The sequence below is a fragment of the Oncorhynchus keta genome, chromosome 7, assembly GCF_023373465.1.
Source record: "Oncorhynchus keta strain PuntledgeMale-10-30-2019 chromosome 7, Oket_V2, whole genome shotgun sequence".
NCBI lineage: Eukaryota > Metazoa > Chordata > Actinopteri > Salmoniformes > Salmonidae > Oncorhynchus > Oncorhynchus keta.
The window spans coordinates 20851554-20993747 of record NC_068427.1 but is presented as its reverse complement, the minus strand read 5'-3'; the positions used below and the strand labels follow the sequence as shown (position 1 = coordinate 20993747).

The 142194-nt window shown below is 43.0% G+C and overlaps 8 protein-coding genes and 2 long non-coding RNA genes across 20 annotated transcripts in view; 9 read left to right on the top strand and 1 right to left on the bottom strand.

The window, feature by feature from the left end:
• aff3 (AF4/FMR2 family, member 3) overlaps window positions 1-4771 on the top strand; it is a 36757-nt gene extending 31986 nt beyond the window's left edge. For all 6 annotated transcript variants that reach the window (XM_052522210.1, XM_052522206.1, XM_052522205.1 and 3 more), the window contains 4 exons: window positions 2720-2813; window positions 2928-2977; window positions 3120-3325; window positions 3497-4771. In XM_052522210.1, the coding sequence (XP_052378170.1) occupies window positions 2720-2813; window positions 2928-2977; window positions 3120-3325; window positions 3497-3618 (472 nt within the window). In that variant the 3' untranslated portion in view covers window positions 3619-4771. The remainder of the gene's footprint in view (window positions 1-2719; window positions 2814-2927; window positions 2978-3119; window positions 3326-3496) is intronic.
• A 2255-nt stretch (window positions 4772-7026) lies between these two features.
• Window positions 7027-29420, top strand: rev1 (REV1 DNA directed polymerase). The gene is made up of 21 exons (XM_052523314.1): window positions 7027-7306; window positions 10415-10483; window positions 11008-11140; window positions 14668-14836; window positions 14909-15487; window positions 15643-16442; window positions 16751-16849; window positions 21086-21332; window positions 23189-23317; window positions 23472-23626; window positions 23969-24088; window positions 24192-24412; window positions 24641-24813; window positions 24919-25148; window positions 25237-25451; window positions 25591-25854; window positions 25933-26035; window positions 26200-26399; window positions 26497-26647; window positions 27329-27431; window positions 27566-29420. The coding sequence occupies exons 2-21, from the start codon at window positions 10427-10429 to the stop codon at window positions 27675-27677; spliced, it is 4260 nt and encodes a 1419-aa protein (XP_052379274.1). The 5' UTR covers window positions 7027-7306; window positions 10415-10426; the 3' UTR covers window positions 27678-29420.
• LOC127931080 (uncharacterized) lies at window positions 26655-27294 on the top strand. The gene is made up of 3 exons (XR_008139733.1): window positions 26655-26989; window positions 27028-27065; window positions 27142-27294. It is a non-coding gene; the product is annotated as an uncharacterized LOC127931080 (long non-coding RNA).
• Window positions 29421-45102: 15682 nt separating the features above from the next.
• On the top strand, window positions 45103-48437 carry LOC118386158 (thioredoxin domain-containing protein 9). 2 transcript variants are annotated; one of them, XM_035773631.2, is made up of 5 exons: window positions 45103-45367; window positions 46616-46843; window positions 46977-47095; window positions 47308-47562; window positions 47787-48437. In XM_035773631.2, the coding sequence occupies exons 2-5, from the start codon at window positions 46658-46660 to the stop codon at window positions 47899-47901; spliced, it is 675 nt and encodes a 224-aa protein (XP_035629524.1). In that variant the 5' UTR covers window positions 45103-45367; window positions 46616-46657; the 3' UTR covers window positions 47902-48437. The 2 variants fall into 2 exon arrangements, with proteins under 2 accessions (XP_035629524.1, XP_035629525.1); XM_035773632.2 differs by lacking the exon at window positions 45103-45367 and adding an exon at window positions 45626-45730.
• A 65-nt stretch (window positions 48438-48502) lies between these two features.
• mrpl30 (mitochondrial ribosomal protein L30) lies at window positions 48503-53673 on the bottom strand. Of its 2 annotated transcripts, none has more exons than XM_035773633.1 (6): window positions 53617-53673; window positions 53350-53416; window positions 53052-53129; window positions 49501-49647; window positions 49143-49216; window positions 48503-48943 (listed from the first exon to the last, which is right to left on the bottom strand). In XM_035773633.1, exons 2-6 carry the CDS (start codon window positions 53392-53394, stop codon window positions 48811-48813), a joined length of 477 nt encoding a protein of 158 aa, XP_035629526.1. In that variant the 5' UTR covers window positions 53395-53416; window positions 53617-53673; the 3' UTR covers window positions 48503-48810. The 2 variants fall into 2 exon arrangements, with proteins under 2 accessions (XP_035629526.1, XP_035629527.1); XM_035773634.1 differs by having other exon boundaries at window positions 53608-53661.
• A 201-nt stretch (window positions 53674-53874) lies between these two features.
• Window positions 53875-63367, top strand: mitd1 (MIT, microtubule interacting and transport, domain containing 1). Its single transcript, XM_035773630.2, has 7 exons — window positions 53875-54389; window positions 54465-54566; window positions 56503-56639; window positions 56829-56915; window positions 62143-62255; window positions 62438-62498; window positions 62626-63367. The coding sequence occupies exons 1-7, from the start codon at window positions 54251-54253 to the stop codon at window positions 62719-62721; spliced, it is 735 nt and encodes a 244-aa protein (XP_035629523.1). The 5' UTR covers window positions 53875-54250; the 3' UTR covers window positions 62722-63367.
• Window positions 63368-72425: 9058 nt separating this feature from the next.
• On the top strand, window positions 72426-80181 carry cracdla (cracd like a). Of its 3 annotated transcripts, none has more exons than XM_035773624.2 (11): window positions 72426-72694; window positions 74252-74322; window positions 74659-74785; window positions 74915-75047; window positions 75235-75399; window positions 75607-75675; window positions 75776-76012; window positions 76223-77510; window positions 77828-78939; window positions 79027-79147; window positions 79301-80181. In XM_035773624.2, exons 2-11 carry the CDS (start codon window positions 74271-74273, stop codon window positions 79504-79506), a joined length of 3510 nt encoding a protein of 1169 aa, XP_035629517.1. In that variant the 5' UTR covers window positions 72426-72694; window positions 74252-74270; the 3' UTR covers window positions 79507-80181. The 3 variants fall into 3 exon arrangements, with proteins under 3 accessions (XP_035629517.1, XP_035629516.1, XP_035629518.1); XM_035773623.2 differs by lacking the exon at window positions 72426-72694 and adding an exon at window positions 73730-74110; XM_035773625.1 differs by lacking the exons at window positions 72426-72694; window positions 74252-74322; window positions 74659-74785 and having other exon boundaries at window positions 75168-75399.
• Window positions 80182-80513: 332 nt separating this feature from the next.
• creg2 (cellular repressor of E1A-stimulated genes 2) lies at window positions 80514-82674 on the top strand. The gene is made up of 4 exons (XM_035773621.2): window positions 80514-81065; window positions 81239-81408; window positions 81513-81626; window positions 81777-82674. The coding sequence occupies exons 1-4, from the start codon at window positions 80631-80633 to the stop codon at window positions 81916-81918; spliced, it is 861 nt and encodes a 286-aa protein (XP_035629514.1). The 5' UTR covers window positions 80514-80630; the 3' UTR covers window positions 81919-82674.
• Window positions 82675-83098: 424 nt separating this feature from the next.
• On the top strand, window positions 83099-130613 carry mgat4a (alpha-1,3-mannosyl-glycoprotein 4-beta-N-acetylglucosaminyltransferase A). Of its 2 annotated transcripts, XM_035773619.2 has the most exons (17): window positions 83099-83261; window positions 83736-84282; window positions 112819-112986; window positions 113552-113692; window positions 117477-117610; window positions 120343-120389; window positions 120513-120626; window positions 121415-121490; window positions 122715-122829; window positions 123186-123316; window positions 123408-123515; window positions 123752-123826; window positions 124041-124159; window positions 125535-125613; window positions 125891-125951; window positions 126100-126212; window positions 126323-130613. In XM_035773619.2, exons 2-17 carry the CDS (start codon window positions 84189-84191, stop codon window positions 126347-126349), a joined length of 1602 nt encoding a protein of 533 aa, XP_035629512.1. In that variant the 5' UTR covers window positions 83099-83261; window positions 83736-84188; the 3' UTR covers window positions 126350-130613. The 2 variants fall into 2 exon arrangements, with proteins under 2 accessions (XP_035629512.1, XP_035629513.1); XM_035773620.2 differs by lacking the exon at window positions 83736-84282 and having other exon boundaries at window positions 83110-83261.
• A 7405-nt stretch (window positions 130614-138018) lies between these two features.
• On the top strand, window positions 138019-139750 carry LOC118386151 (uncharacterized). Its single transcript, XR_004826160.2, has 3 exons — window positions 138019-138508; window positions 138629-138838; window positions 139136-139750. It is a non-coding gene; the product is annotated as an uncharacterized LOC118386151 (long non-coding RNA).
• Window positions 139751-142194: the final 2444 nt, after the last annotated feature.

Here is a 142194-nt window from a genome sequence, read left to right as displayed (position 1 = left end):
CTGTTTGAGAAAAGGATAGTCACCTAACCTAAATGCCCTCTGCTCTAGAATTTTCAAGCACAGAAATAGTTGATGTTGGTTGTTCATTTTTGGGAGCGGCTTCCTTTGTGGCTGAGTTAGGCTACTTTGTAAACATTAAAATCTCAACTTTTTCAAACTCTACAAAAATTAACACCAACATGTGCAACAATCCCTTTCTTGTCTTTCTTGTGATGTAAATATTGTTTGTGCTTTTAATCCCTGTCAAATCAAATCAAATATTATTTGTCACATACTTCTTAAACAACAGGTGTACACTAACAGAGAAACGCTTACGTACCTTCCCAACAATGTAGAGAGAAAGAAAATAGAGAAATAATAAAGAAGTTAAGCACAATAATAAAATGTATAATAAATACATCATGAGTAACGGTAACTTGGCAATATACAGGGGGTACCAATACTGAGTTGATGTGCATGTGTACGAGGTAAATAAGGAACATATGTACATATAACTAGGAATAAAGTGACAAATAATAAACAGTAGAAGCAGCGTATGTGATGTGTCCCAAAAGTTATTGCAAAAAGGGACAATGCAGATAGTCCGGGTAGTTATTTGGTTAACTATTTAACTAACTATTTAGCAGTTTTATGGCTTGGATTTAGATGCTGTTCAGGGTCCTGTTGGTTCCAGACTTGGTGCATCGGTACTGCTTGCCGTGTGGTAGCAGAGCGAACAGTCTATGGCTGTAGTCTTTTAGGGCCTTCCTCTGACCCCACCTGATATAGTTGTCCTGGATGACAGGGAACTCGGCCCCAGTGATGCCAAGCAGTTGCCATACCAGGCGGTGATGCAGCCAGTCAAGATGCTCTCAACGGCGCAGCTGTAAAAAAATTTGAGGATCTAAGGACCCATGCCAAATCTTTTCAGCCTCCTGAGGGGGAAGAGGCGTTGTCATGCCCTCTTCATGACTGTGTTGGTGTGTTTGGACCATTATCGATCCTTAGTGATGTGGACACCGAGGAATTTGAAGCTCTCTACCTGCTCCACTACAGCTCCGTCGATGTGAATGGGGGCTTACTTGGCCCTGCATTTCCTATAGTCCACAATCAGCTATTTTGTCTTGCTGACGGTGAGGGAGAGGATGTTGTCATGGCATCACACTGCCATGTCTCGAACCTGCTCCCTGTAGGTTGTCTCATCGTTGTCTGTGATCAGGCCTACCACCGTTGTGTTGTCTGAAAACTTAATGTCGGTTTTGGGTCGTGCGAGTCCACGCAGTCATGGGTGAACAGGGAGTATAGGAGGGGACTAAGTATGCACTCCTGAGGGGCCCCGTGTTGAGGGTCAGTGTGATGAATGTGTTGTTGCCTACCCTCACCACCTGGGGAGGCCCGTCAGGAGAGGGAGGTGTTCAGTCCCTGGAACCTTAGCTTAGTGATGAGCTTTGAGGGCACTATGGTGTTGAATGCTGAGCTGTAGTCAATTAACAGCATTCTCACATAAGTGTTCCTTTTGTCCAAGTGGGAAAGGGTGATGTGGAGAGCAATAAGGGTTGCGTCATCTGTGGATCTGTTGGGGCGGTATGGAAATTGGAGTGGGTCCAGGGTGTTTGGGATGATGGTGTTGATGTGAGCCATGACCAGCCTTTCAAAGAATTTCATGGCTACAGATGTGAGTGCTACGGGGAGATAGTAATTTAGACAGGTTACCTAGGTGTTCTTGGGAACAGGGACTGTGGTGGTCTGCTTGAACATGTAGGTATTACAGACGGGGTCAGGGAGAGGTTAAAAATATCAGTGAAGACACTTTCCAGCAGGTCAGCGCATGTTCTGAGTATGCGTCCTTTTAATCTGTCTGGCCCTGCGGCCTTGTGAATGTTAACCTGTTTAAACATCTTACTCACATCGGCTACGGAGAGCGTGATAACACAGTTGTCCTGAACAGCTGGTGCTCTCACACATGGTTCAGTGTTGCTTGCCTCAAAGTGAGCCTACAAGGCATTTAGCTCGTCTGGTGGGCTCGTGTCACTGGGCAGCTCGTGGCTGAGTTTCCCTTTGTGATAGTTTGCAAGCCTTCCCACATACGACAACCATCAGAGACGGTGTAGGAGGATTCGATAATAGTCCTGTATTGATGTTTGCCTGTTTGATGGTTCGTCAGAGGGCGTCCAAGCGTCAGTGTTGAATAGATTCAGACAAAAAAACGACTATGTGCCATTGTTGACATTTTGAAGGGGTCTTGCTGGTTTGAGCCAGCATAATGCACGTTTGCACAATCATAACATCAACAGGGAAATGCTTTTTGTACAAAAGGGAAATGCTTTTTGTTTTTTTCTATTGTGCTATTGACTGTACGTTTGTTTATTCCATATGTAACTCTGTGTTGTTTGTGTTGCACTGCTTTGATTTATCTTGGCCAGGTCGCAGTTGTCAAATGAGAACTTGTTCTCAACTGCCTACCTGGTTAAATAAAGGTGAAAAAAAAAAAAAAAAAACCAAGCAAGAGTTAGAATGTGCTTTGCTTTTCTTTTTAAATAAATCGGTCCAGCAACCAATCGGTCCAGAAAAGAATCACCTATAGGATGTGGATTATGTATTTATTTACTGGGCATTTCTCTCTCTCTCTCTCTCTCTGTGTGTGTGTGTGTGTGTGTGTGTGTGTGTGTGTGTGTGTGTGTGTGTGTGTGTGTGTGTGTGTGTGTGTGTGTGTGTGTGTGTGTGTGTGTGTGTTCCCTAGTTTCCGGTGCCTTGCTCTCCTATACTGGCAGATGTTTCGTCTAAAGAAGGATCACGCCCTGAAGTATTCCAAGGCTCTATTGGACTACTTTAAGGTACAGACCTCACCAGCAGCTATTTTAACTGCTGGATTTAGTGTGATGCAATTAAAAGCAGACATGTTAGATTAGATTGGTTAGATTGTAAATGTGTTTTATCTGTCATCCCAGAGTTCTCCAAAAGTGCCTACTACTCCCCCAATCTGGAGCGACTCGGGAAAGTAAGAAAGACTCCCTCTCTGTCTCTCTTATCCCCTCTCCCCCTCGCTCTCTTTCTCCATCACTCCAATATATTTGTGAATGTAGTACTATGTTGATTTGACTCTCCTTAGCGAAGTATCATTGTGCTTTTCTCATTGACAGGGGCACAGGGGGACCTCCCTCGTCCCTCTCCCCCAGCCCCTCAGCCCTCACCCTGGGCTCTTACACTAGCAGCTCCCCCTCCTCCCTCATCAGCATACCCCAACGTATCCACCAGATGGCAGCAAACCACCTCAACATCACCAACAGTGTCCTCTACAGCTATGAGTACTGGGAGGTAGCAGATAGCCTTGTCAGAGACAACAAGGGTAAGAGAGGCTACCTCTTTATTAGCAAATGAATAATTGGACTGAAATTACCTCTTTGTTTTTTTTAGAGAGAGAGTGAGATAGATCAGTTTGTTGAGACTAGGTTTCAGTGTTTTATTAGATGTGATCTAACCCCCCACTTTCTCTCTCTCTCTCTCTCTCTCTTTCCAGAGTTTTTTAACTACCTGAACACCCTGTCGGGGCCGTTGACTCTCCACAGTAGTATTGCTCATGCAGTCCAGTACACCAGACAGGCTCTACAGTGGATACGCATCAGTGCCAATGTGGGTTAGTGGAGGGAGGGGCGAGACCATAGAGAATGATAGAGAAAGTATCCCTATATAGTTCCCATTATGGTGTCTGTGAGCGCACCGGCAGCGCCATCTCCATTTTTAAGTAGTCAATTTTATTCTTCACAATTGGCTGATCCCTCCTGATAAGCTGGTTGGACATGACTCCAACAGGAAGTTGACTGTCACCCAGTTGACCGCATTAAAATGGAGGAAGTCCTCAATGCTGCTCCCATGCTAACATGGCCTTTTGGCCACTGGAGGCCTCTATCATTCTTTATGGGTGAGAACCAACAACGTGGCTTTTAAGAGAAGGAGGGAAAGAGGGACACAAGTGATTAGAAATTGACGATTCCCCCTGTATTCTACATTTTAAGGATTAGTACTTCAATTAATACTTCAATTCTCAGCATGTATCATAAATTATGGATTGGATGTATACACAGTAGCGCCTTTCCTGGTGCTCAAAGAGCTTCACTTTGTATGGGGGGAAGGTGTTGTTAATCCTACAAACAGGCAAAGGAACTGTTTAGTATATCTTTTACTCTTCCTCTTGGGATTCTCTGTGCAGATCTTTAAAGTTCCACGTGGATTCAATGCCTTCAAACTCGCTGCTTTACCAAACGTGCCACATATGTAATCACAAAACACACACAGAAACTGTCTTAAAAAGGAAACGGAAGAGAAACATCATACAGTGCACCTGTGAGGACTTTGATTTCTCTACCGTACAAAAGGACAACAGACATATGACCTGGACTACATCTCCCATGGGCCTTACCAGGACTAATGGTTTCATTAGGGGAAAGGTGAAGTTGGGATTTGGAGTTTTATTTTGGGCTGTCAGACCCCTCATCCTAAAATGTAGACCAAGTTACTGCTAGCTTTTCTGTATGACTACACTGTGAGATGGCACTTTTAAGAACATTTAGAGATGCCTTTCACTTTTTGATGTCTTTTTATGTGCAATAGGTGTGTCAGATTATTTGTTTTTAACAAAAATACCAAAACAATGGGATTTGGTTTTGTTGCCAAGTGGATGGGCCAGCATTCATGTTCCTGTCTATGCAAAATTATTATTTATAATATGGTGTAATGTAATTATCAAAAGTTGCATACCGAATTGTATTTCATAAATGTCTTTTTGATATTGCAATTTGTATGCATCTCCATGTTTGTTGAAGCAAAGTTGGTATATGACCTCCTAAAGTCTAACAACAAGGATTTATCCCCAAATAGAACATGTTTAATGACACCTTGTAATCGCTCAGATATTTCCTAAATTCTATTAGTGTCCCCACTCAACTTTAAATATTTAGATGAAGGTGTGTGTGTGTGTGTGTGTGTGTGTGTGTGTGTGTGTGTGTGTGTGTGTGTGTGTGTGTGTATTCCAGTTAAATGTATTTGTGATCAGACTGTGCTTCTCTCCTTCATCTCTCCATCTGACTGACTCCCTACCCACTGGGCACACACTGGTTGAATCAACATTGTTTCCATGTCATTTCTACGAAATGACTTTGAACCAACATGGAATAGATGTTGAATTGACGTTTGTGCCCAGTGGGTAGCCTCTCTTTCTTTCTGCTCCCTCACTCTCCCCCATCTTTCTGTCTTTCTTTCTCTGAGTAGGTTGTCTGATAGAGCTAGTTCTTTTTTCGACATCACTTATTACCCTGATGCCCTTTGCACCAATAGGAAGACTGTTATGGCAAGCCTCAGCATCCGCTGTCTGGAACCATAGCAACAACTCGGAATAGCCAATGAGACTGGGGAGGATGTAGCCTAGCCTACATCTGTCCGCGTGACAGGTGCAACGCAATGAGACCCTGAGAGGGATTTTTTTAAAGCATCATACAGTCTATATTTAGATTTGGCTACTGTAGATGAAACATGACAGTGGAACAAACCTGAAATATCACATGTGCTTTGACTTCATGCATCGGATTTCCCGGACTGCGCTTCTGTGGGGTTAACGGGTTTATACATTAAATAACGAATGGGCATTGCACCCGATCACGTGCGTGGAATCAAATTGCCATCCATTCAGTGAGATCACTGGAGCAGAGATTGTAATTGAACTTATTTTGAGATGTTTAGATGTTGCTGTTCACGTCTGCATAATATTGGATATACTAAAATATTACGGCCAATCATCATAGGCCCACTAATGTTCAGCGGCTGATAACATATATTGCTACACGGTTACAACATAGACTTTCGGGATAACGGTTTACCCGGTATCAGTAGGCCTACACTGGACTGAACTGAAGTATCATAGCTCCACCACGTTTCGGTATTCTCCGCATGTATGTCGCCCGTGCGTCATTTTGTGAAGTCTGTGCGCGTGCTGGAATAATAGCGCCATCTGCTGTCCGGTTAGGCTAGGGTTTCTGAGGACACTGGCTGGTGGCCAGTCTGCATCAAAGCACGAGACAAAAGATTTAAAAGTATTCTTTCTCTGTCGCACTATCTGTAACACACTCGGCCTAGTCTACACGCAGCCCTATATTTGGACTCTATGACTCTAGTCCTCTTCTTGGCTGCCTGCATGGATTTTTTTTGCCCGAGGGCCATGGTTACCATATAATATATGCAGATTGTGTATTGCGTTTTTCAGTTTTCAAATCAAATTGTATTTGTCACATGAGCCGAATACAACAGGTGTAGGTAGACCTTACCGTGAAATGCTTACTTACAAGCCCTTAACCATTGTCCACTGTCATAACCAACAACGCAGTTCAGTAAATATAATTAATACAATAACTAAATAAATTAAAGTTAAAAAATACAATAAAAAGTAACACAATAAAATAACAAAAACGAGGCTATATACAGGGGGTACCGAGTCAATGTGCGGGGGGTACAGGTAAGTCGAGGTAATTTGTGTTTGTTTAGGGGGCCAGTATGCTGGATGCAGTAACAGTCAAAAAACCAGTCAGAGATCTGTATATAATGACGAGTGCTCGTGTCTCCGCCTTAACAATGGGAGTCGTTGTCCCAACCGCGGGAAAGCAGGCCAAAATAAACCCATACAAACGCATTAGGCTTATTTCTGACATGTTTGACACTTCCTCTCTGGCCAAGTCAATGAGGACGTGCCATAGACATTCAAACCAGGGACGTGCTTGCGTGAGATAGTAGCCCACGACATTACCGTCGTCCCTAATCTATTTGACCCAATTCCATTTCAATTTTCAGACCCTTCTCCAGTTTAAGTGGCGCAATAACTACTTCTTTATGCGGCGGAGGCCGATGAGGTTTTAAAAGCTAGGGAAAATTGGCAATGAAATGGAACGTGGCCTTTCACAGCGCTGCGTCAAGTGTAGTGTTGTTGACTCGCCACCGGGTGGCACGATAACCACAGTCAGCGGCAATAGGAGCTGTCACTGACCCGACAGGGAGGACGGTTTAAGGCGCAAAACAGTGAGGGGAGGAGCCAGGGAGTTGAGAGAGGGAGAGAAGGGAGGCAGAGAGAAAAAGCAGACGGGCTGCTGAAAATGGAGAGCACACGGAGAAAGGTGATCGGAGATTATTCAAGAGCATGTCAAAATAGGAAGACCACAACAGTTACACTAAACTCAAAATAGGGAATAACTCCACCGCATAGACCCATTTAGAAGAAGGATCCAGCCTGCGAGAGCAACATTTGGCTGTTTGATTTCAGCACAAGATCAAGTCAGTAGAAGAGAAGGTGAGTAGCAAAGCGACTTCCGCTTTTACAATGGGATCAGTACAGTGTGGACACTTTAGCACACACTCGTGCACCTACTGTGTATTCATTGTTGGACAATTATGTAACATAATTTCGACATAAGCAACGTGTCCTCCCTCACTGCACACAGAATATGTGCACAGTCTGAAATTATACTCTTTATCGCTGCGACACGATTCATTCGGTTACATTTGTTATTTACCAGCTAACTCTGCAGCTGGCTTGATTTGCATAATATCTGTCTTTCAGCTTGCCTTTTTTTGACAGTCTTCATTCGAGAGTAACGTGGCTAGTTGAGCTTTTTTAGGTCTGTGGTAGTCAAAATCACATGGGACCACACTAGCTGACAGACATGACGAAGCAAGCAATACATTTCCCACACAGAATCAGGCGTGGATCTAGCTAACAAGCTTAGCTACACACATAGTGGACGTGATTGGGGTAAGCTGTCTTTTTCATTTAGGAAATCGTCAACGCTAGTCCGTATGCATAGCTATATCTAGCTTAAAGTAAAAAATAAATCTTAAAGTAAAATCATGCCCATTCGTGTGTCCAGGCAGTGCTCGCCATGCAGGTCGACCACAAATCTTTGTTTGTGTTCTGCTCAAGGAAGGAGGGAGCAGGGAGGGGGGCTAGCTAGACCTGTAGCCAACTCCAGCAAGTATGACTCCTGCAACCTGCTTACTTTAGAATGTTCAGTCCAGTAAGTAGTCAGCGAGGAGATCAGTGGTGGCACTGTACGAAGCATGCTCCATAACAGCCCTCCTACAAAAAGAGGCTGCAGTTAGACTGGTGTCTGCTGCTCTGCTCTTTGTACTCATTTTAATTGTCTTTGTAATGGAAATCAGTAATAATTGCTTTAGTAAGTACATTATCTGTCCCCCCTCACCCCCAGCATCTCTCTCATATCGAACTGTCTATGCCTCTGATGAATTCTTGGTACCAGCCCTTGAAGTTGACTTAAGATGGACTCCTTGGTGGCAGGAACCAATTTGGCCTTTTTCTACCACAATACTTTGGAGCCAGGTTACACTGTGACACCTGCAGTCCACCAGCTGTGGGCCATTTGTGTTTCTGTGGGGACTCATTTGAGCGTGGCACAGCAGGACAGACGGTCTGGCAGGTGTCCAGCCCATAGAGAATGATAGAGCCCTCTAGTGGTCAAAAGGTTGTATTAACATGGGCAGCACCATTGAGGGCTTCCACTAATTGTAGTCAACTGGGTGGGACTTACAACTTTATTAGCTGATCCCTCCTGGTGACCCTGTTGGAGTCATGTCATTAGGCACGATCAGACAATCTTGAAGAAGAAAATGTACTACTTCAAAATGGAACTTCAATGGCACAGTCCAAGCCATCACAAACACTATAATAGCACAGATACAGAGATGAGTCCTCTATCTATGTCTATGGTCCAGCCATCCCCGCTGTTTATATGCTGCTGCAGAGTTAATACAGCGGGAGGCCTTTTAGAACTGTTCTGGAGACAGGTGTATTTTTAGCTCATAATGTTAAAGGTCATAACAGCGCCAGATAAAGCTGATCTTAACCCAGCAAATATTGTAGGGCTGGAATAAAAAGACAGACAGGCGTAGGATAGTCAATCTTTCTCAGATGCTTTGTTTGATTGATTACCTGTCCATGGATGGGATGTAGGCTTAGATTTAACCCCATATCTTCACCTCTTCCTTACTGCTTTCTTCTCTGTATAGGTTATCTGCCGATGTCATTTTCTGTCCCCCCCCTGTCATCCTTTTTTGTGTCTTTGTCCATAACATTTCTACCCAAGGCTACATCCATCCTTTTTTCCCCATTCGGCTTCCTTCATTTTCTCTTTCTTGGGAGAATTTCAATTGCATACTCCTTGCGTCCTCTCACCTCCTTCTCAAAAAACCCATTGGAGGTGAAGGGCAAAGGGTTGGGACCTCTGGGTTTTCTCATCCAGTGGCTTTTGAGAAGGTGAGGATGCGAGGAGTATGCAATTGAGATTCTCCCAATGTTTGATGTCACCTCCCTTTGAACTGACCTGAGTGTGTTCTTCCTGCTCATGCTCATTTGCATGATTGGAGCACCTGGCCCCGGCAGGATATAAGTCACAGGCTGCAATCATGGCAGCCAGCTACAGGTGATGAGCAGATTGGGAACACAGACAATCAGTGTCAAACCTGACTGTGTCTGCCTATTCATTCAACAGATGTGCCTTTCTCTGCTTTGGTTCTTAATGGCGGGCATCCAGGCTCCCTTTTTCAGGGCCTATATTAGGACTAATAGGCTTACTGGGCCACTCCCTCCGGTTGAGACATGGATCACAGACTGAGGCTAGGGTCCGTGCTAAAGGGAGAGTACACTCCAAAACCAGAAGTTGTTGATCTCTCCTTGAGCTAGGAAACATCCTCCTCATGTCAAGTTGGACAACAGTCTGATGGATTGAGCTCAGAAAGCCAGATGAGCACTACAATGCTCAAGGCCAGAATTGAAAGGTCCAGACGGATAATTAAAATAATGTAATAAAAAAGAGAGGATGAGTATGGTTTCATCATAATCACACCATCTGAGATGGAGGCACCCACAGGATATAGGGTGGGAGAACATCAAGTGTGAGAAAAATAAAATGTTCTAGAGAGTGTGTTTTGAGGGACAAAATGACAGACCAAGGAAGGTCAAATTTATATGGTAAGTAACCATTGGTCAATCTAGAAGAAAAAGAAACACACCTATTTAGGCGAGGTGCTGGCCAGCGGAGTAGAATACGTGAAAATAAAGGAGAGCCGCACACTCTAGGAACTCAGATGCAAAAATGTCATATCCAACGTTTCAATCAAAGTAAGCATTGGTCACCACACTTTCCCACACACACTGCTGTACTGTTCTTCTAGGGTGGGGGGGGGCCTGATGTCAATCTCCCTGTATCGATCACTAATTACAATACAAGCCTAATTAGTGTACTGAAGTTGGCTGGTCGATCACCTAAACACCTGATAACAAAGAGTGTGTGTATCTGTGTGGGTTCTCTTACACGGACTGACTCACCGTCATAGATATGGCTACCTGAAACAGACTATTTTTCCCTGTCTCATCCACTCCCAGGTGTTTCTCAGTATGAGTCGAGATGGGCGGAGGAAGAGGGACAGGGATGACAACGGTTGGGCCTCCAGGGTGAGTAACTTCCTGTTTCTGTTGCCATGGAGACCCATGAGCGTGGCATTATCTGTTACATTGGCTCACTTTAGCTCAGTGGGATAATATGGTACTGCTAGTGCATGTTGAATTGTGCAAACAATGTAGGTTGATACCTGTGTGATATACTTATGACTGCTGATGAGAAAGGAGAGGCTAAGAATGTTGTAGTAATGCTCTGTATATGTCATGCATGATAAGCCGACCCAGGTTTTCCTCCTTAATTTGGCACTTCATTGACTTCGCCTGGAGCCCCGTTGCATGTGTGACTATGTCTGCAGTGAGAATATCAGGGTTTCTTGTTAGAACAAATTCTAAAATGTGTGTGTGTGTGTGTGTACCGGCAGCATGTAGCCTAGCGGTGAAGAGCGTTGGGCTAGCAACCGACCAGGTGAAAAATCTATCTGTGCCCTTGAGCAAGGCACTTAACTTTAATTGTTCCTGTAAGTTGCTCTAGATATGAGCATCTGCTAAATGACTTTAAATGTAAAATGTGTGTGTAGGGTGGCTACATGTCTGCTAAGGTGTCCAAGCTGGATGAGCAGTTTAAGATGGACGCCCCCAGAGAGAAACAGAAAGATGGAGTCTGCTCTAGCATCTTCACTGGGGTGGCCATATATGTCAACGGGTACACAGGTGAGACATATGGCCATTAAGGCATCAGCATGGTCTGGCTAGGTGACCTGAACGAATGCGCTCGCATACTCCCTTAAAAGACCTTTGCTTGACAAATGAGACAAAGCGGCAAAAGTACTGTTTGTCCATCTTGAGATGCTGTAGCAAGCATACACTTCCTCAAAAGAGTCCAAATTAATCTAAGATAAATCAAGAAATCTGTCATTTATTTTTATGTTTTTGCAGAGCTCTTAGTCACACAATTTTACATCTAACTAAGATGTTTGGTGCAGTATTTCTCAAGTGGAAAAATAGGCCTTGTTTTCATGCACATCTCATTGATTGACAACAAACACTGAATTGAAGAATCCCCTCGGTTGACCAATCGCCGTCAAAGGGGCGTAGACTTGACGACCGACTTCATCTTGCCTCGATCATCTTCTGTGTGCACCAACTGCTGGTAAAAAAACCTTCCGAAGATCAAAATGAACAAAAACGTCACAAAATGCCGTCCTAATATATACCCAAACTATTCCTAACTGTCTGGGATGTTCCCATGCCCTGGCCTTTACACCATACCCACCCTTCTCCCATTGATTCTATCCTTATCCCTTCTATGGATACTAAATACAGTCCTTAATGCTTTAATGGAGCTAGTAACTCATTTATACTTTCTAAGCAATTTTACTTTGATTGCAATTATTTCTCTAGAAAGACTGGGCGGGTGTGTAACTGCAATGTATGGACTTTGTGCGCGTTGACCGTACAATAGATGGGGTTCAGTTGTTAGGTAAGCCATAGAAGGCTCTGTTGGGATTGCTGTGCGGTCGACACGTTCTACCTCTTTATTCTATTTTCCCACACTGCCTTCCCTTCTCTCCTTCTATATCTATCTTTCATTTATTTTCTCTTTCCCCCTCTTATCTCCACTTTTCCATTTTTACCCAATTTCTTCTCTCATTCCTCTTTCCACCTTTCACTCTTTCCCCTCATTTAGATTTTGTATTTGTCTTTCTTCTATCTCCTCTTTCTGTTCACCTACAGGAAATCTAAATTGGATATGTAAATGATTTCTAAGAATATCACAGGGGAGTACATGGCAATAATCTCCTCTCTCTACCTACTCATTCAAGGGTTTCTCTTTATTTTGACTATTTTCTACATGGTAGAGTAATAGTTCTGATGTCTTCTCTATGTAATCATGTAGTAAAACAAACAGTTGGGTGATAGTGGAGGCCAGGTCATCTGATGCAACACTCCATCACTCTCCTTGGTCAAATAGCCCTTACACAGCCTGAAGGTCTGTTGGGTCATTGTCCTGTTGAAAAACAAATGATAGTCCCACTAAGCGCAAACCAGATGGGATGGTCGCTGCAGAATGCTGTGGTAGTCATCCTTATTAAGTGTGCCTTGAATTCTAAATAAATCACTGACAGTGTCACCATTAAAGCACCATCACACCTCTCCCTCCATGCTTCACGGTTGGAACCACACATGCGGAGATCATCTGTTCACCTACTCTGCGTCTCACAAAGACACGGTGGTTGGAACCAAAAATCTCAAACTTGGACTCATCAGACCAAAGGACAGATTTCCACCGGTCTAATGTCCATTGCTTGTGTTTATAAGCCCAAGCAAGTCTCTTCTTATTGATGTCATTTAGTAGTGTTTTCTTTGCCGCAATTTGACCATGAAGGCCTGATTCATGCAGTGTCTGTTACTTGAACTCAGTGAAGCATTTATTTGGGCTGCAATTTCTGAGGCTGGTAACATCTCTTTCAAATCTTATTGGTCACATACACGTGTTTAGCAGATGTTAGTGCGGGTGTAGCGAAATCCAACAGTGCAGTAATATCTAGCAATTTCACAAAAATGCACACAGCTAAGTAAAGGAATGGAATGAAAAATATATGGACGAGCAATGTCAGAGGGGCATAGACTAAGATACAGTAGAATAGAATACAGTATATACATGAGATGAGTAATATTAAAGTGACTAGTGTTCCATTAATAAAGTGGCCAGTGATTTCAAGTCTATGTATATAGGACTGCAGCCTCTAATGTGCATATGGTGGCTATTTAACAGTCTGACATTGAGATAAAAGCTGCTTTTCAGTCTCTCGGTCACAAGATTTGATGCATCTTTACTGACATCGCCTTCTGGATGATAGCAGGGTGAACAGGAAGTGGTTCGGGTGGTTGTTGTCCTTGATCTTTTTGGCCTTCCTGTGATATCGGGTGCTCTAGGTGTCCTGAAGGGCAGGTAGTTTGCTGCCGGTGATGCGTTGGGCAGACCGCACCACCCTCTGGAGAGCCCTGCGGTTGTGGGGGGTGCAGTTGCCATATCAGGCGGTGATACAGCCTGACAGGATGCTCTCAATTGTGCATCTGTAAAAGTTTGTGCGGGTTTTAAGTGCCAAGACAAATGTCTGTAGCCTCCTGAGGTTGAAGAGGCGCTGTTTCACCTTCTTCACCATGCTGTCTGTGTGGATGGACCATTTCAGATCATCAGTGATGTGTACACAGAGGAACTTGAAGCTTTCCACCTTCTCCACATTGGTCCCATATTCCTCTTGTCCAGATTGGACAGGGCAGTGTGCTATGTGATGGCGAGTGCATTGTCTGTGGATCTATTAGGACGATAAGCAAATTGAAATGGGTCTAGGGTGACAAGTAAGGTGGAGGTGACATGATCCTTGACTAGTCTCGCAAAGCACTTCATGATGACAGTAGTGAGTTCTATGGGGCGATAGTCATTTAGTTCAGTTATCTTTGCCTTCTTAGGTACAGGAACAATGGTGGCCATCTTAAAGCATGTGGGGACAGCAGACTGCAGCAGAGAACTCTGGGTCTTCCTTCCCTGTGGCGGTCCTCATGAGGGCCAGTTTCATCATAGCGCTTGATGGTTTTTGCAACTGCACTTGAAGAAACATTGAAAGATCTTGAAATGTTGATCATTGACTGACTTTAAAGTAATGATGGACTATATTTTCTCTTTGCTTATTTAAGCTGTTCTTGCCATAATATGGACTTATCCCTATTTGTTAAAAGACCATCTTCTGATTGGCTCAAACGCATTAAGAAGGAAAGAAATTCAACAAATGTACTTTAGGCACACCTGTTCATTGAAATGCATTCCAGGTGACTACCTCGAAGCTGGTTGAGAGAATGCCAAGAGTGTGCAAAGCTGTCATCAAGGCAAAGGGTGGCTACTTTGAAGAATCTCAAATACAACCGTTTTTTTTGGGGGGGGGGGGTTACTACATGATTCCATATGTGTTATTTGTAGTTTTGATGTCTACTATTATTCTACAATGTAGAAAATGGTACAAATAAAGAAAAAACCCTTGAATGAGTAGGTTTTCCAAACTTTTGACTGGTTGTGTGTGTGTGTGTGTGTGTGTGTGTGCGCTTTACCCTGCTCTTTGATGTCTGTTCCTGTTCTTCCTCTCTGGCTTTTGACTGTGTGTGTGAGCATAGGATTATGAAGAGTAGAATGTGGATATCAGCACCAGTCCAATTCTTCTGTGTATTATTTCTATACCTAGACCCCAGTGCGGACGAGCTGCGCAGGCTGATGATGCTGCATGGGGGTCAGTTTCACATGTACTACTCCCGCTCCAAGACAACCCACATAATCGCCACCAACCTGCCCAACAGCAAGATACAGGAGCTGAGGGACCAGAAGGTGGTCCGGCCGGAGTGGATCACTGACAGGTGGGTGTAGTGTTGTGTGTTGTGTAAGTAATTTACGTATAGTGTTTAAACCTTCCTCTTTCCCACCTTCAGTATCAAGGCTGGCCATCTCCTGTCCTACCTGCAGTACCAGCTCTATGCCAAGCAGAAAGGCCTGAGCTTCCCCAGTGTGTCTGTTCGCCAGGGCCAGGAGGCTGCAGGACTCAGCCACGGGCAAACCCAACCCAGCCACAGCCTCCCTGTACCCAGCCTCAATAACCTCATACCTGTCCTCAGCAACCCATCCCCCAGCCTTGGGAAGCCCCTATCCAGCCACAGTCATCTACACATAGACAATCTCCTCCCCCAGCCCAACCAGTGTAACCCGCTAGCTGGTGACCTCAACCCCCAGCCCAGACACTTTAGCCCAGGACACTGCTTTCTCAGCCCCTACTCCTCCAATCACCTCTACTCTGACCCAGGACACATCCCCCACCACCCACCCAGCCAAGGGCAGGCCAAGCCAGGCTGCATCCAGCCTCTTGCTCCAGCTGACACCCACTTACAGACCCCCGGTCCCATCCCAGCTCACCCCAGCCATGAGCACTCTAAACCTGGGCACGCACAACCTCAGTCCAGCCTCTCCTTCTCCAACCACCTCCAGCACAGCTACCGGGATCTGGACTTCAGACTGTGAGTGTGTTTTGTGTGTGTTGATACATGTATATTGGTGCTGGCATAATAACATACAAAAGTAGGGTGCACATAATGAACATTGGTTCAAAGTTGTGATTCTAAATTCCCACTTCTCTCTCTGTCCTATAGAAATGGATCATTACTGACCTATGACAAAATGAGGACCGCCCAAATAAACTGGGTGCAAGAGGGGGCGGTGAGGACCCCTGTCCTGTCAGACCCACCAGAGGGGCAACGGACCCCCCTCTGACCAATGGTCACACCCACCCTGTGAATGGTGCCTTAAAGCCTCTGGATCTCTCCCCGAACCCCACACTACCCACAGACACACCCCTGAACCCTGGCAGGAAGTCCACGGGGGGGTCTGTGTCCCTGCATCCTGCCAGCCCCCTATCCAACTCCCCTTTGAAATCTGACCCCCCCAAACTTCTCCACAGCCCCCCCAGGAACCCAACTCCTCCCCCTGTGTCTCACCACAGACACCACGAACAACTGGCCAATGAACAGCGACCCAAACCTCCGCCACCCACCTATCAGGAGGCGACGGCTGCCTTGGCGTCCCGCCCCATCGTTCTCCCACCGCCGAAGCCCCGTCAATCAGATTCCCCTCCTGAGAAACCCCTCCCCCTTGATAACCCAAACCTCTCCACTTCCCCTGTCCGTCTGAATGGCAGTCACCACAATGCCTTTACACCTAACCCCGCCCCTCTTGAAACCAACAGCTTATCAGCTATTCCCTCAAATCCCGCCCCTCCAGACAGCGACCACCAATCGGTACTGGCGAAGACCGGGGGGATCATCTCAGAGTTCTACTCCCACTCTCGTCTACATCACATCTCCACGTGGAGGAGTGAGTTCTCTGAGTATGTCAACACGCTGCAGAGCAGGAGGAGGGCCACAGGGGGCGCCACATTCCCCGGGAGAGACAGGCTCAAACGCCAGAGGAGAGAGGGTAAGGAAGAGGAGTGTGTGATTGGATTAGGTGGTCTCTGTCTGATGGCATGTGAATTCTAATTACTCAGTCCAGTCATGTCTCTCTCTCTCAAATGTCAGTGGAAACATTCTGCATGTTGTTAATGTCGTCAGGGTTTAATGGAAGGGTGAGTCTGAGTGTGACGTGTTTTGATGACCTTATTACAGGAGTAGCTGTGTGTACATTTACTTCTGTCGGTAAATGTGTGTGTGTGTGTGTTTCTTATTCTGTGTATGTTACAAGTCTGTCTCTCTTCTGACTTTTCTGTCTGTGTGTTTGTTGTTCAGGTTTGTCAGCTGCTCCTGGCCCACAGTCCTGTATCCTGCATGTGGACATGGACTGTTTCTTTGTCTCTGTGGGGATCAGACACAGGCCCGACCTCAAAGGCATGCACGCTCTCACACACACCCACACACACACACACACACAGGGCCGTGACGGTCATGGAATTTTGGGTGACAGTTATTGGTCAGCCAAATGACCACAGTCACCGCAATAACTGTTTGAATAGCACAAAACATACATGCATACATACATACAGTTTAAGTCTGAAGTTTACATACACTTAGGTTGGAGTCATAAACTCGTTTTTCAACCATAGTTTTGGCAAGTCGGTGAGGACATCTACTTTGTGCATGACGCAAATAATTTTTCCAACAATTGTTTACAGACAGATTGTTTCACTTATAATTCACTGTATCACAATTCCAGTGGGTCAGAAGTTTACATACACTAAGTTGACTGTGCCTTTAAACAGCTTGGAAAATTCCAGAAAATTATGTCATAGCTTCAGAAGCTTCTGATAGGCTAATTGACATCATTTGAGTCCATTGGAGGTGTACCTGTGGATGTATTTCAAGGCCTACCTTCAAACTCAGTGCCTCTTTGCTTGACATCATGGGAAAATCAAAAGAAATCAGCCAAGACCTCAGAAAAAAAGTTGTAGACCTCCATAAGTCTGGTTCATCCTTAGGAGCAATTTCCAAATGCCTGAAGGTACCACATTCCTCTGTACAAACAATAGTATGCAGGTATAAACACCATGGGACCATGCAGCTGTCATACCGCTCAGGAAGGAGACGCCTTCTGTCTCCTAGAGATGAACATACTTTGGTGCGAAAAGTGCAAATCAATCCCAGAACAGCAGCAAAGGACCTTGTGAAGATGCTGGAGGAAACGGGTACAAAAGTATCCATATAGTCCTATATCGACATAACCTGAAAGGCCGCTCAGCAAGGAAGAAACCACTGCTCCAAAACTGCCATAATAAAGCCAGGCTACGGTTTGCAACTGCACATGGGGAGAAAGATCGTACTTTTTGGAGGAATGTCCTCTGGTCTGATGAAACAAATAGAACTGTTTGGCCATATTGACCATCACTATGTTTGGAGGAAAAAGGGGGAGGCTTGCAAGCCGAAGAACACCATCCCAACCGTGAAGCACGGGGGTGGCGGCATCATGCTGTGGGGGTGCTTTGCTGCAGGAGGGACTGGTGCACTTCACAAAATAGATGGCATCATGAGGAGGACAATGATGTGGATATATTGAAGCAACATCTCAAAACATCAGTTAAAGCTTGGTCGCAAATATGTCTTCCAAATGGACAATGACCCCAAGCATACTTCCAAATGTGTCTTCCAAATGGACAATGACCCCAAGCATACTTCCAAATGTGTCTTCCAAATGGACAATGACCCCAAGCATACTTCCAAATGTGTCTTCCAAATGGACAATGACCCCAAGCATACTTCCAAAGTTGTGGCAAAATGGCTTAAGGACAACAAAGTCAAGGTATTGGAGTGGCCATCACAAAGCCCTGACCTCAATCCCATTTGAAAATGTGTGGGCAGAACTGAAAAGGTGTGTGCGAGCAAGGAGGCCTACAAACCTGACTTTAGTTACATCAGCTCTGTCAGGAGGAATGGGCCAAGTTCACCCAACTTATTGTGGGAAGCTTGTGGAAGGCTACCCAAAACATTTGACCCAAGTTAAACAATTTAAAGGCAATGTTACCAAATACTAATTGAGTGTTTGTAAACTTCTGACCCACTGGGAATGTAATGAAAAAAACAAGTGTTGATCCTAACTGACCTAAAACAGGGACTTTTTACTAGGATTAAATGTCAGTAATTGTGAAAGCTGAGTTTTTTAAAAATGTATTTGGCTAAGGTGTATATAAATCTCACACACACACACTACCGTTCAAAGGTTTGGCGTCACTTAGAAATGTTTTTGTTTTCCATGAAAACATACATGAAATTATTTGCAAAATGATTAGGAAATATAGTCAAGACGTTGACAAGGTTATAAATAATTTAATTGAAATAATAATTGTCCTTCAAACTTTGCTTTCGTCAAATAATCCTCCATTTGCAGCAATTACAGCCTTTCAGACCTTTGGCATTCTAGTTGTCAATTTGTTGAGGTAATCTGAAGAGATTTCACCCCATGCTTCCTGAAGCACCTCCCACAAGTTGGATTGGCTTGATGGGCACTTCTTACGTACCATACGGTCAAGCTGCTTCCACAACAGCTCAATAGGGTTGTGATCCAGTGACTGTGCTGGCTACTCCATCATAGACAGAATACCAGCTGACTGCTTATTCTCTAAATAGTTCTTACGTAGTTTGGAGCTGTGCTTTCCTGTTGTAGGAGGAAATTGGCTCCAATTAAGCGCCGTCCACAGGGCATGGCGTTGCAAAATGGAGTGATAGCCTTCCTTCTTCAAGATCCCTTCTACCCTGTACAAATCTCAAAATGTACCACCACCAAAGCACCCCCAGAACATCACATTGCCTCCACCATGCTTGACATTGGTGTCAAACACACCTTCAGCATCTTTTCATTTGATCTGCATCTCACAAATGTTCTTCTTTGTGATCCGAACACCTCAAACTTAGATTTGTCTGTCCATAACACTGTTTTCCAATCTTCCTCTGTCCAGTGTTTTTTTTTTTTTGCCAGTCTGAGATTACTATTTAATGAAGCTGGTAGTTGGGGACTTGTGAGGCGTCTGTTTCTCAAGCTAAACACTCTAATGTACTCTTGCTCAGTTGTGCACCGGGGCCTCCCACTATTTATATTCTGGTTAGAGCTAGTTAGCACCGTTCTGTGAAGGGAGTAGTACACCGCAGTGTATGAGATCTCCAGTTTCTTGGCAATTTCTCACATGGAATTGCCTCAATTTCTCAGAACAAGAATAGACTGACATTTTGAGCCTGTAATCGAACCCACAAATGCTGATGCTTTTCTAATGATCAATTAGCCTTTTAAAATGATAAACTTGGATTTGATAACCATATGTACATACTACCTCAATCAGCCTGACTAACCGGTGACTGTATGTAGCCTCGCTACTTTTATAGCCTCGCTACTGTATATAGCCTGTCTTTTTACTGTTGTTTTATTTCTTTACTTACCTATTGTTCACCTAATACCTTTTTAGCACTATTGGTTAGAGCCTCTAAGTAAGCATTTCACTGTGAGGTCTACCTACACCTGTTGTATTCGGCGCACGTGACATAAACTTTGATTTGATAGTCAACACAACGTGCCATTGGAACACAGGAGTGATAGTTGCTGATAATGGACCTCTGTACGCCTATGTAGATATAAAAAAATCTGCCATTTCCAGCTACAATAGTCATTTACAACATTAACAATGTCTACACTGTATTTATGATCAATTTGTCATTTTAAATGGCAAAAAAATGTGATTTTCTTTCAAAAACAAGTACATTTCTAAGTGACCCCAAACTTTTGAATGGTGGTGTTTTCACCCAACAGACTCTGCTTTCCCGCATCTCTGGCACCGTTTATATTAAGTGAGCCTACATGAAGATAGATCTATCTGACACACCTACTCATTCCAGGGTTCTTATTTATTTTTACTGTCTTCTACATTGTAGAATAATAGTGAATACATCTCAAACTATGAAATAACACATGGAATCATGTAGTAAGCTTTGCACACTTTTAGCAAAGGGTGGATACTGAAGAATCTAAAATATCAAATATGATTTGTTTAACACTTTTTTTTTTTGGTTACTACATGATTCCATATGTGTTATTTCATAGTTTTGATGAAGAGAAAAAAAAGTATTCAGACCCTTTGCTATGAGACTCAACTGAGCTCGGGTGCATCCCATTTCCATTGATCATCCTTGAGATGTTTCTACAACTTGTAGTCCACCTGTGGTAAATTCAAATGATTGGACATGATTTGAAAAGGTACACACCTGTCTATATAAGGTCCCACAGTCGACAGTGCTGTCAACTGTGGGACCCCCCAAAAAATCAAGCCATTAGGTCGAATGAATTGTCTGTGGAGCTCCGAGACAGGATTGTGTTGAGGCACAGATCTGGGGAAGAGGGCCAAAAAATATATTCAGCATTGAAGGTCCCCAAGAACACAGTGGCCTCTACCGCCATAATTTTTTTCTTAGGGGTTATGACAGTTATTATATGTTCATGATGACCTTCATGCATAACCGTCAGTTATACGCTAAATGTACCAGTCCCACACCTACGGGCGCACACACATTCTCATATTTGTATGCCTCAAATCTAGTCCTTAACTGGCCAGTCCCCACTAACCGCCCACCTCCTCTCCTCCCCCTCAGGGAAGCCAGTAGCTGTGACCAGTAACCGTGGTCCAGGCAGAGTGGCCCAGAGACCTGGTGTTGACCGCCAGCTGGAGCTGCAGTACTATCAGAGGAAATACTCCCATGCAAGTGTCTCGGAGAGGAAGGATGGGGACCTGGAGGAAATGACCTCGGCCGAGAGTCACGTCTCCCACGGCAATGGTGTGGACCCGGACACAACTTGCCTCTCTATGGCTGAGATTGCCTCCTGTAGCTACGAGGCCAGGTAACTCTCTATCTCTCTACATACTCACTCAGGGTTGGGCTCAAATGCCTCGTTGAATTTGAATTGGCGTAGTAAACATGATACACCATTGTTTGAATTAAAGGAAATATAATTTAATTCTGTGAAATTCTTCTATATTAGGTTAGTCTATAAGAATGAACATCTTGTACATAAAACATCAATCATGTCATTATATACATGCATGTAAAATAATGTTGAAACAATTGATTTTCAGGACAAACTTTTTTTTTAATGAATGATCAAGGAAAAAACCTGTGCAAATATTCTATATTTATATAAAATTATTTTAATTTAGTTCAATATGGGGGAAATTGTACATTTCCCAGAATGCATTAGTTTAACCCTCAAATGGACCCTTTTAACCCTCAAATTGTCAGAAAGAAGCCTAACAAATGAAATGGTTGGTGGAAATATAATTGGCTGTTCTAAGCACTAAGTTTAAAATAGTATATTAACATTGTTTCCAGAGAAAAGGGATATTTTCTTTGGTATCTGGAAGTGTGTTTATCTTGTGTCCTCTGTGCATTCCTGATGGGTCAGAAGTGTGTCTTCCAAATGTGTCTTCTAAATGGACAATGACCCCAAGCATACTTCCAAATGGACAATGACCCCAAGCATACTTCCAAATGGACAATGACCCCAAGCATACTTCCATATGGACAATGACCCCAAGCATACTTCTAAATGTGTCTTCCAAATGGACAATGACCCCAAGCATACTTCCATATGGACAATGACCCCAAGCATACTTCTAAATGTGTCTTCCAAATGGACAATGACCCCAAGCATACTTCTAAATGGACAATGACCCCAAGCATACTTCTAAATGGACAATGACCCCAAGCATACTTCCAAATGGACAATGACCCCAAGCATACTTCCAAATGTGTCTTCCAAATGGACAATGACCCCAAGCATACTTCCAAATGGACAATGACCCCAAGCATACTTCCAAATGTGTCTTCCAAATGGACAATGACCCCAAGCATACTTCCAAATGTGTCTTCCAAATGGACAATGACCCCAAGCATACTTCCAAATGTGTCTTCCAAATGGACAATGACCCCAAGCATACTTCCAAATGTGTCTTCCAAATGGACAATGACCCCAAGCATACTTCCAAATGGACAATGACCCCAAGCATACTTCCATATGGACAATGACCCCAAGCATACTTCTAAATGTGTCTTCCAAATGGACAATGACCCCAAGCATACTTCTAAATGGACAATGACCCCAAGCATACTTCTAAATGGACAATGACCCCAAGCATACTTCCAAATGGACAATGACCCCAAGCATACTTCCAAATGTGTCTTCCAAATGGACAATGACCCCAAGCATACTTCCAAATGGACAATGACCCCAAGCATACTTCCAAATGTGTCTTCCAAATGGACAATGACCCCAAGCATACTTCCAAATGTGTCTTCCAAATGGACAATGACCCCAAGCATACTTCCAAATGTGTCTTCCAAATGGACAATGACCCCAAGCATACTTCCAAATGTGTCTTCCAAATGGACAATGACCCCAAGCATACTTCCAAATGGACAATGACCCCAAACATACTTCCAAATGGACAATGACCCCAAGCATACTTCCAAATGTGTCTTCCAAATGGACAATGACCCCAAGCATACTTCCAAATGGACAATGACCCCAAGCATACTTCCAAATGGACAATGACCCCAAGCATACTTCCAAATGGACAATGACCCCAAGCATACTTCCAAATGTGTCTTCCAAATGGACAATGACCCCAAGCATACTTCCATACATACCCTCTACCCTTTAGTAATCTGGTCTCCTTTTTTTTCTTTTCCTTCTGTCAGGCAGGCAGGAGTGAGGAATGGGATGTTTTTTGGCCAGGCCAAACAGCTGTGTCCTTCCCTGCAGTCTGTCCCTTATGACTTCCAGGCTTACAAGGAGGTGGCACTGGCTATGTACGAGACCCTCGCCAGGTACGGATGTAGGGAGGATCTGTAAATCCCATCTAATTTTCTCTCTCACCTCCCGCTGTTAGTCATGACATCTGACCATTCTGATTCCTTGGTTACTTGTTAGGTTCGTAGCACAATCATCTGATAAACAACAAATTGATTTCACCCCCCGTAGTTATACTCACAACATTGAGGCTCTGAGTTGTGACGAGGCGTTGGTGGATTGCTCTGCCCTGCTGGCTGAGTTGGGTGCTACACCTGAAGAGCTGGCCAGCGCCATCCGGACAGATGTCAGGGAGAGGACTGGGTGCACTGCCTCGGTGGGCATGGGTGAGTGGTGCCACACCTTCCTCTACCACCCCTTGGTAATGTTCTGTAGGCACAACGGGAGGAAACATTTGCAAACGGAGCGGGCACTACTACCTAGGTTGTTTATTATGCACCAAATGGCAGAAAACAGACTGAAATAGTCCCTCACTGTTATCTGGGCTTGTCCAATAACAAATGCTCCTTTTCATTTTCCACTTCAAAATGTTTTGCTACAGTGTGCTTGTGCTCTACTGAACGCGACCCTGAACTTCTAGGGGTCCAAGGGGAGTTGACTGCCATTGTTAAGCATAGTTTCCCTCCCACTCAGTCACACTTGTGACCTGTCACCTCTGACTTCTCCAGGGTCCAACATCCTGCTGGCGAGGATGGCGACCCGGAAGGCCAAGCCGGACGGACAGTACCTCCTGAGGTCAGAGGAAGTGGACGACTTCATCAGGGACCACAGGGTCACTAGCCTGCCAGGTGAGGACACTACAGCACCACCTGGTGGACACTGCAACTGATCATCTTTCTGGTGGTGCGTTTTACCACCTCTACCCAACCCTCTTCCCCTCACCAATCTCAGGTGTGGGCCGTTCTATGGGCGCAAAGCTGGCGTCTCTGGGTGTGAGGTCGTGTGGGGACCTGCAGCAGGTGTCTCTACAGCAACTGCAGAAGGAGTTTGGCCCTCGCACCGGGCAGACCCTCTTCAGGTTCTGCCGAGGTCTCGACGACCGGCCCGTACGCAGCGAGAAGGAAAGGAAGTCTGTCTCGGCCGAGATGAACTACAACATTCGCTTCACACAGGTAAGGACCAGATTTGGTTAACAGTGGTTAGAGCTTGTTTGATTTTTGTCTGCTCTACACAGGTCATAACTGGTTTATGCTTGTCAGAACCAAGGCTTATTCAAGGAGGCAGAACAATCGTTCAGAATGGAATATTTTGTGTAGAACCGATGTTCTTCAACAGCTCAAGGTGCTTTTCTGTTACTCCATTCTGTCGTTCTCTGAATTCTCCATATTCTCTCTCACCAGGTGGAAGAGGCGGAGTCGTTCCTGACCAACCTGTCCATGGAGGTACAGAAGCGTCTTCAGGGCGCGGGGCTCAGGGGTCGCAGACTGACCCTAAAGGTCATGGTGCGTAAGGTGGGGGCCCCGGTGGAGCCATCCAAATATGGGGGTCACGGCATCTGTGACAATCTGGCCAGGTGAGAGCGCAATGGACAGGGTTACACACTGAGGGGACATAATTCACTCACCTCTTTCCTTATCCATTTCTGTCCTTTTCTCTCTCCCTCTGTCCCCTCTCTCAGGTCAGTGACCCTGGCCCAGTCGACAGACAGTGGTCAGCTGATAGCCAGTGAGGTCATCAAGCTGTTCCACTCAATGAGGCTGGAGGTGCAGGACCTGAGGGGGGTGGGCCTTCAGGTGCAGCTCCTTGATGGGGCTCACTCAGCCCCCTATGACCCCTCTGGCCCTAAAACACGCTCCATCAGAGACATGCTTCTGGCCCAGCGGCCCCCTGCCCAACACAACAACACAGGTATGTATGTATGTGTGTGTGTGTGTGTGAGATCTTGTTAGTGATTATCTCAAGAAGCCATACATCAACCTCTGCTCTCTCTCTTCAGATTCGCTAGCTGATGCTCCTGTTGCTGACTCAACCACCAATCAGGGGAAGAGTTCCTCTGCCAGAGTCCCACCCCCCTTCTCCACTCTCCGCCCTCCTTCGCCTGCTGATCCAATCCCAGGGACAAGTAAAGAAGAGCCGCTGCCCTCTACACGCACACCTAACCATGTTCGGACACGCCTCAACCTCAGCATCGAGGTCCCCTCTCCTTCACAGGTTCTCCACTCCTAGTTCACCAGTACATTGCTGTCATTGAAAATCCTTTGGGTTGGCTATGTTTTTGATGCATTGTTTTCGGCAGTTTGAAAGTGCCCTTATATGTGTGTGTGTGTGTGTGTGTGTGTCTGTGTGCCAGGTGGACAGGTCAGTGTTGGACGCCTTGCCTGCAGAATTGAGAGAACAGGTGGAGCTCTCCTGGACCCACAGAGAGAAAGAGAGATCCCACAACAGGTCACACCACCGCCCCTCTAGCCCTCACCCCTCATCCCTTCTTTCTTCCCCCTCCTCTCCTCCTACCCTGGCTGCCCTTCCTGTAGGAACACTGGTGCTTCAGATCCCCAACCAGCCTGGACAGCCTGGCTCCACGGGCATCATACTGGAACTGCCTGACTTTTCCCAGGTACACACACACACATTCTCATTAACGCCAATAGCCCCATTACACACACACACACACAAATATTCTGTCTCTCTATAGGTTGACCCGGAGGTGTTTGCAGCGCTCCCCAGAGAGCTCCAGGAGGAACTGCGTTCAGCGTACAGCCGCAGAGAGACCGCCCAGGCCCAAGGGATCATCATGGGTAAGACCAGAGATGTAGAGCAGAATACAGTATGTTCATACAATACACTGCAAAGAACCGTAGACGTTCCACTAATGATCAAATTCAATCCTCTTTGCATTACCCCCTTATTTCTCCATCTCCTTTGTTCTCCCTCCTCTCTCTCAACCCCTCTTTCTCTGTAGCAGAGCAGAGGAACCCCCTGTTGCAGCTGAAGCAGGTTGGAGTGGGTCGGGTGAAGAGGCGCTACAAGAAGAAGAACACCAACTCCAGCCCCATTAAGAAAGGCCCCTCCCCTCTAAAGAGGTCCCACCCACCAGGAAACAGCCCTGCCAAAGCCCTACAGCACGCGCTCAGATCGAGGGACCTATCCAACGGCCTCAAGGTGAGCCCCTAGACACTTATCCAAGGTCAGTTTGAAATTTTTTCTGAATGGATTTGTACTGATGCTTTATGATTGGCCTGAACTGACCCCCAACCAGCTGGAGAATGGACCTTCCACATCCTCTCTAAAGCAGGATGTCCCAGAGTCTCTGTCTAAGTTCACCCCTCGCCCTGAACCCACCCTGGCTGGAGCCTGTGATTTCACGGACATCCGAACACTACTCAGAGAATGGGTCACTACCATATCAGGTACAGAAGGGGAAGTGGGTCGGTCACTACCATATCAGGTACAGAAGGGGGAGTGGGTCGGTCACTACCATATCAGGTACAGAAGGGGAAGTGGGTCGGTCACTACCATATCAGGTACAGAAGGGGGAGTGGGTCGGTCACTACCATATCAGGTACAGAAGGGGAAGTGGGTCGGTCAGTACCATATCAGGTACAGAAGGGGAAGTGGGTCGGTCAGTACCATATCAGGTACAGAAGGGGGAGTGGGTCGGTCACTACCATATCAGGTACAGAAGGGGGAGTGGGTCGGTCAGTACCGTCTCAGGTACAGAAGGGGGAGTGGGTCGGTCAGTACCGTCTCAGGTACAGAAGGGGGAGTGGGTCGGTCGGTACCGTCTCAGGTACAGAAGGGGGAGTGGGTCGGTCAGTACCGTCTCAGGTACAGAAGGGGGAGTGAGTCGGTCGGTACCGTCTCAGGTACAGAAGGGGGAGTGGGTCAGTCAGTACCGTCTCAGGTACAGAAGGGGGAGTGGGTCGGTCAGTACCGTCTCAGGTACAGAAGGGGGAGTGGGTCGGTCAGTACCGTCTCTGGGAATAATGGGACGTTTGCTGTCATATAGTAGTAGTTGTGCTCTTGACTGTTTGTTAATGATGTGGTTGTGTGTGAAAATCCAGGTCTTTGTCCTTTCCCCCCGTCCTCAGAACCCATGGAGGAGGACATTCTGCAGGTGGTCAAGTACTGCACTGATCTGATCGAGGACAAAGACCTGGAGAAACTTGACCTGGTCATCAAGTACATGAAGAGGTACGGTCCACTCATGGTTTAACTCTCTCCTCTACTCAGTTTGACAGTCACGGACCACTGGGCCAAGGCTGGTACTTTTCAGTTTTCTCCTCTGTTCCCATTAATTTATTTTCACGTATCCTATGTGATTGCAGGTTGATGCAGCAGTCTGTGGAGTCTGTGTGGAGCATGGCCTTTGACTTCATCCTGGACAACGTGCAGGTGGTGGTACAGCAGACCTACGGCAGCACTCTGAAGATCACATAGGAGGACACGGCAGGCTCTAGCCAAGTCTCAAATCACACCTTAGTCCCCACAGTGCACTGGTCAAAAGTAGTGCACTAGTATGTGGGGGATTGGATGCCATTTGAGATCCAGTTTTGCTCCTCCACACACTCTGCATCAGTGTTCTGTTTGTTGTACCACTGTTACATCATCAAACTATTACATCATAATCCTGACGGGAGGAGCTGTGTTCTCTTGTGACATCACAGTGAAAGTTCTGTGACATCAGCTCAGCAAGCCCCATAGAATTAGTAATAATAGGATCACTGACCTGCGTTCTACTTCATTATGACACGCGTCAGCAGAACACAGCACAGGAATCGGCTGCACTACACTTCAGCAGCCTGAATATCAACTTGGCCCGACACGCACTGTCTAACCTACCATGAGCCGGGGGGCAGGAACACTCCTCCTGTAGCCCCTGTTGGTCAGGACCCACTAAATCTCATGAGTGATGGCTGACTCAGCCATTAGGTGTGTGAATATGCCAAATATCACAGTCTGATGGTGGCCATGGAATCTCCTTGCCTTCTCGACGGTCTACTCTGCCCCCCCCCCTATTCTGTGACATCCAGGGGTTGGAGGCAGAAAGAAGGAAACCATAGACATCCACTTTTCCTGGCTCTGTTTCTTTTCTCTCTGCTTATCACCAGTCGTTCTGTTACTCTAAGCTCTGCCACCATAGCCTCAGAAGTATCTGCAAACTGACATGGTAGCAAAAAGATGCAAAAACATCCTGTTTGGGAGATTGTTTTTAAAAAGCAAGCTTTTTTTTTTTTTGTACCTTTCCTCTGCAAAAGAAAAAGTGCCAAACCTTGTTATGGCATGTAAATTGTGTTTTCAACACCTCTTGTTAAGTTTCAAAAGAAAAAAACTTTCTATATAGACATTCTTATGTTTTCTCTTGTATTGGGTACAAGTAGTGTGTTATTAACTGTTGTTAGTTCTCTCTTTTGCTCTTTCATCGTGTGTGTTTGTGACGGGAAGGAAACCAACATTTGGCCGAAGTACTTATGTAACTTTTTTATGCAACCTCTATAGGTTGACACAGAATTGCAATGGTGTGAAGTGGCTTCCTCTCCTTCAACTACACTGATGAGAAAATCTAGGAGAAGGCAATACTATATCGCTTTGGATAGCTACTATGTGACGTGCAGATGGTGGGGAGGGGAAGCCATTTTAGGCTGTTGTGAGGCACCCACTCTCCTTATGAGCTGTCAATACTCGGACAGCTCATAATGAAATAATACTTGCTTATGCCCTCACAATGTTGCAGAATTAAATGTTCTCTTTTTGTGACATCGCGGGATACAAATGTTCGAGAGCACACATTTGTGCAAAAAAAAAAAAAAGAACTGACAGTTCTCTCATTGTGACATCAGCAGAGTGGATGACATGGTGGTTTTGAAATGGTTTCTACTGTACCTGATCATATAACGGTGAGTATGCTGGGGAAATGAATGTAGTTCTAAACACAGGAGACACAGACAACCCTTTGATTCGGAGTTTATTTCCTTAGAATGTGTATGCTGTGGTCTGAGTGACTGTATAATGCTCACTTTTCCTCTCATCTGCCCTAACTCTACAAAAGGGAAGGGCCAGAAGGAATTATCTCATTGGTCAGTGTACCTGTCTCACGACTGACCCGTGCCTGAAGACCTGAAGCTGTGACATCATTTGTATGTTTTCTAAGAACTTGATAATAAACTTGGAACTTGTAAAATTCTTGATTTTAATTTAGTGTGTGATTTGGAGTTGGTGTTATGATCCTTTTGAAAAGGATGATGAAACAAGCTAAAAGTAAACGTGTCGTCCCCAGAAATGATGCAGCGCTCCCCTTGGGCTAATCAGTGTACTTTTGTCAATAATGATGGATCTCTATGGCAAGATGCATCATTCACCCAAGTTTTGTCAAAATCTGGTCAGTGGTGTCTTGAGATTGCGTGGGTTATCCAGACTCCTATCCCTGAGCATGTGTGCCAAATTTCATCACTCGAGTCAAACCGATCAAGAGATATATAAATGTGTACGTTATAGCGCCACCATGAGGTTGATATGAATGTCCTTGCAAATGTTGAGTCTTGACAATGTTTGCTACATGTGTACCAAGTTTTGTTACAATATGGATATCCTTGACTAATGTATATGCATTACACATGGCTATCAGTGGAGCTTTGTCTGGCAGTGAAACAGTTAATTCAGCCTCATTTATTGCCTTTAAATTTTTTTTTTTTAAAGCTGATATGGCTGACTTGCTTAATTTCTATTGACAATTGAGATGTACAAACTATGGCATAAGTGAATGACGAGCGGATAAGAGGCAATCCGTATTTTCGATTAAGACAATGAACGAGCTAGGACGGACAGTCTATTTGTTCAGCACTTTTGAAATGTACAGCGACAGAATTCAGAACATGGCCAGTTCGTCCAGTATTCTCCCTGTACACCAGGGGTGTCAAAGTCAAATGGACGGAGGGCCAAATAAAAAATTTAGCTACAAGCCGAGGGCCGGACTGTTCGAATGTTCATTGAAAATTTTTTAAATGACGCATATAGTCTAGTGAACCTAATTGAACCTACTGAAAACCTAACAAATATATTCCAATATGATCAGATAAATAAAGCAATATTTTCTTATGGCTCTGTCAGTAATCTTTAATTTTCAACAGACACAAAAGACAAATTTCCTTTATATAAAAATCCCCATAACATGAACATTAAATGAAAGAAACCGGTATTCAAGGCACCATCAGTAGCCTATATTTTCTATTTTAGCAAAAGTGGGCTAAATTTACTTCAAAGAAAAAAACAATAATAGCAATTTTCTATCATCCACTCAACTGAAATATTTTTAAAATATAATTGGATTGAAATACAATAAAATAAAGTGCAAAAATCTATTAATCAAAAACAACACTTTGTTTAAGGAGAAGTAACATGCAGTGAAAACAAATATTAAACTTTAAAACTTGAACTGAGTAAAAACTCTAAATATGTGATTGCACAGTAATGTTCACTTGTTTGAGGTTGAGGGTGATACTTGGTGGTGTCCCATCTTTTCCACAAGTTCATCAATGTTCGGGGTAAGGCTCTGAGCTGAGGAAATCCTCAGAATTGAGTGGAGGTGTTCAGCAGTAAGTCGACTTCTGTGTGATGTTTTGTTCAAGTTCATCAAAGAAAACAGTTGTTCACACAGGTATGTGCTGCCAAACATAGACAACGTTTGAGCAGCCTGGATGCGCAGCTGGGGCATTGTGTCGGGGAGGAAACGGGCGAACTCCGCAGCACCCACTGCCGCATATTTTGCCCTCAGTGCATCATTGCATTGGAGGTCAATCAACTCCATTTGGAGGTTTGGTGGTGAGCTTTCCACGTCAACAGCAAATGGGTTACCGAGCAGTTCCAACCTGCTTTTTGTGCTTCAAAGTCAGCAAATCGGCGTCGAAAGTCAGCGGCAAGCATACCTATTTTATCAGCCAACTGTGCGCTCGGGAACGCACTGGTAGAGAGCTTCTCTTTCATGGTCTGGCAGCTGGGAAAGTGGCTCAAATTTTCTTTCCGCATCTCGTCTCCCACAGAGTCAGTTTGGTTTTAAATGCCTTCACTGTACTGTACATATCAGAGATGACACGATCCCGACCCTGCAGCTGCAAGTTCATTGCATTCAGATGACTCGTAATGTCACACAGAAAAGCCATTTCACACAGAAACATTTCGTCTCGGAGTTGTGTTGTGTCTTTCCCTTTGCTGTCCAAGAACAGACAAATCTCCTCACGAAGCTCGAAACATCTTTGAAGCACCTTTCCCTGGCTTAGCCATCGCACCTCTGTGTGATAAGGCAAATCACCATGCTCCGTTTCTAACTCCGTCAGAAATGCCTTGAACTGGCGGTGATTCAAACCTTTGGCTCTGATAAAGTTAACTGTGCGCGTGATGATGCTCATTACATGCTCCATTTTCAAGGCTTTACCGCACAACGCTTCCTGGTGTATGATACAATGATAAGCTGTCAGCTCACCTGTCGCGTTTTCCTCTTGCATCTTTTCCCGTATCTTCGCCACCAGTCCGCTCCTGTGTCCACACATCGAAGGTGCTCCGTCGGTTGTCAAACCCACGAGTTTTTCCCAAGGCAGCTCCATCTCATTTACACATCTTGACACCTCTTCATACAAATCATGCCCGTAGTTGTGCCATGCATAGGACGTAAAGCCAAAAACTCCTCTGTCACGCTTAGGCTGGAGTCCACTCCGCGGATGAAAATTGACAACTGGGCAATGTCAGAAATGTCGGTGCTCTCATCCACAGCCAAGGAATATGCAATGAAATCTTTTCCCTTTTTCACAAGCTGCTCTTTTAGATTGATGGACAACTGGTCTACTCTCTCGGCAATGGTGTTTCTGCTCAGACTCACATTTAAAAAGAGTTGCCTTTTTCTGGGCAAACTTCGTCACAAACTTTAATCATGCAGTTTTTGATGAAATCCCCTCCGTAAATGGCCGGGCTGATTTAGCGATCTCTTCTGCCAAAATAAAACTGGCCTTGACAGCAGCCTGGCCTTGTGATTTGGCTTTTTGAACAGAGCCTGTCGAGATTTGAGGCCTCGTTTTAATTCCTCTGCCTTTTGTAGCCTTTGTTCCATGTCCATATTCTTGTTTTTGTCCGCGTGTTTCGTTTCATAATGTCGTCTCAGATTATACTCTTTCAGTACCGCCACACTTTCTCCACACAGAAGACACACAGGTTTTCCAGCTACCTCCGTGAACAAATACTCCGACTCCCACCTTGTTTGAAACCCCGGTTCTCAGTGTCCACCTTCCGTTTTGCCATTTTTGATGGGTATCTGAAAGTTAATTTTACTGTGATGCTGACAACTGCTGTGCCAATAAATATTGAAATGAAGCAGCCTACTGCTCGGTGCGTCACCGTTGCATTGTGGGAAATGTAGTATTGGTGCGTGTAAAAGATCTGCGGGCTGCCGGCTTGCTGCGGTCTGCGGGCCGGTTCTAATAATAAATCAAGATCATCCCAGGGGCCGTAAAAAACCTTCTCGCGGGCCGGATGTGGCCCGCGGGCCTTGACTCTGACATATGTGCTGTACACCAAGTCGGAACCGTAGGATAAATGAGGCATATAAGCAGAAAATTAAGCTCTTACAATATTCGATGATGACATTTCTCTAAAACAGGTGTATCTTTGGCTATGCCGGATTAAGTGATATGACATGCTATTATATAAAAGAATTTATCTTTAATTCATATTACCTGATTAATCTAATCAGGTGAATGTAATTAACTAGAAAGTCGGGGCACCACAATAATGTTTATAGAGCTGTTATCTTCTGAAAATACTCTTAAAGACCTAGTAATCTTTCACATCAATAGCAGTCCATATTTAATCATCACCTTGTTTAGTCTCAACCAAGAATTTACAACTTTCAGATATCTTCACGAACCCTGGCTAACAAGTTGAATCGGCAATACAAAATTTGGTTTAATTTATTTACTAAATACCTGAATAATCACACAGAATTACATATACATAATTTGTAATCAATGTATGATAAATTCTGTCATAAAGGAAAATGTCCCTAGAGGACGGAACAGATATGAGCTCGTTACACAAAGAAATGGGGTGGGGTTTTGAATGAAAGAGCGGGAAGACTGAGGAACAAAGGGAGAAACTATGTATCTATTGGGCTGTAGGCAGCTACTCTATCGTAAATACAGAATCTTATGCATTCTAAATAACCGCCCATTTGGAAAAGGAAAATGCAACCCTGCCCCCCAAAGGGTTGTCCTTTGAAGAATGTCTGGAGGTAGAATGGATACTTGGTAGTACCGTCGCTGTGTGGCAGAATAGATACTCAGTCCGCCCTCTCATAGCCCATGTCTATAGTTGCTGCGCTAACGTGACGGCTAGGAGGTATCACTTCTTTAGTGTATAAGAGTTCAAAGTGTTTATTTTTTTACCCCTTTTTCTCCCCAATTTTGTAGTAATTTTGTAGTATCCAATTGTTAGTAGCTACTATCTTGTCTCATCGCTACAACTCCCGTACGGGCTCGGGAGAGACGAAGGTTGAAAGTCATGCGTCCTCCGATACACAACCCAACCAAGCCGCACTGCTTCTTAACACAGCGCGCATCCAACCCGGAAGCCAGCCGCACCAATGTGTCGGAGGAAACACTGTGCACCTTGCAACCTTGGTTAGCGCACACTGCGCCCGGCCCGCCACAGGAGTTGCTGGTGCGCGATGAGACAAGGATATCCCTACCAGCCAAACCCTCCCTAACCCGGACGACGCTAATTGTGCGTTGTGCGTCGCCCCACGGACCTCCCAGTCACGACAGAGCCTGGGCGCGAACCCAGAGTCTCTGGTGACACAGCTGGCGCCCTTAACCACTGCGCCACCCGGGAGGCCCTAAAACTTCAAAGTTCATACCAAGTTGCCATACTTTAAGCTCATGCTATATTCTGACTGGTATAGTCAAAATTCATTCTTCCGGCGTGTATCCTTTCGTCAACATCACATTGAAATTCAATGCCAATTTCGTTAGGTTCCTGCTGAGGTTGGCTTAGTTCTGTAGGTGGTCTTTGTCCTTTCAACGTGGGGATGGTAAGTCCTCACGTCCTTGGAACAGAAAGTTACATTTTCATAAACAGGTTTATATAGTGGTGAAAGAAGGGCGTGTTTCATAGTTTTACAACCCATGTCTGTTCACTTGGGCGGGGCCTCTGGGTGAGCAGAGTGGTGTTCTGACAAACTGTTCTCTCATTATGAAGCTAAACATTTCATCTTTTCACAAATAGTTTCATATTTAAACATTTAAGTTGCACAACAATTCCATGTGAATCTGATAACTAGAATGTGTAAATTTTCCAAGATACCGTTTATGTCGTCCTATCATCAGTAATCATGTCTCAGACGCCAACTGAACTGACATCATATTCATTAAGTCCCAACTCATATTTTAAACCGAAATATGGTTCTGATTCCCATCTTTTTATGTCACCAGACTCTCTCTCAATGTTAACAAAGGAATGTTCAATAGTCACATCGGTAGAGTAGAGAGAGGAAAAAGGGGAAAGGTATTTATGGGAGTCATAAACCTCCCCCTCAGGCCAACATCATGACACAGTCTATAGGCTACATGTGCACCAACAAGTGCAGATGTTCCGTCTGCTGTCCGCGACCGTTTTTTAGGGTGAGGAACATGGGCTACTAACAGCTTACTACACAACATACACTTAGTTTTACTTTCTTAGCTACAGTATACAGTCGTGCAAAAAAGTATTTAGTCAGCCACGAATTGTGCAAGTTCTCTCACTTAAAAAGATGAGGCCTGTAGTTTTCATCATAGGTACACTTCAACTATGACAGACAAAATGAGGAAAGAAAATCAAGAAAATCACATTGTAGGATTTTTAATTTATTTATTTGCAAATAATTGGTGGAAAATAAGTATTTGGTCACCTACAAACAATAAAGATTTCTGGCTCTCACAGACCTGTAACTTCTTCTTTAAGAGGCTCCTCTGTCCTCCACTCGTTACCTCTTCTCATTTTGTCTGTCATAGTTGAAGTGTAGGAGCCGTGCTCTCTGGTTTTACTCTGTCCCACAGACCAGGTTCCCAGAACGCTAAGGCAGACGCACTATCCCGGATGTATGACACAGAGGAGCGGTCCATGGATCACACTTCCATACTTCCGGCCTCTTGCCTGGTGGCAAAGGTGGTGTGGGATCTGGACGCGGACATCGAGCGGGCGTTACACACAGAGCCCACTCCCCCCCAGTGTCCAGCTGGGCGCCTGTACTTCCCGTCTGCTGTCCGCGACCGTTTGATCTATTGGGCCCACACGTCACCCTCCTCTGGTCAACCTGGCATCGGTCAGACGGTGCGTTGCCTTAGTGGGAAGTACTGGTGGTCCACCTTGGCAAAGGACGTGAGGGTTTATGTTAACTCCTGCTTGGTGTGCGCCCAGTGCAAGGCTCCCAGGCACCTGCCCAGAGGGAAGTTACAACCCCTACCCGTTCCACAGTGGTCGTACCTGTTGGTGGACTTCCTGACGGATCTTCCTCCCTCACTGGGCAACACCACGATCCTGGTCGCTGTGGATTGGTTTTCTAAGTCCTGCCGTCTCCTACCTTTGCCCGGTCTCCCTACAGCCCTACAGACTGCGGAGGCCCTGTTCACTCACGTCTTCCGGCACTACGGGGTGCCTGAGGACATAGTCTCTGATCTGGGTCCCCAGTTCACGTCCAGGGTCTGGAGAGTGTTCATGGAACGTCTGTGGGTCTCGGTCAGCCTCACCTCAGGTTTTCATCCCGAGAGTAATGGGCAGGTGGAGAGAGTAAACCAGGATGTGGGTAGTTTTCTGTTCACTACACTCTGCTCTCCTGCACCTGACTTCGCCTCCCATACACACCTTTGACAGATAAGGAACCGAGATCTGCACCATTTAAGTCAACTTAAAGTGAAAATAGGTTATACCATAAACTCTGAGCTAGTTGTTATCCGGCTTTTGAAATTCAACAGAAAATTCTGTTCAAGACCAAAACAAGGGTTCTTGTAGTAACAGAGACTAAATAAAACCTTTAGTGTAATCAGGAACTATTCTGAGAAATAAAATACAAAATAATAATTTTAATAAAAGGATACCTACTATTTTAAGTGAATATGAAATCTGATCATTAAAAAAAATGGAATAAAAAATGTTTTACATATACATGTTCCCAAGACCTTTTTCACTTGGAAATAAGTATTAATAACTAAATAGAACAATACCTGTGTAAAGTCAGAGCAGACCTGTATGCCCTTTAAAACAGTATCTTAGTTCGTAAGTTTGTTAACAAAATAGGCCTTCTGGTCTGGTCATACATAAATAAACTATTGAGGTACCTGAGTATTCTGAAAAATTGTCACCTGATGCTTGTTAGGTAACGTTAATCAATACAAGGAAAATGTGAATACCATGGCCGAAACCATCAATCTGTTCCTTCTGGTGAGATTCTAGGGAGGAATATGGATTCCCGAACCGTTGATGAAGCCTCGTCCTCTGACAAAGTAAGCAGCCTTTCCCTCATTTTGTGCTGTCTTGATCTTTGGCCACAACTTGTTCCTTCTGTGTATGTCCTCCTGGCTGAGATGCTCAGCGAAATGCAGACCATGGCTCTGAAGGAAGGCGTTCTTCCTAGCAGCTTTCCAGACAGCATCCCTGTAGAATATGGCAGTGAAGAGGATGATAATACCCCTTGGTCTTGAATCGTTTTGCTGTTACTTCTTGCCGAGGCGATGCACAATGTCGATGGTATCACCAAATTTGTTCTTCTCTGCAAGCATAACTTCTTGACAGATGCAGATAGCCTCTCCTCGCACATCTTCATTCTCCACCTCTGGCAAGCCATAGAGTCTCAGGTTCCATCTTGTGTATTGTTCCAGATCAGTGAGACGTCTATGGTAGACATTGTTATTCTTTTCCACAGCTTTCTCAACTTCTGCCACTCTCATTTTCACATCCTTGATTTCACCACATGCAAACTCCACAGTATTTTTCAATCCTTCGATAACCATGGTGTTCGCTCCTACCATTTTCTCAATGGCGTCAGACCTGGAGTTGATGAGTAAGGAGAGGGTAGCCACGATGTCAGAGTTCATGTTGGGTGTTTTGGAGGGTGGAGGTTTGCGCGGAGTAACCGGTAAAGAGGGGAATTCGTCATCTTCAACAGCATTCGAAAGCATGATATTATCCATAGGCCAAGCATAGTTATGGCAGTTATGGGGATATCTTTGTGGGCTATACTCAGCCTTGTCTCAGGATGGTAAGTTCCCCACCTCTTCAAGGAATACCTAGGATAGGGTAAGTAATCCTTCTCACCCCCCCCCCCTAAAAAGATTTAGATGCACTATTGTAAAGTGGCTGTTCCACTGGATGTCTTAAGGTGTATGCACCAATTTGTAAGTCGCTCTGGATAAGAGCGTCTGCTAAATGACTTAAATGTAAATGTAAGTTGGTGGTTGAAGATATCCCTCTAGTGGTGTGGGGGCTGTGCTTTGGCAAAGTGGGTGGGGTTATATCCTGCCTGTTTGGCCCTGTCCGTGAGTATTGTCGGACGGGGCCAGTGTCTCCCGACCCCTCCTGCCTCAGCCTCCAGTATTTATGCTGCAATACTTTGTGATGGGGGGCTACGGTCAGTCTGTTATATCTGGAGTATTTATCCTGTCTTATCCGGTGTCCTGTGTGAATTTAAGTATGCTCTCTAATTCTCTCTTTTCTCTCTCTTTCTTTCTCTCTGCCTCAGGACTATCTGGCATGATGACTCCTCGCTGCCCCCTGTCCACCTGGCCGTGCTGTTGCTCCTCCAGTTTCAACTGTTCTGCCTGCGGCTATGGAACCCTGACCTGTTCACCGGATGTGCTACCTGTCCCAGACCTGCTGTTTTCAACTCTCTAGAGACAGCAGGAGCGGTAGAGATACTCTGAATGATCGGCTATGAAAAGCCAACTGACATTTACTCCTGACCTGTTGCACCCTCTACAATCACTGTGATTATTATTATTTGACCTGCTGGTCATCTATGAACATTTAAACATCTTGGCCATGTTCTGTTATAATCTCCACCCGGCACAGCCAGAAGGGGACTGGCCACCCCTCAGAGCCTGGTTCCTCTCTAGGTTTCTTCCTAGGGAGTTTTTCCTAGCCACCGTGCTTCTACACCTGCATTGCTTGCTGTTTGGGGTTTTAGGCTGTGTTTCTCTACAGCACTTTGTGACATCAGCTGATGTAAGGGCTTTATAAATAAATTTGATTGATTGATTGACAAGGAGAAAATTGATTGCACATGCCCATTAGGCCAGTTATGCCATCCTACTGAAAGGCATATGGCTGCATTGGTGATGCATGCCATTATGATAAACTGCAAAATGGGCTCACATGGCAGATATGCTGAGAGAGTGACAATCAAATAAAACAGATTGGCGAGTTCACAAATAGACAAAAATGTCATTTTCATTTGAGAAAACAACACAGAAACATTAGAGACAGATCCTCTTCACACCTTTTTAAAATATATTTATTTTAGTACTTTTATCCCTTTTCTCCCAAATTTTGTAATATCCAATTGGTAGTTACAGTCTTGTCCCATCACTGCAACTCTGGTAAGGACTCAGGAAAGGCGAAGGTCGAGAGCCACGAGTCCTCCGAAACATGACTCTGCAAGCTGAACTGCTTCTTGACACACTGCTCGCTTAACCCAGAAGCCAGCCACACCAATGTGTCAGAGGAAACACTACAAATAGCGACCGAAGTCATATTGCAGGTGCCAGGTCCGCCACAAGGATTCGGGTTGAGGTTAAAGATCTGCTCTCACACTTTAGGGAAAGGGCTTGTGAAGAAAAATCTTATTGCAAGAACTGGGAGCTCCTTAAATTTGAGGTGGCCAAATAAATACCTTAGAAAATATGGTAGTAATCTTGCTAAGACCAGAAGAGAAAAGGAAAAAGGAAAAGGAAAAGCTGATCATTAAGATAACTTGCCTTTCTCAGAGGTCCCTAGCCGGCCTCTGGGGGGAGGAAAAGATGGAACTGAAAGAGTTACAAAATAAACTGGATAAGATGTAATAGATTAATAGCAGAAGGAGCCTTTATTAGATCTAGGAAAAAATGGATTGAGGAGGGAGAACAGAATTCATCCTATTTCTTTAGACTTGAGAAATTTCACTCTAAAAATAACACTATCCATAAGTTAAACATTGATGGTGTTATTACAGATGACCAAAAATGAATTGCGAAATACTGTAGCACATTTTACAGAAGATTATATAGCTCTACGTACTGTCAGGAATACACAGATAGTTAAAAAACATAACTGAATAATGTTCACTCTATCAGTGATTATAGAATCTAAACAGTGTGATGAACCCATCAAAGTTGAAGAGATGATGGAGTCTATCAAACATCTGAAGAACAATAAATCACCCTGTGTTGATGGAATTACATCAGAATTTTACAAATTACAAATTATTTTCTGAACAAGTAGCTCCCTTCCTATTTGAAGTATTTTTAGAGAGTATTAAAAACAATGTTCCCCCTCCTACAATGAGTCAGGGGTTAATAACACTGATACCTAAGCCTAAAAAATAAGTGCTGCTCATCAATAACTGGCATCCAATTTGTCTTAATGACTATAAGATATTAGCCTATATTACTACTTGCAAGTCCTGGATGCAATCATTGATTAAATACAGTCTGGCTTTATGAGGAACAGACATATTTATAACAATATCAGACTAGTATTAGACATACTTGACTACTCAGGCCTAATAACCGAGGATAGCTTCATATTTTTAAAATATTTTTATAAAGCATTTGACACAGTAGAGCATCAGTTTCTCTTCCACTCCCTTGAGAGACTTGGCTTTGGGGATTTTTTCTGTAAGGCTATTAAGACTCTATGCAAATGGTAACAGCTCTATCAAATTGAAATATGGCACCTCACCTAGATTTGAGTTAAAGAGAGGAATTAGGCAAGGTTGTCCTATCTCTCCGTACCTGTTTTTATTAATCACCAAACTTCTTGCAAATTATTTAAATAATAGTCCTTGTGCTGCCATCCTGTTAGAAGGTAACAGATTATTTTATTACAATGGTTAAATTGGATTTTCATTGTGTTCAATGGTGTTATTTGCCCCCTAGTGGCGCTTTCTGGTACTTAGAGAGACGACGCAAACAGGAAGTACAGAATTTGTTTTGCACGCTCACGCTTCAGCCTTGGAAAAATATTTGTTTGTAAGTTCGATTCAAGCATTTAGCTAATGATGATAATCTTGTTATTGATAGTTACTCACAAATTGTAATGCCTTTAATGTATGTCGTTAGCTGTATTACTTTGCTCATGCGTCATGCAAACGAATTGTAAAATATACAATACTGTAGTTTTGTTACTGTTTCTAGTGTAATATGCTTTGTTATTCTACATAGATGGTTATACATTATTAGAGTAATGAAAGGAGCAAATTACCATATGGTTAACAATTAGCTATATGGTTTGGCATCATGCCAGATGCATGGTACCTTAGCGCGTGCTTTGTATTTATGCAACTTCAAATGTTTAATGTACAGCTACAGTATGTCGGTGTGAATTGAACACTAAAGTATATTTTGCAGTTTCACAACATAAACGTTTTCAATATATTCATTCAAGAAAAGTCACGCCTTGGGAGTTTTATTGAAGACTTAGTTGTTAGCTATCTGTCTAGTTTTGCATGGGAACGCAACTCAAGGGCAGAATAGTCCTGTACAAGGTATTTCCATAGCTGGTAAATAAATTATTATAAGCCAGCTGGCTGACGATACTACACTTTTTCTGAAAGACACTAACCAAATTCCCATATCGATCAATGTGATTACAATCCTTTTCCAAAGCGTCTGGTCTATATCTAAAAATTAATAAATGTGAACTCATGGCTGTCAAAGATTGTGTGACACCTTCATATTATGGTATTCCAGTAAAAGAACATACATATTTATGCATAACCATTACAAAGGATCAGAAGTCTAGAGGCTTACTAAATTTTAACCTTCATATTAAAAAACCCCAGAAGAAGCTAAATCAATGGCTACAGAGGGACTTATCTTTAAAAGGTAGAGTCCTAATAACCAAGGCTGAAGGTATCTCTAGACTAACCATATGGCTCCTTATCTTTATATCTTGACAGTAAAATAAGCAAGGAGATAGACCAGATTCTTTTCAACTTTCTGTGGAGAAACCGTACCCATTACATTAGGAAAACTGTTGTAATGAACACTTATGGGAATGGTGGGCTGAATTTTCTGGACTTGACTACCTTAAATAATACTTTTAAGATCAATTGGATAAAACTATTCCTAAGAAGACCCACTTCTATTTGGAATTGTATTATTCATCATGTCTTCTCTACTTTTGGTGGCCTTAACTTCATATTGTTTTGCAATTCTAATATTGACAAAGTTCCAGTGAAACTTTCTGCTTTTCATCGGCAGGTTCTTGTCATGGTCCCACAATTTTTCTCCACACATATATTATATATGGAATAATCAGGATTATTGTATAAAAATACTTCTTTGTTTTTGGAATATTGGTTCTGAAATAATATCCTATTGGTGAGCCAACTGGTAAATGCAGAGGGTCTTTTACTCAGTTATAAGGAATTCTTACCACTTTACAAGGTACCTGTAACTAGAGGTCGACTGATTAATCGGAATGGCCGATTAATTAGGGCCGACTTCAAGTTTTCATAACAATCGGAAATTGGTATTATTGGGCGCCGATTTGCCCCTCAATTTGTTTTACACCTTTATTTAATCTTTATTTAACTAGGTAAGTCAGTTAAGAACACATTCTTATTTTCAATGACGGCCTAGGAACCGTGGGTTAACTGCCTTGTTCGCGGGCAGAACGACAGATTTTCACCTTGTCAGCTCGGGGAACCAATCTTGCAACCTTACAGTTAACTAGTCCAACGCAATAACGACCTGCCTCTCTCTCGTTGCACTCCACAAGGAGACTGCCTGACATGATGACTCCTTGCTGTCCCCAGTCCACCTGGCCATGTTGCTGCTCCAGTTTCAAGTGTTCTGCCTTACTATTATTTGACCATGCTGGTCATTTATGAACATTTGAACATCTTGGCCATGTTCTGTTATAATCTCCACCCGGCACAGCCAGAAGAGGACTGGCCACCCCACATAGCCTGGTTCCTCTCTAGGTTTCTTCCTAGGTTTTGGCCTTTCTAGGGAGTTTTTCCTAGCCACCGTGCTTCTACACCTGCATTGCTTGCTGTTTGGGGTTTTAGGCTGGGTTTCTGTACAGCACTTTGAGATATCAGCTGATGTACGAAGGGCTATATAAATAAAATTTGATTGATTGATTGACTGATTGCCTGTTACGTGAATGCAGCAAGTCAAGGTAAATTGCTAGCTAGCATTAAACTTATCTTATAAAAAACAATCAATCAATCATAATCACTAGTTAACTACACATGGTTGATGATAATACTAGATATTACAAGTATCTGACTGAGCAGTGGTAGGCAGACGTAGGCGCATAAACATTCATTCAAACAGCACTTTCGTGCGTTTTGCCAGCAGCTCTTCGTTGTGCTTCAAGCATTGCGCTGTTTATGACTTCAAGCCTATCAACTCCCGAGATGAGGCTCGTGTAACCGAAGTGAAATGGCTAGCTAGTTAGCGCGCGCTAATTGTCGTTTTGTTGCTGGTTCGAGCCCAGGGAGGAGCGAGGAGAGGGACGGAAGCTATACTGTTACACTGGCAATACTAAAGTGCCTATAAGAACATCCAATAGTCAAAGGTTAATGAAATACAAATGGTATGGAGGGAAATAGTCCTATAATAACTACAACCTAAAACATTTTACCTTGGAATATTGACGACTCATGTTAAAAGGAACCACCAGCTTTCATATGTTCTCATGTTCTGAGCAAGGAACTTCAACGTTAGCTTTTTTACATGGCACATATTGCACTTTTTCTTTCTTCTCCAACACTTTGTTTTTGCATTATTTAAACCAAATTGAACATGTTTCATTATTTACTTGAGGCTAAATTGATTTTATTGATGTACTATATTAAGTTAAAATAAGTGTTCATTCAGTATTGTGGTAATTGTCATTATTACAAATTAATTAATTAATTGGCCGATTAATCGGTATCGGCTTTTATGGTGTTGAAAAATCATAATGGTCGACCTCTACCTGTAACACCTAAAGATTTTGCAATTGTTTTAGATGCCATTCCCTCAGGTGTTATTATTCAGGAACTGTGTTGACCCTGTTGACCCATCAGTAGGAAAGATTTGTTTATCTTTTGGTCCATTCAACAACAGAGCGATACGAACCTTGTTTTATCAGGATGTTGTATCTACTATACCTTATTGCCTTATTGGAATGGATTTATTGATAATATCTGTTGGGAAAAAAGGTTGGATGTTGCCACACACATACCTACTTGTTAACAAAATTAAGGAAGTTTCCTTTAAAATGATTCATAAATATTATCCTGCCAACCACTATATGAAGACGTTTAAGGAAAACATCAACTCAAATTGCTCCTTTTGTAATGACCACCCAGAAACAGTGTTGCATCTTTTTTGGCATTGTATTCATGTAAGAAAACTGTGGCAATACATCAGTAGATTTATAATCGAACACTTTTATGAAGGTCTTACACTATTGCGGAGAAATGTACTGCTTGGATTCTTTACCTACGATAGAAATAAGCTGAAACATTTTTATGCAATTAATTTCATTATTCTTTTGGCCAAATTTCATATTCACAAATGAAATTTACAAACAAAAAAAACAAATTTCTTTGTAAATAAATGTAACTGTATTTTAAGATAATTAAATACTCTACTAACAAAAAACCCGTTAGAATTATAAGTGTATGTATGTCCCTTAAAGTCTTTGTGTAATGTGATATTGTACCCCCTAGCTCAATTGTCCATTGTATAGAATCTATACTTGTGTTCCCTCATGTACTCTCTGTATTGATTTGTTGTAAATAAAATTAAAAAAAATTAAAAAGTGCTCACCTCTGGTGGTGCTATGCATGGCTTCAAAAGAGAGCAATTCCTCCCCTGTGTGAAACTCCGCAGTAATCCCACACACAAAAATGGCCGTATTTGTTGTCACTTGCTTACTAATCACATGCCAAAGAGAAAACTCGACATTTCTTGCGGAGTCCTTCAATTTCTTTCGATATCTTGTGCCAAGCCAGTTATCCGCTATGTGACGATTCTTCGACACAAATTAACACTGGAACAATTTAACTTTGTCTGGTGTTAGCAACTCTTTTACACATTTTCCCCATCCAAACTAAGTTTCGTAAATGCGGCTTGTTGGTCACCCAAACCCCGCTGAATAGCAATTACTTTATCCACACGAAGTTATCATTGCAACTCATTCAGTTTAGCATGTTTCGAGCTGTAATGACTCTCCAAATTGGTCTTTCTCATTAGTGCATGTGCATCCCCACAAACTAGGAATACACTTCGACGGATCTACGTTTCTTTCATTTACTGGAGCAATTTTTCGGACGTACAGGCAGGTGCTCGGTGAAGACGAGCTGTCTAGCGCTACCAAACATTTTTGGAAAAATTACCTCTAATAGCTTTTTTTTTTTATATATAAAAAAATGTATTCATGAATTGTCTCCGGGGCCTGATCAAACGGACCTCCCCACCCCTGGCCTACACACGGTGGCCTGCTGTTGCTAGCCAGCTAACTAATAACACATCGTTTTTTCACATTTTGAAAATGTATTTAATTACTAGAATAGGTTCACGCCTACGCCAACGAAGCGGCCAACCTGTAGGGAAGAGTTGTCAAGCTTCTGCTGGTCGAAACGTATGGTTACTTTCCCTTTCTTGGGCCCAAGGATGATAGTGGACATCTTATAGCGAGCACTTGCTTATAATAACCGAAACTGTTTGGTCTTTACACAATAAAATACAATAAAATAAGGAATGCGACTAAGGTACTACTTATCAATGATGTTTAAAGTGCAACGAGCCTTTATTTATTTACCTGTGACGTAAAGCCACGGTAATACTGCGTAGTCTTTGTGCGCGCGCTGCAGTCTGCAGAAAGTGGATCCTCCCTTTTTGTACGGACCGCTTTTGGTAAGTAGGCTTGCCAGTTTGTTATTGTGGTAACATTGATAAAGTCATGGGCAAATAATACATTCAGTAGGCCCTATTAAAATAATATTAATATAAGAGGTTGATCTTATCATGGGACGTATGGGTGAAGTCTTGGTCGTTTTTGACAGCTCGCTAGCTAATTTAGCGTTCTCTGACTCTGGCCGCGCAGTTGTTAGTCTAGTTTCGATACAACCAAGAACGTTTTTAAGAGTCCAGCACAATGTAAAAACTCTCTTGGTTGCATCGAAGCAATTGTTAGCCTAGCAGCTCTACCTGCGGCAGGTCAGGCTTGATGGCGCCAGCTAGGCTAAAACGACGCCAGGGATTGTACCTTTGTTCATTGTAGGACACTTTCTATTTATCAACTTTGTCTGAAATATGATGCGATTAATAGTATGCTACAGTAATTTAGCTAATTAACAAACATAACGTTAGCTAGCTAGCTGACATAGCTTGAACTAAGACTTTAACGTAAGTAACGTTAACTAACCACTATAGCGAGAAAGCTAACAGACAATTTGTTAGTGGTGGGTCAGTAATCAAATGACAACTTTCTAAATATTTTTAAGACTAGCTAGTTAGCTAACCTTTTAAATGGGAAAACTTTAGCTGGTTAGCTAGCTATTTTCATCTATTGAAAACATCCAAGGCACAAATATCTTTGATCAAGGTGTTTCGTTACCATGGTCACCAGCAAAGATTTGTTTAACTAAACCAAGATATGATATGACAGAGGTCGTTTCCAATGGGAACACATGAGTCATAGTGGGCAGAGCCAAGCACGAACTAAGGAAGTCCTATTGGCCTGTTCAAGCATACGTCTTCGAATTTCATTTAGCCGACACTGTGAAGTGCGCGTGTGCATTAACTAATTTCGTCTTTGCACTCCTTGTAAATAAAGCGATTTTGGCAAAACAGTCTACAAAACTTAGTATAATCTGTTTATAACAGATTCTAGTTTTGGAAACAAACGTTTAATATGAGAAAATGCAGAACGTCGCCGAAATTCCATCTCCTCCGACCGCCCCGGCCATTGGGCTTCCTCTCGCTACCATATTTGGTAGTGTTTGGAAACGCCAAGTGGATGCTTCACATTTATACATCAGGTGAAAGAACAATGAGACAGATATATATGTGGTATTTGTTTGCCTTAATCGTTGGGCCAACCATATAAATTAAATCTCTGAAATGCAATCATTCTCATTCTACTCTTCCCCATCCCTTCAGGAATATAGAGTGAGTGTCAGAAGTTTCATAAGGCTCTTCATCATGGCGAGTCAGTCGATGGAGATCATGGCCAAGGTGCTGGAGCAGCAGGTGCTGCAGTCAGCCAGGATGGTGGAGGAGCAGCTGGATGCAGAGCTGGGGAAGCTGGAGCGCATGGATGACGATGAGATGGAAAAGCTGAAGGAGAGGAGGATGGAGGCCCTCAAGAAATCCCAGAAACAAAAGCAGGTAGGAGGGAAAGACAGAGTGGTCACATTGGCTGAGCCATATGGTGGATGCCAAACAAGCATTTTATTTAGTCCATCCAGTTATTTCATACCAGTAACACTCATCATGGCATGTTTGTGCTCTGTCCCCTCAGGAGTGGCTGGGTAAAGGGCACGGGGAGTACAAGGAGATTCCCAGTGAGAAAGACTTCTTCCCTGAGGTGAAGGAGAGCAATCGAGTAGTCTGCCATTTCTACAGAGACTCCACCTTCAGGTTTGCAACACAGCAATGTTTTTTTCTCTACCTGTTTTTCTCCTGCCATTACAGGCCTAAAACCTACTGCTGTTTTATTGCTGCAAATTAATTGAGATCCAGGGTGAGCTTATCCACCTAAATCCTAAGAAGAGGTTTATTGCCCAAGAAATCTTTATTGCAGCTTCTACCAGGAGCTAACCCTGCTGTCTCCTCTCCCCTGCATTCTAAAGATGCAAGATCCTGGATAAGCACCTTAGCGTCCTGGCCAAGAAGCACCTGGAGACCAAGTTCATCAAGCTGAATGTGGACAAGGCTCCATTCCTGACAGATAGGCTGCGGATCAAGGTGATTCCCACGCTGGCGCTGGTAAAGGATGGGAAGACCAAGGACTACATAGTGGGTTTCACAGACGTAGGAAACACAGACGAGTTCCCCACAGAGGTGCTGGAGTGGAGACTGGGCTGCTCTGACATCATCAACTACAGGTACACAGACAGGAGTGATTTCCTGAAGATAATCACACCTCTAGATAGAAAGATGATCTGTCTAGGTATTTCCTGTTAGGCATTTGAGGCCATTGGTTCATTTGCAAAAGGAATAAAAAAGCCTTACCAGTTCATGCACAAACACAGGCTGATTAGACATTAAGTTCTACTTAGTTCAGATCAAGTCTCGTAACACCCCTCCTTACACTTTGTCTTCTCCCCAGTGGTAACCTCATGGAGCCCCCCACCCTGACACAGAAATCTGGTTCGAAGTTCATCAAAGTGCAGAAGAAGACCATCAGGGGGAGAGGACACAACTCAGACTCTGAAGACGACTAGAAGACCCTGTCAGCCATCAACTTCCGTCTCTCTCGCTGGGCTACTAACCGGCAGAACCATCTCTTCCTGTTTTGTTCCATTCCCATGTTTATCATTTTCCTATTTATCCCAGTCTTCCATGCTTTGTTTTGTGTGTGTGGACTTAATCATATGAGTTCATGTTTAATTACATTCAAGTGCTTTTTGGTTTGTTTATTTCCAACCTGCAAAGAAAAGGATACCTATCTGAGCCAATTAACTTTCTGCCCTAACTGACTCATTGATTCCAAATGAAGTCTAGAACTGGAAACCCTCAGACCTGACGCTGTTACCATTTAATATTATAAATAATCATCCTTGCTAACACTATGGCTAGCTAAATTAACATCGATCCATGTCATTTGTCGACACGATTTGTGGGGGAAGACCAGCTTTTCATGAGCAACAACCAAGTGCCAAGGTCAGCTGCATTCCACAGCCACCTCCTTTGTGTCATCAATGTGATTGGTGGCACAGGTTTGAGTTTTTCTATAAAAATGGGCTTGATCTTAAAATAAGCTGATATCACTGGCACATTATTTTCCTCTAACTTCCTCGATTGCATGGATGTATTTTATACACATTAACATGTACATGTTATGTTTTTATTTGAAATATAATACAAAGGGGTGAGCTATAGAAGTGTTTCTCAGTCCAGGTCTAGAATGAACACAGGTACAGGGATTTCACCAATATAGTCATTTGAATCACAGCTGATTTCTGGTAGGCTAGACTGTAAAACCATTCATTTGTGTTCTATACAGATTAGATAGGTGAAAGCATGGGATCCACTACACAGCCAATCCAGTCATGTCAGTGATTACTTTGAGGAAGGGACAATGCATTTTCAGTAACCACTGACAAAATGGCTTGGGTATAGAGTAGTGCTGGCTATGACTCGATGGCTTTGCACTCTACAGGTTTGAGGCGTCGTCGTACGATCAGCTCTCCTTTGCTGTTCAGGTAGGTGTCGGCCATGTCTTCCTCAGCAGGGAGACCATGGGGAAGCTTCAGTGGCTGGATCCTGAACAGAGAGAAAGATGGAAAAGTGGTCAAAGTTCATCTATTGAATTACAGCAGATTTCAGTGGTCAGTTGTCAGGATCAACTAACCACGCACTCAATTCATAACAGCATACACTTGACAGGAATTAACAGATGTATTTAATAATAGCCCTGTGCTAACAAAGTAATAACAGGTTTTGCAATTCCGAGCAGCCTTACCTCACAAGATGCTTGATGAATTTCAGCTGGTTGTTGACTGAAGGGATGTTCTTGTGAATTACAGGTACATACGCCTGAGGAGAGGAGCAAAGAACAATTACAGTGCAACCAAGTTAGCAATTAGAATCATTATTATAACTTTATATTACTGCAAGAGCAAGCACACAACTGAACTCAATACAAATACGATCTGCTAGAGGAAAGGCTAGGGGTGGGCAACTTTCAATTAGTCAAATCAGGTGTTTTACAGTTTGGCTAGAGCAAAATCTTGCGCCTACACCCACGCAGGGTAAGATTGCCACACACTAGGCTATCCCTCAGATGTGAGGTTATTAATCCAAACTGATAGGAGCCCCACCTTCTGCAAGCAGAGTCCCTCTACTAGCTTCTTCTCCCAGTAGGGCCGGCGCATGGTGCTCTTGACCCGCGTCACCACGTGCAGTTTATGTGGCTTCTCCTGGTTTCCACCATACTTCTCATGCTCTTGAGACCGCTCATCCAGAATCTGTAGACACAGAAAGACAGATTTACTACGGATTCAAAGGAATCGCAAAGGTTTGTTTAAAAATGTAATTTCCATGATCATTGCCATTAGGATATAACACAAGTGTTATAATATAATAAATGGGTGCTTAGAGGTCGACCGATTCTGATTTTTCAACGCAGATACCATTATTGGAGGACCCCCCCCCAAAAAAAACGATGCTGAGTTTTATACACTGCTCAAAAAATATAAAGGGAACACTTAAAACAACACAATGTAACTCCAAGTCAATCACACTTCTGTGAAATCAAACTGTCCACTTAGGAAGCAACACTGATTGACAATAAATTTCACATGCTGTTGTGCAAATGGAATAAACAACAGGTGGAAATTATAGGCAATTAGCAAGACACACCCAATAAAGGAGTGGTTCTGCAGGTGATAACTTCTCAGTACCTATGCTTCCTGGCTGATGTTTTGGTCACTTTTGAATGCTGGCGGTGCTTTCACTCTAGTGGTAGCATGAGACGGAGTCTACAACCCACACAAGTGGCTCAGGTAGTCCAGCTCATCCAGGATGGCACATCAATGCGAGCTGTGGCAAGAAGGTTTGCTGTGTCTGTCAGAGCATGGAGGCGCTACCAGGAGACAGGGACGTGGAGGAGGCCGTAGGAGGGCAACAACCCAGCAGCAGGACCGCTACCTCCGCCTTTGTGCAAGGAGGAGCACTGCCAGAGCCCTGCAAAATGACCTCCAGCAGGCCACAAATGTGCATGTGTCTGCTCAAACGGTCAGAAACAGACTCCATGAGGGCCCGACGTCCACAGGTGGGGGTTGTGCTTACAGCCCAACACCGTGCAGGATGTTTGGCATTTGCCAGAGAACACCAAGATTGGCAAATTCGCCACTGGCGCCCTGTGCTCTTCACAGATGAAAGCAGGTTCACACTGAGCACATGTGACAGACGTGGAGAACGTTCTGCTGCCTGCAACATCCTCCAGCATGACCGGTTTGGCAGTGGGTCAGTCATGGTGGGGGTGGCATTTCTTTAGGGGGCCGCACAGCCTTCCATGTGCCTGCCAGAGGTAGCCTGACTGCCATTAGGTACAGAGATGAGATCCTCAGACCCCTTGTGAGACCATATGCTGGTGCGGTTGGCCCTGGGTTCCTCCTAATGCAAGACAATGCTAGACCTCATGTGGCTGGAGTGTGTCAGCAGTTCCTGAAAGAGGAAGGCATTGATGCTATGGACTGGCCCACCAGTTCCCCAGACCTGAATCCAATTGAGCACATCTGGGACATCGTGTCTCGCTCCCATCCACCAACGCCACGTTGCACCACAGACTGTCCAAGAGTTGGTGGATGCTTTAGTCCAGGTCTGGGAGGAGATCCCTCAGGAGACCATCCGGCACCTCATCAGGAGCATGCCCAGGCATTGTAGGGAGATCATACAGGCACGTCGAGGACACACACTACTGAGCCTCATTTTGACTTGTTTTAAGGACATTACATCAAAGTTGGATCAGCCGGTAGTGTGGTTTTCCACTTTAATTTTGAGTGTGACTCCAAATCCAGACCTCCATGGGTTGATAAATTTGATTTCCATTGATAATTTGTGTGTGATTTTGTTGTCAGCACATTCAACTATGTAAAGAAAAAAGTATTTAATAAGAATATTTCATTCATTCTGATCTAGGATGTGTTATTTTAGTGTTCCCTTTATTTTTTGGAGCAGTGTGTGTGTGTGTGTGTGTGTGTGTATATATATTATTTATTTGTAATAATGACAATTACAAAATAATGAATTAACACTAATTTTAACTTAATATAATACATAAATAAAAATCTATTTAGTCTCATAAATAATGACATGTTCAATTTGGTTTAAATAATGCAAAAACAAAGTATTGGAGAAGAAAGTAGAAGTGCAATATTTACCATGTAAAAAAGCTAACGTTTCAGTTCCTTGCTCAGAACATGAGAACATATGAAAGCTGGTGGTTCCTTTTAACATGAGTCTTCCATATTCCCAGGTAAGAAGATTTACGTTGTAGTTATTATAGGCATTATAGGACTATTTCTCTCTATACCATTTGTATTTCATATACCTTTGACTATTGGATGTTCTTATAGGCATAGTGTTGCCAGCCTAATATCGGGAGTTGATAGGCTTGAAGTCATAAACAGCGCAATGCTTGAAGCACAGCGAAAAGCTGCTGGCAAATGCAGAAAGTGCCGTTTGAATGAATGCTTACGAGCCTGCTGCTGCCAACCAAATCTCAATCAGACTGCTCTATCAAATATCAAATCATAGACTTATAATATAATAACACACAGAAATACAAGCCTTAGGTCATTAATATGGTCAAATCCGGAAACTATCATTTAGAAAACAAACCATTTATTCTTTCAGTGAAATATGGAACCGTTCCGTATTTTATCTAATGGATGGCATCCAAGTCTAAATATTGCTGTTACATTGCACAACCTTCAATGTTATGTCATAATTATGTACAATTCTGTCAAATTAATTATGGTCTTTGTTAGGAAGAAATGTTCTTCACACAGTTCGCAATGAGCCAGGCAGCCCAAACTGCTGCATATACCCGGACTCTGCTTGCACAGAATGCAAGAGAAGTGACACAATCTCCCTAGTTAAAATAAATTCATGTTAGCAGGCAATATTAACTAAATATGCAGGTTTAAAAATATATACTTGTGTATTGATTTTATTAAGAAAGGCATTGATGTTTATAGTTAGGTACACATTGTTGCAACAGTGCTTTTTTCACAAATGCACTTGTTAAATCATCACCCATTTAGTGAAGTAGGCTGTGATTCAATGATAAATTAACAGGCACCGCATCGATTATATGCAACGCAGGACAAGCTAGATAAACTAGTAATATCATCAACCATGTGTAGTTAACTAGTGATTATGTTAAGATTGTTTGTTTTTTATAAGATACGATTTAATGCTAGCTAGCAACTTACGCGAGTGAAGCAAGGAGCCAAGGTAACAGGCAGTCAGCCTGCCACGCAATCTCCTCGTGGAGTGCAATGTAATCGGCCATAATCGGTGTCCAAACATGCCGATTACCGATTGTTATAAAAACTTGAAATCGGCCCTAATTAATCAGCCATTCCGATTAATTGGTCGACCTCTAGTGCTTATATTTGTCCTGTTTCACACATGCACACGTGTGTAACCTTAGTATAAAGTGTGTGGTGTGAAATGGACATGCATATCACTCCCCCTGAAACACCCTCGGAGAGTGGGATAATGGCCAGGGATCAGCCATTGACAATGACACTGGAGCAATTAGGGTTAAGGACATATGTAAGAAACTTTTGCTTTGAGTTGAGGTATTCATTGCATTTAGATTGTATGGGGCTGCCCTCGATGAAAGTCTGCAGCACCCTACCTCTTGTGGGATCCGTGCTTTGGTGAACTTGTTTCGGAATGAAATTAACCAAGGCAGGGGCGTAGTTTCTGTTAAAGCCTGCAAGAATGCACAGACACATAATCAAATATGCAAGGCGTGAAGAGAATAAGAAAAACCAAAAACAATGTAATGTTATTCTAACTATGGAGGAACACACAGTCGGATGATCCTACTAAATGTGTTGTTCTAACAACCAGTTATCTGACTGATAGCTTAAATTTGAGTTACAACTGTCTGTCAGGAAGATAGTCTGCCTTTAATAATTTAGACTTCTTACCTGAATTGGGGAAGGTATGTGAAGACCACGACATAGCATAGCCATATTTACTTGTTGGTTGACAAGTCTGTAGCAAGGAAGTCAAGGTTATAATGCAAAAACCGTCAAATGCGAATTCGACAAGGAAATTGTGATTCTACCGAGATATAAAGTGTCGTTACTGTAAGGTCAATATATATTTTGTATTATATTTTCAACAAACATCAAAATACAGCTGAATAAACGCAAACTGAATTGCTAGAGTGTTTCAGCACTTACTACACTCACCGGAAGCCGTCAGTATAGCAGTCACTTACTAACGTTGCCGTGCTACTTCAAAACTTGGTCATTTCGTTCCTGCATGGCTTTAATTTGTTTCAATTAACTTTGTGAAAAACGTCGATTTTTTTTTTACAAAGTGATATTGTATGCTTAACTATATGGTTTGACAACATTTTTTTACACGTGTATTTCAGAATTAATTCATTTATATTTAATTTAGGCATTTTCACTTCCGTGGATATGTTGCTCAGGGGAACTATTATTCATGCGTACCTTTATACGGGCCAGCAAACAAACCAACATCAGGAAGTTAGTGGCATGAGAGGATGATTTTGATCAGATTTACGTTTGAATTAATGGAATGAAATCTCGTCATCCGATGTATATATCATCTAAGCATGGGGAGTTTAAGAAGGGTCTACTGATGCATTGTATTGCCTCTGAAGATGTGCCAAAGAAGACTTGATACCTCAAGCTGACTCAGACGAATTTAATATTCCTGTCGCTGAGCTGTGGACGGACAAAGCATGTGCATACTCCTTTGCCGTCTATGGCATACTCTAACCAGGTGAATTACAAATATCCACAACTTGACACATTGAACTCAAAATCTCAGTCCATTTTTACCAGATAGTGAACCATGACGCAAGTCCCTGGTATGGAGACCTCTGCCATCTCCGTCCTGAAACGAGCCGTGGAACTGGACCAGAGCTCGCGCTTTCAGGAGTCGCTAGTGTGCTACCAGGAGGGGATCCAGCTACTGATGGACGTGCTGAAAGGTAACACACACACTGTCACAGTCACAGGGGTATGAGGGTGACATCTGTTTTACTGATCTACTCATCTGTTCACAGCTGTAAAAGATGACTCGAAGAAAGTCCACTACAGACAGAAGATAAAGAGCTACATGGACCGAGCAGAACAGATCAAAGTCCATGTCAACCAACTAAAAGAAGGTAATGGATCTCAGAGAACGGATGTCACTTTCCCAAAGCAATCATTCCTGCACCTTACTGCTGCCTTCCTCTTATTCCACCTTCCAGGGATGAGCATTAATTACAAACTAGACTAAAGACCAATGTATTAAAATACATGTATTTTGTAGTTGAAAATACAAAAATAAATTTGCAAATAGCTGGCCGAACATCAACAACGTTCTCAGTAACGGTTACACAAACATCTTACTTACTATGACTGTGATATGTTGTTGTTTATTTACCTTAGTTGGATGCACTGTTACTGGGTAAGAGTGTGCTAAATTACCAAAATGTATGTGAAAGTGAACATCTGCAAAGCACACTGGGTATTGTCATTGACCATTTTACGGAGCCTAGCTCATTAGAGTAATACTGAGCATGCTTTGCAATTGTTCATTTTTACATGTACATTTTGTTTATTTAGCAGACAATCTTATCACACCATAGTGCCATCATACTTTTTGTTTTCAATGTAGGGTGAAAGGGGGCCACAAAATTGTGAACCGCTGTAAAGCAATGGTATAGAAAAGTATTTTGTTATTTTGAAAATACAAATTGCAGCTTTTGAAAGGATCTTGTTACAAAATGCATTGGAGTGTAGTTTAGCATACAAAATACTCAGAAGCAATTAAAATACGTATACTTGGCAAAAATATAAACGCAACCTGCAACAATTTCAAAGATTTTACTGAGTTACAGTTCATATAAGGAAATCAGTCAATTGAAATAAATAAATTAGGTCATAAATCTATGTTTTTCACGTGACTGGTAATACAGATATGCATCTGTTGTTCACATATACCTTAAAAGAAAAGGTGGGGCATGTATCAGAAAACCAGTCAGTATCTGGTGTGACCACCTTTTGCCTCATGCAGCCCGACATCTCCTTCGCATAGAGTTGATCAGGCTGTTGATTGTGTCCTGTGGAATGTTGTCCCACTCCTCTTCAATGGCTGTGCGAAGTTGCCGGATATTGGCGGGAACTGAAACACGCTTATCGATCCAGAGCATCCCAAACATTCTCAATGGGTGACATGTCTGATGAATATGCAGGCCATGGAAGGAAGAACATGGACATTTTCAACTTCCAGGAATGGTGTACAGATCCGTGCGACATGGGGCCCAGCATTATCATGTGAGGTGATAGGGGGAAAGATGAATGGCACGACAATGGGCCTCAAAATGTCGTCACGGTATCTCTCTGCATTCAAGCTGCCATCGATAAAATGCATTTGTTTGTTATCCATAGCTTATGCATGTCCATACCATGAACCCACTGCCACCATGGGGCACTTTGTTCACAACGCTGACATCAGCAAACCACTCACACACACACACACACACAACGCCATACACGTGGGCTGCGGTTGTGAGGCCGATTGGATGTACTACCAAACTCTCTAAAATGACATTGGAGGCAGCTTATGGTAGAGAAATGAACATTCAATTATTTGGCAATAGCTCTGGTGGACATTCCTGCAGTTCGCATGCTAATTGCACGCTGCCTCAGACTTGAGACATTTTTGGGATTGTGTTGTGTGGCAAAACTGCACATTTTAGAGTGGCTTTTTATTGTCCCAGCACAGGGTGCACCCATGTAATGATCATACTGTTAAATCAGCTTCTTGAAATGCCACACCTGTTAGGGTGATGTATTATCTTGGCAAAAGAGAAATGCTCACTAACAGGGATGTAAACAAATTTGTGCGCACAATTTGAGAGAAGTAAGTTTTTTGGTGTGAATGGAACATTTCAGAGGTCTTTTATTTCAGGCCATGAAACATGGGACCAACACTTAAAATGTTGCATTTTATATTTTTGTTCAGTGTATTTCAAATGCATGTAACAGAAATACTGCCTATCTCTGCCTCTTTCCCTTCTTATCCCTCCCTCTCTCAACTCCTCTCCCACTCAGAGGGGAAGTACCATGAGCAGATCAGGATAGCAGATGATGCTACAGGCTATAGTTACGAGGTTCTGTTCAGGCCTTACGTCACCGAGGGGGTGACTGAGGTCTGGGTGGAGGACCCTTACATCCGACATATTCACCAGGTAATTTACCCGTACACTATCAAACACATTCACCAAATGATATACTGCAGAAAGGTACTATTACCTCTGGGTGTTCTGCTCCCTCAAAAGCTGGTTTGTCTATTAGTATGATAGTGGAATCTGCCTTGGATGCCATTGCCATGCTGGTTTAGTCATGAGATCTTGACTTTGACCCTTCTGCCCTCTTAGCTGTATAACTTCCTGAGGTTCTGTGAGATGCTGCTGAAGGCCAGCTGTAAGGTGAAGAGGATTCACCTCCTGACCTCTCAGGAAGAGGTAACTAACTGTAGGCAAGGCCCACAAAATGTTGAGATACCCCTACCTGAGGTGTAACAAACCACAGCCATGTTTTTCTATATCTCTCAGGTGTTCCATATATGAAATGGATGTTTGTATAAAAATATGTTCCTTGCAAAGGTGGTTAAATTGATAGATATTGTGACAAACCCCCTTAACTCAAACAGTGCAGAATAATGCCTGGCTGGAGGGGAAGTGGGCCACATAAGCTCCTGTACCCCAATATTGCAAGTTCTGATATTGCTCAAATGTGGAATACAAATTGTCAATTGTATGTCCTACATACAGAAACACACAACATTAGGATATCTTAAAGCATTTTGAAAATGTAGATCTGTAAATACACATGCGATAGGCAGAAATATTAGCTATGAATATTTATGATGAACACTTTTTGGTCTCTGTTCAATAGACAACTTTCCAAGCCAAATAAATGTGCACTCATTCAGTGCTATATGGTGCTGCCTGATGAAAATGCATACAGTTACACGTTTAATTGATGTTGTGGCTATTGTAATTGGCTCTAAGGAAAACCTGTGGACACAGACATTGAAATATTTTTAAATCTCCAATGTTCCTTAAAGGATTTAAAAATATATTTTGCCCCTATTCTTGCAACTAAGTCCGGGGGCCATCACAGATTATCTTTACATTTTGTAAATTAGACATTTTTTCAGAATTGTGTACAACACTCATGTCTATAAAGATGGTTGTGAATCAATTTGATGCTGAATCCAATATGGCCAACATGATTACACTCAATCACCTTTGCCTGCATACAAGTAGCCCTTGTTCATTTTGTACTGTGTTTTTCTGTCTTTTAAAATGGTTTCATAAGGCTCTTGGTATATCTAGGACTATGAGTGTCACTGCCATGCCTCTGTTGGTTTGAATAGCCAAAGCCAACTCCTTTTTAAACGTGTTCATGTTTTAATCTCATTCAAACACTTACAACATATCAACATTGGGCAATTCCACAAAAATAATAACAAGTCTTTTAGGACACAAGCACACCGTAGTGTTACAGGAACGCAACCATAATACAACAGTCAGCTACTCTAGTATTGTATATGTACAACCCTCTTTTCCCAACTAAAACTATGTGTGCAATGTTGATTCAGTCTTTGAGGTGACCAGGATGTGAGTGTCCTTACAGGGTGAGGAGACAAAGTAGCCAGTGGTGGTTGTTGTTTTGGGGTCTGACCAGCTTGCACAGCTAACTGGTCATTCTAGACATCCTGCAGCGACAAGGCCAGTATCCTTCCTGTACGGCTGGCGTGGTATTGGAGCTGTGGGGTGATCTACAGTTCGGTATAGGCAGTCTGCAGATGCAGCTTGCATACCAAAGAGACCAATTGACTAATTGGAATGTTATCCCAGTCTGAATGCTGCTGGGGTAACTTCAGTAGTGAAATGATTGGTTGTCTGGTTGTGAAGGGGAGTCTGTGAAGGGACTGTCACAAACAGACTTGCCTTTAGACCTTTCCAACACATAATTGACCTGTGGGCAGAGTTGTTTATGTTGAATGTGCTAAAAAGTCATTCAGGTCACGTCCTACATATTTTTTATATATTAATTTGGAAGTCAGTTAGGATGATAATTTGGCTAACATTAACTGTTGGTGGTTGGCATTGATTATGGACTGGGGCACGCACCAGCAGGAGAGGTGGAGAGTGACCTCAGGTTATGGTAGAGGTTATTTAGTATAGCGAGGTCATAGACTATAACTAAGAATTGTTTGTTGTGAGGGACGTAGCACAGATCCACACACGCATGCATTTGAAAATGATATCTGGGCTTTGATGGACAGTAAACGGGTTGCAGAGGAGGTGGAGCAGATCAAGCATGGAGCACAAAGACCACTATTTCACAGTCAATCCCCAGCCAGCATAAACGATCACATACAGCAGGTTTTACCATTCTACGGTGCCTTTTGTTTGGCATATGTTCATTGCCCACTGGCTCCAGATCATCTATAAGTCTTTCCTAGGTAAAGCCCTGCCTTATCTCAGCTCACTGGTCACCATAGCAGTACCCACCCGTAGCACGCGCTCCAGTAGGTATATTTCACTGGTCACCCCCAAAGCCAATTCTTCCTTTGGCTGCCTTTCCTTCCAGTTCTCTGCTGCCAATGACTGGAACGAATTGCAAAAATCACTGAAACTGGAGACCCTATCTCCCTCACTAACTTTAAGCACCAGCTGTCAGGGCAGGTCACAGATCACTACATCTGTACATAGCTCATCTAAATAGCCGATCCAACTACCTCATCCCCATATTGTTATTTTTTTTTTTGCTCCTTTGCACCCCAGTATCTCTACTTGCACATTCATCTTCTGCACATCTATCACTTCAGTGTTTAATTGCTAAATTGTAATTATTTCGCCACCATGGCCTATTTATTGCCTTTACTTTCCCTTATCTTACCTAATTTGCACACTCTGTATATATACTTTTTTTTCTCTATTGTGTTATTGACTGTTTATTCCATGTGTTGTTGTTTGTCGCACTGATTTGCTTTATCTTGGCCAGGTCGCAGTTGTAAATGAGAACTTATTCTCAACTAGCCTACCTGGTTAAATAAAGGTGAAATTAAATAAAATAAATAAATTGCCAAACATTACTTCACCGTTTCCCAGACCAGTGCATGAGTCACCCCAGCATGAAAGATCATTCTTTACATGCCAGTTCAGGTGTCACATGGTTGGCAGCTAAATAGTTACATATGAAGGCATTGCACACCACCCATTTCCAGGTGGCATTTTGGCTGTTGAATGGCCTCCTGACAGTCCAGTTCCATGGTGTCTCTGTCTCTAGTAACTGCCTGAGGGGAGGCCTGATGGTGGAGTAGGCTTATCCAGGAGAGTTCTGGGAGATTCAGGTTGGCATTGATATTGGAGAGGTGCAATTCATATGACATGTGAAGGCCCACTAAGTTGATGGCATTTCTAGTCATTGAGTGTCAGGCTGTTGGTTCATGGTGGTGAACAGCTTATCTTATGCTCTTGTCATGTGTGGTTTCATCCTCCCTGTACACCATAAATGTCACCAAGTCCAAGTAACTCCAGGGCAGACAGCCATGATGGTGGACATGATTTTCTGGAAGAAGCAATGTGGCAGCTCAACCCGAACAGGATAAGAGTGCACTAGAGCATCCCAATTTGCATCACAAATGCAGTGAGCCAGTGGACGGTCATGTTGGTTGGATGCAGGTGGAAATATTGGACTAGCAATGAATCAAAGCCCACTTCTAAATGATAAGGAGGCGACTTAAGAGCCCAACCCTGGAAGGGCAAGTTCTACCACAGCGGTGGCAAATTGTAGAGCATGGCAGAAGGTGTCAGAGTCCAGGGTTGGATTCTATTTCCTTTATTTGGAGCCTCCCAGTTGCCTCATTGATCCTCAAATAAGCATGTGACTTAGAATACTTGGTGTTGCCAAGCAGTCTGTTGACTTTTTATATACCCAGACAAAGGCGTTTGAGTGTATATGGTGGGCATATTGGATTCCTAACATAGTTGAAGTACACAAATAGTCAGGTCAAATCTAAAAAATGTCTTATTTAAAATGTGTATATATACAGGTGATTAAACCACCATTTAATGGTAATGTTGCAGTCATGTTGGATTTTGAGTCAAATCTAGATGCCCCCCTAACATAATTGCAGGAATAGGTGCTAAACATATCAAATCCATAGAGAAACACATTTTTTGCAATATCAGAACTTGCAATATTGGGGTACAGAAGGTTGTGGCCCACTCCCCCTCCAGCCAGGCATTATTCTGCACTGTTTGAGTTAAGAGGGTGTGTCACAATATCTATGAATTTAACCACTTTTTCAGTCAAATATTTTTATAAAACCATCCAAAAACATGGTTGTACTTTGTTATACCCCAACCCGAGGAACTGTATCTCAAAAACAGAAGCCCTTTTAGAGGATTGGCCGCGAGCCTACTAACTAAGCCTTCTCTGTTCCACCCCTCTAAAACCTGACGGATGTACATTTAGAATACATTTCAAAGAAAGAGCTGAGCTGAGAATTAATCAAGGAATCTAATATTTTCACTAGGCAAGAAAGTTTAGAAAAAGGCCAATCATTTATTTAGGTCACAAGGGTCACCACCTTTGTGAAGGGGGAGTACATGGGCCGCCTTCCAAACCTTGGGGATAGTAACAGCTATAAACGTTAGGTTAAAAATATGGGTTCATGATTCAGCAATCAGGGGTCAGAGAGCTGTAGCAAAAATGGATCAAGCAAATCAGCTCTAGATTTATTCATTTTTTACATTAATTTTAAGCAAGGCATCTAGCACATCACAGATTAAATGAAAACAAAGCTTCACTAGAAGTTGATGGGTTAACCGTCAAGTCAGCTAAAGGCTGGCAGAGGGAAGAGCAGGCAATTGACAGACCAGGGTCAACTACACCACCGTTTCTCTCAAATAAAAAGCACCTGAATGAGCTCAGATAACGCAGAAGATCGAATCCTTGGTTTTCTATCTTTGACTCTGAATTGTTTAAAAGGGACATGTTTATCTGCCAGAGGAATAAATATGGAATATACATTTTCTAGAGCCAACTCCGGGTCAGGAATACAGGAGACAGCTGCTAAATCAGAGTAGAACACGTCATGTAGAAACCCTTGAGCAGAACTTTTAAAAATGTATCTTCTTAATTAAACAAGGATTACTAGTGTTTTGCTGTTTCATATCTCTAATACATACTATGGGTCAATGATCACTGAGATCAAATGCAAGTACTCCACTAGACCAATATTTATGGGGGTTATTAGTAAGAATTAAATCAATCAATGAAGAGTTTAAAGGGTTTTTCACATTTTATCCGTGTGGGTTTTGAGATCAATTGTGTCAGGTTCAAATCAATGCATATACTCTTAAATTGATCTGAGGCCGGGGATAGACAATCCAGATTAAAATCCCTTAAAATGACCAACTCTGAGGACAGAAAATATGTTAAACACTCAGATATAGTACCAATAGCATCGATATCATTATCAATCAATGCCACAACTGAGTATTTGTATTGCAGAAGTTTGAACTGGTAGTAAGAGGTCTATAGCTTAGTTGCTCCATTTGTTTTCTTTAGGGCTATTTATTGTACAGTTATAAACCTACTCAAAATGCCAAGCTACTTACTGTATCTCGTGTGTTGTTTCCCTAATCCACCTGTCTGTGTGTGTTGCAGGGGGACAATTCTTCTCAGCAGGCCAGTGCTCTGTCAGAGCTCAAACAGAGTCTACAGAGCCAGGATGTGTGTCTGGACCTCCAGTACTCCACTTTTCACGACAGGGAGATCAGGTACACCATCAATTTCAATCAATCCATTTCCACACCCAGAATGCATCAGTGGCATCAGCTAGCATCAGTGGCTTAGGTTGAATGAGGTCTTTAATGCACCATATGGCGCATGGACATTATAGAGTCTTTGATTTATGTAGGTTTTATAAGCATGATGATGATGATGATGATGATCCCCTAAGGTTTGACAACGGCTGGATCATCAAGATAGGAAGAGGACTGGATTACTTCAAGAAACCAAAGGCAAGACTTCAACCAGGGATATTTCTCCCCTCTATGTTCAGTCTTAACTTTATATTGTCAAAAATATAGAACCAACAGAATAATAATCCGGTAGTATTTATTCAATGTTTTTTTTTCTCTCCCCCAGGGTCGTTTCTCCATCGGCTACTGTGACTATGACCTGAGGCAGTGCCAGGAGACCACAGTGGATATCTTTCACAGCAAACACACTAAGACATTATAACACCTTTGGAACTGGAGTCTATGGCTACACCAATATGCACAGTAGCATACCACTTAGAACGCATGTCCAATACATTGCTCTATTGTAAGTTAAATGCAAGTGTGGATAGGCCTATTGGAACAGAGGGTCTCTCAATTTAAATGTCTCCCCCTCTGTCCAGTGTGTGTGTACCTGTAAAATACATACCAAGTGCCTTTTTTAAGTCTACATGATCTATTATGTAGTTTGGTCTGACTGGGTTGTTTTTGGGGGGGGCTCCTAATGCTTATTATGTGTATCTGAGGACATTGGACCTGAATGGTGGATCCAAACGATAGTTTGGTCGTTTCTGAATCTTTTCTTAACCTGTTTTTTTAAATTAAACATACATATTCATTAAAAGTGTACATAACATTTAGAATTCTCAGAATGTCTGGAAACTGATTGTTTTCATTTCATTTTGTGAAAGTAAAGTACCAGTCAAAAGTTTGGACATAGCGTGAAGGAAAAGCACCCAACAGTGCTAAGCATGTGTGCAAACTCCTTCAAGACTGTTTGAAAAGCATTCCAGGTGAAGCTGGTTGAAGGAATGCCAAGAGTGTGCAAGGCTGTCATCAAGGCAAAGGGTGGCTACTTTGTAGAATCTCAAATATAAAATATATTTTGATTTGTTTAACACTTTTTTTGGTTACTGCATGATTCCATATGTGTTATTTCATATTTTTGATGTCTTCACTATTATTTTACAATTGAGAAAATAGTTACAAGGAAAACCTCTGAATGAATACATGTGTCCAAACTTTTGACTGGTACTGTACATGGCGCCATCTAGTGGACATTGAAGTTCGTCCACCTTACAATAACCCTAGAATTGTAAAAATATTATAACGATATGACATTTTAGACTAGAGGGAAGCCAAAATATAATCCCTGGGTGTTAACCTATGATAACGTAATATAATTAATTCTTTATAATTGTTCCTGGTGCTTAGACTGGTGGATTTGATCAGTTTATAATTTTTTGGTCGATCTGATTTGACGTTGTTTGCAGTAGACTAAGGGTTAGTCCTGTTAGGATTGGAGAATAGTAAACGTTGGACGGAGGACAGCAGTGGTCGCTCGCAAGCAGTACTAGTATGCTATTATGCTATAGCCTCGAAGTGTAGGTCGTGAACTGACAGTGACATAGCTGTGAGCCCCCATCCAGGCACCACTAATAGTATGACATTTAGGTTAATTCATCTTCAACACCAGCCACGTCCGTACAGTAAGTATGATAACTTTTTGGTTGCCATAATATATAAATGCAAATAGGTTTTTAAAAAAAAACACTATATCACAAACTGAATTACTTTATCCCGTTCAAATAGGGTACCGAGTAGTCCTGTACAGATAAATTACCTTCTCGTGTTTCATGAGCTTGACATTACCTACCATATGGCCAACATTCATCAAGGTGAACTGAACTGACGGAACAGTCTAGACATTGGTCTCCATTTCCAAATGCTCTATTTAAAATGTGAAGGTATAATGAGCAATGACAATAATTAGAGTTCTAGAACAAATAGACTTCATGGATCATTACTAAATGTAATACATTTCATATGTACAGTGAATAAGGAAAGTATTCAGGCCCCTTGACTTTTTCCACATTTTGTTACATTACAGCCTTATTCTTAAATTGATTAAAATGTCGTCCCCCCTCATAAATCTACACACAATATCCCATAATGAAGAAAAAACAACTTTTTAGACATTTTTGTGTATTAGAATGTATTCAAATAAAAAAAAACAGAAATATCTTATCTATATCTTATTACCAGTTAAAAGTTGGGACACACCTACTCATTCAAGGGTTTGTCTTTATGACAAGGCGGTTGGAACCAAAAATCTCAAATTTGGACTCATCAGACCAAAGGACAGATTTACACCAGTCTAATGTCCATTGCTCTTGTTTCTTGGCCCAGGCAAGTCTCTTCTTCTTATTGGTGTCCTTTAGTTGTGGTTTATTTGCAGCAATTCGACCATGAAGGCCTGATTCACGCAGTCTCCTCTGAACAGTTGATGTCGAGATGTGTCTGTTACTTGAACTCTGAAGCATTTATTTGGGCTGCTAACTAATGAACGTATCCTTTGCAGCAGAGGTAACTATGGGTCTTCCTTTTCTGTGGCGGTCCTCACTTGAGCCAGTTTCATCGTAGTGCATGAGGGTTTTTGCAACTGCAGTTGACGAAACTTTCAAAGTTCTTGAAATTTTCCTAATTGATTGACCTTCACGTCTTAAAGATCTGTCTCTTTAAAAAATGTTTTGCATAAAATGACATACCCATGGAACAGGACAGGACAGCATCTGGACATGAAAACATAACAATGCAGACACGTTAATGCTCCGTTCATCTTTCCCTCGAACCTGACTAGTCTCCCAGTCCCTGGTGGAGTGCTGCAGAGATGGTTGTCCTTCTGGAAGGTTATCCCATCTCCATAGAGGAACTCGGGAGCTCTGTCAGAGTGACCATCGCCTCCCTGAGTAAGGCCCTTCTCCCCCGACACAATCCTGGCTCGGGGCTCTACAGACAATTCCTTCGAACTCATGGTTTGGTTTTTGCTCTGACATGCACTGTCAACTGTGGGACCTTATATAGACAGATGTGTGCCTTTCCAAATCATGTCCAGCCAATTGAATTTACCACAGGTGCACTCCAGTCAAGTTGTAGAAACGTCTCAAGGATGATCAATGGAAACAGGATCCATCTGAGCTCAGTTTCGAGTTTCATAGCAGGGTCTGAATACTTAAATTAACACGTTATATTAAACATTTTATACACTGCCTTTCAAAAGTTTGGGGTCACCTAGAATTTTCCTTGTTTTATAAAGAAAATACTATTTTTTGTCCATTAAAGTAACATCAAATTGATCAGAAATACCATGTAGACATTGTTAATGTTGTAAATGACTATTGTAGTTGGAAACAGATGATTTTTAATGTAATATCTACACAGGCATACAGAGGCCCATTATCAGAAACTGTCACTCCTGTGTTTCAATGGCACTTTGTTGTATCTAATCCAAGTTTATAATTTGAAAAGGCTAATTGAATATTTTAAAAAACCTTTGCAATTATGTTAGCACAGCTGAAAACTGTTGTGCTAATTAAAGAAAAAGAAGCAATAAAATTGGCCCCCTTCATACTAGTTGAGTATATGGAGCATCAGCATTTGTGGGTTCAAAATGGCTAGAAACAAAGTCCTTTCTTCTGAAACTCGTCAGTCTATTCTTGTCCTGAGAAATGAAGGCTAGTCTCAAAGTCAACAGTGAAGAGGCGACTCCGGGATGCTGGCCTTTTAGGCAGAGTTGCAAAGAAAAAGCCATATCTCAGACTGGCCAATAAAAAGAAAAGATTAAGTACACAGCGTTGTACGAGATCTTCAGTTTCTTGGCAATTTCTCGCATGGAATAGCCTTCATTTCTCAGAACAAGAATAGACTGACGAGTTTCAGAAGAAAGGTCTTTGTTTCTGGCCATTTTGAGCCTGTAATCAAACCTTCAAATGCTGATGCTCCAGATACTCAACTAGTCTCAAGAAGGCCAGTTTTATTGCTTCTTTAATCAAACAACAGTTTTCAGCTGTGCTAACATAATTGCAAAAGTTTTTTAAAAATATTTAATTAGCCTTTTAAAATTATAAACTTGGATTAGCTAACACAACGTGCCATTGGAACACAGGAGTGATGGTTGCTGATAATGGGCCTCTGTACACCTATTTAGATATTCCATAAAAAATCAGCCGTTTCCAGCTACAGTAGTCATTTACAACATTAACAATGTCTACACTGTATTTCTGATCAATTTGATGTTATTTTAATGGACAAAAAATGTGCTTTTCTTTCAAAAACAAGGACATTTCTAGGTGACCCCAAACTTTTGAACGGCAGTATGGGGTATTGTGTGTAGATTGATGAGGATTTTTTTTTTACTTAATCCAATTTAGAATAAGGCTGTAATGTAACAAAATGTTGAAAAATGGGAAGGGTCTGAATACTTTCTGAATGCACTGTGACTGAGTAGTTTCACAGCTGACGCTTAATTTGAAAATATTTGTTTCAATGAAACATTCTGCATGAGTTTCTGCAGAAAATGGATTAACATCTATAATCGACCTTAATCTTGATATGCGTGGTACTCATCAAGGTTCTGCAATGAAGGAAAATATAATCCCATGGAAAACACCACAAATCTTTGAGTGACAGATGAGATTCGTCTTTGACTCTGATGGGGGGGGGGCAGAGTTGGGATGTAGTGAACTACATGGAGTTCAACTAGTTTAACTACATTTTGAAGACATTTGGTGTTAGTTTAACTACACTGAACAAAAATATAAACGCAACCTGCAACAATTTCAAAGATTTTACTGAGTTACAGTTCATAGAAATCAGTTTATAGAAATAAATGATTTAGGCTCTAGTCTATGAATTTCACATGACTGGAAATACAGATATGCATTTGTTTGTCACAGATACCGTTAAAAGAAAATGTATGGGCGTGGATCAGAAAACCTGTCAGTATCTGGTGTAACCACCATTTGCCTCATGCAGCACAACATCTCCTTCGCAGTTCATCAGGCTGTTGATTGTGTATTGTGGAATGTTGTCCCACTCCTCTTCAATGGCTGTGTGAAGTTTGCTGGATATTGGCGGGAACTGGAAGACAATGTTGTACACTTAGATTCAGAGCATCCCAAACATTCTCAATAGGTGACATGTCTGATGAGTATGCAGGCCATGGAAGAACTGGGACATTTTCAGCTTCCAGGAATTGTGTGCACATCCTGGCCATGCAGACTGTCTACCATCTGCCCGGTACAGTTGAATGCCGGATTCATCCATGAAGAGCACACTTCTCCAGGGTGCCAGTGGCCATCAAAGGTGAGCATTTGCTCACTTATGTCGGTTACGACGCCAAACTGCAGTCAGGTCAAGACCCTGGTGAGGACGACGAGCATGCAGATGAACTTCCCTGAGATGGTTTCTGACAGTTTGTGCAGACATTATTTGGTTGTGCAAACCCACAGTTTCCCAGCTGTCCGGATGGCTCATCTCAGATCATCCCACAGGTGAAGAAGCCGGATGTGGAGGTCCTGGGCTGGCTTGGTTACACTTGGTCTGCTGTTGTGAGGCCGGTTGGACGTACTACCAAATTCTCTAGAACAACGTTATGGTAGAGAAATGAACATTCTATTATCTGGCAACACCTCTGGTGGACATTCCTGCAGTCAGCATGCCAATTACATGCTTTCTCAAACTTGAGCCAACTGTGGCATTGTGTTGTTTGACAAAACTGAGTGGCTTATAATTGTCCCCAGCACAAGGTGCACCTGTGTAATGATCAGGCTGTTTAATCATCTTCTTGACATGCCACACCTGTCAGGTGGATGGATTATACTGGCAAAGGAGAAATGCTCACTAACAGGGATGTACGCAAATTGGTGCACAAAATATGAGAGAAATAAGCTTTTTGTGTGTATGGAAAAAATATTTTATTTCAGCTCATGAAACATGGGACCTGTTCTGTTCTGGAAAGAGCCAAGATCTTAAGAGGAACGTACATCTTTCTCAACAAGACTATCCTGAAGCTGTGTCACCATAAGAGGAAATAACTTATCCCAGCCATGAAAGCCATTGGATGTCATAAGGTGAATGCACCAATTGGTAAGTCGCTCTGGATAAGAGCGTCTGCTAAATGACGTAAATGTAAATGTAAATGAAAGCTTGATGACATTTGTTACATCTGCTATGACTGGCTCATTGTATATACTACACATTCTATCCACAAATGTCTATACATCCCATCACACACGCACATACAGTACCAGTCAATTGCTTGGACACACCTACTCATTCCTGGGTTTATCTTTATTTTTTACTATTTACTACATTGTAGAATAATAGCAAAGACATAAAAACTGTGAAATAACACATTTGGCATCATGTAGTAACCAAAACAGTGTTAAACAAATCTAAATATGTTTATATTTGATATTCTTCAAAGTAGCCACCCTTTGCCTTGATGACAGCTTTGCATTCTCTCAACCAGCTTCAAGAGGTGTTCACCTGGAATGCATTTAAATTAAGAGGTGTGCCTTGTTAAAATGTCATTTGTGGAATTTCTTTCCTTCATAATGTGTTTGAGACAATCATTTTAGTTGTGACAAGGTATGGTTGGTATACAGAAGATAGCCCTATTTGGTAAAATACTATGTCCATATTATGGCAAGAACAGCTCAAATAAGCAAAGAGAAACAACAGTCCATCATTACTTTAAGACATGAAGGTCAGTCAATCCGGAGAATTTGAAGAACATTGAAAGTTACTTCAAGTGCAGTCGCAAAAACCATCAAGCGCTATGATGAAACTGGCTCTCATGAGGACCGCCACAGGAAAGGAAGACCCATAGTTACCTCTGCTGCAGAGGATAAGTTCATGAGAGTTATTTGGGTTTCACCTCAGATTGCAGGCCAAATAAATGTGGCAATCACAAAGCCCTGACCTCAATCCTATAGAAAATGTGTGGGCAGAACTGAAAAAGTGTGTGCGAGCAAGGAGGCCTACAAACCAGATTCAGTTACACCAGCTCTGTCAGGAGGAATGGGCCAAAATTCACCCAACTTATTGTGGGAAGCTTGTGGAAGGCTACCCGTAACGTTTGACCCAAGTGAAACAATTTAAAGGCAATGCTACTGAATACTAATTGAGTGTATGTAAACTTCTGACCCACTGGGAAAGTGATGAAAGAGATTAAATCTGAAATAAATCATTCTCTCTACTATTATTCTGACATTTCACATTCTTAAAATAAAGTGGTGATCCTAACTGACCTAAGACAGGGAATGTTTACTAGGATTAAATGTCAGGAATTGTGATAAACTGAGTATAAATGTAGTTGGCTAAGGAGTATGTAAACTTCCGACTAGGAGCTAGGAACACAAACATTTTCACTACACCCGCAATACCATCTGGTAAATATGTTTATGCTAATATTTTTGGGGATTTGATTTTGATTGGATTGATGTGCTATCAGGTGAATGCATAACATGTTTATCTCGCAATACCGTAAGCAAGTGAAGATTAGTCTAGTGCTGTAGGTTGGTTATCTCTGAATGCAGTAGGTAATCATTGTCATGTCCGTCAGTTCAGTTTTCATGGCCCTGGTGTGATATGGTGCTATCTAGTTGTGTTGCGTGGCCGACTTTGAATCATTCTCAAATTCATTAGAGAATAATTTTTTGATTCTAAATACCAAATCTGGAGTCAATCTGGTTAATGGTTCTTGTAGAGAAGATTTTAAAGTCTTTTTATCGTTAGCATATGTGCTAAAGTGCGTCTATAGGTACAGTGCGGACATATTTGAATGCAGCAGCTATTTATTCTCAAAACCATTAAAGAATGCTGAAATGAGTCTAAATACAAAATCCGTAGTGAATCTGACGTATGGTTCATGGGGAGAAGATGATTGCAGATGATTATGAGCAGTAGCCTTACATATGCAAAGAATGAGTTGCTAATAGCTTGTTTGTTGAGATATCAATACCAAATTCAGTGTGGTTAATCTTATGGACATCCATGATAGTGTTGACAAGTGCCAAGTTGATAGGCCACTGTGGAGTGGATTTACAGTGGTATAAATAGACATGTAGAATCCGATTTTTGATTTGTCAATGACTCAGCCATCTGACCAATCCCTTATATTTTCTTAAACTAAATTAAGAAATGTATCATGTGTCCACATTCATTCCAAATTTGGTGTCATTTGGTCCTGTGGTTCATGTAAAGAAGTATTTTTTAGCTTTGACTACATCACTGTTATTTTCTCAAACTCTTTAGAGACTATTGTGATGAGTCCAAACTTTGAGTGAATCTGACTTTTAGTCCATGAGAAGAAGTTTGTTATGATCATTTTAAGCGTCAGCTTTACATAGTCAAAATAGTGAATGCTTAATAGTTTCCTTGTTTTTTAAGATATCAATGTCAAACGTAACATGGTTCATCGTGGTAATGTCGTTGATGACCCTAACATGTTTCAAGTTGATAAGCCATTGTGGAGAGGATTTACAAAGGATTTCAACATACACGTAAATTAAACTAAGTTAAGAGATGTACCATGGGACTACTGTACATACTGAATTGTATTGTTAGCATATGAGTTTAAATGTATTTGGCTAAGGTGTATGTAAACTTCCGACTTCAACTGTACATACAAAACGTTTCAAGTCTCTAGGTCAAACAGTGTGGCGGATATGAGGGTTTAAGTGAGACACCTTATAACAGTGCCACCTATAGGCCAATTGGTGCCATTATCTTTTACTACATTTTTTACTCATGGCCTCAAGTTTCTGTGTGCCAAATGAGAAAAACATAGGGCTGAGGGACCATAGGGCTGAGGGACCATAGGACTGAGGGAACATAGGGCTGAGGGAACATAGGGCTGAGGGAACGTAGGGCTGAGGGAACATAGGGCTGAGGGACCATAGGGCTGAGGGAACATAGGGCTGAGGGAACATAGGGCTGAGGGACCATAGGGCTGAGGGAACATAGGGCTGAGGGAACATAGAGCTGAGGGACCATAGGGCTGAGGGACCATAGGGCTGAGGGAACATAGGGCTGAGGGAACATAGGGCTGAGGGACCATAGGGCTGAGGGACCATAGGGCTGAGGGACCATAGGGCTGAGGGACCATAGGGCTGAGGGAATATAGGGCTGAGGGAACATAGGGGACCATAGGGCTGAGGGAACATAGGGCTGAGGGAACATAGGGCTGAGGGAACATAGGTTGGGAAACATAGGGCTGAACCCCTCTTCTCTCCTCCCAGCACAGTGGCTTGGCCACAACACTGATATAGACTGTGCTTACTGTAACTGTAAATAACTAAACTGTTTTATCACGTCTGAAAGATCATGCATGCAAAAGCTCTGAGCGATTGACGCGTGGACATGCAAATCCCCAGCGCCTCTATGTATTATCCTAGCTATGACAACAGTTCCAGTAGGTTAAATCTCCTACAGTCTCAATTGGAGTTCATTTTAAATTGACGCACCTGTAGAAGTTAAGTCAATAACCCTTGGCAAATGAAGTGGAAAAGTATGGGCTCCAGGTGTTGATGACGCTAGCCCAAGGAGGGAACTTTAAACTCAGCTGAAAGCTTCTCATTGTTAACTGTTAACAGCGCAGGGCTTCCCCTGAAGCCTTCAACAACACACTTGTTGTTTACATTTGTAAACACACACACACACACACACACACACACACACACACACACACACACACACACACACACACACACACACACACACACACACACACACACACACACACACACACACACACACTATCTTTCTTCAAATCACACCCCTGTGTCTGTCTATGGTTGGCCCAGCCCACCCCAGTGCATTGTGGTCTTGTGGTGGTAATGTGTAAATGTACTATTGCCAACTGCAGCTTTATTTTTTTCTCTCTCTCCTCATTTCTGGGCCTAAAATCAGGTTAGTGTTTCATAAGGAGCTTAGCGCAGTGGGCCACAGTGTGCTACTAATGTAATAGTTTCTGGCTTCTCTCTTGCTCTCTCTCTCTCTCTCTCTCTCTCTCTCTCCTTCGTTCTCTCTCTCTCATTCTCTCTCTCCGCTCTGCCCTCTTGTCTCCCTGTCTGCATATGCTGCCCCTGGCATAGCTTGACCTTCTCTGTCCCTGCCTTTCTCTCTTTCCTTATTCTCTCTCTGTCTCTCTCTCTCTTTTACTTGCTCTCTCCTTTCACTCCATCCTTATTCTCAGTCTCTCCCTCCCTCTATCTGCAGGTGTGGAGGACCGCAGCCTGAGGCGTTAAAGAAGGACAAAGCCTCTGCTGAGAGTGAGAACACAACGCTGTTGGAGAGAGTAGAGGAGAGAAGGAAGAGGAGGAGAGAGGGAGGGATAGCTACAGTGCAGTAAGGGAGTCTGGTAGAACTGGGTAAGTAAACACAGGAATGTTAGTCCCTGGGGAGATTTGGTTTAACAATGTAGCATTCTTTCAAGGATAAGTACTTTTAGATAGAGATGCATTATTAAATGCACTTATATTTGAGAATGGGCTTATGCTGCCCCAGCAAATTCACTTTGGCTTACCGTGTCTAATTGCCAAGGTACAGCATGTGTACAGTGTACAGTATGTAGTACATTATGTACATCATGTGTTCAAATACTAGCCTATATTCTTGTGTCGGTGTGTGCACGACCGTGTGTGAGTCTCTATCTGTGTGCTTGTATGATCAATGCATCTCAGCTAAGTTTTGTGTCGCTGGGTCTGGGACGTTGAAAGTTGGTGATTCGTCTACTGTTGTGGCATTGTGGGGCTGTGAAATCCTAGGGATCTCTATGCAATGTCAATAATCCTGCAGATGATCTTTATTTTCTGGTGCTGCTTTCCTTGGGCTCATTAGACGGCTCTCTGAGGATCTGTATGGTTTCTTTTGACCGTATTCCTCTGGGGCCTTGTGGTATAGCGAGTTGTTCCACTTTTGAATCAAACTCCATTTTACACAGTGCATGCAGGCAGCAGCTGTTACATTGGCGGTCTGCGAAAATATTGAATATCAACCTATTCTCTAAAGCATATGAAGTGTTATATTTGGGACATAGCCTCCCCTATAGCCTCTCCTTTGTCTATGAAACAGTAGTGTTTTTCAACTCGACTCATTAGATCCACTGAGCTCATGAAGACTCCCTGAGTCTCAATGGGGACTCAGCAGCAGTTTGAACTTTGCATGTCGCACATAGCTGCATAGCTGCATGCTGTCTTTCTTATCAGCCTCTGGCCATCAACCAGCAGCTCGCACTGTGTAGACTTCAGTACTTCACTAGAGAGCCAGGTTATAGGCCTCTAATACCAACTGAGAGGGTGTGTTACCTGGGTCATCACAGATTGTACTGCACTGACACATGTGTGTCTGTCTGCGTGTGTGTGTGTTTGCATTTGTACATGTAGTGGGTTGTGTGTGTGTGTGTGTGTGTGTGTGTGTGTGTGTGTGTGTGTGTGTGTGTGTGTGTGTGTGTGTGTGTGTGTGTGTGTGTGTGTGTGTGTTAACTTTTTCCATCCCCGTCTATTAGAGTTCCATTAACCATGTGTCCATCTGCTATACGTTATAAAGAGTGATTCATCCAGGTATGGAGAAGTAGAGTGTGTTCTCTCTCACCCCACCTTCCTGACTAGCTGAAGGTAAAGTCTAAGTGCCAATAAACCTTTGCGCTCAGGTGGAGTGAGAGATAGTGTACTGTTTGGGTGTGTTTTATCAGACTCGTACATGTGCAGCATAGAAGTGTGTTCGCAGAGACCATGGCCAGAGAGTACCGAGTCTGAGAATTCACTCCACGGTAGAAAGGACATTCTGTATGTCACAACATCTCTGCGTCGCTCTTTCTTCTCTGACTGCTGGCTTCTCTGCTTCCATTTGTTGGTCTGTCTGTCTCTCTGTTTCCTTGTTGTCTCTATTGATCCCTGTCTCTCTCTATATATATATTCCTCCTGCAGTTGTTGAAAGGAAAGAGCGATGGAGTCTTTTGCAGGACATGCGGAGGGCAGCGCTGATGACCTTACAGGAGGTGAGGCACTGGAAAACTTGGATAATGTTCAGAAAGCATGTAAAAGCTCAGTTAGTGTACATGTGTATCTATATCTGTTATAAACATAAATTAAAGTCGGTTAGACTGAGTATGTGTGTAGGAGTGTGAGTAGAGTGTATCTAACTGGGCACATGTTAGTGTGTGTGAGAGTGTGTCTGTATCTGTTACGTTATCTGTATTGGAGTGGGCGAGTCAGAGTGTGTGTCTGCATGAGTGTAGACAGTGTGTCTGTATCTGTAGCGGTTAAAGCATGGATGAGTATCAATAAGAATGCATTTGTATGCGTGCATCATGACCAAGGCCTGTATCCTCCAGGAAAGAGGAAGTCCAAGCTGAAGACCCTGAAGACACGTCTGTTTGGGAGATCCAAGAGAGAGACCCAACTCAGCCAGTCTGCTGGCGATGTCACTGAGGTGGAGGGGCTGGGCTCAGCTGAGCGTCTGTAAGTGTGTGTGTGTGTGTGTGTGTGCGTGCGTGCGTGCGTGCGTGCATGCGTATGTGTGTGTATATTTACAAATGTATGATTGATTCCATGACATTCATATTCCCTCCTCCCTCTGTCCTCTACCAGGTGTTCAGGCGTGTTGGGATCACGGGCGTTGTCACATGACAGTATCTTCTTGGCCGACCAGGATCTGTCTAGTCCTGAGCAGCCCAGGGTTCTATCCCAGGATAACGTCCAAGGCAGGATCAAAGAACTCCAGGTGAGTCTTCATTCCGTGGTGTACCCTGGATCTAGAAACATGCATGTGCATTCAAAGGCTCAACCCCCATTCAAAAGGAATCCCACACCTCATGAACCCTCGTCTTTCTGTGTAAATCAGGAATTGACTTCAATGGGTTACCAAGCAGATCTCAAGGTAGGTTTCTATATTATTTCTGATTGGCCAGATGAAGCTCCAGCAGCAGAACATGCGTCTAGGCCCGTCCCCAATGGTCCTGCCAATCAAACGTCCAGAGGACCTGGGGGGCAGCTCAGGGGACGATGGTCTGCCCCACAGCCCTCCCGAAATCTCCATGGGTGACCACAGACACCCCCGGGGGGCATCTTACAAGGTGAGACTTTGTGCACCGCATCCTCAGGTACTGTCTCCAAACTCTCTCCAACCTCCACCCTCAACCTCCTCCTCCATAAAACCTCCATTTTCTCACAATGAGTCGGTATGTAACTGTATGTTTGCATTCCAGCAGTGCCAATAGTTGAACTTTGCATTCCTCATCAGCCATTGTGTGTCAACCAAACCCTTCCTCATTCCTCCACAGTTCCCTGCCCCTCCCAGGCACCATAGCTCTCTGAGTTTAGCAGGAACAGGAAGTGAGGAGGAAGAGCAGGTAATACCGATTCCTGTTTGCGGGTCAGTCACTATATCACTTGATATCAACTATGAGTCGTTATAAATCCAAATCTTTATTCTGTTTTCTTTGTTCATAGGCCACCTCCCAACCCTTGTCCCATCCCCTCTCTCCCATGCTCAAACCTCCTCTTACCAGCTTTGTGCACCCCACCCCATCTGCCCCCCTCTCTGCCTTCTCCCCTGCCTCTCCTGCCTTGGATTTCAGCACTCCAGCCCAGTTCACCCCCTCCCTGGATAACTCTGCCGCCCGCCACCGTATGTCCATCAAGCCCAGGAACCAGAGGGCCAGTGCCAAGAACAAAAGGCTGACCATGGTGAGTTCTGCCTGGGCATACCAACTACACATGGGGCCCTTGCCTCTGGAACTCACACAGAGGAAGGCTCAGGAAAGATCAAAATACTGGATACACTATTGCTCGATGATCTGTCTGTATGTCTGTCTGTCTCTCTGTCTTGCTCGTTCTCTCTCTCTCTCTCTCTCTCTCTCTCTCTCTCTCTCTCTCTCTCTCTCTCGCTCTCTTCAGACTGAATCGAGACCACGCTCAGAGAGTCTTAACAACTTTGACCGGCCCTTGACAGAGGAGGAAGAGGACGGGCCTGCTATTACTGGGAGTAAAACACGTTTACGTTCTCACTCTACCCAGATCCAAAAGTTAGAGCAAGGGGGGTTGACCACCCCCACTGCACCCCCAGAGCTGACACCCCTTAAGTCTGGTCCCACAGAGGCCGAGGGGTGCCCAAAAACCTCCACCTCCACCCCAACCCTCCCCTGCAAGCCCTCTCCACAAGAGCAGCTGCATCCTGGGGTTGCTCTGAGACCAGTGGAAATTGTGCCAGGCAAACAGCCACAGTCTTCCTCTGTGACCACAGTACAGGACCTGAGATACACTCCACAACAGCAGACCCTGAAACTGTCCCTGGGAGACCCCAAGCCCTCAGCCCCATCCCAAACCAAGAGGGACATCCTGAGCAAGAGTGGTGTGAAAGATTCAACCCCCAGCACCGAGGGTAGCACCAAAGAAAACCCAGTCCCGGCCGCCCAGCCCGCAGTTAGCCTGGCCTCAGTGGTGGATCTCAGAACATCCTCTCTGAGGTGGAAGCCAGAGGCTGTGGCTGCTGGTCAGAGTACCACAGAGCCACCTGCTGGGCCGGAGGACGCGGGTCAGGCAGAGCCAAGGCCAGTCTCTGGATCCTTCCGCTTCTCCATCAACTCTGCCAGGGAGCGGGAGAGACCCAGGATGGGAAGTGGTGGTTTCTTGGGAGTAGTGGAGCAGGCTGGGGCTGGGCCGAAGAGGGAGGGAAGGGAGAAGGGGACAGAGGTGAAGTTGATCTCCTCAAACGCCAGCCAGAGGGGGCAGGAGCAGCATGGGGGCAGGCAAGAGGGAGCCAAGCCCAAAGAAGAGGATTTGACTGCCAGCGATATCGGGGAGAAAGTCTTGGAAGGGGAGGAGGTGGAGGAGGAGAGCAGGGAGGGAGTGGAGGAGGCAGTGGAAGCAAAGGAGGAGGCACAGGAAGAGGAGGAAGAGGGGAAATCGGCATTTGGCGTGAAGCTTCGCTCCACCTATCTCTCTCTGAAGGTCCGGGCGGAGTCAGCCACCAGCCAATCAGATCTCAAGATTAACCGTCAAAGTCAGGAGGTGGGTGCTCTCCCTCTTACCCCTTACACCCTTTCCTCAAAACCCACTGGGCTTGAGGGGCTACAGGACACCCCGCCAACCAACTCAATGCCCCAAAAGCTCCATACAAACACCTGGGATGCCCCAACAACACTGTCTTCACCCAGGGGGAGAGCCGGCTCCCTCAGAGAAGCAGGTGAGACTCCCTCTCTGAAAAGGCGGAATATTCAGCCATGTGGGTAAATAATGAACATAATATACAGTATGTCATGCATTTACTGGATAGGGATGTCAGTGCTGGACTTTGTCCCCAAGCTACACTTATACAGAATATATCATCTCTATGTTATCAAGGGAGTTAACCAATGAAGGAGATATGCTACACTAGAATAAAAATGGCAGCTTACACCAGAATGATAAAGAATTATTCTTCTGAGGGAACATTGTGTTTGTTGTAACACCATGACAGTACTATGTGTCATCATGTGAATGTGTCTAACCCCATGTCTACAGTAACCTCAGCCCAGCCTACCCCCTCACCTCTCACTAAAGAGGCCCAAACCACTCCAGCTATCCATAAGGTGGTCCAAACCACCCCTGTCCCAGCCATGGAAGCCCACACTACCTCCTCAACCACTCAGGACCCCACGACTGGCCCCCATGCGCCCCCCAAGGCTACCGTATCCTGGATGAGCATGGCATGGGGGAAGACCAGGGACCTCCAGCAGCTCTTCACCAGCAGTCTACCTAGAGAGTTCACTGGCATGCAGTCCCCAACTCAACCGCAATGTCAGACCACAACACAACCACAGACGTCGTCACTGGCTCAGATCATGACACAAACTCAGAGACAGAATGCAACACAACCACAGACACAGACGACAATGCCACCACAGGCTCAGACCGCAGCACAACCACAATCACAGACCCCAATGCAACCCCTGACTGCTAAACTACTGCAGTCACATAATTCAGCACAACGACCACAGACAGCAGCACAAACACCCACACAGACCACAAAACAACAGCAGACTGACAAAACACCACAGACACAGAACACAACACAACCACAGACAGTGACTCAACCATCAACACAGAACACAAAACCATCAACACATGTGTCAAACCAAACCAACACTTGGGCAGCACAACCAACCACCGCCCCTCAACCGCTAGCACAATCTACCCTAAGTTCTGTGCCTCGGGTGACCTCACCGTCCAACCTACGAGCAACCCAGCACACCCTGCGCTCCACTCCACAGACCCAAGCCCAAGCCACACTACGATCTGCCCCAATAGGTGCCACTTCCACTCAGCCCCTGGCCTCGTCTTCCCTCTCTTCAAGCCCAAGCTCCACACCCAGCCAACCGCCCTGGATCACACGAGGTCACAACCCTAACCCTCAGCCCAAACCAGCCTTAGCCCCAACAACAAACCCAGCCCCAGTCCAAGCTACAGTCCCAGCACTAGGGAGAGGTGACAGGACCCTTGTCCTCCAGGGGAAGAGTGAGGAGGCGGCTGTGCCAACAGAAAAGTGGGTGGACCGGGACAGGCCAGGGACTGTGGGAGGGAGGGCAGCCTTTCTGGAGAAACGGGCGGAGTGGACCCCTCCTGCTGGGAGCAAGGTAACCACTTCATTCACACATCATCTGAGAACAGAGGTGTCAAACAAACAGAGTTTAATTTCACTCTCACTCTCCTCCCCCATACAGGTGGAGCTCAGGAGAACGCGAACCCCACCTGAGTCTCAGCCCACAGCTGAATCTGCTGCTCCTTCCAAAACGCCACCCACTCACAGAAACACTAAAGTTGCTAAACTTGATGGGAGGCCAGGTACAGAGATGTTAATTAAATAGGATAGGTTGAAAAAACTACTGAATTATATGTTATAGTTATAACGTTTTTATAAATGTTGCTACAGTTGTGCATAGTTAAGATCTTATACATTTCTATTGTCATTACCGTCTCTATGTCTTCCTCTCTCAGAATCAAGCCCAACCAAAGTGGCAGGCAGGCATGCAGACAGAGAGCACAAATGGCTGAGAAAGAACATGGCAACGTCGTCATCTCCTTCATCATCACCTTCGTCATCATCCCCCCTGCAGACCATCTCTGACAGTGGAGGGCAGCCATTTTGGATGGAACTGGCCAAGAGGAAGTCAATGGCCTGGAATGACAAGACCATGGACTGATAGAATGAGAAAGAAAGAAAGAAAGAAAGAAAGAAAGAAAGAAAGAAAGAAAGAAAGAAAGAAAGAAAGAAAGAAAGAAAGATGCAGAGAGAGATAGGGGGAGTTCCTTATTTATATGCACTTATTGTTAGTTGCTATAGTCAAGAGTGTCTGCTAAAATGGCTCAATTGCAAGTTGTGAGAGTGGTAGAGACAGAGGGAGAGAAACAGCAACAACAGTAGTGATGGGAATGTAGCGCGAGTGAAGGACAAAGTGAGATGTTGAGTTCATTGAAGTGGAATTGAATTGACCTTGGAAGCAAAAGCTATAGGTAAGCTGTAAAATCGGCTTCCCTTGAATGTACAGGCTTGCTTTGTTTGTGACATTTTTTTGTATTGTATGTTTGCGTATGGGATGACTATGATGTAGAATGGTTCACTATCTCTGAATTATTTTTCTGTCTCTCTTGGTTTTGATCCAAACATATTTTTGTCCCAAACTCTGGGCTTATGTTAGAGACGGGGAAAATATTATTGATATATTGTTAGAATAACATTTTAATTTTATCTCAGAAATAAATAATGTATAAGATATTTATGAAAGTAATAAATGCTTATGTGTGTGACTAAATGCCCCAGTGTTGTTCTAACTATTTATCTCTAATTGTTTATGATGAATAATAAAAATACAAATGTTTTCTGTCATTTTATTTTTGCTGACCACACTAACAGAGCAGTTAAAGTATTTCATTTCAAAACTATTTGGGGTATATTCAAAGCAAATCTTTAGAAAGCACCACTGAAATATTAATGCACAGAAATATAAAAATCGCCAAAACAAATGTAAAGCAGCATGTATGACTCTTGTTCAATGTCTATTGCAAAATACCATAGAGGAGTAGGAAAGTAATAGTTCTGGCCTGAGAAAATGTCTCAATATAGAAAGGAGGGCAACGGTCACCCTATAATTCCTTGGCGTACCAGAGGGTGGCGCTGTGGCAATTCTCGTCTACCAATTGTGTAACTTGTGGCTCCGCCCAATCCTCGCCTTGTGTTATGAAAACACCACAGATACACATGAGTCTGTAAACACACACATAGACAGAAGGACGAACTCGAGAAGGAAAGTAGATATCCAGCAGTTTGATGAAGTCACATCATCTTTCCCTGGCATTATTTGCCGCGCTGCTGTGCCTTTGTGAGAGCTACACTCTCAGAAACTCAGTATCTTGGGCTGTCGCCTCCAACGATGTCGTGGTGGAGGGAGAGCTGGACGCCGTTTCCGAGGAGGAGGTCGCCCCGGCTTTGCTAGTGGACAACAGCGGGCTGTGGAAACAGGCATACCCGCCCTCTGTGTTACGAAATGGTGCGGAGAAGCCCAAAGAAACCGTCAAATCGAAAAAGGAGGATGCAGCGCCCGTGTCATCTGCGTCCAGGGTGTTCTCTTATCGGATGGAGGAGGTGAAAGCGCCCGCCAGTGCCCCCTCACCTCCCCCACATCAGGAGACGGCGAGAACCGCCAGATACATGGCCCACTACAGCGACTGGGGACATCTCGCCACCATTTCCACTCAAGACAAGGTTCATTAAAGCTTGAAGACTTACTTATGGTGCCCTCTCCTCAGCATTGCAATTGCTCCATGAAGCACATTAGCACTCAATGTACTATTAAGCCTTGTTTTCAGACCAGAGCCAGGTAGTCTGAAGCCTGTATGTATGTACCTGTATATAACAACTTTATTTTGTATCCTCAGATTAAGGGCCTTCCTTTCGGGAATATTTTCTCGGTCAGTGATGGCCCAATGGACAACAGTACAGGAGTTGTCTACTTCTACGTCACTCTGATGGACAACTCTGTAGCGGACCTGAGAAGCTTCCCATTTGCCTCTCTCACATTTTCAGAGGCAGAGGGAGACTTTTGCAGGTAGGACTGAGTGTCACCCACCTCCCCACCCAGTGCTAGGTTGAAGTGGCATATTTCAAGTCTTGATGTGTGTGACGGTTACACATTGTGCTCTGTTCCCACAGGCAGCAGGTGTATGATCCTGAAGACCCACGCTGTGCCAGACTGACCCTGACAGGCAAGATGGTGGAAGTGGGCCCAGAGGAGGTGGAGTTTGCCCAGGAGGCCATGTTCTCTAGGTGTGTGTGCATGTTTATCACTCGTCCTCCCTAAACATGTTCTGTGTGTGTTTGGCTGTCCAATTGTCTCTCACCAGTAATGAAGTCAGGGACTACACAGCCTGCTTGTTTAGTGTGTGTATAATGCTGTCTTTTGTCCTCCCCCTCCAGACACCCTGTGATGCGGAAATGGCCAGTGGGACACAACTGGTTCTTTATGAAGCTAGAGCTCAAACAGGTCTGGCTCCAGGATTGGGTTGGAGGGGTGTCACTCATCCCCCTGGAAGACTACTACAAAGCCACACCCTACTGAGAGGAAATTTATCCACAGTTTATATTAATTTACTGCACAGTACCAAATATGACACACATGTACCAATACAAGACAGTGTGTTAGCATCTCTAGGTGCCACAACAGCTGTCCTCAGACCATATTCATCACCACTCAAACACATAACAGAATGGGAGGATCTAAAAGCTCTAGTTCTGGAATATTTTTGAAGAGAAATGGGGAGTGGGGATTTTCAGTTCTAGATCTTCTCTAGGCTGAGTGTGAGTGGTCTAACCATGGTGCATGTAGAGGTAACAACTACATTTAAGATGTCCCCCATATCAGCCAGTTTGCACTATTAAAGTGCTTCCACAGTTCAAGGGAAAGCTTCTACAGAATGTGAATATAAAGACACGTAGATATAGATTGTTCCTATTTATGTAAAAATGTTGTTGAATGTACAGAATGGTTTATTTGCTTTGAAAATGTTTTTCCAATGCTACCACCAAGCTTTTTCACAACTGTTCAACAGCTAGAAAATGACAAATCAACAATCCACTTAAAGTAGACTCCTCTGGTGGACAATAGATCTTGACTTTGATATTGAATGTTGTTGATTGTCGCATACTGTCAAGTCACATTTCTATTTTGTGCTGAGTTAAGAAAACAGCTTTTAAAATGTAAATGTCAACGACATTGTGCATGATCTAAAGCAGAAGTTTAATTAATGATACATTGTTAAAGATTGTAAAACTGTACATGCAATGTTGGGAACATAATACAAATGATTTGGTCAAATTGAAATGTCCTCCCAATCTTTCACTCGCTGTATTTTTGAAGCATTATGTGTCTTGGTGCTTGTGTTTTCTACCAGTAAGGCTGATAGTGTTCTATTTTTTTAATCATTAGGTCACTGAATTTAGGTATGCTCTGCATAATTATGCAAAGCTTAAGATGCATATTTCTCTAGCAGCTGTAGAATGATCGTATGAACGCACGGTGGCGCTCTTTAGACATAAACAGAAATGATAGGCCGCAAAATAAATGCTCGATCCATCAGTCCTAAAGTAGTGCTTCATATATTTAGTTATAAAAAAAGGTCGCGTTTTTTTTGACAACCGGTATATTTTGTCATTTTGATGCTGCAGAGAGGCGTGTGTTTTACTCGCACTTGCTGCGCAAGTTCGCGGTGTGTTGATGCTCGGCAACAACCGGCGTCTTAAGTGGGCGGCGCCTCGTGTCTTGACAGACCGCTGGCGTTGCCTGACAGAATGGTTTGCAGATAAAGGAGTTCCCCCCCCCAATCAATGATTATTCGTGACAAAACACGAATTTGGTCAACTTCGAGAATACACATATTTCAGACTGCAACAGTGTACCAGAGGGTAAGTGTAGCAAACGATGTTTTTAATTGTTTTACTGCCATTTAGCTATCTATCACGTAGCTAACGCTAGCTAATCATTTCATGTTCAAGAAGCGTCAATAGTATAACCAGCCAGTAGCCAGCGTCTTATCAGACAGGTACCGTAGCTAGCTATGTATTAGCCTGCCAGCTAATACTAAGTCAGTGTCTTAATGAATCTATTTAACCTTATCTTGGATAAGAGCTCCTTCTAAACGACTCAAATGTAAATACGATGCTAGTGGAACTGTGGAGAAGCACAGCCACCACATATTGGTCTGGTTCATAGAAAAGACTGGCCTTAACTCTTACCCTCTAGCTTCTAAATGTGCTAGCTACAGTAACGAGATAAAGTTCGTTTTTTTTCTTCAGTGTTTGCTGCTTAACTTTAAGTAGAAAAGAACGATATCTAGATTAATGCAGATGTTCTCTTCTGCTTACTCTTGCCATCCCCAGAATCATCAGAGTGCAGAAGTTCAAGGAGGCGTACCGTCAACACTAGGGTTCAGGATCTTTAATCTTCCGTTTCTCCATCATTTTGTGCATTGACTGCCACTGAGTGGAGGTGAATAAGCATACCGCCCGACCATGCTCACATCACGGGGAGATTCAGAGTGTAGAACACGCAGAAGCCTCGGTGTAGGAAGGGTTGCCTCGTGACTGGCCACCCTCAAGCGAGAGGGAAAGAGATCGACAAGTCACTGCGACAGACCGGGAACGATTAGGAAAGACAAAATCCACCTTTAAAGCCAGCCCAGCTTCTCAAACGTCCGTTCCTTTCCCCATTCCTATCCGAGGCGAGTTACTGTATGTACGCACCTCCGCCTGGATTGAAAACCCAGAAGTCAGTGAGTGAGGCACGCCGGCCCCGGGGTCCCCGCGCTTCGTTGAGAGAATCGCTGAAATGAGATGAGGCTCAGAAATGGAACGGTTGCCACTGCTATCATTTTCTTCACGTCGTTTCTCAGCCTGTCTTGGTACACAGCCTGGCAGAATGGCAAAGGTAAGCAAGCGAACGCTGTTGTGTTAACTAGCCACTAGCTGTTACCACTGGATTACTGTAAATCAATAACTGACAGCTGAATAACCTAGCTAGCTAACGTTTGACAGCTGTTTGACTGGTAGATGGAAAGCAGGCTGGCTAGCTACCAACATTTTTTTTATAACCGAACTTACTGTAGTGACGGATAGATAGACGAACAGACAGGCACTTCATATGAGGTTCTTGTTGGCTGTATAATACTTTAGCATCTTCAAAACTTGGGCTGGGCGATATGGCCAGCATATATCACGGTATTTAAAAAAAAAATGTTAAGATGGTTTGAGGATCTATTTATGTTTTTGAATAATTATTTATACATTTACAAATAGTGTGTGACCCTAGGATGTCGACATACTTCTGGTCATGTACAGTATGTGGACACATGCTTGTGATTTTGGAATGAGATGTTCCACAAGCATTTAATATGGACCTTGTCCCCCCCCCTTTGCTGCTATAACAGCATCCACTCTTCTGGGAATGTTTTTCACTCAATTTTTATGTATTTACATTTTTTTATTTCACCTTTAATTTAACCTGGTAGGCCAATTGAGAACAGGTTCTCATTTACACCTGCAACCTGGCCAAGAGAAAGCAAAGCAGTGCGACAAAAACAACAGAGTTACACATTGAATAAACAAACCTACAGTCAATAACACAATAGAAAAAAGTCTATGTACAGTGTGTGCAAATGTAGTACGATTAGGAAGGTAAGGCAATAAATAGGCCATAGAGGTGAAATAATTACAACTTAGCATTAACACTGGAGTGATAGATGTGCAAGTAGAGATAATGGGGTGCAAAAGAGCATAAGATAACATGGGGATGAGGTAGTTGGGTGTGCTATTTACAGATTGTCTGTGTACAGTGATCGGTAAGCTGTTCGGACAGCTGATGCTTAAAGTTAGAGAGGGAGATATGAGGCTTCAGTGATTATTTTTTTGCAATTCTTTCCAGTCATTGGCAGCAGAGAACTGGAAGGAAAGGTGGCCAAAGTAGGTGTTGGCTTTGGGGATGACCAGTGAAATATACCTGCTGGAGCACTTTCTACGGGTGGGTGTTGCTATGGTGACCAGTGAGCTAAGGTGGGGCTTTACCAAGCAAAGACTTGTAGATGACCTAGATCCAGTGGGTTTGGCGACGAATATGTTTGGTGTATAGTATATGGGGCTTTGGTGACAAAAAAGATGGCACTGTGATAGACTACATCCAATTTGCCGAGTAGAGTGTTGGAGGCTATTTTGTAAATTTCATCACCGAAGTCAAGGATCGGTAGGATGGTCAGTTTTACAAGGGTATGTTTGACAGCATGAGTGAAGGAGGCTTTGTTGTGAAATAGGAAGCCGATTCTAGATTTAATTTAGGATTGGCGATGCCTATTGTGAGTCTGGAAGGAGAGTTTCCAGTCTAACCAGACACCTAGGTATTTGTAGTTATCCACATATTCTAAGTCCGAACCGTCCAGGGTAGCGATGCTTGTCGGGCGGGCAGCAATCGGTTGAAGAACATGCATTTAGTTTTACTAGCGTTTTAAAAGCAGAGGCAACGGAAGGAGTATTGTATGGCATTGAAGCTTGTTTGGAGGTTTGTTAACAGTGTCCAAAGAACGGCCAGATGTATACAGAATGCTGTTGTCTGCTTAGAGGTGGATCAGAATCGCCAGCAGCAAGAGCAACGACATTGAGATATATATATATATACATACATACATACATACATACATACATACATACATACATACATACATACATACATACATACATACATACATACATACATACATACATACATACATACATACATACATACATACATACATACATACATACATACATACATACATAGAAAAGAGATGTTGGAACATTGATGCAGGGACTTGCATCCATTCAGCTACAAGGGCATTAGTGAGGTTGGACAACGATGTTGGGCGATCAGGAAAGCTTGTGTGGCCTACTGCTAAGCCATTGCTGCTTTAGATGTTGCCACTTTACAATAACAGTTCCTACAGTTGGCAGGGTACAAATTTGACAAACTGACATATTGTTAAGGTATCATCCTATGACTGCGCCAAGTCATTGAGCTCTTCAGTAAGACCTTTCTACTGCCAGTGTTTGTCTATGGAGATTGCATGGCGGTGTGCTCGATATATATTTTTCAACTTTATTTATATATATATATTTATTTTTCTGCCATAATTTGCAAATAAATTCATTAAAAATCCTTCAATATGATTTTCTGGAGAATTATTTTTTTTCATTTTGTCTGTCATAGTTGAAGTGTACCTATGATAAATTACAGGCCTCATCTTTTTAAGTGGGAGAACTTGCACAATTGGTGGCTGACTAAATACTTTTTTTGCCCCACTGTGTGTATATACACTGCTCAAAAAAATAAAGGGAACACTAAAATAACACATCCTAGATCCTGAACGAATGAAATATTCTTATTAAATGCTCTTTTCGTTACATAGTTGAATGTGCTGATCAATGGAAATCAAATTTATCAACCCATGGAGGTCTGGATTTGGAGTCACACTCAAAATTAAAGTGGAAAACCACACTACAGGCTGATCCAACATTAATGCAATGTCCCTGAAACAAGTCAAAATGAGGCTCCGTAGTGTGTGTGGCCTCCACGTGCCTGTATGGCCTCCCTACAACGCCTGGGCATGCTCCTGATGAGGTGGCGGATGGTCTTGTGAGGGATCTCCTCCCAGACCTGGACTAAAGCATCCTCCAACTCCTGGACAGTCTGTGGTGCAACGTGGTGTTGGTGGATGGAGCGAGACATGATGTCCCAGATGTGCTCAATTGGATTCAGGTCTGGGGAATGGGTGAGCCAGTCCATAGCATCAATTCCTTCCTCTTGCAGGAACTGCTGACACACTCCAGCCACATGAGGTCTAGCATGGTCTTGCATTAGGAAGAACCCAGGGCCAACTGCACCAGCATATGGTCTGACAAGGGGACTGAGGATCTCATCTCGGTACCTAATGGCAGTCAGGCTACCTCTGGCGAGCACATGGATTGCTGTGCGGCCCCCCAAAGAAATGCCACCCCACACCATGACTGACCCACTGCCAAACCGGTCATGCTGGAGGATGTTGCAGGCAGCCGGACGTTCTCCACTGCGTCTCCAGACTGTCACGTGCTAAGTGTGAACCTGCTTTCATCTGTGAAGAGCACAGGGCGCCAGTGGCGAATTTGCCAATCTTGGTGTTCTCTTTCAAATGCCAAACGTCCTGCACGGTGTTGGGCATCTGCATTTTGCAGATGTAAGAAACAAACTAGTGTAATTTATAGAAAGCTAGTGGATTGATATTAAGAAGTTAAATGGGCATCATTGTTTGTGCTGCATTGACCATATAGACTGAACACAAGTGTCTCATGGTCGAGCAACAGCGGTCCTTGAGTGACGGGACGGGGCTCAACTAACGTAGCAGAGTGAACAATAAAAATGGACATTACACACGGCATATCACATTTAACAAATCAAACATTAAAATACCGTTAAAGGTAAAGTAGAAACCCAAATCGGTCCATGCATCAATACCGGTAGATTGTAAAATACGGTATACCACCCAGCCCTATTCAAAACTGGATATTGACACAGATGGCTATGTAACAGGTTCCTCTTTGTGCAAGGGCTATAGATGGTATCGGGATGGTTGCCATCACAGGGGGACATGGCTATCCATAAAAATGATCACATCTGGCTGGCTGTGTGAGAATAGCAGGTTATTCAAGCCAGATACAGCAAAGCTATGAAAATCCACAGCCATTGAGTTTTGCATGCAAGCTGACATGCTGAGGACATGCATGATCAATGCTCATGTATTTTGACAGATCATCATTCAGCAGTCAATTATTTCCTGGTTTGACTCGTCTATTTATTGATTTAGAAGCAATTTTACATGCTCCGCCACGACTACTTGCTGCTCATTAAAAGTCCTAATATGTTAAGATGCCAGCCACGTCTTCTGTTTCCCCCTCCTTTCTCTTTTGCTTCACTCTCTTTTCGCAAATAACGAAAGCAATGTGATTCATAGGTGTGTTCCTTCCAACTAAATGCTTCTGTGGTTACTCTTCACAAAACTGTTACAGAAGCACACGCACGCCAAGGCCTCAGTGATTTGGGTTTTTTATAAGCTCAATGGTATCAGCTCTCGATGGAATCAAGTACCTTTACTGCCTTAGCTAGGTCAGGCCAGCAGAGTGTTTCATCGCTTGGATCAAAATGAAGGACAAATTGGGTGTCTAGTGTACCAACGCAAGATGTAGGCTAGTACATAAGAATCCTTAGTATAAGTTAGGATTGTACATCATAAAGCATCACTCCTCTTTTCATGCTTCTGTTGGTACCACCCTAACTGTTTGAGTTAAGCTTGTATGGAGAGGGAAGGCTTTTCCAAATCACGTTTATGAGAGGTGTGGCTCATTGTGAAACCAAATACTGTTCGTTTTGGAAATGGGTTGTTCCATTTGATTTCAATCACCTTTTGACTGTACCCCTTTTTAGATTTGAACAATTTTAAAGCTTTCAAACAGTTAAACTATTTGATAATTTATTGAAGAAACTAAATTTTCACACTAGATGACCGAAAGTATGTGGACACCTGCTCGTCAACCATCTCATTCCAAAATCATGGGCATTATTTTGGAGTGCAACCCCCCCCCCTTTTGCAATAACAGCCTCCACTCTTCCGGGATGGCTTTTCACTAGATGTTGGGACTTGCTTCCTTAAAGCCACGAGCATTAGTGAGGTCGGGCACTGATGTTGGGTGATTAGGCCTGGCTCGCAGTCAGGGTTCCAATTCATCCCAAAGGTGTTCGATGGGGTTGAGTTCAGGGCTCTGTGCAGGCCAGTCAAGTTCTTCCACACCCTGATCTCAACAAAACATTTCTATTTCTGTATGGACCTTGCTTTGCGCATGGAGGCATTGTCATACTGAAACAGGGAAGGGCCTTCCCCAAACTGTTGCCACAAAGTTGGAAGCACAGAATCGCCTATAATGTCATATGCTGTAGCTGGAAATAAGGGGCCAAACAATGAAGAAAATCCCCAGACCATTATTACTTGTCCACCAGACTTTACAGTTGGCACTAAGCATTGGGGCAGATAGCTTCTTCCTTGCATCTGGTAAACCCAGATTTGTCCGTTGGCCTGCCAGATGGTGAAGCGTGATTCATTGCTCCAGAGTGTTTCCACTGCTCCAGAGTGCAATGGCGGCAAGCTTCACACCACTCCAGCCGACGCTTGGCATTGCGCATGGTGATCTTAGGCTTGTGTGCTGCTGTTCAGTCATGGAAACCCATTTCAGATGAACAGTTCTTGTGCTGACGTTGCTTCCAGAGGCACTTTCCAGAGAAAAGAAAATGTAGCTTTTTTTAAAGCAAACATTCCCGCAATTCTACACATTTTGCATGGGGCAGAGATTTTTTTGTTGCTGTTTTAAGCCAATTTCCTGCAATTCTATGCCTTCCATGTCGTGTTTATGATACCAGGTGTCGGAGCCCGAAACATGTACAAAAATATATATATTAAAAAAGTGTTAAACAAATTCAAAATAGTTACCCTTTGTCTTGACAGCTTTGCACACTCTTGGCATTCTCTCAACCAGTTTCACCTGGAATGCTTTTCCAACAGTCTTAAAGGAGTTTCCACATTTTGTGGGGTTACTACATGATTCCATATGTGTTTAGATATCTTAACTATTATTCTTGTGTGTGTGTGTGTGTGTGTGTGTATAAATAAATAAAAATTCTGGGACCTGCGCTCTGTATTGATCCTGTTCTGGGTACAGATCTGGTCCATGGTCCTTCAGTTGACTATGGAGGATCTAAAGTGTTTTGTGTTGTCCGCCATCAGTTGACACTGCATACTCTTGAATACAGGGTGGGTGTCTTTTCAATCATAGAATTAGACCACTGCAATTTAGCTGGTACCACTGCAATTTAGCTGGTACCAGGGTTGGGCGGTATCCAGATTGGTCATACCGTCCCTCTCTCAACCCCTGATTTACAGTATTACTGGCTTAGCACGCAAGGTGGTGCCAGAACCTGCAAAAAAAAACACCCTTTGGGCTTCTATTACCAGAATGCTAACAAAATAAGCACAAGTAATAGCCTCCATGGAAATTTTCAAACGATTGCAAACTGTTTTATTTTTTAGCAAAGAAAGGCAGTACATCTCATAAAGTTGTGCGTCTAGACACTACTGTTCAAACGTTTGGGGACACTTAGAAATGTCCTTGTTTTTGAATGGATAGCACTTTTTTTTTGTCCATTTAAAAGAAGAAAAGAAAAAGATCAAATGCAGTGTGGACTATGTTGTAAATGACTATTGTAGCTGGAAATGGCAGATTTATTAAATAAAATGGACAATCTTCATAGGTGTGCAGAGGCGCATTATCAGCAACCATCATTCCTGTGTTCCAATGGCACGTTGTGTTAGCTAATCCAAGTTCATAATTTTAACAGACTAATTGATCATTAGAAACCCCTTTTTCAATTATGCTAGCACAGCTGAAAACTTGTGCTTTTTCCCTGAACAAGAATAGACTGACGAGTTTCAGAAGAAAGTTCTTTAGTTTCTCTCCATTTTAAGCCAGTACTCAACCAGTCTAAAGGCCAGTTTTATTGCTGCTTTAATCAGAACAGTTTTCAGCTGTGCTAACACAATTGCAAAAGGGTTTTCTAATGATTAATTAGCTAATCCTAGTTTATCATTTTAAAAGGATAACACAACGTGCCATTGGAACACAGGAGTGATGGTTGCTGATAATGGAACTCTGGACGCCTATGTAGATATTCCATTAAAAATCTGCCGTTTCCAGCTACAATAGTCATTTACAACATTGACAATGTCTACTCTGTATTTCTGATCAATTGGATATTTTAATGGGGGGAAAAAACAGCTTTTCAAAAACAAGGACATTTCTAAGTGTCCCCAAACTATTAAAAGGTAGTGTATATAGGTAGGAGCTACCAAATTTCATTTTTGGTGAGTTTGAACATGTAGAACGTGACCCCTGTCAATAAACAGTTGGACTCACCTATTCCTGCTTTCTCCAGTTGTGCTCCTTTTTAGATGTGACTGGCTCATCTGTTCTGGGGAACTACGGTTAGCTTCATAATGGACCAGTGAATTGAAGAACACAGTCTGCTTTATCTTAACATATTGCACCAGTTGACTGCAGGTATTTACTTAGAAAGGAGCTGCACAATATAATAGTTATGACGGTATTGGCTAAACCATTCCATGGCTATTTCCAAATACCCCGGTATACCGTCGAAGCCCAGCTGGTATGTCACTGAAATTTTAAATTGAATTGAAATTGACTTCCAATTATTACCACCATGATGGCTGCTGGTTTACCCACTGTCAAATTTATATGTAAGTAGGAATATCTATAATTTTATATTTCTATGATTTCAATTTCAAGGTTTCAAGTACTGTCAATCCTCTAATTTAAAACAGATATTCACATTGTGTGGACTCAACCATCTTTGATACCATTTGAAAGTTTACAATTATCCAAAACGAGACACCCGGCCTGTATTCAAGAGTATGCTGTGTCTCAACCAATGGCGGGCATAACACAAACACATCAGATTATGTAAAATAGGGTCTAAGCTACTATTTTAAAAAAAGCTTGCGTTTACGTGGCAGGGTGAGGGAATGCAAACGGCAGGTCTGGAACAAGGTAGCACGTCCGGTGAACAGGTCAGGGTTCTATAGCAGCAGGCAGAACAGCAGAAACTGGATTAGCAGCATGACCAGGTGGACTGGGACATACACGAGTTATCAGGCCAGATAGTCCTGGGGCATGGTCTTACGGCTCAGATCGCCCGGGAGAGAGAGATGGGAAAATTAGAGGTTGCCTACCTAAGATCACACAGGACACCAGATAAGACAGGTGAATTACACCAACTAGGACAGGCTGATCCTAGTCCCACGGCACATGGGCTATTGCAGCATAGATACTGGAGACTGAGACGAGTGGGTTCGGGTAACACTGTGTTCCTGTCCAAAGTTACTCCCGGACAGGGCCAAGCAATCAGGATATAGCCCTACCCACTTTTCCAAAGCACAGCCCCCACACTACCAAAGGTCTATCAAGACTACGAACTTACTACCCAGAGACGAGGCCAAGTATAGTCCATGAATATATCCACCACTGTACAAGCCTGAGGGGGTGCCAAACCGGACAGATGGGAAGATGACATCAGTGACTCGACACACTCAAGTCATTTATATTGGGGGGGAAAAGCCTGCTACAACATGGGAGAGTGTGAGCAAGCCCATGACTAAGCCCCTGTAATGGAGGCAGAGAATCCCAGTGGGGAGAGGGGAGCCTGTTGTTGCAACCGTTGTCATGGTAACCTGACAGCTGCATGTTCTAAATTCCTCAATTTTAAAGGGTAGGGAGCATGTTTTTATTCCAAGTAACAACAGTGTGGTCAAAAAGACTTCGGTAACCAGATCGTTACTGAAACTACAAACACTTATGTTTTTAAACATATTTATTAATTCATTTCCAGGTGTCTTTGGAACTATCCACTATTTCTACTTTATGCTACTGCGTTTGTATGCTAGCTCAAGCTGTCTAACATTAGCCACACCTCATGCTCCTCAGACTTTGTGCCTATGTTATCTAGTGTGAACCCCGGGATGCTCTGTGGCCTTGCTGTGGGCTCAAAATAAAATCATACCACCTTGCTCTAATTGTGTAACGGTGGTCCTTCATTTGCTCCTTTTTGTTTTGTCAACTTTTCGGCTTGTTCTCTGAAGTGGGCTTGGAGTTTTGTAACTTTTACCACCTTGACTTCCACCTACAAAGCGAAAACGTAATTTTTTTAGCTAGTGTGTGTGCAAATATTTTTTTTAAATAAAATGTAAGTATTCAGACCCTTTGCTATGAGACTTGAAATTGAGCTCAGGTGCATCCTGTTTCCATTGATCATCTTTGATGTTTCAACAACTTAATTGGAGTCCACCTGTGGTAAATGTATTGATTGGACATGATTTGGAAAGGCACATCTGTCTATATAAGGTCCCACAGTTGACAGTGCATGTTCAAGCAAAAACCAAGCCGAGCTATGGAATTGTCCATAGAGCTCCGAGACAGAATTGTGTCACGGTACAGATCTGGGGAAGGGTACCAAAAAAGATCTGCAGCATTGAAGGTCCCCAAGAATACAGTGGCCTCCATAAATCTTAAATGGATTAAGTTTGGAACCACCAAGACTCTTCCAAGAGCTGGCCGCCCGGCCAAACTGAGAAATTGGGGGAGAAAGGCCTTGGTCAAGGAGGTGACCAAGAACCAGATGGTCACTCTGACAGAGCTCCAGAGTTCCTCTGTGGAGATGGGAGGAACTTCCAGAACAATCCTCTTTGCAGATTGGCCAGACTAAAGCCACTCCTCAAAAGGCACACGACAGCCCACTTGGAGTTTGCCGAAAGGCACCTAAAGGACCCTGACCATGAGAAACAAGATTCTCTGGTCCGATTAAACCAAGATTGAATTCTTTGGCCTGAATGCCAAGCGTCCCGTCTACTGGAAACCTGGCACCATCCCTACGGTGAAGCATGGTGGTGGCAGCATCAAGCTGTGGGGATGTTTTTCAGGGATTGGGAGACTAGTCAAGATCGAGGGAAAGATGAACAGAGCAAAGTATAGACATCCTGGACGAAAACCTTCTCAGAACCTCGGACTGGGAAGGTAAACCTTCACCCCAACAGGACAACAACCCTAAGCAGACAACCAAGACGACACAGGAGTGGCTTCGGGTCAAGTCCCTGAATATTCTTGAGTGAAGCAGCCAGAGCCCGGACTTGAACCCGATTGAACATCTTTGGAGAGACCTGAAAATAGCTGTGCAGCAACGCTCCCCATCCAACCTGACAGAGCTTGAGGATCTGTAGAGAAGAATAGGACAAACTCCCCCAAAATAGGTTTCATACCCAAGAAGACTCCGGCTGAAATCACTGCTGAAGGTGTTTTTAACAAAGTACTTAGTAAAGGGTCTTGAATACGTAAATGTGATTATTTAAAATAAAAAACATTGTAATACATTTTATAGAAACCTGTTTTTGCTTTGTATTTATGGGGTATTGTGTGTGTGAAGTTGAGGGGGGAACTATTTTAATACATTTTAGAATAAGGCCGTAACCCAGCAAAGTGGAAAAAGTCAAGTGATCTGAATACTTCCCGAAGGCACTGTAGCTATTGGATTTTCCATTACTTATCCCCGATTTTGGTTTAATTTGAAGTCATTTCTGTTGCATTTTAATTTCGGGAATAGGCTGGCTTGTCGGGTACTTCATTTTATTACACCACCCCATTTTCCCAGATGAATTCAGCGTTCTGATCAGGAACAAAAACTATTGAAAAGTGAGGTGTGACTTTGCATTGAGACTTGATGCGTATGCTAATCCATATGTTACGTTAATGCCTACCATTTTAAATTCAGACCTTCCACCGCTTTTATTTCTTCACATTCACAACAGGAAGTTAGCAGCTTGCCATAGCCTACTTGTAAATTTGTTTTTTTTTATAAAAAGTTTGCTTCTCAAAATGTTGTCAGATATGTTCTGGTAATTATGAGCTGACTAGACAAATCCATTATTTGTTTATACAGGTCCTAAGAAACATTTTAAGACTAATCAAATATATATCAAGAAAAAAATATTAAATAGCAGTGTGCTACACTGCATTCCCCAGGCTAAATGTCCATCGTCACAAAAATGCTTTGGCAAGAACAGCTCAAGAACAGAACTACATACATTTTAAATAGCGAGAATAAATGTAGCTCATTTCTGTGAAGCTTTGTGATTGCCGAGGACAAATTTGATAAATATGTCAGACAACAATAGAATGTAAATTAATTAAAGACGTTAAGGTGAAAGGCAACGTTTATACTGATGGGTTGGCAGGACTTCTAAGTGCATTACCACAATCATGACTACGTTGGTTGGCGGAAATGAAAGTACAAGGCTTTGTTGCCGGCATTACCGCTCAAATATTAAGAAAGGGCAGGAAAGTTGGCGGCATGGTAAAATGCCATGGTATTAAAGTTATAATTTACTTTCTTAACATTTCTACCATAGGCAAATAGGTCTAAAAGGTTTTGTTTTTAAATCAAAAGGTGTGCCGAAAAGTGGAACGGTCCTAATGTCAACCTGCTGTAGGCCTAAGTGCTGTGCTCACATGAGAATATACAACCCACACATGATGTGCTGTAGCTTATGTTATGACGTGTCACTAAATATAGACATTTTCTAACAGCAGGAAATTAATTTAACACTGTCTGACTTAACGTGATCACAGTGAGTGTTAGGTGTTTTGTTGGTATGATACATAGAAGTAAAATGAGACTTGTCTGTGGTATTTGCTAGTGTATTTCCTTGTTCTGGAATGTTTTCAGTCCTACAAGAGAAAGTCTCTAACAGGCATTGATTCAGTGGGTTAAGAGCAGAGAATGGGCAAACGTTGATTTCCATCTAAAATGCCGTCTTTGAGGAAGAGGTTTGTGAATTGACTGACTCGAGGTCGACCAATTTAATTGTAATGGCCGATTTAAAAAAATAAAAAAAAATATATATATATATATATATATATATTTTTTTTTTAATTAGGGACGATTTTCATAACAATCGGTATTTTTGGACACAGATTTGCCTTTTATTTTTTTACTACACTTTTTTTTATTTAACTAGACAAGTCAGTTAAGAACACATTCTTATTTTCAATGACTGTCTAGGAACAGTGGGTTAACTGCCTTGTTCAGGGGCAGAATGACAGCTCGGGGATTCGTTTTTGCAACCTTACGCTTACAAGTCCAACGCTCTAACCACCTGCCTTACATTGCACTCCACGAGGAGCCTGCATGGCAGGCTTGACTACCTGTTACGTGACGGTAGCAAGAAGCCAAGGTAAGTTTCTAGCTAGCATTAAACGTATCTTATAAAGAACAATCAATCTTAACATAATCACTAGTTAATTACACATGGTTGATATTACTAGTTTATCTAGCGTGTCCTGCGTTGCATATAATCGATGCGGTGCCTGTTAATTTCTCATCGAATCACAGCCTACTTCGACAAACGGGTGATTTAACAAGCGCATTTGCGAAAAAAGCACTGTCGTTGCACCAATGTACCTAACCATAAACATCAATGTCTTTCTTTAAAATCAATACAGAAGTATATATATTTAAACATGCATATTTAGTTAATATTGCCTGCTAACATGAATTTCTTATAACTAGGGAAATTGTGTCACTTCTCTTGCGTTCCGTGCAAGGAGTCAGGGTAAATGGAGCAGTTTGGGCCGCCAACACTTTGATTTTGCATTATTTAAACCAAATTGAACATGTTTCATTATTATTTGAGGCTAAATTGATTTTGTTGGTGTATTATATTAAGTTAAGATAAGTGTTAATTCAGTATTGTTGTAATTGTCATTATTACAAATTTTAAAAAATGGCTGAAAAAAAAAAAAAAAATCTTATCGGCTTTTTTTGGTCCTCCAATAATCCGTATCGGCGGTAGTCATAATCAGTCGACTTCTACTGTTGACACAAGCTCTGGGGTTCAGACCCTCCCTTCAGTAGAAACTTCATTGTTGTTCAGTCTTTACTCTCTAATGTTACACGGTGCTGTTCTGAAATATTGAAGGGATTCCACACAAATATACTGAAATCAGAAATCCTCACAAATGAAGAGACATCCAGGAACAGGCCTCAATCAGGCACTGCATTTTTTTTTTTAAGTATTGGGTTGTCGTAGTTAATGAGGGATGATTATAAAACTGCATTACTGCACGCATTCTTCCACTCAGGCACCTAACCTCATGCTTGGGTTTACTGTTCGTCTGCGTTTCAGAAGGAGGAACACAGACGTGCATAAACGTCTCCCCAAATGTCAGCCAGCGGGACGTTGAAGAGCAGCGTTGTGGCACAAAGCTTTGCATTCATAAACACTCGCTGGCTGCTCCCGCTGGCCCAACAGTCAATCCATAGCTGTGCTGTGCTTTGGATCAGTGTGTCTTGTGTATCTCACATTCAGACCAGTGAGGGCAGTTGCTTTGGTACTACAGTAGTGTTCCTCATCCTGCCCAGCACCACTCCCTGGAATTTTATTTATTTTACCTTTATTTAACTTGGCAAGTCAGTTAAGAACTAAATCTTATTTTCAATGATGGCCTAGGAACAGTGGGTTAACTGCCTTGTTTAGGGGCAGAACGACAGATTTTCACCTTATCGGCTCGGGGATTCGATCTGGCAACCTTTCGGTTACTAGTCCAACGCTCTAACTACTAGGCTTCCTGCCGCCCCAATGTTGCTGACTTGTACCTGAGATGGGTCACTGACATCATTTAGTTTCAAGTTATTTTCAAATGCTAGTTTTAATGGTCCTCCAAGGTGGCTGTCCCTGGTATGCGTAAGGTTAGCAGACCTAAAATGAACACCTGCCAAATGTGGGTAGGATGTCTATTTCGCCAGCCATGTTGGCAGGTGGTCAGGGCTCCATAGTGTGACAATTTCACTCTCGTTGTGAATAAAATGGTTACATACGATCACATTTATAGTAAAATAAATGCTGCAGTAAATGTTTTCAAAGTATTTCTGCCGTTTTTGTTTCATAGCTGGTAAATTAATTGCACAGTCAAATAACTACAAATCCCATATTACCCTATTCCACTTGCGCTGCAACACTGCCTGGCTGGAGGTTGTGCACTCATGAAGCGCTGCGCACAGACAAACTTGGTCTAATTTACTTCAAATGAAAGTGTACTGAAGTGAGACTTTGTCCTTGTGTTGATTGGCTCTTTATATTAAACGGAACATGTAAAGTGTCAGTACCATGTTTGATGAGCTGAAATTAAAGATCCCAGAAATGTTCCATATGCACAAAAAAATGTATTTCTCGCAAATTTTGTGCACAAATTTGTTTACATCCTTGTTAGTGAGCTTTTCTCCTTTGCCAAGATTATCCATCCACCTGACAGGTATGGCATATCAAGAAGCTGATTTAAACAGCACGACAATTACACAGGTGCACCTTGTGCTGGGGACAATAAAAGGCCACTCCTAATTGGTGTATTTTAACCATACATAGAAATAATGATTTTAATATGTCAATCTAGCAAACCAGGCAACTAAAACCAACTTTATAAATGACTAGGTTCAAAGATAGGTAACATTAGACTACAACTGGCAATGCAAATGGCACTGAGATACATATTACATTAGTACACAGATCATACACTTAACGTGAGCTAGCTAGTTAACAGTACACTTTAACTTGGATGAGCGCTTCTCTCCCTCTGTCATGGTTGCCCTTGGTTTTAAGATGTAATCCGGAGACAGGTGTTTTATACAACAGCCTTCTGTGTTCTCTTTTCGACTCCCTCATATTTGCAATCAAACGGCAGCATTTTCTCCTTATCCTTAGCTATCATACTCTGCTTCCACCAGGCATTCCACTGATTTCAATACTCGGTCCTCTAGAAAGTAGAGAGCAAGAATTGTGGAGTTCATGATCTTTTTAAGAAAGAGCAGCATTAGAAATGATTACCTACACATATTGAGCAGCTCATGTTAGACAAGCATGCTACATGGCAGACCAATCTGAACTCATCTCTCGGCATGTCTAGCCCATCCAATATCTCAGCCAATCATGGCTAGCGGGAAGGTTCCTGTATTTTTCTGTGTCTAAACCAACTAGACTCATACTTTAAAAAAAATTTTTACCACCCCTTTTCTCCCCAATTTCGTGATATCCAATTGTTTAGTAGCTACTATCTTGTCTCATCGCTACAACTCCCGTACGTGCTCGGGAGAGACGAAGGTTGAAAGTCATGCGTCCTCCGATATACAACCCAACCAAGCCGCACTGCTTCTTAACACAGCGCCATCCAACCTGGAAGCCAGCCGCACCAATGTGTCGAGGAAACACTGTGCACCTGGCAACCTTGGTTAGCGTGCACTGTGCCCGGCCTGCCACGGGAGTCGCTAGTGCGCAATGAGACAAGGATTTCCTTACCGGCCAAACCCTCCCTAACCCGGACGACGCTAGGCCAATTGTGCGTCGCCCCACGGACCTCCCGGTCGCGGCCGGTTACGATAGAGCCTGGGCGCGAACCCAGAGTCTAGACTCATACTTTTAACAATTGTATTTGCAGGTGGCATACAAGTTTGTTATTAAGGCACATGAAAGTTCACATTCCAGAAGGCATTTCTGCCCCCCAAAAAATTTGATTGAATTTTGTTGTTCAAATGCCTCTCCTGTGACGTCGTGACGTACGACACATGCCTAGTTTCTTGAAACGAGTCACATTTTATGGCGTAAAGGGTAGATACATGGAGTATCCAAGTAAGCCTATAGAGCTTGTTTTACGATGCATCCCTTCTCCTTTTACTCTCACACCCCTTCCTGTCTTTGAACACAAGGTTTATAGAGACTATCTTTTTTCTCTGCTGAATCTTGGCCTCTTTTGAGTCTTTGACTCCATCCCCCTCAAGGTCTGTTTCCATCGCTCTATCTTCATCTCAAGGCATCCTATCTAGTGTCTTTCATCCTCCCCCTCTCTCTCACTCAGGGTCCTACTTTCTGTAATTTCTGTTTCAGTGTGGGTGTTCAGTCAGCCACAGGCAATGAGTCACTCTGAAAGTGAAGTGTTTGAATGGTCAGTTTTAGTGCATGCAGAGAACACTGGGAATGGTGTGGATAGGGTGTGGATAGACCTCGATGCTAACTGTCGGTATGCGTGGCTTTAGGCCTATGTTTCTCGGATGTTCTTTTTGGGGGGGGGACTGTTTTGTGTGTAAGCATTTTGGCAGCTGATTTTGTGTGTCGGTAATTGCAATGAGAATTGGCTGTCTAAGTAGTCAAGCAGCCTACTGGATGACCCTCAAGAATGTGCACTTCTCAGTGCAAAATCTCTGAATGTAGGACTGTAAGATCTCTGACAGAAGTACTTCTCAGCAGTTTGCTGCTCTATTGATTGGTCTCTTATTGTCAAGGTCTCTTCCTACACAATGGCGGTCAGTGCAGAACATATGGGTCAACAAGTGCTCGGTGGGAACAGAGGTCTGTGTGCTGATATCTGGGGACTATTCTTAGTTGGCTGGGAGACAGGAGGCTGTTGTGAAGACCTTTGTCCTTCAGTAAAAGTGCCAGGAAGGGAAATGTCACTATTAGGCTAATCAACACATTTGAGGATAAAAAGGAATCTGGTTGAAATAAATCCCCTCCCTCCTCCCGCTCTGCTTTTCTACCTCCATTCTCTCTTCTTCCTTGTCTCTCTCTCGCTGTCTGTGGGCATGTTTCTCTTATCAGCGCTGCTCTGCTGTTTTTTTCGCCAGTTCATTGCAAACACAATGGTCCCAAAATAGCTGGAGAAAGGCGTGGTTATGGCAAACGAATGCTTCTGACTCAGGAGATAGTGGGGGGAGCCAGGAATTGTGCTGCCCGTACCCTTGGAAAGAGGCAGAGACGGAATGAGCGAGAGCCTGTGTACCTCTTTTTGTACTTTTGTGGTCTGTTTGGGTTTGTGTGTGGTGTATTTTCTGACTGAGGGAGAGGGACTTGCCAGAAACTTCTAAGATGGACCAAATGGAGAGGAAGCAGGAGAGCGAGACAGTGAGGAGAAGGGCCCAGATTTAAGGAGAGAGGGAGATGGAGGGAGAGAAGTATTGCGAGGGGGAAGAGTGCTGACCGGAGCCTTGGCCCTGAGACACTGAAGTGTTTTGCCTTGCTCTTTAGGATGAGTGTACACACACACCAGTTTTTTTCTGGATCAATAAGAGGCTTAAGTGGTGGGCCGGCCCATCGGTGCAGCTTGATACATTTTTGGGGGCATCATTTTAGAGGTGGTGTGGATTTTTTTTTTTTGGGGGGAGAATATTTAAGTAAATTTCCTGCAATTCTACAAATTTCTCCATGGAGCTGAGAGAAAATGTTAGTTTTAAAACATTTCCTGCAGTTATTTGCATTTTGCCATGGCTGACGCAGTGTTATTTTGCTTAAGCATAATAACAATCAATACTGCTAAATTCATTTTCAATTCTCCCTGACCAGGTCCAGCACACCCATTTCTTTAGCTCTAGGCAAGATCAACATATGCTGCCCCTTTGTAATGCGTAGCATGGCAGAGCAGAAAGTTCGCGACAGTTAATAAAGATTTGGAATGGATTGATAGACTAGAATGTCTGTCATAACCAATTGGTGCATTTCAGTTGAACTTACTTATTCAGTAGCACCTGGGTTGCCAACCTAGTCACATCGGAGAGTTACAATGTTACAACCACTAGGCAGCCAACTGCCTATAGTAAGAAACAGTTGTGGCTATACGTGGCTTATAATTAGTTACAACACCACGATTGTTCAAGTGTCAATAATCCGATTGATTGACATAATTTAATATTCCAGTAGAACTGTAAAAAGAGTGCGATATCATTTGAGCTTTGGAAACATGTGTTTTGAAAAATGCATGGCGGGCCTCGTTTTTTGCTGGAGGATTGTAAAAAGAAGCTTAGGCCCTATTCCTGCTACGAGATAGGAAGGAGAGTCTGAGGAGCGGGGTGGTGAACAATTCTACTTTTCAATTCACTTTAGGCCCTTGCCTTACCTTTCGCTGTGGCTGACAACATGGCATTCTTGATCAGCAGTAAGCACAAACTGTTCAATGACAAACCTTCTGAAACATATTACACTATTGAATAACACAACCAAACCATATTACTCTTGAATAATGCAACAAATGACAAGCATGTATGTGCAGACAATTAAAGGGTTTATTTTCTGTCTATGCTCATTACATTTTAGCTTCAAGACAAAAGCACAGTTTGTTGCTATAACAGCATAGCTGTGTTCGAATACCCAAACTAACATACTACGTAGTGTATTGTAAACAAAAGGTATCCTTTCAGTTGAGCGTGTCTACTGGAAGTTGATGTTGACGCTATGTGTTCCCTTTTATTTTTTTGAGCTGTGTGTGTGCATACATACATACATACATACATACATACATACATACATACATACATACATACATACATACATACAGTGCCTTGCAAAAGTATTCGGCCCCCTTGAACTTTGCGACCTTTTGCCACATTTCAGGCTTCAAACATAAAGATATAAAACTGTATCCTTCCATGATGCTCTCTTCGCTTTTAACGGACCTCTGAGACTATCACAGTGCAGGTGCATTTATACGGAGACTTGATTACACACAGGTGGATTGTATTTATCATAATTAGTCATTTAGGTCAACATTGGATCATTCAGAGATCCTCACTGAACTTCTGGAGAGAGTTTGCTGCACTGAAAGTAAAGGGGCTGAATAATTTTTGCACGCCCAATTTTTCAGTTTTTGATTTGTTAAAGTTTGACATATCCAATAAATGTCGTTCCACTTCATGATTGTGTCCCACTTGTTGTTGATGCTTCACAAAAAAATGGTTTTATATCTTTGTTTGAAGCCTGAAATGTGGCAAAAGGTTGCAAAAGTTCAAGGGGGCCGAATACTTTTGCAAGGCACTGTATGTCAGTGCTGCATTGGACTAAGGTACGGTGGCATAGTATAGAGGTCGACCGATTTTATGATTTTTCAATACCGATTTATTGGAGGACCAAAAAAATGTTGATACCGATTTAATCGGCCAATTTATTTTATTTGCAATAATGACAATTACAACAATGAACACTTTTATTTGAACTTAATATAATCAATTTGGCCTCAAATAAATGAAACATGTTCAATTTGGTTTAAATAATGCAAAAACAAAGTGTTGGAGAAGAAAGTAAAAGTGCAATGTTTACCATGTAAGAAAGCTAACGTTTAAGATCCTTGCTCAGAACATGAGAACATATGAAAGCTGGTGGTTCCTTTTAACATGAGTCTTCAATATTCCAAGGCAAGAGGTTTTAGGTTGTATTTATAGGACTATTTCTCTATACCATTTGTATTTCATATACCTTTGAGTATTAATGTTCTTATAGGCACTATAGTATTGCCAGTGTAACAGTATAGCTTCCGTCCCTCTCCTCGCCCCTACCTGGGCTCGAACCAGGAACACATCGACAACAGCCACACTTGAAGCCACGGCCCTTGCTGTGCAAGGGGAACAACTACTCCAAGTCTCAGAGCGAGTGACGTTTGAAACGCTATTAGCGCGCACCCCGCTAACTAGCTAACCATTTCACATCGGTTACACCAGCCATTAGGCTGATGGGCTTGAAGTCATAAACAGCGCTGTGCTTGCGATGAGCTGCTGGCAAAACGCACGAAAGTGCTGTTTGAATGAATGCTTATGAGCCTGCTGGTGCCCACCATCGCTCAGTCAGACTGTTCTATCAAATCATAGACTTAATTATAACATAACACAGAAATACAAGCCTTTGGTCATTAATATGGTTGAATCCAGAAACTATCATTTCGAAAACAAAAAGTTTATTTCAGTGAAATACGGAACCGTGGCACGGGTGGCATCCCTAAGTCGAAATATTCTTGTTATATTTCACAACCTTCAATGTTATATCATAATTACGTAAAATTCTGGCAAATTAGTTCGCAATGAGCCAGGCTTCTCAAACTGTTGCATATACTGTGACTCTGCGTGCAATGAACGCAAGAGAAGGGAGACAATTTCACCTGGTTAATGTTGCCTGCTATCCTGGATTTCTTTTAGCTAAATATGCAGGTTTAAAAATGCATACATCTATGTATTGATTTTAAGAAAGGCATTTGTGTTTCTGGTTAGGTACAGTAGTCCCAACGATTTTGCTTTTTTGCAAATGAGCATTTAAATCATCCCCCAGCGCTGCATCGATTATATGCAACGCAGGACATGCTAGATAAACTAGTAATATCATCAACCATGTGTAGTTATAACTAGTGATCATGATTGATTGATTGTTTTTTATAAGAAGTGTAATGCTAACTGCTAATGCCAACTTACCTTGGCTTCAACTGCATTTGCGTAACAGGTCTCCTTGTGGAGTGCAACGAGAGGCAGGTGGTTATAGCGTTGGACTTGTTAACTGTTGGACTTGTTAACTGTAAGGTTGCAAGATTGAATCCCCCGAGCTGACAAGGTGATAATCTGTCTTTCTGCCCCCTGGCTCGTTTCTGAGCCGTTGAACTGGGACTCAACTATTTCCCTATACCGACGTTTAGCCTGCTTGATTGCTTTGCGGAGGGAAGAACTACACTGTTTGTATTCTTCCATATTTCCAGTCTTCTAGCCCTGGTTAAAGTCGGTAGTTCCGCGCTTTCAGTTTTGCGGGAATTCTCCCTTTTTATCCACGGTTTCTGTTTGGGTTAGGTTTTAATAGTCACAGTGGGTACAACATCTCCTATGCACTTCCTGAATCTCATTCACCGTATCGATATATTTGTCTATTCTGAAGCTACTCTGAACATATCCCACTCCGCGTGATCAAAACAATCTTGAAGCATGGATTCTTATTGGTCAGACCAGCGTTGACTAGTCCTCATAAGGCCCTCCCCCCACCTTCCTGTTTGAGTTTCTGCCTATAGGAGGGGAGGAGGAATATGGAATTGTTGTCCGATTTGCCAAATGGAGGACGGGGGAGGGCCTTCTATGCATTCTGGAAGGTACTATAGCAATGTTCGGGTTTTAGCAGCGCCGACGGAGATGGCAGCATCGCGACTAGTTCTTAAGGTTCTTGGTCACCTCCCTGACCAAGACCCTTCTTCCCCGATTACTCAGTTTGGCTGGATGGCCAGCTCTAGGAAGTCTTGGTGGTTCCAAGCTTCTTCCATTTAAGAATGATTGAGGCCACTGTGTTTTGGGGAATATTTTTTGGTACCCTTCCCCAGATCTCTGCCTCGACACCATCTGGGTTTCGGAGCTCTACGGACAATTCCTTCGATTGTTTTTGCTCTGACATGCACTGTCAACTGTGAGACCTTTATATAGATAGGTGTGTCTTTCCAAATCATGTCCAATCAATTAAATTTACCACAGGTGGACTCCAAGTTGTAGAAACATCTCAAGGATGATCAATGGAAACAAGATGCACCTGAGCTCAATTTCGGGGTCTGAATTCTTTGGTAAATAAAGTATTTCTGTGTTTTTAATACATTTGCAAAAATGTATAAAATACTGTTTTTGCTTTTTAATAATGGGGTATTGTGTGTAGATTGAGGTAAACTATTTAATCCATTTTAGAATAAGGCTGTAACATTGTGTAGGCTAGGCTACCTATGCCTTTTTAATCCCAAATTATTGACTGGAATTAATCATTGTATGATTATCTTCTTAATTAAGATGCAAAGGCCAACATGATGCAACCCTACATACAGCAAGCTCAGCCCTGTTAGTGTTTGTCCAATAGCATTTGTCTGTTTGTGTAAAGGGTTTTCATCCTCTCTAGGGCTGAGTTTTTTTAAATTTATCAACCTATCTAGGCTAGATGGGACTCTACTGTCCCACCTGACCAACATCCAGTGAAAGTGAATTGTAAATATTTAACATTCTTGAAAATACACACGCAATATGTCAAAAATAAAGCTTAACTTCCTGCTAATCCAGCCACTGTCAGATTTCAAAAGGCTTTATGGCGAAAGCAAACCATGTGATTATCTGGGGACAGCACCCCATCAAACAAACACAGACAATCATATTTCATCCTGCGACACAACTCAGAAATAACGATATAATTCATGCCTGACCTTTGAAGAGCTTCTTCTGTTGGTACTTCAATATGTCCCATAAACATCACAAATGGTCCTTTTTGTTAGATGAATTCCGTCGTTATCTCCAAAATGTCAATTTATTTGGCGCGTTTGATCCAGGAAAAAAAACAGTTCCAACTCTCGCAACATGAATTCTAAATATCTAATAAGTTACCTATAATCTTTGTCCAAACATTTCAAACAACTTTAGGTATTTTTTTACATCAATAACCGATCAAATTTAAGACGGGATAAACTGCCTTCAATAGCGGATAAAACCAAAGTGGAGCGAACTTTCAGGTCGTGCGCCCCAACCACAACAGGATACTCGACCCTCATTCTGAACAGCCCTACTTCATTTCTCAAAGGAAAAACATCAACCAATTTCTAAAGACTGACATCCCGTGGAAGCGATAGGAATGGCAAGCAAGTGCCTTAGAAATATAGATCCACATAGAAAACCCATTTGTAAAGTGACCTCAAAAAAAATAAAATAAAATAAATCCTGGATGGTTTGTCCTCTGGGTTTCACCTGCCAAATAAGTTCTGTTATCCTCAGACATCATTGAAACAGTTTTAGAAACTTCAGTGTCTTCTATCCAAATCTACTAATTTGCATTTCCTCGCTTCTGGGCCTGAGGAGAAGGCGGTATACTTTGGGCACACTTTTTTCATCCGGACGTGAAAATACCGCCCCCTAGCCTAGATGGTACTTTTTTTATTTTATTTTTTTTTTTATACCATATGACCTGATTTATTTTTCCTAATCTGTTCCCATCATAGCCCATATGAAACATTATTAACGTAGTTTTAGGAGGCTCGGTCAAGCCGGCAGCTACTGCGACAATTTAAGAATGTAATTTCAGAATGTCTGTTAGACATTTTAGCAAATCTCTATAGATTACTTTTAGCTGGATCCACTAGCTAACCGAACCTTTTTTTAACCTACTTCCTACAAAAAAACTAAAGCTGGAATTGGGGGCTGTATATACCCCACCAGGTGCTGTAGCAGAGAGCACAGTCTGACTAGGGCTGCTGGAGTCTTTGACAATTTTTTGGGCCTTCCTCTGACACCGCCTGGTATGGATGGCAGGAAGCTTGGCCCCGGTGATGTACTGGGCCATGCGCACTACCCTCTGTAGTGCCTTGCGGTCAGAGGCCGAGCAGTTGCCATACCAGGCAGTGATGCAACCAGTCAGGATGCTCTCGATGGTGCAGCTGTAGAAATCTTTGAGGACCCATGCCAAATATTTTCAGTCTCCTGAGTGGGAATAGGCTTTGTTGTGCCTTCATGACTGACTTGATGTGTATTGGACCATGATAGTTTGTTGTTGATGTGGACACCAAGGAACTTGAAGCTTTCAACCTGCTCCTCTACAGCCCTGTCGATGAGAATGGGGGCGTGCTCGGCCCTCCTTTTCCTGTAGTCCACAATAATCTCCTTAGTCTTGGTTACGTTAAGGGATAGGTTGTTATTCTGGCACCACACTGCCAGGTCTCTGACCTCATCCCTATAGGCTGTCTCATCGTTGTTGTTGGTGATGAGGCCTACCACTTGTCATCGGCAAACTTAATGATAGCGTTGGAGTCGTGCCTGGCTATGCAGTCATGCGTGAACAGGGTTGTCGGGAACAGCAGATGCTCTCATAAATGCTTCAGTGTTGCTTGTCTCAAAGCGAGCATAGAAGTAATTTAGCTCGTTGGGGTATGTACGTACAGTCACTGTGGGGACGAAGCCAGTGACTGATGTGGTGTACTCCTCAATGCCATCGGAAGAATCCCGGAACATATTCCAGTTTCTGCTAGCAAAACATTCCTGTAGCTTAGCATCGTGTCATCTGACCACTTTATTGACTGAGTCACTGGCGCTTCCTGCTTTAATGTTAGCTTGTCAACTTACCAACCTGAAGATCATTGACGTCATGATTTTTCAGTTGACTTGAAAGCACCATAAGTCAGTCGAGTGAACTATCCCTTGTTATAACATCTTTGGTCTGACAGACGCTGAAGTGACAACCAGAATGCATTGTATGATATCAACAAACATGGTGCCACACACAGCTGTTAAATAGCTTAGCATTAGCTCATCATAGTCATTACAACACTCAAAGTGTTTTGCACACGTGTCCTGTGTCCACTGCAATCTATGCAAGAATCAGAATGCATGTTTTGTCACCAGTACTTGAAAAGGTGAATAAAACCAGTAAATACATTATGATCCACACATACATGTGTGCTACAGCAGAAACAACACGGTATACAGAAAATAAGCCACTTACTTTTGAAAGGAATGCACATGTGTTCAAAGTCCAATTTGTAAGGAAAGCAACCATGAAGGCAATACGGGCACCAGGCAGAAAATGTGCTGGGGGGAAACTTTTGTGCACGGCCTGTTCTGCCCAGAGATGCGCAATGTCTTCATACTTGATCTGGGGAAACACTGGGGAAGTGCTTAGGCTGTCATTGAAGAGAAGTTTTCAATCTCCAGTAAAGCCTCAAACGTAAATTGTCCAACGGTGAAACGGGCAACTTCTTATGTGAATTAACGAGAAGGTGGAACACACCTTAATTCAAACTGTTAGAAAATATTTTGAAATTGAGAAGTTTAAAACAGCCTATAGATAATTAGCAGGCAGTGTGCCTTGGTTTGAGGGCAGCACAGGTAACTATCCTGTTGCATAACAATCATATTTTGGAAAAGTGAGAGCATCCTGACATCACGCGCATGAGAACTCACAGGGGTGACGGTTAGAGATATTTTTGGAACTTGTGCATGAAAAGGTTAATCAAGGTGAACATTATTATTGCACACAGTCCATGAAACTTATTATTTGACTTGTTAAGCAAGTTTTTACTCCTGAACTTATTTAGGATTTACATAACAAAGGGGTTGAATACGTATTGACTGAAGACATTTCAGCTCTATATTTTATTAATTTCAAAAAATATAATTCCATTTTGACGTGTGTGTGTGTAGACCAGTGACACACTTTCTATTCAATCCATTATTAAATTCATGCTGTAACACAACAAAATGTAGAGAAAGTCAAGGGGTGTGAATACTTTCTGAAGGCACTGTACTTTATATCTGTTTTAAGTCATTTTTAGTTTAGACAGTGTTTTTCCATCCTAAATGTGTATTCATTTTTATACACACTGGTCTCAACTCTTGATAAACAAGAACACGTGTCCACAGTCCCTCAGCCTCACTAACGTTCCATTTTCTTCATGATCTTCCTCTTCCCAGGTCGTCTGCTCTTCATTCATCCCTCCCGTTCCCATTTGCCTCTGCATTCCTCACTAACGGGACAATTGTCACAGTTTTAGGGTTTTTCTTGTACCCTATTGACTACATGGGCAGCATTGGACACACACACACACACCACCACTTTCCTTTAATGCAGCTGCCTGACTGAACAGTGGACATGTTTCCTACTGCTCTCTTTCTGTGTCTTTATTTAGCCTGTCTCTGATCTTACACAATCAGCAATATGGAACTACCTTGCTTCACAGTGATGCAGTAATTTCCTCTCACTCATGGTCATGCCTGGGTGATGTTAATTTTATAGTGCACAAGTCCATTGGCTGGTGTAGCATTTGTTTATGGATGAAGGGAGATGTAAGATGGTGACAGAGAGCAGGGTGAGAAGTGTAGAAGGAGCAGGGACAGATGGTGGGATACTGAGTGTTTGTGTGTGCGCCAGCCTTGAAAGGGCAAAGGATTTTGGCATGGTGACACGAGAGGGCATTACTGGCACATGCCAACCATGTCACATCTGTGGGGGGAATTAGAATGAGAGATGGAGTGAGTGCGAAGTAGAGCTGGGACAATATACCGAAAAATGCCTAAATAACGCTTCTGCAGATGTCTTTGTTCGAAAACCATTATTCTGTCAACAGTAATAGCCTATGCATTATGTTGATTCCTGCTATAAAATTATCTGCTTCTTCATCTCGCATCTCTTCTGTCTTCATCTCGCTGTTTTCTGCTGTGTGAGCGAGCCACTCACTTACTCTTCCCACTGTGTGCACGGAGGAGGAGGAGAGATTCTGAGAAGCGTAACCATTTGACCTTTGCTTAATGTTTTCAAAACAACTACTGCAAAAGATGGGCATGTGAGAGTAGGGCTCATAATATGGGCAAAATGTGTCAGTATTTTTTTGTTGTTGACTATTTTATGTTTTTGAATAATAGTTCTGAATTTGCTTTGAGTAGTGCGTGATTGTTTTAAACTGTTCAATTCAACCCAAAAATTATTTTCTGAATATTCTGCACTCATTTGAGATCATTTCTACACTGCCACATACAGTGCCTTGCAAAAGTATTCGGCCCCCTTGAACTTTGCGACCTTTTGCCACATTTCAGGCTTCAAACATAAAGATATAAAACTGTATTTTTTTGTGAAGAATCAACAACAAGTGGGACACAATCATGAAGTGGAATGACATTTATTGGATATTTCAAACTTTTTTAACAAATCAAAAACTGAAAAATTGGGCGTGCAAAAATTATTCAACACACCGCACCGCTACACTCGGGAACACGATCAGAGATCAATAACCACAACTACTGCAGTGTGTGTGTGTGACCTGTCTTCTGCAATGGCAACCTGTTCATGCTGTGTGTTTTAACCTCAGAGGGATTGACTCGTGCTGTCAGTCAGTTGATTTAGCTTTCACCTCCACATCAGATGAGATGGAGACATTCCATTGTATTAACCTGGGGATAAGTGTCTTTGAGACTATGATTTGACTGCTCTTCTCTGTTCTGTGTTCAGCATTCTCTCTCTAGATTTCTGTCTCTCCCTCTTGGAACGGCTGACCTACTTTAAGAAAGTAGCTTAGAAACGTGTTGCTGTGCTCCAGGCAGAAAGATCACAGCCGCAAGGCATTGTGGCATGGCAAGGAGGTTGTAGGTGCATCTCCAACTGGGAGACAGTCACTCAGACGTGTGCCACGTCAACTGCTTTCCCCTTCACACATTCTCCATTTTTACACTATAATGGGTATGAGCCACCAAACAAAGCACTAATGGATGTCTTGATTTTTTTTATTTCTTTATTGTGCCAGTCTCAACATGTTGTATGGGAACTCCTATCCATATACAGGGTGTTGCTGTGAAATGGTTTGAGAAAATCAATTGACCTGATGAGAACTTTGGTGAGATGCCTGGTTCTCAAGATATAGGACACTTAGAGGGGTAGTGAGAACATTTCAGCGTCAAGTTAACTCAGCCACCCACATAAATACTGTCACACACACTAAAACTGTACAAGTACCTCATCAGCACTCATGAACACACCGTCAGCAGCATGAATCAGTGAGGGGTATGGAGGACACACACACACACACACACACACAAGGTCAGTGTCACAGTAGGAAGTAGGTGCGGACAAAGTCATCAACGGCATTTTGGGAGTGTGTGGTTCATGTTGCTAGTAGCCTGTGTGTGGTAGTGATTTTGACTGCACATCATGAAGCCTGTTTTATTTGGAGTTTTCTTCACTATCAACAGAGGTGTAGGGGTGTGTTATTGATCCTATCAGAGACTGAATAACTCCAGGAGACTGAGTGACTTGATCCTGTCTGTTGGAGTGGTGTGTTCTCTCATTGTGTGCTCCGTCTCAGAACCGGCAGTTTCTTCAGCATTTCCTCCTTAGTGATGCCACTTACTGTTGATCCTGGGTTAAAGGGGGACAACCGGGCAAGCCAGGGAGGGGAAGGAGGGAGAACGAGGTAGAGCGAGGGTTGGGGAGTGAGTTTGGGTGTGAGACACACATCAAACAGCAATGTCATGAATCTAGATGTCTTTAATACCAGCCACTAGGGACAAGCTAACCACGTATTACTTATGCTTAACATCAAGTTTTTTTCTGTTTCAACAACCTTAGGGAGAGGGGGATAAAGAGAGCTAGATGAAGTACTGGGAAGAGTGAAACGGAGAGTGAGGTAGAAGAGAACACGAACGCACTTGCGTAGGCACACACAAATAACTACTGTACATTGATATTGACATTTCTACATTGCCCTGTGTGATCTAGCTTGAGTGAATTCTGTAAAAGTGTTGTCTTAGAGGAGCTAATCCTCCTCGTGTGTTGCCTAGGGTTTAGGAAGGTTGAGGTGCAAACTTGCTCTTTTGCACTTTCACCCGCATACATATGTGACCCGTTTCAGGAAACTAGGCGTATGTCGCAAGTCACGACTTCACAGGAGACGTTTTGAACATAAGCGTTTAAAATTGTTTTTTTTTTAAACGAGTTTTGTGGCAGAAATGCTTTCTTGAACATGTGAACTTTCGTGTGCCTTAATAACAAACTGTATATAAATGCACACTTGTGTATGCACGCAAACAAAGACCGTATGTAACAGGCTGGTTTCTCAGTAAAACCCAGGCATGAGCACTGCATCACTAACCTCAAACAGCAGAGGTTAATTCCAGTAAAATGACCCCCCCTCTCAATTTCCTCCTTTCTGACCACAACCTCCCCTCAATATTCTCATTCCTCCCTCGCGTCAGTCCAGATAACAATACCAGGAACAGGGTTTCTCATAACACTCAGTATTTCCTAGATATGACACCACTGTCTACTACCACAGCACTAAGGGGGATGTAATACTGCCCCCACAGTTTGTAAAGATTCTTACAACACTTAATGCTCTTTTGTATTCGAAGTTGTTACATGACTATTGGCCTATGCTGGGACACAGTGAGATTAATGTTGGAATAAAGAGCAGGAGAACTAATCCTTCCCCCCTCTATCTCCCCCTCTCTCTGTCCCTATAGAGAAGTTGGTAGCGTACCAGAGGGAGTTCCATGCCCTGAAAGAGCGCCTCCGTGTGGCTGAGCACCGGACCCTGCAGCGCTCCTCAGAGCTCAACAACATCCTGGAGCAGTTCAGACGGGCCATCGCTGAGACCAACGGCAGCAAGGACGCTCTCATCAACTTCTCAGGTACACACACACACACACCCAATATATTTTACTATCGTTGTGGGGATCTAAAATTGATTTCCATTAGGAATCCTATTTTCCCTAACCCTAAACCTAACCCCTAAGCTTAAAATAACCTTTGCCCTCGTGGGGACGGGGGAATTTTCCTTGTTTTAGTATCCTTGTGGGGACTTGGGGGATTTCCGATTCCCACAAAGATAGTAATACAAGCACACAATACACACAGGATGGATCTCCATTCACTAGTTTCAGGTCACTGATCACAATATACTCCCACATCAAGAAACATGCAAGCTGAATCCCCCCTTTTCTTAATTGGGAACTCAGGTTGATTAGACTGGATCATTCAGTTCTCCTCTTATATAATAGTCTTTCCCCTCACTCCGACTGCTGCCTTCTGGCTGTGGTCCATCTTCATCCTACCCAGCCCTTTAGTAATGCTGGACTAGAAGTAAAATTACCATGAAGCTCTAACTCCCACCACCACCAACTGTTCTACCAGTTGTAACTTTATGATTCTCAACCATTCTACCAACTCTGATTCCTTCTTGTATTGTTATGGCAGATGAGACACAGAAATTGCTGAAGGAGCTGGCCAGTAGGAAGCCCCTTCAGGTGCCGAACATCTACCACCATATGCCTCACCTGCTCAACAATGAGGGCAGTCTGCACCCCGCTGTCCAGGTGGGCATGGGCCGCACTGGAGGTGAGACATACACACACATACATTTGCTCGCTCACATACAATGCCAGTCAAAACTTTGGACACACCTACTCATTCAAGCGTTTTTCTTTATTTTTACTATTTTCTACATTGTTGAATAATAGTGAAGACATCAAAACTATGAAATAACACATGGAATCATGTAGTAACCAAAAAAGTAGCCACCCTTTGCCTTGATGAAAGCTTTGCATTCTCTCAACCAGCTTCATGGGGTAGTCACCTGGAATGCTTTTCCAACAGTCTTGAAGGAGTTCCCACATATTCTGGACACTTGTTGGCTGCTTTTCCTTCACTCTGCGTTCCAACTCATACCAAGCCATCTCAATTGTGTTGAGGTCGGTGTGATTGTGGAAGCCATTGAGGTCGGTGTGATTGTGGAAGCCATTGAGGTCGGTGTGATTGTGGAAGCCATTGAGGTCGGTGTGATTGTGGAAGCCATTGAGGTCGGTGTGATTGTGGAAGCCATTGAGGTCGGTGTGATTGTGGAAGCCATTGAGGTCGGTGTGATTGTGGAAGCCATTGAGGTCGGTGTGATTGTGGAAGCCATTGAGGTCGGTGTGATTGTGGAAGCCATTGAGGTCGGTGTGATTGTGGAAGCCATTGAGGTCGGTGTGATTGTGGAAGCCAGGTCATCTGATGCAGCACTCCATCACTCTCCTTCTTGGTCAAATAGCCCTTACACAGCCTGGAGGTGTGTTGGGTTATTGTCCTGTTGAAAAACAAATGATAAGCCATCCCATCTGCTAAGTAGGACAATCGCTGCAGAATGCTCTGGTTGCCATGCTGGTTAAGAGTGCCTTGAATTCTAAATAAATCAGTGTCACCAGAAAAGCACCATCACACCACCACCTCCATGCTTCACGGTGGGAACCACACATGCGTAGATCATCTGTTCACCTACTCTGCCTCTCAAAGACCAGGCAGTTGGAACCAAAAATCTAAAATTTGGACTCATCAGAGAAAAGGACAGATTTCCACTGGTCCATTGCTTGTGTTTCTTGTCCCAAGCAAGTCTCTTCTTATTATTGGTGTCCTTTAGTAGTGGTTTCTTTGCAGCAATTTGACCATGAAGGCCTGATTCACGTAGTCTCCTCTGAACAGTTGCTGTGTATTCCTTTCCTGTGGCGGTCCTCATGAGAGCCGGTTTCATCATAGCACCTTTTTTTTTTGCGACTGCACATGAACTTTAAAAGTTCTTGAAATGTTCCTGATCAAATGACCATGTCTTAAAGTATAAATACAATTTTCTCCGCCTCAAGTCCTCAACTGGCAGCTTCATTGAATACTCCATGCAAAACACCAGTCTCGACGTCAACAGTGAATAGGCGACTCTTGGATGCTGGCCTTCTAGGCTAGACTGGTGTTTTTGCGGGTACTATTTAAGGAAGCTGCCAGTTGAGGACTTGTGAGGCGTCTGTTTCTCAAACTCGACACACTAATGTACTTGTCCTCTTGCTCGGTTGTGCACCGGTGCCTCGCACTCCTCTTTCTATTCTGGTTAAGGCCAGTTTGCGCTGTTCTGTGAAGGGAGTAGTACACAGCGTTGTACAAGATCTTCAGTTTCTTAGCAAATTCTCACATGGAATAGCCTTTATTTCTCCGAACAAGAATAGACTGACGAGGAGTTTCAGACAAATTTTATTTGTTTCTGTTCATTTTGAGCCTGTAATCAAACCCGCAAATGCTGATGCTCCAGATACTCAAATAGTCTCAAGAAGGCCAGTTTTATTGCTTCTTTATTAGGAACAACAGTTTTCAGCTGTGCTAACATAATTGCAAAAGGGTTTTCTAATGATCAATTAGCCATTTTAAAGGATAAATGTAGATTAGCTAACACAACATGCCATGTCATACTGCATGGAAACGTATTTAGCAGATGTTGTTGCGGGTGTAGTGAAATGCTTGTCTTCCTAGCTCCGACAGTGCAGTAGTATCTAACAATTCAGTTAGTATCTAACAAGTGAACAATAACTTGGTTTAGGGTCAAGAGCGCCCTACCTGACCTCCTCTCTCAATCTCCCCCTCTCAGTAAGACTATTTAATTTTCTATCCTCCCTCATTCACTTTCTGTTTTCTTCCTCAATTTCTCTCTTTGTGAGGGTGTGGGACATTAAGGTTATTTAAAGCAGTGCAAATTGGGACATCAGAATGCAGAGAGTGAGATGGAGAGAGAAATTAAATGACGAAGATCTGAGAATGGGAGTAGGAGTGATTCTCTCCAGCCTGTCTTTTAGGCATGACTCATAGGGATCTATTCATATGTGTTCAGGTTTTATTTAGGTAAATTTGTCTTCTTTTGTATAATTGTGTGGGAATGAGTGCTTGCCATGTAGCGGCCCGTGGGTGGTTTTATTTTGTCACCTAAGTTTTCTTAGCTCCGAAAATGAAATTTTCAGGCCCCCTGACCATCCGCTTAAGAAAAAAATCGTCCCACGGCTGAATCTAGTTGATGACCCCTTGTCTAGGATCTGAACTCAAACGCATCACTCCTCTGTCTACCAGGCCTTACTATACACCCTGGACCCCCATATTCTGTCTCTGTCTACCAGGCCTTACTATACACCCTGCCCCCCATATTTTGTCTCTGTGCAGACGTCAGCTCACCAATCACCATTTACTTCTGTCAGAGGAGGCCCAGATGGATGTGATGATCAGGGTTCTGTTCTGAGAGATAATGGGGGGGGGGGGGTTGTTGAGTGATGGCATGAGAAGTAAAGAAAGAACTGGAGGGATGGTTTGTTCCCCCCTCCCTCATTATCCCTTTAGCTTCCCTTTACACTTGTTCTCCCTCTCACCATCTTCTCTCGTTCTCCCTCCTTTTCTCTCTCTCTCTCTCTCTCTCTGCCTCGTGTTCTTTTCTTGGTCTCTTTTCCTCTCCCTCCCAATCTCTCTCATTTCATACTCAACCTACTTTCCTGGTCCAGTTTGTGTCTGTGCTGTTCTCTGCTGTGTGGAGCGACAAAGCAAAACGTGGATTGATTCCAGATCAGTCCACCACTCTTTCATCTCTGTGTATGGTCTTCCCCAACCGTTCCCCCTTATTTTCCCGTGTTTGTCCTAGAGCTGCTTTCCATATTAGCCCCATAATAGAGATGAAACACCCACACACTGTAGGCACGTGAGGCTTTGTACCATAGTGCTACAGTCACTCTTTGTGTTACTCCCGGTTCTCATTCTCACTCCTGGTGCAAATGGGTAGTGTTTTGGGGAGAAAGAATGTTTTCCTTTTTTCCTGACCCACAATTTGAATATTTGGAAGGTGAACATCCCACGCTCTCCAGTCTAAAATAAGAAAGAGAGAGTGGCAGCGAGGGAGTACATTTTATGTGGTCCTCAGTGAGAATGAAGAGCGGAGTGCTATCGAGTACAACACACACACACACCCCTGTTACCCAGCGAAGGGATCCCTGGGCCTATTGTGTCTGTGTGATACAAATGGAGTAATATGTCTGTAATACAGTCTTCCATTCCAGTGTGGTTTTCAGTGAATCTCCCCGTCTAAGGTACAGAACCGTCTCTTCCCCATTTAGGACACATACAATAGGACTGATAGCCAGGAGAATAACAATCTGCTGTCTCACCCATCTCCCTTGCCCTCTCTATTTCCTTAGTTGAACTTCTGCCCTCCATGAAATTAAAATGATTGTTTTCTTGTAATACAATGTGACTTGGCCATTACCACATTTAACACGTCCTGTTCTCTGCCTGTGTTTCTTCCTCTATGGTCTGACCCTGTTCTTACCCTGGGCCTCTCATCTCTGCCTAGTCTCCATGGTGATGGGTATTCCTACCGTAAAGCGGAAAGTGAAGTCGTACCTGGCCGAGACTCTACACTCGCTCATCGACAAGCTATCACCTGAGGAGAAACTCGACTGTGTCATCATCGTCTTCGTTGGAGAGGTGTGGGGAAATGCATTCTCACACTCGCAACTCACTATATATATGTGTGTGTGTGTGTGTGTGTTACTGCTCAAAAAAATAAAGGGAACAATAAAATAACACATCCTAGATCTGAATGAATGAAATTCTTATTAAATACTTTTTTCTTTACATAGTTGAATGTGTTGACAACAAAATCACACAAAAATGATCAATGGAAACCAAATTTATCAACCCATGGAGGTCTGGATTTGGAATCACACTCAAAATGAAAGTGGAAAACCACACTACAGGCTGATCCAACTTTGACGTAATGTCCTTAAAAAGTCCAAATGAGGCCCAGTAGTGTGTGTGGCCTCCACGTGTCTGTATGACCTCCCTACAACGCATTGGCATGCTCCTGATGAGGTGGCGGATTGTCTCATGAGGGATCTCCTCCCAGACCCGGACTAAAGCATCCGCCAACTCCTGGACAGTCTGTGGTGCAACGTGGCCTTGGTGGATGGAGCGAGACATGATGTTCCAGATGTGCTCAATTGGATTCAGGTCTGGGGAACGGACAGGCCAGTCCATAGCATCAATGCCTTCCTCTTGCAGGAACTGCTGACACATTCCAGCCACATGAGGTCTAGCATTGTCTTGCATTAGGAGGAATCCAGGGCCAACTGCACCAGCATATGGTCTCACAGGATGGCAGTCAGGCTACCTCTGGCGAGCACATGGAGGGCTGTGCGGCCCCCCAAAGAAATGCCACCCCACACAATGACTGACCCACCTCCAAACCGGTCATGCTGGAGGGTGTTGCAGGCAGCAGAACGTTCTCCACGGCGTCTCCAGACTCTGTCACATGCTCAGTGTGAACCTGCTTTCATCTATGAAGAGCACAGGGCGCCAGTGGCGAATTTGCCAATCAAATGCCAAACATCCTGCACGGTGTTGGGCTGTAAGCACAACCCCCACCTGACATCGGGCCCTCATACCACCCTCATGGAGTCGGTTTCTGACCGTTTGAGCAGACACATGCACATTTGTGGCCTGCTGGAGGTCATTTTGCAGGGCTCTGGCAGTGCTCCTCCTTGCACAAAGGCGGAGGTAGCGGTCCTGCTGCTGGGTTGTTGCCCTCCACGTCTCCGGATTTACTGGCCTGTCTCCTGGTAGCGCCTCCATGCTCTGGACACTACGCTGACAGACATAGCAAACCTTCTTGCCACAGCTCGCATTGATGTGCCATCCTGGATGAGCTGCACTACCTGAGCCACTTGTGTGGGTTGTAGACTCCGTCTCATGCTACCACTAGAGTGAAAGCACCGCCAGCATTCAAGTGACCAAAACATCAGCCAGGAAGCATAGGAACTGAAAAGTGGAGCAGAACCACTCCTTTATTGGGGGTGTCTTGCTAAATGCCTATAATTTCCACCTGTTGTCTATTCCATTTGCACAACAGCATGTGAAATGTATTGTCAATCAGTGTTGCTTCCTAAGTGGACAGTTTGATTTCACAGAAGTGTGATTGACTTGGAGTTACATTGTGTTTAAGTGTTCCCTTTATTTTTTTTGAGCTGTGTGTTATATATTATTAGTCCATGACATGTAATTTTTCCAACTATTGTTTATAGACAGATTATATCACTTATAATTCACTGTATATATACACTAAGTTGACTGCCTTTATACATCTTGTAAAATTCCTGAAAATTATGTAATGGCTTTAGAAGATTCTGGTAGGCTAATTAACAGAATTTGAGTCAATTGGAGGTATACCTGTGGATGTATATCAATGAGTCCTAAATCGACAACCTGAAAGGCAGCTCAGCAAGGAAGAAGCCACTGCTCCAAAACCGCCATTAAAAAAGCCAGACTACAGTTTAAAACTACACATGGGGACAAAGATCATACTTTTTGGAGAGATGTCCACTGGTCTGATGAAACAAAAATAATGTTTTGGCCATAATGACCATTTATGTTTGGAGGAAAAAGGGGGGATTCTTGCAAGCCAAAGAATACCATCCCAACCGCGAAGCACAGGGGTGGCAGCATCATGTTGTGGGGGTGCTTTGCTGCAGGAGGGACTGGTGCACTTCACAAAATAGATGGCATCATGAGGATGGAAAATTATGTGAATATATTGAAGCAACATCTCAAGACTTCAGTCATAACGTTAAAGCTTGGTTGCAAATTGGTCTTCCAAATGGACAATGACCCCAAGCATACTTCCAAAGTTGTGGCAAAATGGCTTAAGGACAACAAAGTCAAGGTATTGGAGTGGCCATCACAAAGCCCTGACCTCAATCCTATAGAAATTTGTGGGCAGAACTGAAAAGGCATGTGTGAGCAAAGAGGCCTTACAAATCTGACTCGGTTACACCAGCTCTGTCGGGAGGAATGGGCCAAAATTCACCCAACTTATTGTGGGAAGCTTGTGGAAGGCTACCTACAACGTTTGACCCAAGTTAAACAATTTTAAAGGCAATGCTATCAAATACACTCAATTAGTATGTTATAACTTCTGACCCATTGGGAATGTGATTAGTCATTCTCTCTTCTATTATTCTGACATTTCACATTCTTAAAATAAAGTGGTGATCCTAACTGACCTAAGACAGGGAATTTTTACTACGATTAAATGTCAGGAATTGTGATACATTTAAACTCAGTTTATGTTAACTTTTGACTTCAACTGTGTGTGTGTATATATATATATATATATATCACACACTGTGATATGCAAATAATATTATATTCTGTCTTTGCAGATGGACACGGAATACGTCCATAGCGTGGTTACTGGACTGGAGAAAGAGTGAGTGACATCACTTCCTGTCCTTAAGCTTCCTGTCTTTGTGATGTTTCCTGTCTGATAAACCCTCTGGCGGTTTAGCGAGAACAGAAGTAGGATGACAACATGTGCATGTGTCTATCCCAGGTTTTCTACAGAGTTCAGTTCAGGTCTGTTGGAGCTGATCTCTCCTCCTGCCAGCTACTACCCAGATCTCAAAGAACTCAAGGAGACTTTTGGAGACTCCAGAGAGAGGGTCAGGTAAGAAAACACACAAAGTAAAACAATCAACATTTGATTCTGTAAAGAATCCAAGGAAGTTCATCTTCAATTGGTGACAAACGTTGGCAAACGGTCAAATAACAGCCACACACCGTCACGCCTGGGCCTCTCCAGCCGATCTCCACTGCTCACACACCAAAATTGATTTATTCTGGGTATTTGTCGTTGATGTGTCACATCCGGTGGGCATTACCATTGACAATACGGTGAGAAGGAGAGCGGAGAGTGGGAGGAGCTGTAAGGGGTGGGCCAGGTGCTCAGTATTCCACAGGCATCTCTCAAAGTGAGCTCAAGGTCAACTGCACCCCTCTTATCTCCTTCCCTTCCCCCCACCCTCTTACATTGACTGTACTATGGAAACCTCTTGTCTCCATCTCTCTCTTGTTGCTCTCTCTGCCGCACGGCTCCCTCTCGCATGTGTGGGGGTTGATGGAGAGCTGATGTTTGAGGGTAAACCATGTTTGAAATTGGTCTGATGTGTGCTTGTTGTGTGCTGCCCTTTGTTAGCTCTTGATTATATTTTTGCTGGCTCATTGAATATTTATGAGAAGCTCACTGGAATCCCTGCTGCTGAGGTGGAATGAAGAACAATGCAACTCATTAGCGTGTGTGGGTGGGTGCTCGCCCACGTGTGTGTTTGTATGCGCTTATGCTGGTCCCAACACCGTTCGTCGGGCAGTGATGTGCACACCTGCTCCTTTCCAGCCACCAGTTATTTAGTAACCGGGTATGAGGAAATGATTCATCATTGTGTGTTTGTGTTGTAGATGGCGGACCAAGCAGAATCTGGACTATTCCTTCCTCATGATGTATGCTGTGAGCAAAGGAGTCTACTATGTCCAGGTGTGTACGTCCTTGGAACAGACACACATTCTGCCCCTACGAAACCTGCGTTCCCATGGCAACCTGTTGGAATGTGCCTGGCAGGAGCGGTATTTGTCTGGGGCAGAGCTGTAGTACACCTTGTACCAACATACTTCAGCATCATAGGGTTTGTTACCACGGAAACACTGGTAAGCCGGTAGTTTGGAACAAGGTGTGCCCAATTTGGACGTGTTCTTTACATTACATGAGGCCATTTGCTAGTCTGTGTTGGTATAAGATGAACATACTGTGTCTGAGAGTTGGGCAGCCCTTTTCTCCTCTGAGTGAATATAAAGATCAGACATACTGTACAGGTTGTTGTACATCTTCTATCATACCACCTGCTACTCCCTTTGATGACATGCATACATACATACATATACTGAGTGTACAAAACATGAACAGCATCTTTCTAATATTTTGCCCTCGAACAGCCTCAATTCGTCGGGGCATGGACTCTACAAGCTGTCGAAGCGTTCCACAGGTATGCTGGCCCAGGTTGACTCCAATGCTGCCCACATTTGCGTCAAGTTGGCTGGATGTCCTTTGGGAGGTGGACCATTCTTGATACACACAGGAAGCTGTTGAGTGTGAAAAAGCCAGCAGCATTGCAGTTCTTGATACACTCGAACTGGTGCGCCTGGCACCTACTACCATACCCCATTGGAAAGGAACTTAAATATTTTGTCTTGCCCATTCAGCCTCGGAATGGCACACAGACCATCCATGTCTCAAGGGTTAAAATTTGTTCTTTAACTCGTCTCCTCCCCTTCATCTACACTGATTGAAGTGGATTTAACAAGTGACATCAATAAGGGATCATAGTATTCACCTGGTCAGTCTGTCATGGAAAGGTGTTCCTAATGTTTTGTACACTCAGTGTATAATGAATTAACACATTGGATCGCATCCTCTATTAACCCCTTCTGTCGTTCTTTCTGTCCTTCTGTTTTGGTTGTTTTCATCTTCCGTCCTGTGTTCTCCACTCGGGCGGAGTGGGCAGAGGTACTGAATGCTGTCATTGACAGTGTAGTTCAGTCTTATTGTAGGCCGTAGATATCATACAGTGCCTATAGAAAGTAGCTTAGTGAGAGACTTGTGTGGTGTTTCTGTGTTTGTGATTAGTAGATGACGAGATGTGATGGCCAAACCACTGCTCACCAGTCGTCGTCGTCCCCCCCCCCCTTCTCTCTCTCCTTCCAGTTGGAGGATGACATTGTGGCCAAGCCCAACTACTTTGCCACCATGAAGAACTTTGCCTTGCAGCTCTCCTCCGAGGACTGGATGATCCTCGAGTTCTCCCAGCTCGGCTTCATCGGTAACACATGCGCGCGCGCACACAAACTCTGGGCATTTAGCAACCCTCTAACAAGCTATTAGTCAGCAATTAATGGTCCTTAACTAATGGTCACTGGGGCTTAATGAGGAATCCTTGACCCTTAATGAACAATGACTGTCAGGTAAAATGAAAGAAAGTCAACAAACATCAGGAGACTTTTGGAGTATACAAAAAACAGAGCATGGTTTGAATAGCCAGCCCACTGGTTTTCCTTCTCTCTCGCTCCTCTTTTTCACTTCCTTTCCCATGATCCTCATTCCCCATACCCCCCTCTCCTTGTTTCACTCTCTCCTCTTTCCACTCTCCTTCCCTATCTACCTCTCTCCTTCTCTCAGGTAAGATGTTCCAGGCTCCAGATCTCAATCTGATCGTAGAGTTTATCTTCATGTTCTATAAGGAGAAGCCCATTGATTGGCTACTGGACCACATCCTCTGGGTCAAAGTGTGTAACCCGGAGAAAGACGCAGTACGTACACACCCTGTTTGGTTGTTTGTGTGTGTGAGTGGTATCTTCATCAACTCTCTTGACTCTCTCCATCTACCCTTTCTCCCTACAGAAGCACTGTGAGCGGCAGAAGTCGAGTCTGCGTGTGCGGTTCAGGCCTTCTCTCTTTCAACATGTGGGGCTACACTCCTCTCTGGCTGGAAAGATCCAGAAACTCACTGTGGGTCATAAACCTCTATCACCCTCCCTCTAGATCACTCACCCTGCATCAGCCTTTGATCAAATTTCCTGTACCATATTTCCTAAATACCCCCAATCACTACCTTGATATGTCCTAAACCGACCAACTCACGGCCATTATACTAGGCCATGCTGACTCTTTCTCCCAACCCCCACCCCCCGGTATGACTACTTCCTGTCGTCCCTGCTGGTGTCTCATTTCCTCTTCCTGTTTAGGATAAGGACTTCCTGAAACCCTTGCTCCATAAAATCCACGTGAACCCGCCTGCTGAGGTGTCCACGTCTCTCAAGGTACATCACCTTTAAGACACAACTTTCTACCTTGGCCTTATGAGTTGAAAGATGTATATTGTTTTTTTACGCATGTTTTCATTATTGGCTTTTTATTTCAATAAGGTAGTATGCCCGGTATTGAGTGTTTTGAAATGCGTTATAAAAGTTTGCTTTGTATAATTATTTATACTGAAAGGTTTTGAGTACATTTAGCTAATGTTGTGCTGTGTAGGTGTACCAGGGCCACACGCTGGACAAGACCTACCTAGGAGAAGACTTCTTCTGGGCCATCAACCCTACTGCTGGAGACTACGTCCTCTTCAAGTTCGACAGGCCCGTCAGCATAGAGAGGTGAGTAGGGAGTTTGTGTGCACACACGAGGGAAAAGGGAGGTCGTGTCACACACTCTTCCACAAGCTTTAGCGTGCCTGTCTCTCTGGGGCTCAGTGTGCTAATGAGTGTTCTAAAATAAGAATTCCCAGGACTGCCTCCTAGGAGAGGGAGAGGGATTCACGGAAAGAAAGAGCGGAATGGTTTGGGGGGAGAAAGGAAGGGCTAAGAAAGGGATGTGGAAGAAGGGGCTAGGTGAGGGGATGTGGAAGAAGGGGCTAGGTGAGGGGATGTGGAAGAAGGGGCTAGGTGAGGGGATGTGGAAGAAGGGGCTAGGTGAGGGGATGTGGAAGAAGGGGCTAGGTGAGGGGATGTGGAAGAAGGGGCTAGGTGAGGGGATGTGGAAGAAGGGGCTAGGTGAGGGGATGTGGAAGAAGGGGCTAGGTGAGGGGATGTGGAAGAAGGGGCTAGGTGAGGGGATGTGGAAGAAGGGGCTAGGTGAGGGGATGTGGAAGAAGGGGCTAGGTGAGGGGATGTGGAAGAAGGGGCTAGGTGAGGGGATGTGGAAGAAGGGGCTAGGTGAGGGGATGTGGAAGAAGGGGCTAGGTGAGGGGATGTGGAAGAAGGGGCTAGGTGAGGGGATGTGGAAGAAGGGGCTAGGTGAGGGGATGTGGAAGAAGGGGCTAGGTGAGGGGATGTGGAAGAAGGGGCTAGGTGAGGGGATGTGGAAGAAGGGGCTAGGTGAGGGGATGTGGAAGAAGGGGCTAGGTGAGGGGATGTGGAAGAAGGGGCTAGGTGAGGGGATGTGGAAGAAGGGGCTAGGTGAGGGGATGTGGAAGAAGGGGCTAGGTGAGGGGATGTGGAAGAAGGGGCTAGGTGAGGGGATGTGGAAGAAGGGGCTAGGTGGAGGGGATGTGGAAGAAGGGGCTAGGTGGAGGGGATGTGGAAGAAGGGGCTAGGTGAGGGGAATGTGGAAGAAGGGGCTAGGTGAGGGGAATGTGGAAGAAGGGGCTAGGTGAGAAGAGGCAATAGAGGGATGTTTAGAAGTCAGGGAGCTTCAGAGGGACAGGAGGAGAGACCAACTCATCACTGTTTCATGTGTAGTGTTTCTGTTCATAGCAGTCGGTGACCTCTCTCCAGTGTTGGGGTCTGGGCTTGATTTGCACCTGTTAGCCATGTGATGTGTGACAAGATTCATTAACAGCTTAAGTGGAGGTGGGTGTGCTCGTGTGCCATTGCTGCCTCAGGCTTAGTTTAGACTTGTCAGATGTCGTTCTAAAAGCACAGCACATTGTGTGACAGGACAGTGTTGCGTGTAAGGAAGGTGTGGGTATGCGTATTCATGAGTGTGCCATGGGACGTGAATATGCATTAATAGGTGTTGTGTGATTGGCAGGTTCCTGTTCCGCAGTGGGAACCAGGAACACCCTGGGGACAGGATAGAGAACACCACCGTAGAGATACTGCCCTTCTTGGTAAGTCGACAACATTCAGACAACATTCAGATGACAGTGTGCAATGATGTGTAAACAGAGGCAGGGCACTTGTCTGATTTGGTTTGTTGACCGATCACTCAATGTGTATTGATTTGGTTATTGACACGATCATGAGCATTGCCTGCTCCAATAGATATCAGTGCAGGAGGCGGGAGATGAGCACAGTGTGTAGTTTTCTGTATGTTAGCGTTAACAAGGCTCTCTATTTAGTGTATGCAGAACCTTACACAAATAATACCAAAATGTCTGTCTGAAGGAAACTGGACTAAAGACTAAAGAGAAGTACAAGCGAACTGAAGACCGCTACTACAAAATCGGTGAGTGGACCTGCACCAACCCTCCTGTCCTGTTATCTTTCTCTACTCAGAATGCACCCTGATCACATTACCCACTCGCATTCTTCCTGCCACAGACTGATCAACAATGTACAAACTCAATCCCAGCTCTTATTCTCTCTCTCTCTAGGTCAGTTTGAGAAGGGTGTGGCAGAGGGGGCTGTAGACGCCTCCTTCAACCCGGTGGTGGCGCTGCGTCTCTCTGTCATCAAAGACTCTGCTGTCTGGGCCATCCTCAGCGAGGTCAGCCAATCACACAGCGTCATCGGTCTTTTAATCTTTTGTATCAAATGTATCTATTGTTCTATGTACCCAGGTGTGTGACATGTCTGTGTTCCTGTGTCTCTTTGTAGATCCACATAAAAAAGCTACCAGGCTGACATAAGGCGGGGGGCCACAATCCAGGCCCCCGGCCCCGGGGTGCTCGCAGACGCGCCTAACACTTGCTGACCAAGGGCCCTTTGGCAACCAGCAGTGACATCCTCAGAGCTCACCAGAGCCACTTCTCTCAGGGCTTCTGTCTGAGGACACTCATTCAATCTGTCTCTCGCTCACTTGCTCTCACTCTCGCTCTCCTTCTCTATCCTTTTGCGTAAATGTGAATACTACTGTAAAGAAAAAAGAGACATTTTAAAGTATCAGAAGGAATTGGGTGTGTCCTGCAGAATTCCGTTCCCAGCTCTGACTGTTGAGGTAACTGTGTGTTACACAGAGGGCTTGTGACTCGGAGAGACTAACCTGAGGGGCTGATGTCACCCAAACACTGGTGCAAAGTAGGTGCTCACTGCTCCATGTGCTCTCAACCATCTCTGGTCTGGTCAGCTGGGGAATTGCACTGTCACTGGAGCCACAGAGCCCCCTGCTGGTGACTGAAGGATGTGTATTAGCCTCATGGACCTGTTGCTTTTTGTTGTGTTCTTGCTAAACAGCAAGTAATAGACCAAGTAAGGTGTCAGTCATCTTATGGTGGTGGATAACTGCCTTTGTCCCTTTCTCCTCAGCTCTTCTTTTGAGGGAATGATGGCAAACAAAGCGGGAAACAAAATGTGATTCCCGTATCTTTAAAGTGACATGTCTGCCAGACTATCTCTTGATGAAGAATGCTCTGGGTAAAAGTAACCTGTAGGCGCAGATCTAGGATCAGCCTACCTGTCCCGGTCCCAACCCTAGTCATTCTAGGGCAAAAACCTACATTACCTAAGAGCTGTGTCTGGGACAGTTTATTCCTATTCATTATTAAATGAATAATCTTGGTGACTGAAGGAAACCATATTTATCGTTCTACTTCGTTTGACAGGAAGCCAGGCTGAAAGATGTCCTTTTAGTGGTAAACCAATCAGACTTTGGCCTCGACTTTGCTTACCTGAAGGGATATTTCTATATTGATGATATTATTACTACTATGACAATGATCTATGAAGGTGAATTAATTTATTTGAAATAAATCCTTAATTTGTACAAGAGGTTAAAAGTCAGAATTTGTATTTTTTATTCTGTGAAGAGTTTATACTACGGTAGTTGATATGTGCCTGCACCTGCTCTTTTTGTTCCGAAAATGAATCATTGTTTTCACAGTGCGGCTTGGTGTTCCATGTTCTCTTGTCTGCTGGTTGGTTCAGATAGAGGTTGGCTCCAACTGCTGGTCCAGTCTGTTTTTGGATGACCTTTCCTAGACAGTCCAAGTTAAAATGAGAGATGTCAGAACAGTCCTTGAAGCTAGAACCCTTAATTGAAACATTAACTTGAACCTGCTTCTGTTTTGGTAAAAAATAATAATAATATAAGGCAGAGATTGGCCTGAAGAAATGTAACCACTCTCAAATTCACAGTGGACTGACCATCCAATATATCAAAATGATAGATTTAACCAAGGCTATACAGAGTTTGTTTACTAACATTGGAGTAAAACCAGCTTATTTGGTTTCTGAGGGGGTACGACTGTTGAACCAAGTTCAATGAGATTATATTATTCACAAATCAATGGGTGTGTATTTATAATTCCAAAAATGGATGAAGCAAGTTTAAGCCAGAGATGCTGACCGAGGCTTGTGCTAGATCAGACCCAAGTGCCTTTAAAATCCTGCTCATCCGAGATGAAGCAGAACTTCCTGAATGGCTCTGTTCCAAACCCTTCACTCCCTCCCTTTCCTGTACCCTACATAGAGGGGGGTTGACTCACCATTGGAGGTTTGAAATGCTATAGGTCCTTACAGAATACATGATACTTGCTTGACAGATGGCTACACAGGGGTAGTGGTTCCACCATTTATTTAACTAGGCAAGTCAGTTAAGAACAAATTCTTATTTTTAATGACGGCCTAAGAACAGTGGGCTAACTGCCTTGTTCAGGGGCAGAACGGCAGATTTGTACCTTGTCAGCTCGGGGATTTGAACTTGCAACCTTTCGGTTACTAGTCCAACATTCTAACCACTAGGCTACGCTGCCGCCCCGCACCATAAATAACCACCAATTATACAGTGTGCCCCATGTTTACCGTCAGCAATGGGGAATATATTTTTGGGGACATTATTAAATTGTATTTTCTGTAAATTGGGAAGGAATGTCTGTAAACTGACGATCAAATGCTATTTAGAAAGTTGCACTGAATTTGTTTAATGTTCTATACTTTTTTTTGTTGGTGTGCTCTCATTTACCATCTCCAATTGATGTCATTTCACACTTCTGACATCCTAACCCATTAGAACCCAGTTCTAACCCATGTGATGCCTGAATCTGTCCAATCTGAGACTGCTGGTAGTTAGTTGTTGGACAGGATGTCGACTGCTGTACTTTTTCTGTGCCGTCTTGTTGCAGAGGGCTGCATGCAGACAGCCAGGCTCCACTTGGAGTGGTGCCTTATTCACTCTGTAGATATACAGAAAAGCACATTGCATTGTCTAAATGCCCTACATGCTCGTTGCCTCATTTCAGGATAGGTCAAAACTGGTTTCCGTGAGATGTTTATACAGTAAGATTTTATGAAGGATTTTTTTCTACCAGAAATCCATCCACGTTTGAGAAGATAGTGATCGGTTTATTTGAGGGTGCTATTTTAAATGTCAGATGTGCATGCACACACACGTCCAATTCTAAATAGCCCCCTAGCCCCAACCCCTCAGCACTTAATGTTGATCTAGAAGGGTTGGACAGCTATAAGGAACAAATCTCATCTACACTATAAGAGAGCAGGGTGGTGCTATTGCGAATTCCTACCCAATCTTTTTTTTTTGTCCTTGCTAGGATACAGACTAGGGGTCGATAGAGCCCCACAGTGGAGGTGTCATACTACCCATAAAACCTAGCTGTCAAACAGGGAAATAGTTACAATCATTTTCCTACCTTAATTCTCCCCATAGGGGATTCTAGAAACACTTAAAGGGTTGTGTTTCATTGTAGGCTTACCCTGGTGTGACATTTTGATAGCCATGTAAATTCCTCTTGTCCAATGATTTTTTTTCAATGTATTTAGGCTCGATTTACTTTGAAATTTGAAAATAATAATTAGCGTCAAAACAGACATCACACAAAACTACAAATCCCTGCAAGCTCCCGCATGTCATCTCTAGCTGATACCCTTTGCTAAGAGGTGTTGTGTAAATGTCAAACTTGCACAAGACCGTTCAGAGTTGTCCATTTTAAAGAAATTCATCAAATTTATTCATTACTACATTTAGCTAACATTAGTTAATCCAGAGAGCCTTTACCTTTGACTCGAGTCTCTTCCAGATCATGGCATTTGTAACTCTTTATGTTGGCTACATTATCAGCTAATTAGCGTTTCAATTTTGGGGGTAAACATACAAGCAAATATATTGATATGTCACCTTGTCCTAGAGATATTTACACTTATCAAAATGTCATGTCAGGGTAAGCCTACACCAAACACAGCCCTTAGTGTTTCTAAAATCCCCCATGGGGAAAAATTATTGGAGCAATTTCCATGTTTGACTGCTAGGTTTTATGGCTATTATGACTCATACTGTGGTACTCGATTGGGATTTGGGCAAAACTTTCAAAAGCTGGACACCTTGTACCAGGTTTGCTTGTTTGTAAATGTTTGTTATTGATGGTGTGATTTGATTGGTCAACCAACCCCTTTGCATGGAGCTGGCCCTTCCCCTGAGCCCCCTGGTCAAACCAGATCCTTGCTCACACCTGGGGCTCATGTAAAGAGTGCAACATTCTAAAACCTTCGGATAGAAATGTATTATTTAGATCTGATACTCTAGAACTACAAATCGTGCCAGATCTATACATTACTTTGCCAGAGCTTTGCAGATAAATGTATTTGAGACTTCCTGTATGAACTCGTGCCATTCATGTGGAGGATGGCTGGGGCAGAGGGGAACGCAAACTGTGGGTGTGCCTCAGTAGTTTAAATTGGGTTCCTTTCATCTTTGTATTTTGCCCTTCATCCACGTTTATCGAAGACTGTATATAAAAGCAATATGGAGGATGCCTGCCTAGACCCTAGGAGTGGATGAAGGATAGACTATTGAGACAGCCAGGCTCTCCCACCCCTGCCTGTCTCCACCTACTCCCCATCAGTCCATGTGCCTTCATGTACATTAGTATGTCTGCCTCTGCTTTTGACATGGATGTACATTCTCATCGTTTTAAATAAATCAAATTTGTTGAAACAATTCATGCCCATCTGTTTTCTGCCTTGGTTTCATTTTTTTCAAGTAACATAGTCAGGAGAATGACTCATCACCATCAGCCACACATCCATGTGGAACTAACCAACCAGCCAGTATCGAATCAGACTGCATCATGTTGGAGACTCAAAGTTGCTATATTTGAGTTCTCCTTGCATTCGTACTCCTTTTGATGTTCTGTGAGCCTTGAGTGGCCCCTAGCAGTAGACTTGAAAAAGTACGTTACAATCGCTAACTTTTTAAAAACAGGAACTAAACACTCCCAGCATGCATATAGTTTACTTCCGCATTCCCAGGATAGTTTGCGAATCAAAGATGGTGGCTTGCGTAACAACGACCGTGTCAAATTGTGTTTTCTTATACATTTCTTGCATAATTGATCCAAAAGCATGTCTCCAACACGACTGCGTTATAAAGGTAACGTTACCGTTAGGCTTTCCTAACTGAGAACCTGGCTGCTAGGTAATGTTGACAGTTTAACTTGTATACCATCCTTTATTTTAACGCGTAGGCCTACCATTAATTGTGTTGGTTGGCTAAGCCACACTTCCATACCTTAAGGGAAGAATTCGGCAGTACCTGTATGGTTAGTGAGAAAGTCCATATTGCAAATGTACGGTCCCTTACTAGACGTCCGAAATCGTTTGTAAAATTTGCGGACGGCGTCGGGCCGAGCGGCAGGGCCGGACCTACCAGGAAGTCATCAAATGAACGTTGTCGGACATTCGGTTTCCGTTTTACAAAAATAATAAGATTTATGTCATTTTTCCCATGTCCCGGAAATTCCCACAAGAGGGCATAAGCAATCATATGGCTATTGCTACAAAACATCACGATTCACGACGGGGCCTTATCTCGAAAACTGAAAATATTTAGAAGCCGAAACTCGGTGAGCGTAGGGGCGGCATAATGGGCAGTTGGCCCCGAACAAGATGGCGTCTAGGCCTCAACGGTTTTTGAGTTATGGCCATTTATCTGGGATTAAAGGTCCAAAATGAAAATAGAGAAATTATTTTTCCACTTCACGTCAAAGTCAAGGAGCCTCCGGTGTCAATAAAAAAAAGAACCAGCCATTTATCTATCGTCATTTAAGAGAAATCGTACAACGACACCTTGGTGATGTTCACGGATAGGTGTTTTTTTGTCAACGGTTACAGATCCAGTTGCAGGTTGTTCTTACGAATCTTTTTAAAGTGTGCTGCGGAGCTCTGCGAGATTTCTGTGATTTTCTATGATTTTCTGAAATAACACACACTCACTAAACCCTCCGTAAATAACTCAGTTCTTAACGTAAAGACTTAAAACTCGGGATTCTGTAAAGGCATACCCCAATCATGATATGAGTTTATTTATAGCTTCCTGTGCCAACCGGAAGTGCCTTTAATGGTGTCACAGTGGCAGTTTCCATGGGTTAAAAAGGTCAGATCTTTTCAAAACTTCATATGTGTGACTAGGTAACCCTCATGAACTGTAAATCAGTCATTTCTCCCAGCAGATGTCAAAGAAAAGCTCTCACACGCACACACAGCAAGGATGGAGTGAAAAAGTGTGGTTCTTAAAGACACAGAGAGCAGGCAATGGCATAAACATAATGTCTAGGCCGTGCCGAGTTCAACGAGATATCCCGCTTGACCGTAGCTCGCTCGGTCTGAGCGCAGCGACCATTAGAAAAGTAGGCCCAAAATGAAGCCTGCCCCACAACGTCATTTGCTTTTGGGTGACAGTGAGAGAACCGTTAGGGTGAGAAGCACAATTCGACCTCAGGTACGTTCCTAAGGTCCTTCCGATCCGTGCAAGCCTAACCTTGACCGTGTGGCATTAACCCTTAATAGTTAAAAGAAGGTGTTTACTTCAAAGAGTTTGCATTGACTTCTCTCCCCATAGGAATACATTGCCTGAACCCCTAAATTCAACCTGAAGTCTATATGGGTTATGAATGCCGTATGAACCTGTCTTTGATGACAGTCCATCAGGCCAGTATGAGGTCTACCTGTGTTGATTCTAAGCTTCCTGGACCAACCGGAAGTGGTTAAAATCACCCTAAAAGTGTTTTTCCATTACCTGCCTGCAGTTTGATAGACATAGTGCATTCAACCCTGTGTAAATCAGTCAATTCTTAACGTAAGGACTTAAAACACAGGATTCTGTAAAAGCATAGCCCAGTGAGGATATGTGTTGACTTATAGCTTATGCCTTAATTGGTGTCTCAGGGGCTGTTTCGAGGGGTTAAAAAAGTCAGATCTGTCCAAAACTTCATATGTGTGATTAGGCAACCCCCATGAACTGTAAATCAGTCATTTTTCCCATAAAATTTCAAAGGAAAACTAAATCACACAGACACACAACTTGGAAGGAGGGACGTATTGGGGTTTGTAGAGACAGACAGTGCCTCCAATAGTTAGCTTTGTTCGAGCTAAAAAAGAACCGTCAGACCTAGAGTTCGAAACTTTAGAAACCTGTTCTAGACCTCGGGTCGATAGTGCGTGGTGAGTTAGGTGGCTCTAGAAGGTTCTCGGACCGAGAAATAGCCTCGTACATTTGCAATGATTTCAATTCATTTTGACCATTACGAAAATGGCGACATTTAGAAAAGTCTCAGAGACACAAGACTAGGTGCATTGGAACCGGCTCGGCCCATAGAGACGGACCCCAACGTTTCGGTCCGATAGCTCATTCAAGGACCCCATAGCAAGGCATGGAAAAAGTGGATTTTCAGCACCAATTAGGGTTTTACTCGGGCACCGAAGGACCTATCGAGCCGAAACTCGGGATTCGGGGTCGCCTCACATAGACCTTCACATAATGTCTGACCTGGACCCGCAGCTAGAACGTAACTATGTGTTTTACGTTTTTATTATGTTTTAAACTAAAGGCGCTGTGAATTATGGGCCTGCTCTGACATATATGATAGTTGGCTTCTAAATGAGTTGGAAAAAGTGGGTTTGGTGTCAATTGGTATCAGTTTGGTGTCAAAATGACATCTAATTGACTGATGGACACTGACTTGCTAGTTGACTTTTGTACATTAGCAATATGTTTAAACGGAGAGGGACCATCACCAAAAGTGACATTCTGAAATCAACCCTAACGAGCCATGGAGATGAACCAGAATCACTGCCCAGCTATCCCGAGTTCATCGGGCCAGTCAATTTCACATTCCTGCAGGATTTTTATAGCATGACAAATTCGTGATGGTACCTGCCCATTGAACCATATTGCAAATGCACAGTGACTTTGCAAAAGTGAGAAAACATAAACAAATGGACATGATGAAATCAACACAACAGGTGATGGAAATGTACAACTATCACTGCTCAGCCATCCTGTGTTCATCAGACCAGTCAATTTTGCATTTTTGAGCATGTCAAATTTCATATGGTAAATGCACATTGAAACATATTGCAAATGCGCGCGCACTTGCAATATGATTCTATAGTGTAAAAACATCACCTAATGGACATGATGAAATCAACACAACGAGTGATGGAAATGTACAACTATCACTGCTCGGCCATCCTGTGTCCATCAGACCAGTCAATTTTGCATTTTTGAGCATGTCAAATTTCATATGGTAAATGCACATTGAAACATATTGCAAATGCGCGCGCACTTGCAATATGATTCTATAGTGTAAAAACATCACCTAATGGACATGATGAAATCAACACAACGAGTGATGGAAATGTACAACTATCACTGCCCGGCCATCCTGTGTTCCCATAGCGAGCATTAATATCAGAATGACCGGTAAATGCATTTACAACCATATTTTTATTTTTGGGTTACCAGTTGCACAACAATGCACGTGCATTTGCAATATGATTCTATAGTGAAAAACATCACCTAATGGACATGATGAAATCAACACAACGAGTGATGGAAATGTACAACTATCACTGCTCGGCCATCCTGTGTCCATCAGACCAGTCAATTTTGCATTTTTGAGCATGTCAAATTTCATATGGTAAATGCACATTGAAACATATTGCAAATGCGCGCGCACTTGCAATATGATTCTATAGTGTAAAAACATCACCTAATGGACATGATGAAATCAACACAACGAGTGATGGAAATGTACAACTATCACTGCCCGGCCATCCTGTGTTCCCATAGCGAGCATTAATATCAGAATGACCGGTAAATGCATTTACAACCATATTTTTATTTTTGGGTTACCAGTTGCACAACAATGCACGTGCATTTGCAATATGATTCTATAGTGAAAAACATCACCTAATGGACATGATGAAATCAACACAACGAGTGATGGAAATGTACAACTATCACTGCTCGGCCATCCTGTGTCCATCAGACCAGTCAATTTTGCATTTTTGAGCATGTCAAATTTCATATGGTAAATGCACATTGAAACATATTGCAAATGCGCGCGCACTTGCAATATGATTCTATAGTGTAAAAACATCACCTAATGGACATGATGAAATCAACACAACGAGTGATGGAAATGTACAACTATCACTGCCCGGCCATCCTGTGTTCCCATAGCGAGCATTAATATCAGAATGACCGGTAAATGCATTTACAACCATATTTTTATTTTTGGGTTACCAGTTGCACAACAATGCACGTGCATTTGCAATATGATTCTATAGTGAAAAACATCACCTAATGGACATGATGAAATCAACACAACGAGTGATGGAAATGTACAACTATCACTGCTCGGCCATCCTGTGTCCATCAGACCAGTCAATTTTGCATTTTTGAGCATGTCAAATTTCATATGGTAAATGCACATTGAAACATATTGCAAATGCGCGCGCACTTGCAATATGATTCTATAGTGTAAAAACATCACCTAATGGACATGATGAAATCAACACAACGAGTGATGGAAATGTACAACTATCACTGCCCGGCCATCCTGTGTTCCCATAGCGAGCATTAATATCAGAATGACCGGTAAATGCATTTACAACCATATTTTTATTTTTGGGTTACCAGTTGCACAACAATGCACGTGCATTTGCAATATGATTCTATAGTGAAAAACATCACCTAATGGACATGATGAAATCAACACAACGAGTGATGGAAATGTACAACTATCACTGCTCGGCCATCCTGTGTCCATCAGACCAGTCAATTTTGCATTTTTGAGCATGTCAAATTTCATATGGTAAATGCACATTGAAACATATTGCAAATGCGCGCACTTGCAATATGATTCTATAGTGAAAAACATCACCTAATGGACATGATGAAATCAACACAACGAGTGATGGAAATGTACAACTATCACTGCTCGGCCATCCTGTGTCCATCAGACCAGTCAATTTTGCATTTTTGAGCATGTCAAATTTCATATGGTAAATGCACATTGAAACATATTGCAAATGCGCGCGCACTTGCAATATGATTCTATAGTGTAAAAACATCACCTAATGGACATGATGAAATCAACACAACGAGTGATGGAAATGTACAACTATCACTGCCCGGCCATCCTGTGTTCCCATAGCGAGCATTAATATCAGAATGACCGGTAAATGCATTTACAACCATATTTTTATTTTTGGGTTACCAGTTGCACAACAATGCACGTGCATTTGCAATATGATTCTATAGTGAAAAAACATCACCTAATGGACATGATGAAATCAACACAACGAGTGATGGAAATGTACAACTATCACTGCTCGGCCATCCTGTGTCCATCAGACCAGTCAATTTTGCATTTTTGAGCATTTCAAATTTCATATGGTAAATGCACATTGAAACATATTGCAAATGCGCGCGCACTTGCAATATGATTCTATAGTGTAAAAACATCACCTAATGGACTTGATGAAATCAACACAACGAGTGATGGAAATGTACAACTATCACTGCTCGGCCATCCTGTGTTCCCATAGCGGGCATTAATATCAGAATGACCGGTAAATGCATTCACAACCATATTTTCATTTTTGGGTTACCAGGTGCCTATTTTCAATCACCAGTTGCACAACATGCGTATCCATCAGAATATTTTAAACAGTCCATAAAGCACTCAGGACTGCCCCCATAGATAGAGGGCCGTAGTAGGGTACTCCCATAGCGGGCATGGATAATAGGAGTCCCGGTAAATGCATTTACAACCATATTTTAATTTTTGGGTTACCAGTTGCACAACAATGCACGTGCATTTGCAATATGATTCTATAGTGAAAAAACATCACCTAATGGACATGATGAAATCAACACAACAAGTGATGGAAATGTACAACTATCACTGCTCGGCCATCCTGTGTTCATCAGACCAGTCAATTTTGCATTTTTGAGCAAGGTCAAATTTCATATGGTAAATGCACATTGAAACATATTGCAAATGCACGTGCACTTGCAATATGATTATATAGTGAAAAAACATCACAAAATGGACATGATGAAGTCAACACAACGAGTGATGGAAAGGAACAACTATCACTGCCCGGCCATCCCGAGTTCATCAGGCCAGTCAATTTTGCATTTCTGCAGGATTTTTGAGCATGTCAAATTTCTTACGTCATTTGGCCCACAAAAAAAATCCTTATGCACAATTTAAAAAATATATAAAAAAATATGATAATAAAATTGGACACAAGTATATTCATACAGTTCTTACACATGTGTAATTGACAAAAAAATTGAAAGAATTTCAAAAACGGTCCAGAAAGCACTTTTTAAGGGTGTGTGAAGTTTTTACAAAATTTTGACATTTTTGACTTTTGACTTTTGACTTCCTATGAAATCATATTGGAATTGGACAAAACATATTCCTTATGCGCATGTAAAAAAAAAAAAAAAAAATTATGATAATAAAATTGGACAAAAGTATATTCATACAGTTCTTACACATGTGTAATTGACAAAAAATCGAAAGAATTTCGAAAAACGGTCCAGAAAGCACTTTTTTATGGGTGTGTGAAGTTTTTTACAAAATTTTGACATTTTTGACTTTTGACTTTTGACTTCCTATGAAATCATATTGGAATTGGACAAAACATATTCCTTATGCGCATATAAAAAAAATTTAAAAAATTATGATAATAAAATTGGACAAAAGTATATTCATACAGTTCTTACACATGTGTAATTGACAAAAAAATCGAAAGAATTTCGAAAAACGGTCCAGAAAGCACTTTTTTAAGGGGTGATAAGTTTTTGAAAAAAAGTTCATTTTTTCAAAATTTTACTTTTGGACATTAATTTGGGTTACATCTCCAATATGAAAAACCCCGGTGGAGCGCATTTGCCCCCTGTTGAATTTTTAAAGTGTTACAACTGGCAATTACCATATGGCATTTGCAATACACTTTGCATGAATCAACGCCGAATTGGGTGGTATTGGCCAATGTGTATATGGTTTGTCCGATGCCAATGACATGCCATTCATTTTTGTCCAATACAGGGGGGTATTCCCTTACATTGCAAAGTGCACAGCTTTCTGCACCAGCCGGAATAATTCTAGTTATGTAGGGTGTCAGATCCGATCCAAAAGTCGAACACGAGATGGCGCGCGCGAGCTAGATTAAACATTGCTCGAGAAGAAATGTGGTCGAGCGAGCAGAGGACGGGTTCAGGGAGCGTAGACCGGTGTGGTGCGCACATATTACAGTTGAGAGTTTACGAGTGAGTGAGCAGAACTTCATTCCCGGACGTATTAAATTAGTTTTTTTTTTTTTTGTTAACCTGAATAAATATTTTCTACATATCGAGATTCAGAAATTACTGCACTCACAAATACGGGGGACTACCAACTAATTGTATGCCTTAATTAAACAACTCTGCACATATGTATCGCTCCACCTTCCTCAATCTCCATTGTCATACTTTTGTTTACCTTTTTACCAATGTCTATGGATTGTACAAGGATTTTAATTTGGGAGTTAAAGGTATGGCACCACACTCAAGTCATGTATGCTTAAACATACTTGTATGCTCATTTATTTGTTTCTTAAAGTGACAATCAGCAGTTGAAACAATAACAAAGCGTTCTTCTTGCCCCTGTTTAGTAAAAAGCCGAGGCATGGGGCTGGGGACATGTAACCGCTCTCAATTTCATAGACCGCGTTATGGATGCAAGGACTGACCATCACTGGCCTCCTTACACCCCCATAAGAGATGACCCAAAGTTCCTTGCCTAAGACCTCCATTGGGTTTTGAAAAGGAAGTGAAGAGTTGAGCAAAGATTCATTGGGACAGGGCTTATGTCAAATGATACAGTAAGTGCGAACAGAATAAATGTAAATCTTTGTTCTACTTTGTGCTCTTTCCTCAGATTGCTCTGGCTTGCTGATAACATCTGCTCTGATGAGACTCCCTGTGCAATTTGACTCTATTACTGACTATTCAATAAAACGTCCATTGTCAACTATAAATCATTTTAGATTCTGTAATTGATCGATAGTAGTTCTCAATCAGACAATTACTGTTAAAAAAAATCTGTTTTCCTCAATGCAATGTTTGGAGAATGCATGGTGTTTTTGTTCTCAGCCCTCCTTTGAATGCCGTGTGTACAGATTCTGTTCTAAATGACCGAGTCCATCCTCACCACCTCCATCACTGCAACGGATTGTCTGGTCTGCTGAGAGGGTCATTGGCTGTCCTGCACGAATCGAAGGCAAAGAAGTGTGCTGGGAAGTTCATTGCCGACCCCTTCCACCCCCTCTTTCAAACATTCCCCTCTGGCAAAACCTCCTGCCACAGAACAGTTTCTTCCCCTTTGTCATTGGCCCTCACCAACTGTCCACCTGGTCCTCTCATCCATGGACTTTGCACTATTCATCCACAGACTATGTACCTTACACTCTCCTATTATATGCATCATTTAGCATGTGTTTACATTTGAGCCATTTAGCTGACACTCTCATCCAGAGCGACATACAGGTAGCAAATAGGGTAAAGTGCCTCGCCAAAGTGCACATAGACAGATTTTTCAGTCTGCTTGAGATTTGAACCAGCGACCTGGAAGAACAGCCCAATGCTCTGAAACCTGTAGGCTATCTGCAGTTTGAAGTGTACATACTGTATGTGGATATTTTATTTTTGTCTGTATATTCTTTTTGTGGCAGCACCATTTCAGTCAAGTTCCTGAACATGCCAATGTATTTGTTGAATAAAGCTGATTCAGTTTACATTGTATTATTTGTGATTGGTTATGCTCTGGATGAGAGGTAGAAGATTCCCATTTTGTATTTTCAAATACTTTTTTTTTTTTTTAAGAATGTGCTGTGCGTGTCCTTTAATACCCAAAATATTGGCTCCTGCCTGCAATTAGTCGACTCGTTTCATGGTGTCAGAAGAGCTGACCGCTTTTCGTTTTGCTGGCTAATAAGTAATTAGCTAAGTTTAGCAAGTACATTCCACTCAACGTGGAATGAGTGAGTGAATGGTGGTGAGGTTTTAAGGGGTGTGTCCGTTGATAGAGCTAGGTGTAGTGTACCTATTATTTCCCAATTAATTTGGTTATCAAGCTGCTGGGTAGTCGGGTTGAGCACTAAGTGCCGAACTACAGTATCTAGCTAAACAGACGGATTTGCAGTGTATCGCAAACAGAAGGCTCGTAATAGCCAATCACAACGCTGGACTGGCCAATGGTAGGAATTTGTTACTTCGATCCATCACACCAGTGAAAGTGGCCAATCTAAAGTGTCTAGACTGTAAACCCGCCCAACCATCAGACTGAAATCCAAACCAAAGGTCAGGGTTGCGACGTTCGCGGTTTTCCTGAGAACTGGGTTACTTTGAATACGATGCCGCGGGTGAAAATGTATTGCTGGAGTTTTTTTGTGCTACTTTTAAATTGCACTGCGCCGCCATTCCATTTCTCTTTGAAAACAAATCTACATATTTCACTGTTTGTTACCTGCTGCTGCTGACTATCAGGCTGTGACTGAGTGAGTGAGTGAATGAATGGTGGAGAGGGCTTGACGGGTGTGTGCGTTGAGAGAGTGCTGCAGCAAGGTATAGTGTACCTATTATAATTTATTTCCTAATTAATTTGATTATCAAGCTACTGGGTTCCTCAAGTCGTTCGGAACTTATTACTCAACCCGGCTATCTAGCTAAACAGACGGCTTTGCAGTGCATCGCAAACAGAAGGCTCGTAATAGCCAATCACAACACAATGGCAGAAATGTAGCTAGTTCGTCCATCACATCGGTAAAAGTGGCCAATCTAAGGTTTCTAGACACGCACCCGCCTATAAACCCGCCCTTGCCAAGTTCGTAGTTTTCTTGTGAATTGAGATACTTTGAAAAATGTATTGGTTGCGGGTGCAGGTTTTTGGGCTACTTTTAAATTGCACCGCGGCCGCAATGGCATTCTCTTTAAAAACACATATTTCAGATACCTGCTGCTGCTAACTATCAGGCAGTGAGCAGGCTGTTACTGGGTGAATGAATGAATGGTGAGTTGAGAGAGCCACGGTTGAGAGACAGCTGCAGATATCATGGAAACAGAGCAGCGCGCACGTCGTGATTACGTTTTACCAGTTGAAAGTAGGCTATTTAGATTGGTCATTATGGAGACACCCTTTTTCCATAAAGCATGGCCAATATACCACTGCTAAGGGCTATGTCCTAAGACAGCCCTTAGCCTTATTGTTTAATCATAGCAGTCAAAACAAGTCAAATTATCTGGAATGTTTAATAAGGGCGATTTATCTTTTCTCTTGTGACATATTCTTAAACTCGCAAGAATTATAATTTTGATGGAAACCAGAATGTTGCTTCTTAGCCTATGCTGTTAAAAAGTACGTTGATATTCCTTAATTCGCCCGATAAAATTATTGGGGGAAAAAATATTGGATTGATGTGGCAACCCTGCTCTTGCTGCGAAAATTTTTTTTTTTGAGTGAGTTTTGTCATTTGGGTTATACATTTCTTCAAGACCTGGCAACCCTGCCAAAGGTGACAAGACTTGAGAGATAACAATTTGATCAATTGAGAGCGAAAACTTGACAATGACAAGTGGCTATTTCTGGTTTTAAAATTTAAAGCGCCCCCCCGCCGACCACCCAAAATATACACGTTTAATTCACGTTTATTTTCTTATAGTTCAATATTGTTTGTTGTTGTTGATATGTGACGATGATGTTCTGCTTACTTAAAGTCGCACTTGTAAACTCAAGTTTAATTTGCACTCTAGACAGTCCTGTGCACTCGCGGTACCCGTCCTCTGCTGGCTTGACCATTTTCTCCTCTCTCGACTCAGTGTTTGCTCATGCAATGACGCTTCATCTTGCTCGCCCGCGCCATTTAGTGCTCGTTCGTCTTTTGGATCGGTTTTGACGCCATAGTTATGCCGCGTTTAAGACAACTGGAAACTCGGAAATCTCCGACTTACGAGTGTTTAAAACAACTGGGAACTTGTGAAAAATCGATTTGAACAGACATTCAACTCGGAATTTTAACTGGGAGCACTGACTTTCCGACCTGGAGATCACTGATGTCATGATTTGACGTCGTATTTTTGAGTTCCCAGTTGTTTTGAACGTGTCATTGGTAGTAGTAGTGGGTAGGCTTTATGTATTCATGCATATATGTTGTGTGGTCAATGTAAACGGTGAGAATGATCA

Excerpts from the sequence above, each read along its gene's own strand:
- cracdla (XM_035773624.2), top strand. The coding sequence starts at position 74,271 with ATGGAGTCTTTTGCAGGACATGCGGAGGGCAGCGCTGATGACCTTACA. Across the intron at positions 74,786-74,914 it reads CTGGGCTCAGCTGAGCGTCT|GTGTTCAGGCGTGTTGGGAT; the intron begins GTAAGTGTGTGT and ends GTCCTCTACCAG. Across the intron at positions 79,148-79,300 it reads TAAACTTGATGGGAGGCCAG|AATCAAGCCCAACCAAAGTG; the intron begins GTACAGAGATGT and ends TTCCTCTCTCAG.
- mrpl30 (XM_035773633.1), bottom strand. The coding sequence starts at position 53,394 with ATGGCTATGCTATGTCGTGGTCTTCACATACCTTCCCCAATTCAG. Across the intron at positions 53,130-53,349 it reads ACATACCTTCCCCAATTCAG|GCTTTAACAGAAACTACGCC; the intron begins GTAAGAAGTCTA and ends GCATTCTTGCAG. Across the intron at positions 49,648-53,051 it reads AAGCACGGATCCCACAAGAG|ATTCTGGATGAGCGGTCTCA; the intron begins GTAGGGTGCTGC and ends CTGTGTCTACAG.
- mitd1 (XM_035773630.2), top strand. The coding sequence starts at position 54,251 with ATGACGCAAGTCCCTGGTATGGAGACCTCTGCCATCTCCGTCCTGAAA. Across the intron at positions 54,390-54,464 it reads ACTGATGGACGTGCTGAAAG|CTGTAAAAGATGACTCGAAG; the intron begins GTAACACACACA and ends ATCTGTTCACAG. Across the intron at positions 62,256-62,437 it reads TTTCACGACAGGGAGATCAG|GTTTGACAACGGCTGGATCA; the intron begins GTACACCATCAA and ends TGATCCCCTAAG.
- LOC118386158 (XM_035773631.2), top strand. The coding sequence starts at position 46,658 with ATGGCGAGTCAGTCGATGGAGATCATGGCCAAGGTGCTGGAGCAGCAG. Across the intron at positions 46,844-46,976 it reads AATCCCAGAAACAAAAGCAG|GAGTGGCTGGGTAAAGGGCA; the intron begins GTAGGAGGGAAA and ends CTGTCCCCTCAG. Across the intron at positions 47,096-47,307 it reads TACAGAGACTCCACCTTCAG|ATGCAAGATCCTGGATAAGC; the intron begins GTTTGCAACACA and ends TGCATTCTAAAG.
- creg2 (XM_035773621.2), top strand. The coding sequence starts at position 80,631 with ATGAAGTCACATCATCTTTCCCTGGCATTATTTGCCGCGCTGCTGTGC. Across the intron at positions 81,409-81,512 it reads GCAGAGGGAGACTTTTGCAG|GCAGCAGGTGTATGATCCTG; the intron begins GTAGGACTGAGT and ends CTGTTCCCACAG. Across the intron at positions 81,627-81,776 it reads CAGGAGGCCATGTTCTCTAG|ACACCCTGTGATGCGGAAAT; the intron begins GTGTGTGTGCAT and ends CTCCCCCTCCAG.
- mgat4a (XM_035773619.2), top strand. The coding sequence starts at position 84,189 with ATGAGGCTCAGAAATGGAACGGTTGCCACTGCTATCATTTTCTTCACG. Across the intron at positions 122,830-123,185 it reads CTCCCAGCTCGGCTTCATCG|GTAAGATGTTCCAGGCTCCA; the intron begins GTAACACATGCG and ends TCCTTCTCTCAG. Across the intron at positions 126,213-126,322 it reads TCTGGGCCATCCTCAGCGAG|ATCCACATAAAAAAGCTACC; the intron begins GTCAGCCAATCA and ends GTCTCTTTGTAG.
- rev1 (XM_052523314.1), top strand. The coding sequence starts at position 10,427 with ATGAGTCGAGATGGGCGGAGGAAGAGGGACAGGGATGACAACGGTTGG. Across the intron at positions 15,488-15,642 it reads CGGGATCTGGACTTCAGACT|ACAAAATGAGGACCGCCCAA; the intron begins GTGAGTGTGTTT and ends TACTGACCTATG. Across the intron at positions 26,400-26,496 it reads ACCTATCCAACGGCCTCAAG|CTGGAGAATGGACCTTCCAC; the intron begins GTGAGCCCCTAG and ends ACCCCCAACCAG.